The sequence below is a fragment of the Oncorhynchus mykiss genome, chromosome 17 (assembly GCF_057628025.1).
Source record: "Oncorhynchus mykiss isolate SJ-2025 chromosome 17, ASM5762802v1, whole genome shotgun sequence".
NCBI lineage: Eukaryota > Metazoa > Chordata > Actinopteri > Salmoniformes > Salmonidae > Oncorhynchus > Oncorhynchus mykiss.
In genome coordinates, this window is record NC_143038.1 from 71,936,990 (window position 1) to 72,047,500 (window position 110,511).

The 110,511-nt window shown below is 43.2% G+C and overlaps 6 protein-coding genes across 8 annotated transcripts; 3 read left to right on the forward strand and 3 right to left on the reverse strand.

Annotated features, from left to right (window-relative positions):
* Positions 1-2,657: 2,657 nt before the first annotated feature.
* On the reverse strand, positions 2,658-11,380 carry dnsl3 (Deoxyribonuclease gamma). Of its 2 annotated transcripts, NM_001165127.1 has the most exon segments (10): positions 2,658-2,803; positions 2,805-2,986; positions 3,122-3,218; positions 3,492-3,649; positions 4,700-4,812; positions 9,206-9,318; positions 9,751-9,837; positions 10,240-10,334; positions 10,460-10,545; positions 11,188-11,309. In NM_001165127.1, coding segments are annotated over 9 exon segments (930 nt in total). In that variant the 5' UTR covers positions 10,541-10,545; positions 11,188-11,309; the 3' UTR covers positions 2,658-2,799.
* Positions 11,381-18,673: 7,293 nt separating this feature from the next.
* On the reverse strand, positions 18,674-20,721 carry LOC110494815 (translation machinery-associated protein 7). Of its 2 annotated transcripts, none has more exons than XM_021570147.3 (4): positions 20,600-20,721; positions 20,050-20,105; positions 19,812-19,899; positions 18,674-19,373 (listed from the first exon to the last, which is right to left on the reverse strand). In XM_021570147.3, exons 1-4 carry the CDS (start codon positions 20,613-20,615, stop codon positions 19,339-19,341), a joined length of 195 nt encoding a protein of 64 aa, XP_021425822.1. In that variant the 5' UTR covers positions 20,616-20,721; the 3' UTR covers positions 18,674-19,338. The 2 variants fall into 2 exon arrangements, with proteins under 2 accessions (XP_021425822.1, XP_090062613.1); XM_090206487.1 differs by having other exon boundaries at positions 19,800-19,899.
* LOC110494814 (mitochondrial potassium channel) lies at positions 20,713-23,103 on the forward strand. The gene is made up of 4 exons (XM_036950924.2): positions 20,713-20,814; positions 21,184-21,585; positions 21,787-21,951; positions 22,052-23,103. The coding sequence occupies exons 2-4, from the start codon at positions 21,244-21,246 to the stop codon at positions 22,862-22,864; spliced, it is 1,320 nt and encodes a 439-aa protein (XP_036806819.2). The 5' UTR covers positions 20,713-20,814; positions 21,184-21,243; the 3' UTR covers positions 22,865-23,103.
* Positions 23,104-23,240: 137 nt separating this feature from the next.
* Positions 23,241-37,016, forward strand: LOC110493296 (DNA replication licensing factor mcm2). The gene is made up of 16 exons (XM_036950923.2): positions 23,241-23,505; positions 25,085-25,275; positions 25,908-26,071; positions 26,520-26,647; positions 26,766-26,904; positions 27,103-27,322; positions 27,873-28,080; positions 28,321-28,455; positions 30,808-30,999; positions 31,886-31,979; positions 32,319-32,569; positions 33,950-34,189; positions 34,472-34,714; positions 35,399-35,581; positions 35,908-36,063; positions 36,363-37,016. The coding sequence occupies exons 1-16, from the start codon at positions 23,392-23,394 to the stop codon at positions 36,471-36,473; spliced, it is 2,769 nt and encodes a 922-aa protein (XP_036806818.2). The 5' UTR covers positions 23,241-23,391; the 3' UTR covers positions 36,474-37,016.
* Positions 37,017-39,716: 2,700 nt separating this feature from the next.
* On the forward strand, positions 39,717-66,966 carry LOC110493295 (uncharacterized). Its single transcript, XM_036950925.2, has 9 exons — positions 39,717-40,153; positions 52,873-53,007; positions 53,180-53,341; positions 55,343-56,277; positions 59,045-59,119; positions 61,162-61,318; positions 61,556-61,617; positions 61,764-61,943; positions 63,239-66,966. Exons 1-9 carry the CDS (start codon positions 40,123-40,125, stop codon positions 63,467-63,469), a joined length of 1,968 nt encoding a protein of 655 aa, XP_036806820.2. The 5' UTR covers positions 39,717-40,122; the 3' UTR covers positions 63,470-66,966.
* A 277-nt stretch (positions 66,967-67,243) lies between these two features.
* On the reverse strand, positions 67,244-79,908 carry zgc:171566. Its single transcript, XM_021570146.3, has 8 exons — positions 79,230-79,908; positions 78,361-78,526; positions 77,982-78,066; positions 77,558-77,696; positions 76,856-76,962; positions 75,091-75,181; positions 74,437-74,574; positions 67,244-67,807 (listed from the first exon to the last, which is right to left on the reverse strand). The coding sequence occupies exons 1-8, from the start codon at positions 79,330-79,332 to the stop codon at positions 67,686-67,688; spliced, it is 951 nt and encodes a 316-aa protein (XP_021425821.3). The 5' UTR covers positions 79,333-79,908; the 3' UTR covers positions 67,244-67,685.
* Between the last annotated feature and the right edge of the window lie 30,603 nt (positions 79,909-110,511).

Genomic DNA, 110,511 nt, shown 5'->3' on the forward strand with positions numbered 1-110,511 from the left:
CTCTATTCTCTCTCTCCCCCACTCTCTCCCTCCCCTCTCTCTCTCTCCCCCTCTTTCTCCCTCTCTATTTTCTCTCTCCCTCCCCTCTCTCTCCCTCTATATTTTCACTCTCTCTCATCCCTCTCTCTCTCCCCCCTCTTTCTCCCTCTCTATTTTCTCTCTCCCTCCCCCCTCTCTCTCTCCCCCCCTCTTTCTCCCTCTCTATTCTCTCTCTCCCCCACTCTCTCCCTCCCCTCTCTCTCTCTCCCCCTCTTTCTCCCTCTCTATTTTCTCTCTCCCTCCCCTCTCTCTCACTCTATATTTTCACTCTCTCTCATCCCTCTCTCTCTCCCCCCTCTTTCTCCCTCTCTATTTTCTCTCTCCCTCCCCTCTCTCTCTCTCTCCCTCTCCTCCCTCCTTCCAGCTGCGTAGCAAAATAGCACTTTTTTGTTTTGTTTAGCTATGACTCATTGATTACTTCTTAAGTTCACTATTTCTGGCTACAATAATTTCGGTTTTGTCATATAAACTAAGCATAAAAAGAAAAGTCCTCACTGTCAACTGCGTTTATTTTCAGCAAACTGAACATTTGTAAATATTTGTATGAACACAACAAGATTCAACAACTTAGACATAAACTGAACAAGTTCCACAGACATGTGACTAACAGAAATTTAATAATGTGTCCCTGAGGAGGGGGGGGGGGGTCAAAATCAAAAGTAACAGTCAGTATCTGATGTGGCCACCAGCTGCATTAAGTACTGCAGTGCATCTCCTCCTCATGGACTGCACCAGATTTGCCAGTTCTTGCTTTGAGATGTTACCCCACTCATCTACCAAGGCACCTGCAAGTTCCCGGACATTTCTGGGGGGAATGGCCCTAGCCCTCACCCTCCAACCCAACAGGTCCCAGACGCGCTCAATGGGATTGAGATCCGGGTTCTTCGCTGGTGTCACGATCGTCATAATGAGTGGACCAAGATGCAGCGTGGTATGGTTCCATCCTCTTTATTATGACGTGAAACTCAAAGAAAACAATAAATGCACAAAACAAAACGTGAAGCTGTTATAGTGCTAACAGGCAACTATACAAAGTCAAGATCCCACAAAACACAAAGGGGAAATGGCTGCCTAAATATGATCCCCAATCAGAGACAACGATAAACAGCTGCCTCTGATTGGGAACCATACCAGGCCAACATAGAAATATAATTACCTAGATGATCCACTCTAGTCACACCCCGACCTAACCAACATAGAAAAAAGCTCTCTATGGTCAGGGCGTGACAGATGGCCATGGCAGAACACTGACATTCCTGTCTTGCAGTTAATCATGCACAGAACGAGCAGTATGGCTGGTGGCATTGTCATGCTGGAGGGTCATGTCAGGATGAGCCTGCAGGAATGGTACCACATGAGGGAGGAGGATGTCTTCCCTGTAACGCACAGCGTTGAGATTGCCTGCAATAACAACAAGCTCAGTCCGATGATGCTGTGACACACCGCCCCAGACCATGACGGACCCTCCACCTCCAAATCGATCCCGCTCCAGAGTACAGGCCTCGGTGTAACGCTGATTCCTTCGCGATAAACGCGAATCCGACCATCACCCCTGGTGTGACAAAACCGCGACTCATCAATGAAGAGCACTTTTTGCCAGTCCTGTCTAGTCCAGCGACGGTGGGTTTGTGCCCATAGGCAACATTGTTGTTGGTGATGTCTGGTGAGGACCTGCCTTACAACAGGCCTACAAGCGCTCAGTCCAGCCACTCTCAGCCTATTGCGGACAGTCTGAGCACTGATGGAGGGATTGTGCGTTCCTGATATATCTCAGGCAGTTGTTGTTGCCATCCTGTACCTGACCCGCAGGTGTGATGTTCGGATGTACCGATCCTGTGCAGGTGTTGTTACACGTGGTCTGCCACTACGAGGACGATCAGCTGTCCATCCTGTCTCCCTGTAGTGCTGTCTTAGGCGTGTCACAGTAATGACATTGCAATTTATTGCCCTGGCCACAGATGTGTAGGGACCCTGGATATTTTTCTTTTGGTGTTTTTCAGAGTCAGTAGAAAGGCCTCTTTAGTGTCCTAAGTTTTCATAACTGTGACCTTCATTGCCTACCGTCTGTAAGCTGTTTGTGTCTTAACGACCGTTCCACAGGTGCATGTTCGTTAATTGTTTATGGTTCATTGAACAAGCATGGGAAACAGTGTTTAAACCCTTTACAATGAAGATCTGGGAAGTTATTTGGATTTTTACGAATGATCTTTGAAAGACAGGGTCCTGAAAAAGAGATGTTTATTTTTTTTTTTATATCTCATGAGTTTATATCTCATTATACAAGATATTAGAGCGGTGTCCAGATTGTCTTTCTGAGCTGAGTGTGTAAACAGGTCTGTTCTTTTGCGGACCGGCCCACAATTCCGTGGTAACTCCTTGGAGAAATGGTGTCATCTCTCTCCATCCTGCTGTGCAGTGTCTGCTGTAGTACATTACAGTACACTATATGCAGCACTGTCAACCACCAGAAGTGTGGTTAGAATACACTCACACACAGTTGTAAGCCCTGTAGCTGCATCAGTTTCACACTGTGTTGTTAGCCAGTTGATGTTTTTTTTGTGACCTATTTCTATGTTGAAAATATATTTTCTAATGAAGATGAACAGACAACTTGAATTGGTTTACTGAGAAAATTTTATCGTAAAATAACATTTCCTACATAGAATATTGCATGTAGGTCTTTATTAAGTAAAGCACTTGAAACATTTGAAAGAAACAGAAACAGATTTACAGAGTTAGAATGTAATTATTTATATACATTTAGGCATTTCTAGGCTTGTTTTGACTTCCCTATTAACTTTCTCACAAGTCTTTTCTTCTTCTGTGGTATTGGATTTACACTGGGAGTCTCTACTTCCTCTATCTCTTTTTCCTCTTTCTTCTGTGGTACAGTTTCAGCCGTCGTCAGCTCCACCTCTACAGGGTAGTGGTCACTGATACTCAAAGCCTGCATCATTTGAGGGAGTGAAATATTTATGTAGTAAGGGATTACCTAAAAACACTATTAAAAAAAACATCTCAATTGAAAATGTTTTTAGTCCAAGATGGAAAACAGATGGCTGAAAGATGAAATATGACGTACCATAGCTTCAGATAAGTGAAAGGCTTTGTGGTAGTTGAAGGGCTTGGCTGAGTTGGGGACCATCGCCTCCAACATGTCATCCCCGTACATCACAATCCTGATAGGAAGCAAAGGAAACAAAAATATTCCACAATGGCTAAAGAAATGACATGATGATATGTGTCTTCAGAGGTCCTGTTTGCAATATTAAACACATATGTTTATAAAACTTTGCTTAACAATGAACCATTTCCATTAATTTCATAGGGTTCTTTTGGATAACATTTTTGAGAAAGGATTATATATTGTACCATATTTGATGTATTTGATCCAATTCATAACCTTTTTTGTCGTACACCTTGAGTTTATAACCTATTTGGAGTAGGTCTACCTGTCGTAGGTGTGGTCGTTGCTTGTGTTGGCTGTGGTGTCCACATCATCTCCAATCACCCAGTGGAACTTCTTGTCACTACGGATACGGATATTCTTCATGCCTTTCTTGGTGACATAACTTCCGTCCGCATTGAAATCACCCAGGATCATGATGTTCTGCCAGAGACACAAACAGTGACATCACACTAAAGTATTTCTATGAAGAAAAATAAAAAAATAAAAAAATAATAAAAAATTTTTTTAAAGGAAAATAATAAAGAATATACAAAGAAATAAAAAAATATATTTTTTAAAAAAATTACTTCTATATTTTCTTGATTTTAAGCTAAATGCTGTCAACAATGATATAATGTTGTGTTAAAAAAAAGTGGAAAACACTTTTTAAGGTGCACGTTAGCTATTCATTTGTAGTGTATATAAGTGTGTGTATAAGTAGCCAATAAGGCCTTTATTATGTCTTATTAGTCATATATTATAACTTAATTAAGGGTTTGCTTAATCAAACATCAAACTTACTTAATAACCTCATTGTTGGTTCCTCTCTAGGTTTCTTCCTAGGTTTTGGCCTTTCTAGGGAGTTTTTCCTAGCCACCGTGCTTCTACACCTGCATTGCTTGCTGTTTGGGGTTTTAGGCTGGGGTTTCTGTACAGCACTTTGAGATATCAGCTGATGTACGAAGGGCTATATAAATACATTTGATTTGATTTGATTTGATGCAGTATTTAATAAAGAGCAAATTACACAAGAAACAGACTCTTAGTGAGCGTTCTCCATGTGGAACTAATAAGGTCATAGTACCTCAATATGTGTTCCCTGTTCTAAAGCGTTATCTTTCGTTACACTTTAGAACAGGGAACACATTTTATGTACTATGTCCTTAGTAGTCCCACATTGAGACAGCTTACTAAGAATATTGTTCCTGTGTAACTCACCCTTTATTAAATACTAATATGTCTTTATTATGGCTAACAAGGAGGTTTTAAAAGGGTTTACCAGTAGCACATGACAATGTTTGAATAAGAAAACACTTCATTTAGGTGTAATATCTGACTAATAAGACATAATAAATACCTTTATTAGCTACTTATATACACACATGAACTACAAATGAGTGGACACTATTTGAACCTTAACGTGTCAGCGAACCTTAACTTTCAGAATAAGAAGTGTGTGTACCCAGGTGAGCATTTAGTGCGTAAACCTACATCAGTCTTCCACTTCCTCTTCACTACTTTCACGACGTCGTACAGCTCATCCAATTCCTTCACAGAGTCTTCAGGCTTGGTGTGCACCGGGATCAACACGAGGTCTTTCAGCACTATAGGATATAGAGCCATCATGTCATATCCTGAAAGGAATTGTTCTAGAACCCAACTCCAGGTCTACTGTGAACAGTCTGGAGTAGGTACCGTAGTAGGGGTTAGGAGTAATTCCTGACCACATCACCTGATCAGAAAGAAAAAACCTCTGCCAGAATTACGTGTGTTAGGTTCTAATTCTCAGAGTAAAAAACTCTACGGACATTATGAAAGCTTAACCAAGTTTATTCTTCCCAGAGGATCAATACATTAGACAAAACATGTTTCCACCAACGCAGTATATAAACTCCAGTTTAGATGCACTCCTCCTTCTCTCCAACCCTTTAGATCTGTTATGGTTCGACAGGAAGACGAAGTGATACGAGTAATAAACCATTCCTCTTAAGGTGACCTGACCTGACCTCAACCCCCTTGATGCCTAATCCAAAGCTCTCCACCTGTATCCCCTATAGCAATCCTGTGACTTCCTCCCGTCCACTCAGCACATTCCAAAGCCATCTGGCTCCTACAGATAACCATTAACGTCTTATGTACCAACCAGTCTCTATCACCCCTCAGATACTATAGTAATACTGATGTACAAACCAGTCTCTATCACCCCTCAGATACTATAGTATTACTGATGTACCAACCAGTCTCTATCACCCCTCAGATACTTTAGTAATACTGATGTACCAACCAGTCTCTATCACCCCTCAGATACTATAGTATTACTGATGTACCAACCAGTCTCTATCACCCCTCAGATACTTTAGTAATACTGATGTACCAACCAGTCTCTATCACCCCTCAGATACTATAGTATTACTGATGTACCAACCAGTCTCTATCACCCCTCAGATACTATAGTAATACTGATGTACCAACCAGTCTCTATCACCCCTCAGATACTATAGTATTACTGATGTACCAACCAGTCTCTATCACCCCTCAGATACTATAGTATTACTGATGTACCAACCAGTCTCTATCACCCCTCAGATACTTTAGTAATACTGATGTACCAACCAGTCTCTATCACCCCTCAGATACTTTAGTAATACTGATGTACCAACCAGTCTCTATCACCCCTCAGATACTATAGTAATACTGATGTACCAACCAGTCTCTATCACCCCTCAGATACTATAGTAATACTGATGTACCAACCAGTCTCTATCACCCCTCAGATACTATAGTATTACTGATGTACCAACCAGTCTCTATCACCCCTCAGATACTATAGTATTACTGATGTACCAACCAGTCTCTATCACCCCTCAGATACTTTAGTAATACTGATGTACCAACCAGTCTCTATCACCCCTCAGATACTATAGTATTACTGATGTACCAACCAGTCTCTATCACCCCTCAGATACTATAGTATTACTGATGTACCAACCAGTCTCTATCACCCCTCAGATACTATAGTATTACTGATGTACCAACCAGTCTCTATCACCCCTCAGATACTATAGTATTACTGATGTACCAACCAGTCTCTATCACCCCTCAGATACTTTAGTAATACTGATGTACCAACCAGTCTCTATCACCCCTCAGATACTATAGTATTACTGATGTACCAACCAGTCTCTATCACCCCTCAGATACTTTAGTATTACTGATGTACCAACCAGTCTCTATCACCCCTCAGATACTTTAGTATTACTGATGTACCAACCAGTCTCTATCACCCCTCAGATACTTTAGTATTACTGATGTACCAACCAGTCTCTATCACCCCTCAGATACTATAGTATTACTGATGTACCAACCAGTCTCTATCACCCCTCAGATACTATAGTAATACTGATGTACCAACCAGTCTCTATCACCCCTCAGATACTATAGTATTACTGATGTACCAACCAGTCTCTATCACCCCTCAGATACTATAGTATTACTGATGTACCAACCAGTCTCTATCACCCCTCAGATACTATAGTATTACTGATGTACCAACCAGTCTCTATCACCCCTCAGATACTATAGTATTACTGATGTACCAACCAGTCTCTATCACCCCTCAGATACTTTAGTAATACTGATGTACCAACCAGTCTCTATCACCCCTCAGATACTATAGTATTACTGATGTACCAACCAGTCTCTATCACCCCTCAGATACTATAGTAATACTGATGTACCAACCAGTCTCTATCACCCCTCAGATACTTTAGTATTACTGATGTACCAACCAGTCTCTATCACCCCTCAGATACTATAGTATTACTGATGTACCAACCAGTCTCTATCACCCCTCAGATACTATAGTATTACTGATGTACCAACCAGTCTCTATCACCCCTCAGATACTTTAGTAATACTGATGTACCAACCAGTCTCTATCACCCCTCAGATACTATAGTATTACTGATGTACCAACCAGTCTCTATCACCCCTCAGATACTATAGTATTACTGATGTACCAACCAGTCTCTATCACCCCTCAGATACTATAGTATTACTGATGTACCAACCAGTCTCTATCACCCCTCAGATACTATAGTAATACTGATGTACCAATCATATAGGATAAATATACAAATAGGAACTAAAGAGGATAGATGGTAAATAAATAATAACGTACGTGAAGACATGACTATAATACTACCTGTATTGAAACAGGTGAAACAGAGCTCTCTAGTGAAGACATTACTATAATACTACCTGTATTGAAACAGGTGAAACAGAGCTCTCTAGTGAAGACATTACTATAATACTACCTGTATTGAGACAGGTGAAACAGAGCTCTCTAGTGAAGACATTACTATAATACTACCTGTATTGAGACAGGTGAAACAGGGCTCTCTAGTGAAGACATTACTATAATACTACCTGTATTGAAACAGGTGAAACAGAGCTCTCTAGTGAAGACATTACTATAATACTACCTGTATTGAGACAGGTGAAACAGAGCTCTCTAGTGAAGACATTACTATAATACTACCTGTATTGAGACAGGTGAAACAGAGCTCTTTAGTGAAGACATTACTATAATACTACCTGTATTGAGACAGGTGAAACAGAGCTCTCTAGTGAAGACATTACTATAATACTACCTGTATTGAGACAGGTGAAACAGAGCTCTCTAGTGAAGACATTACTATAACACTACCTGTATTGAGACAGGTGAAACAGAGCTCTCTAGTGAAGACATTACTATAATACTACCTGTATTGAGACAGGTGAAACAGAGCTCTCTAGTGAAGACATTACTATAACACTACCTGTATTGAGACAGGTGAAACAGAGCTCTCTAGTGAAGACATTACTATAACACTACCTGTATTGAGACAGGTGAAACAGTGCTCTCTAGTGAAGACATTACTATAATACTACCTGTATTGAGACAGGTGAAACAGAGCTCTCTAGTGAAGACATTACTATAATACTACCTGTATTGAGACAGGTGAAACAGAGCTCTCTAGTGAAGACATTACTATAATACTACCTGTATTGAGACAGGTGAAACAGAGCTCTCTAGTGAAGACATTACTATAACACTACCTGTATTGAGACAGGTGAAACAGAGCTCTCTAGTGAAGACATTACTATAATACTACCTGTATTGAGACAGGTGAAACAGAGCTCTCTAGTGAAGACATTACTTTTTATACTACCTGTATTGAGACAGGTGAAACAGAGCTCTCTAGTGAAGACATTACTATAACACTACCTGTATTGAGACAGGTGAAACAGAGCTCTCTAGTGAAGACATTACTATAATACTACCTGTATTGAGACAGGTGAAACAGAGCTCTTTAGTGAAGACATTACTATAATACTACCTGTATTGAGACAGGTGAAACAGAGCTCTCTAGTGAAGACATTACTATAATACTACCTGTATTGAGACAGGTGAAACAGAGCTCTCTAGTGAAGACATTACTATGATACTACCTGTATTGAGACAGGTGAAACAGAGCTCTCTAGTGAAGACATTACTATAATACTACCTGTATTGAAACAGGTGAAACAGAGCTCTCTAGTGAAGACATTACTATAATACTACCTGTATTGAGACAGGTGAAACAGAGCTCTCTAGTGAAGACATTACTATAATACTACCTGTATTGAGACAGGTGAAACAGAGCTCTTTAGTGAAGACATTACTATAATACTACCTGTATTGAGACAGGTGAAACAGAGCTCTCTAGTGAAGACATTACTATAATACTACCTGTATTGAGACAGGTGAAACAGAGCTCTCTAGTGAAGACATTACTATAATACTACCTGTATTGAGACAGGTGAAACAGGGCTCTTTAGTGAAGACATTACTATAATACTACCTGTATTGAGACAGGTGAAACAGGGCTCTCTAGTGAAGACATTACTATAATACTACCTGTATTGAGACAGGTGAAACAGGGCTCTCTAGTGAAGACATTACTATAATACTACCTGTATTGAGACAGGTGAAGCGGAGGATGTAGGGCTCTCTAGCGAAGGCGTCCTCGTCTCCCACCTGGTTGTCCTTATACTGATAGCTGTCAGTCAGCTTCACATGGTCCTCTCTGGCACCAACAATACATGAGGCATCTGTCAACTTACAGCTTATCACGTTCATCTACAGGGCTCATATTCATAGTGTCCCTGAGTAGGAATGCTGATCTAGGATCAGGTCTCCTACACGTGTTCAAGTTCATCTACAGGGCTCGTATTCATAGTGTCCCTGAGTGGGAATACTGATCTAGGATCAGGTCCCCATTGCTGTTTATGTACACTTGTTCATTATTATCTAAAAGGATCAGTTAATTTCAGATCTTAGATAAGGTAAGTGAAAATCGGATTTTGTTGTCTTTTATTTTTTATTTTCTCATCCTCATACTTCTCATCCTCCCACATTCTCATTTACAGCAACGACCTGGGGAATAGTTACAGGGGAGACGAGGGGGAAGATGAATGAGCCAATTGTAAGCTTGTCTAACAACACATTGTGTCAGTACCTGTAGAGGAAGACAAACTGTTCCTTGTAGGTGTCGCGCCCCAGTCTGGTACTCTTCACCATGGTGTAAGGATGCTTCTTGTTGGCCCTGCCAAAAGGATAAAACACATATTATAAACTGGGTGGTTCCAACCCTGAATGCTGATTGGACGACGGCCGTGATATATCAGACCGTATATCATTGGTATGACAAAGCATTTATTTTTACTGCTGTAATTACGTTGGTAACCAGTTTATAATAGCAATAAGTCACCTCGGGGGTTTGCGTCGTGCCCATGAACAGCCCTTAGTCGTGGTATATTGGCCATATACCACAAACCCCCTTGTGCCTTATTGCTTAAATGCCTTTTATTTCAGTGGCATAGATTACATAGAACAGTAAGGTATTAATCACTGTATTATATAGATGTGGATATATGACATGTATACAGGAGAATTGCTAGGGATCCAGGTATTATTGTATGTTTTAGGTCAGAGATGGAGAAAATACCTTGTGTCATTCAGCTCATTAAGGAACGTTGTCATGGCCTGGCCAGTCCTATCAACCACTTCTAGGATCAAGAAGACACTGTAGCGGGACACAATCTGGCCATATGGAATAGAATAGAATGGGAATGAATTAAATAGAATATAATGACAGACTCAATGTTGAATATTAAGTATGAATAAAGAATGTTAATGTTTTTCCAGAACAATGAGAGAATAATCACCTTGATGAGATATTTCAGGACATTCTTATCAGCCACTTTGCTTGTGCCCAATCTTCTGACGTTGAAGGACGCCACCTTCATGATTGCTTCGGGTAATAGAGCAGTTATGATACATCTTAGTAGTTGGTATAGAGTCTTGTCTATAAACTGTCTGTATATGTCAGCCAAGATGATTTGTAAAAAAAAATCAGATATTGCACACACAAAACAAATCTTATTAGTGCAGTATATGTTTCCGTTCTCTTTACCATACAAAAAGAGTTTAGACTTCCTGATGTTTTAGGGTAGAAATGATCTGCTAGAAATGATTTGCTATTATAGTCCCCACAAAGTGTTCATCGGAGTCCGGTTCAGTCCTGGTCATTTAATTCAGCTGTAAATTGTCAATAGATATCAGACCAAAAGGCTGTAAAGACAGAAAGGAGAACACTAGCCTTGCAGACTGTCTGACCTCAAGAAGAGCAGAAGCCTCAAAACATCTGACATATGCACACAGTAGCTTCCTGTGCAGTCTCACAGCAGTTTTTCACACGAAGAACATCAACATGAAATATTATGCAAATCTCTTTTCCTTTAGTTTTTGTTTTTGTTGGTACAAAATAATGATATTACAAACAATTTTATGACATTTCCTCAAAGGATATTTATTGAATAAGGTCGATTGATAATAGTTCCATATTTAGTCTATTTGAACCGTATATTACATTTTCATTATTCAAATTAATTACCGTGTTATGAAGATGTACCCAGGAGTTGAAGGATGCTCTGATGCCTTTCGTAAACAGCAGAAATCCTCTTCAGAGAGAACGTTGTATGGCCTGAACTGCACTACATAACCATCTCTCTCCCTGTATACCTAGGTTGTGACTAAAGCTTTATAACATTAGCACTTCCTGTATCTGAAGAACAGTTTGCGGTGTGGAAGTTATCTATGTGTTTGCATATTTTCTTCCCATTTCCTTGTCACAGTGACATTTGTGTGCTGCCTGATTCACTCAAACTTAAACCTATGCTGCAGCCGGTCAGAGGCTATAGGCTATATGTGTTAGAGAGGCCACTTACACCACCAGAACAAACTAAACCACAAGGCCCCCCATTTTTTTTGGCCCCTCTGATCATCAGGGCACGTTTCCAACATGTCATGAACAGGATTGGCCTTCCATGCGCAATTTTTTTTTGTTATAACAATAAATGTAAACAGGGCCTAAAAAAATATAATTTTGTCATGTTTGTATGTTGTTTTGTAATTTTAGTGAAGGAAAAAAAAGCTTAAGCCTTTTCCTGACTTTTACGGTTGATACACTATAGTACATAGCAGAGACACCTAGCGATGTCAACTCTGACAGGATAGCCCCGGGGCTACAGAATACTGTATAACCACAGTATGTATCTGGAATAGGTATTTCTCATCTGTCATCATGGGTAGTCTATGAGTGGCGCAGAAGTTACTGTAAATCTGAGTGGTGGTGGCAGGCCTGCAAGACCATTTAGCTTTTAAGAGGGGCCCAATCTGCTAGGGCACCAACGCCATCTGCTAGGGCACCGATGCCATCTGCTAGGGCACCAACACCATCTGCTAGGGCACCAATGCCATCTGCTAGGGCACCAATGCCATCTGCTATGGCCCCAGCGCCATCTGCTAGGGCACCAACACCTTCTGCTAGTGCACCAATGCCATCTGCTATGGCCCCAACGCCATCTGCTAGGTCACCAACGCCATCTGCTAGGGCACCAATGCCATCTGCTAGGGCACCAACGCCATCTGCTAGGGCACCAACACCATCTGCTAGGGCACCAATGCCATCTGCTAGGGCACCAATGCCATCTGCTATGGCCCCAACACCTTCTGCTAGTGCACCAATGCCATCTGCTATGGCCCCAACGCCATCTGCTAGGGCACCAATGCCATCTGCTAGGGCACCAATGCCATCTGCTAGGGCACCAACGCCATCTGCTAGGGCACCAACACAATCTGCTAGGGCACCAACACCATCTGCTAGTGCGCCAACGCCATCTGCTACGGCACCAACGCCATCTGCTAGGGCACCAACGCCATCTGCTAGGGCACCAATGCCACCAACGCCATCTGCTAGGGCACCAATACCATCTGCTAAGGCACCAATGCCATCTGCTAGGGCACCAACACCATCTGCTAGGGCACCAATGCCATCTGCTAGGGCACCAACGCCATCTGCTAGGGCACCAACGCCATCTGCTAGGGCACCAACACCATCTGCTAGGGCCCAAATGCCATCTGCTAGGGCACCACTGCCATTTACCAGAATAGCTAATTAAATTGATTTGATAACCGAACAGCACCAATAAATAATTAGCCTACATGCCACATTTTAGGTGACAGCCTATGCGTATTGGCTATAGTCTTTCAATACTATCACTCATTGAGTAACTCAAGTTGAAGGCCGACCGGGGTACTGCATCCTGCCATTAGCAACTAAATTATCCTTATAACTTCTTCTGTGTGGGATTTTTAAATGATCAGTTCAAGCACACACATCTGGTTTATTAGAAGCAATATAACTGGTTTATTAGAAGCAATTACTCCGCAACACAGAGTTCCTGGATACAACCCTTAGCTGTGGTATATTGGCCATATATCACAAACCCCCGAGGTGACTTATTGCTATTATAAACTGGTTACCAACTTAATTAGAGCAGTAAACATAAATGCTTTGTCATACCAGTGATATACGGTCTGATATATCACGGGACGTCTGCCAATCAGCATTCAGGGTTGGAACCACCCAGTTTATAATATGTGTTATATCCTTTTGGCAGGGCCAACAAGAAGCATCCTTACACCATGGTGAAGAGTACCAGACTGGGGCGCGACACCTACAAGGAACAGTTTGTCTTCCTCTATAGCATGGGTGTCAAACTTGGCCCGCGGGGTAATTATATTTGGCCCGCGAGACAATACCAAATTACTACTAGAGCTGGCCCGCCGGTATTATACAGCGCATTCACCACTAATACTACGAATCCCATAATGCTCTGCTGTTTTCGCGCGCCAATCAGGACAGGACCCAGAAACGCTCTCTCCTCTGTGACAGTAGTCATAGCAACATAGACGCTACAACTGTCAGCGAGCTAACCCTTCCCAAAAATGGCGAAAAGAAAGGCAGAAAACAGGAGCTTTCTGGACAAGTGGGAGGCAGAATATCTGTTTACATATGTAAAAGACAAACCTGTTTGTCTTGTTTGTGGAGTCAACGTGGCTGTAAGTAAGGAGTACAACATTAGACGACACTATGAAACGAAACACCATGACAAATACAAGGACCTGGACATGACTCAAAGGAGCCAGAAAGTAGAGGAGATGAAAAGAAGTTTGGTTTCACAACAGAATATGTTTAAAAAAGCCACATCACAAAGCGAGGCTGCTGTAAAGGCTAGTTATATAGTGGCAGCAGAGATGGCAAAATCAGCCTGGCCCTTTAATGAGGGAGAGTTCATGAAAAAGTGCATGATGAAGGTTTGTGACCTCGTATGCCCAGAGAAAAAACAAGCATTTTCAAACGTGAGCCTGAGCAGGAACACAGTAGCTAATCGCACATGTGATCTTGCCACCAATCTGTATGACCAGCTGATGGAAAAGGGAAAAGATTTTGTTGCGTTCTCCCTCGCTGTGGATGAGAGCTGCGACGCATCTGATACTGCTCAGCTGTCAGTCTTCATCCGTGGAGTGGACTCAAATCTGTGTGTTACGGAGGAGCTATTAGGATTCAAATCAATGCATGGCACAACCACAGGAAAGGAAATCTTTGAGGAGGTTTCCAAATGTGTAACTGAAATAAAGCTGCCGTGGGATAAACTCGTTGGATTAACGACAGATGGTGCGCCAGCGATGTGCGGTAAAAAGAGTGGACTGGTGGGCATGGTTCGGGAGAAGATGCGGGAAGAGAACTGTGCAGGTGAGCTAACTGTTTACCACTGCATGTTATGACCACAGTAACACAGGTAGTTAACTTTATAAGAGCCAAAGGTCTAAATCACCGCCAGTTTAAATCTTTTCTGGAGGAGTGTGGTTCGGAATACGCAGACGTGCCGTATCACACAGAGGTGAGATGGCTAAGCAGAGGAAAAGTACTGAACAGATGTTTCGAGCTGCGTGAGGAAATATGTCAATTCCTGGAAACCAAAGGGAAGGATACAGCAGAGCTCCGGGAGCAAAAGTTCCTGTGTGACCTGGCCTTTCTCTGTGACATCTCGAGCCATCTCGATGCGCTGAACCTGCAGCTTCAGGGGCGGGGGCGCATCATCACAGACATGTACGCTGCAGTGAGGGCCTTCAAAACTAAACTGTGCCTGTGGGAGAATCAGATGCTGCAAGGAAACCCTTGCCATTTTCCCTGCTGCCAATCCATAAAAGCGCAGATCTCTACCGCCGTGTTCCCATGCGCACAGTTTGCTGAAAAACTCAGTGTTCTCGCCGCTGAGTTTAGCCGGCGATTTGCCGACTTCGATGCCCAGAAATACAAGTTTGAACTGCTTAGTAATCCCTTCGCAGTTGATGTGGAAAATGCACCAACCAACATCCAAATGGAGCTGATTGAACTCCAGTGCAATGACACGCTGAAGTCAAAGTATGATGCTGTGGACGCCGCACAGTTTCCACGGTTCATCCCTGACACAATGCCTCAGCTCCGCACCCAATCTGCTCAGATGCTCTCCATGTTCGGCAGCACTTATCTATGCGAGCAACTTTTCTCCTCGATGAAGATGACCAAAACAACTCACAGGAGACGTCTGACTGATGAACATCTTCGCTCGATACTGAGGATTTCTTCAGCTCAGAGCTTGAGCCCAGACATTGATGAACTAGCATCCAAGAAGAGATGCCAGGTATCTGGCTTGGGCACATCAGATTAGACCAGTGTGCAATAATTAACGTTTTCTTTATGCACTTTTTCTTGCTACAAGGCATGGGCTTGAATGGTTGATTGATTTATTATCATTTTATTTGTAAAATTATTAGCCAGTGGAAAAAGTTTATTTTGGTATTTAAATCAGAAGGCTGCAAATAGAAAAGAGGCATACAATTTTTATTTACATTTTATTTATTTAATAAATGAATGCCATTGATGTGTTTTTTCATTTGAAATTCGATTTTGCATGTCTCCACTATTAAATTATATATTGTATGGTAATAAGCGATGCTTGTTCCATATTCAATGTTAAAGCAAAACTTGTTTGGGTCCATATTAAAAGGTTAATTTGTTCAATGTTGGCCCGTGACTTTGTTCAGGTTTTACATTTTGGCCCACTGGGTATTTGAGTTTGACACCCCTGCTCTATAGGTACTGACACAATGTGTTGTTAGACAACAAAATCCGATTTCACTTACATTGAGGCTTATCTAAGATCTGATTTAGGGGGTTTACACAAAGATCTAAATGTTTCCATACACTATAATGAGGGATCCTGTTTTCTGCTAACAATGCCTGCAGTACGGCCTAGAACTTTCATGGCTTCAATGACAGGAGGCAGACGTTTTGAGCAGTGAAACCTGATTTGAGCAGACTAATGTCCTGCTCACATGCCAGTTGGAATTCAGGAATTTCAGAGTTGCTAACTGGTTGAAATCAGCACGCCTATAGCTACAACCAGCATGTGAACAAGGCCTAAGATTGAATTGACAATCATTCCGTGCAACTGAAATGAGTTATGTCCTCATTTTCCAGAGATAATCTACTGTGGCAATTTACTCTACACATATTATTAATATAAAGCTTGAGATGGTGAGTATAGTTCAGCACAGGAAAGTATAGTGCAGTACAGTAGAGTAGAGTTCAGTACAGTAGAGTAGAGTTCAGCACAGGAAGGTAGAGTTCAGTACAGTAGAGTAGAGTTCAGTACAGTAGAGTAGAGTACAGTAGAGTAGAGTTCAGTACAGTAGAGTAGAGTTCAGTACAGTAGAGTAGAGTACAGTAGAGTATAGTCCAGTACAGTAGAGTATAGTCCAGTACAGTAGAGTATAGTCCAGTACAGTAGAGTATAGTCCAGTACAGTAGAGTATAGTTCAGTAGAGTATAGTCCAGTACAGTAGAGTATAGTTCAGTAGAGTATAGTCCAGTACAGTAGAGTATAGTCCAGTACAGTAGAGTATAGTTCAGTAGAGTATAGTCCAGTACAGTAGAGTATAGTTCAGTAGAGTATAGTCCAGTACAGTAGAGTATAGTTCAGTAGAGTATAGTTCAGTACAGGAAAGTAGAGTATAGTCCAGTACAGTAGAGTATAGTTCAGTAGAGTATAGTCCAGTACAGTAGAGTATAGTTCAGTAGAGTATAGTTCAGTACAGGAAAGTATAGTTTAGTTCAGTATAGTATAGTTCAGTACAGGAAAGTAGAGTATAGTTTAGTTCAGTAGAGTATAGTCCAGTACAGTAGAGTATAGTTCAGTAGGGTGGAGTATAGTTCAGTACTGAACCCTGGTCATATCAGGGTTCAGTAGCCGGATGTTTTTCCAGACCATGAGACACTATAAATATATAAATAAGGCCCCCTTGTCAGGTCAGGAAAACTCCTGGCCCTACATGATAATAATGATTCATTTACAAGTGTGTCATTTGATCTTGTGTTCTTGTCCAAATAGGTCCAGTAAGAAGCAACACTACACTGAAAATCAGCACTTGTCTGGGAAGAAACAGATACAAGGAGCAGTGTGTTTCCGTGCAGGTACAACTTTACCCTCATAAAGCTCTATCTGATGCCATTCATCTTTTACATTGTGATCTGATAAATATATATATATAATGCAGGACTAATGCTATTAAATGTGTTGCGTTGTTTGTGCTGAAAAGGGATGATTTGGTGGACTTGGTCGACGCCTTGCAATGAGTACAACCAGGCTGAAGATGTGGATGCCTTCGCCAGGGACCCGTCCATTCTCCACTTTAAATGTCTCAATATTGGTAAGGGGCACAGGAGCACTGGAATTTAGCGTGATCCATTCACATGCCATTTGATTTAGCAAATCATATGTGAATGTTAAACAGACAAGACAGGTGGAAATTAAAGCAGAGAATAAAAGTCTGTCCATAAACAGATGTAATAAATGAATTCTCATCTCTTCCTGGGTTTCTCAAAGCTAGAGGTTCTGATCGCGGTGCACACCAAGCCTGAGGACTCAACAGGAGCTGGATGAGATTTACGATGTCTTCATGGAAGTGAAAAATAAATGGAAGACTTATGTAAATTCTGAGATAAGCCATTGACAGAGCTTAACACCACCCTTGGTTTTAGAAAGTAGACCTACAGTATGAGCCTTTAACAAGTAAAATACAAAACCAGCCACATCTTGATTTTCAAGATAACTCTTATGTGTGAGAATAACATTGATTTATGAACAACCTGCTCTCATAAAAACACTGTCCTCATTCCTGATGACAAGTGAATACATTTGTTGTGTAATGTTTCTCTTGTACCAGAACTTAATGATCTTTGTTGACTTTAACGCAGACGGGTCCTATGTTTCTAACAGGGACACGAAAACCGCTGCAGTGACATGTCCACTGGCTGATTAAAGATGACTGATACCACAGCGAACACAGGCAACGAGAACACTTGATAGGTGGCTCGCTGATTTAAAAAAACACGTCTGAAAATGGTCACTCACCTATGGAGATAACGTGCACATTTCTTTTGGGGGGAGGGGGGGTGTTGTTAAAATGTCATAAGTTATTATAAAACACATTTACTTGTGTAATATGACTGCCGACTTGTTCTGATCCAGTTTTTGATTTGTTAAAAAAGTTTGAAATATCCAATAAATGTCGTTCCACTTCATGATTGTGTCCCACTTGTTGTTGATTCTTCACAAAAAAATACAGTTTTATATCTTTATGTTTGAAGCCTGAAATGTGGCAAAAGGTCGCAAAGTTCAAGGGGGCCGAATACTTTCGCAAGGCACTGTATTCTACTTTCAAAAGGCATATATGCATGTTCTAAAGAAGATGGACGTACACACTAGACAACACAAGCCAATATAATCCTGGCAGATGGTTTGATTAACAATATTATAAACTATATGAAATGAACACTTTAGTAGCCTACAGTGTGACCCTCTGTCTACGCTAGAAATACATGTAAAAGGTGAACCCTCTGGCTTACATCTCCACATCTATCATGCTTTATCAGGCGAGTGACCATTAATTACCCTGTTGAGGTACAGCTGAAAGGACTGACACCAACTAAATACAGCAAGCAGCATCATTGCGCTTTATTCTGAATCTCCCAAACTTTCCTCTTAAGGAAAAATCATCTAAATGAGGTAAACAAGCAACATCTTTTAAACACACATCACTCCACACACATTCCAAAATCCGGTGTCAAAATCAGAACAATAAAATGAATTGTAGATAAGAAAACTAACTTCCTGGAACTGGGAAACAGTTCATGGACAAAATTGGACTGTATGAAGAGAATTTAGGAAACGGAAGAGAGAACCTCAACGAGAGAAGCTGGATTTACAGATACAGATGCTAAAGATGCAGGTGGCCAAGCTTGGAAGAAGTGAAACCGATTACATTTGACCATAACACACTATATTTGTGCTACACGTTGTAACGGGGCCGTCACAACATCATGTTGGTATGTGTAGTGTAGCTATTGATCTAATGATGATGTGTTTCCTGACTGAATCTCAAAGATTACAGAGGAGTATAAATACAACAGTAGTTACAAGACTTTAATAGTACAGAACTTTTTCCTTTACAAGAACACACTGGAAATTATTTTTAAAAAGGATCATTTCATGTATTGTACTCATTCAATGGACCCAAACAAGAAAAACAAATATGGGGGGTGGGTGGGGGGGGGGCTGTGATTCAGCAAATGAGTGCATGATCTTCTAACGCCAAATCACTTCTTTCCAGACTTCTTGATTCCGCCACCAGCTGAAACAAAATGGAGAAGTTGAGGAAAACCATCTGAAATATGTATAACTTTTTGTAGAAAACTCATGTAGTGAGGCACTAATGTATAGACTCAAAGACACCGGTGGCAAGCAGAGTACATTGAATATCAGGCAAGAATACCCCCCCCCCCCCAAAAAGCTAACACTGCCACCTAGTGTTGAGAATCAATAGGCCTATTCTCCTCAGTACTTGAGATACTTTTTCATTATCCTCTGCAGTATAAAAACAGTGAAACATTGGCATGGGTAAATAATACTATATATCTGGAGTCAGTGAATGGGTGGTTGGGTAGATTTGGGGCAAGTTGAAAGTTCACCCTTTGATTTAATTTTGGGGTATTGTTCAGTTTCATCAGAAAAAGTGAGGAATCCTGATTAGATTCTTATTGTCAACTAGAACAAATACATTATTCTTTACTCAAAGGTCCTTTTCCTGCTGCTTTCGTCTTCAACGCCTCCAAGGCTTTCTGGTCTTCTTTCTGCTTTTGTTTGAAGGCCATTTCATCCTGGATTTGACAAAGCAAATCTGCTCAGGATTATAATGGAAATAACACCGGTCCACATTTTAATGTATTCGAATTTTCAAAATATCCTGAGCGTTCCTTCAGAATGATATAGGCTACATACAACATTGTGCCAACAACACAATGACTTACATCATCCATCTCCTTAGTCGCTTTCTTGGCAGCTTTTAAAGGCTTCTTCTTACCACCTGTAAGACAAGAACATATCTCATTGAATTAATATGAATCAATACCGCATATGAGCATCACACAAAGCCCAGAAGGTAGCATGCTACGTAACTAGCTAAACTTGATTAAGACATGTAGGAGAAATGTACACATTACACAGCTAGCTAACCATCTAGCATAACTGTGATGCATGTATTAGCAAGCATATGTTAGTACGAGCAATCAACAATATATGAACATATATGGTACATACGAATGCCATCCCTGTAAATAGATTGAACTTTCTAGCCTAAGTAGCATGGCCATCTCTTTGCTTTGGCATGGCTTGACAGGCGCCAGCTACTCAAGCTACAGTATCTAGCTACATAGCAATGCATTGCACGAGTTGCTAGTTAGCTAGTCTGGACAGTTGAAGTCGAAACTTTTCTTCAATCTAGTAGAGGCAATATTACGTTTCCTCTGAAAATAAATATCGAGCTTTATGTAAAAAAAAAAATGTAAATGTGTATCTCACCTTCTCTTCCGGACATATTTGATACTTTTCAATAAAATCTCAATTAAACAACTGAGCTAGCGTATTAGCAGTTGCTTACTAATCCGCGCTGTTAGGACCTACTTCCGCTCTAAACCGGATGCAGGATGTTTGCGATGCGCCTGATCATAAAAGCATCATTCACGTTCTGTAGCCAGCTGATAATTTGCCGAACAATCAACGCTTGAAGACAACCGGTACGTGATTATACTTTTTTAGGTACAAATAAAAATCAGAGAGATAAATAGCTACGAGTAGAACATGACGTTAATTTAGGCTTGGTTTGCCTTAAAGCAAGTTTGCAAACTGTCAGCTCTGTAGCTAGCTAGGTAGCTTTGCTCGCTAGCCCGTTCTCTATGGTAATTGATTGGGGGACTCAGCCACTGCATCATGCATAACATCCAAAATGGCCATAGATTTTCAATGAATTGCATAAACATCAGCATTGTAGTGGTCAAATGAGCAGTGTTAAAAAAATATTTATTAACATTCATTGATACATCGAACCTCAACAGCCCACCCATATACTGTACTTTGATACAGGGTTTGACTGTACTGTTTTACAGGTGGCAGCTCCAATGTCTTCTGCTGTAGTGTCATAGTGAATATAACCGACTGGCTTCTCAATGAGGTACAGAGGGAAACCGCTCATACCATGGTGCCATGGAACATCATGTCTCTACCGTTTCCACATCCCTTGGACGGTCAGCGGGACTGTGTATTCCAGCAGGAGCTACAGCACACAACAACAGAAACCACCACAGCCAAAAGATGACCGAGTAGATAAACCTGCTGTGCCTATTCAGGAGCATGCCATAGCTACAATACAGAATTTGACTGACTTGGGGAAGCAATGGGGGCAGAAGTCTATGAGCACTGCCTCAAACACAGTTAACTACTGGTGGGAGAGGTACGAGGAGTTTGTAGGCCTGAATGAAGTCAGATATGCCCAGTCTAAAGTTACAGAGGTAAGACAATATGCAAGCCAGGTGTATTGAACTGGAGGTTTTGATGCATTTTTCACTGTATCTATCTTGTCTTACCATCTCTCCACTGAGTTTTCCATGACCTGACCAGGAGAAAACCCTGGTTTGTCTTGGGACCCAGAGTTTGGTCAGATTATGTATCTCTTTCCTGATCTTGTAAATGTTGTCATGTTTTTTCTGTAGGCAGAAAAGGCCTTCATGGTGGCCAGAGGGATGGTGCGTGAGGCCCATGGCAGCCTGGAGGCCCTGCAGGTCCGGCTGAAGGAGGTGAGAGATCGACTGGATCGGGTCTCACGAGAGGAGGCCCACTACCTGGAGCTGGCCACGCTGGAGCACAAGTTGCTGCAGGTAACAAATGTCAACACAGAATAAAAATGGAACATACACACATCTGTAGTGTTGCTCTCTATTTAAAGAAGCAAACATTCTCACAATGTCTTGACCATAGGAGGAACGTCGCATGCGAACAGCCTACGAAAACGCAGAGGGGGCTGAAAGGGAGAAGTTTGCCTTATTCTCAGCGGGTGTACGTGAGAGCCACGAGAAAGAACGGACGCGGACGGAGCGCACCAAGAACTGGTCCGTGATAGGCTCTGTACTCGGTACCTTCATAGGGGTCATGGGTTCTACCTATGTCAACAGGGTGCGCCTACAGGAGCTGAAGACTTTACTACTAGAGGCCCAGAAAGGACCAGTCAACCTACAGGAAGCTATCAAAGTCCAGGCCAGTATGCATAAGACTCAACAAGAGGAACTGAGAGGCCTTATAGACACCCTGAGGACGGCACTACAGCATAGAGCAGCTCAGGCTGAGAAAGATGTGAAGAAGCCAGTGGCAGGTCCTGTTCTGGTTCCGGAACCCATCGTGGTTCCACCTCCACCCCAACCCTCTCCAAGTGCCTCTGAGACAGTTCTAAAAGAGATATTGCTCTATAGCCAGAAGGCACAGGTTCTTATAGAAGGAGTCCAGCCCCAGCTTGGGCAGCTTGACCAGGGTGTTGGGAAGGTTGAGTCGGAACTCAAGGACGTGAAGAATTTAATTGAGACGTATCATAGAGAAGAGAAGCCACCTGTCGTGATAAGTCAACAAGATTCACAGATGTTTGTATGTGAAACAGAGAGTGTTATGCAAGGAATTGACCAGACGGAGAAAAGACTTGAGGCTCAGATAAACCAGACTACCATGTACAACGCTGTTCTGGCTTACGTTGCGCTTGCTGTCACTGTACCTGCGCTGTATATTTTCTTTAGAGGTGTTTGACTGATGTTATGTACTGTAAAATAGTGTTATTAATCCAACCATCTTGATTTACAATGAAATAATTACAAATTAATATTGTGATGTGCTATTCATGTCTTTTATACAGGGAAAATGAACCATGCACTGATGTGAAATCAATGACTGTATGAGAGTACTATAATTATGTTTAAATGCAATACATGATCAAATATTTAGAATTACAGTTCTTGATCTATTAAAATGTAATATGTTGTCAAATATTTTATGTTTTGAAAGTAGATTTGTTATATAAATTGTCACTCCTAGAAAAAAGAACATAAAACGTGTATTTCACACAAAAATCTGCTCAAGCGTGACAGCGTTGCCCAATTTAATTATCAGTTGGTCCTATGACGGAAGTTATACAAGCGGTAACCCGGAGCTTCCGGCTTGCTGGGCGAACCAAAACGAGTGCACCTAAATTATCTCCATAGGACTGACCAATCACAGAGCCATTAATTAGCGCCGACCAATCATAATACTGAGTTTGGTTTTCAACGTACATATTCATGAGGTTTCGCGCGCTTTCCATACCACGTGAAGATTTCGCGGGAAAAGTCAGTGGTCAGAAAAAAAACACTTGCGTAGAAGCAGCGGAGACAAGCCGGCGATACACAATGGCGGTGAGTGATTATTATAGAAAATAGTTTTATATTAACATTGCATGCTAATATAAAAGTTCACAGGTGGCTGTTTATCTCCTGTGATTGGTTAGCTAGCGTTGCGCGTGTTCTCTTTTTGCTCTTTAGTAAAGTAAAGAGCAGAAGAACATGACAGGAAGCAGATTAGCTAGCAACGTTGTCTTGCCCACTAATCTTAGCTAGCTATGTTACTTGCCAATTTAACTAGGCAAGTCAGTTAAAAACAAAATCTTATTTACAATGACCGCCTCACCCGGCTGAAGCTGAGCCAGTTGTGCGTCGCCATATGGGACTCACGATAACGGCAGGGTTGTGATTTATTTATTTATTTTTATTTCACCTTTATTTAACCAGGTAGGCAAGTTGAGAACAAGTTCTCATTTACAATTGCGACCTGGCCAAGATAAAGCAAAGCAGTTCGACAGATACAACAACACAGAGTTACACATGGAGTAAAACAAACATACAGTCAATAATAAAGTATAAACAAGTCTTTATACAATGTGAGCAAATGAGGTGAGATAAGGGAGGTAAAGGCAAAAAAAAGGCCTTGGTGGCAAGGTAAATACAATATAGCAAGTAAAACACTGGAATGGTAGCTTTGCAATGGAAGAATGTGCAAAGTAGAAATAAAAATAATGGGGTGCAAAGGAGCAAAATAAATAAATGAAATACAGTTGGGAAAGAGGTAGTTGATAGGGCTAAATTATAGGTGGGCTATGTACAGGTGCAGTAATCTGTGAGCTGTTCTGACAGTTGGTGCTTAAAGCTAGTGAGGGAGATAAGTGTTTCCAGTTTCAGAGATTTGTGTAGTTCGTTCCAGTCATTGGCAGCAGAGAACTGGAAAGAGAGGCGGGCAAAGAAAGAATTGGTTTTGGGGGTGACTAGAGAGATATACCTGCTGGAGCGTGTGCTACAGGTGGGAGATGCTATGGTGACCAGCGAGCTGAGATAAGGGGGGACTTTACCTAGCAGGGTCTTGTAGATGACATGGAGCCAGTGGGTTTGGCGACGAGTATGAAGCGAGGGCCAGCCAACGAGAGCGTACAGGTCGCAATGGTGATACGACCCGGGATCTAACCAGGGTCTGTAGTGACGCCCCTAGTACTGAGATGGCAGTGCCTTAGACCGCTCATAACTAGATGTAAGTGATAGAAAGTACATTTTATTAAGTTTATGATTTATACATTTTCATTGGCCATGTTAAAAGTGATACAAATCGTTTAATCTAGAATTGTATTGTGCGATAGCTAGTAGTTAGCTAGCTAGCTAGTTTGATTGCCAGGTTGTCAGCCATCAGTCGGCGTACGAGCACTCCATTGTCACCATCATAGTTAGCAAGCTAACTAGAGAGACCCTGGTAACTAACTTGAAAAATGAAACGTTTAATTTATATAGCTCATGTTCGCTAGCTAATTAACGTTAGCTCTTTGTTTACTACGTTACAGTTGTTACATCTTGTTACAATAACATTGTTATGATATAAGTCATCACATAAATAACTAGTAAAGTTTAGCTAATCGATTTTTAACAAGGGTCTGGCTATTCTCCTCTTTGTCAGGATTCATCTGAGTCATCTCACATGGCGATCAGCCCCAGCCATGGTTCCAGACGGGGAGACCAGACCTCCAGCCCAGGGAGAGACCTGCCCCCCTTCGAGGACGAGTCCGAGGGGCTCCTGGGTGATGGTCCTCTGCCAGGGGAGGAGGAGGAGGGAGATGGGGAGGAACTGATCGGAGATGCGATGGAGAGGTGAGCAAGGGGAGGTGTTTATTTCATTCTAGCTAACTCAATGTAACTCTGGTAAACTAGCTTGGTTACGGTCTTACTGTGTGTTCATCTTCCTTGTGCTGCTGTGTAACATGACTGCAATAAAAAAAAAGTATTCAACACCTTTTAGGGATTCAATCATGGACTCTTACTGACAGGTGTAGCTGCTTTGCATGATGTATTGTTGTTTCTACCTTCTTGACCTTTGTGCTGTTGTCTGTGCCCAATAATGTTTGTACCATGTTTTGTGCTGCTATGTTGTGTTGTCATGTGTTGCTGCCTTGCTATGTTGTCTCTCGTAGTGATTTGTGTTTTGTCATATATATATATATATATATATATATATATATATATTTTTTAATCACAGCCTGGCCCCCCGCTTGAGGCCTTTTGGTAGGCCGTCATTGTAAATAAGAATTTGTCCTTAACTGACTTGCCTAGTTAAATAAAATACAATAATTTAAAGTGGAATTGATCCTTGTCGTTTATCTCATCCTGACTTAAGACGTAGTTCTTTACATAGTGTTCTGGTTGCTTTTATATTATCAAAGCATTTTCATGTTCACCACACTGATGCCATCTCCCCCCCCCCCCCCCCCCCCCCCCCAATACAGGGACTACCGAGCCATCCCTGAGCTAGACAGGTATGAGGAGGAGGGTCTGGATCTTGACGAGGAGCTGTCGGAGCTGTCTCCTGGAGCCAGGGCTGCTGCTGAGGACGCCATGAGGAGAAGAGACAGGGAGCAGGGAGGCAGGCTGAGGAGAGGTCTACTTTATGGTGAGGATGTTTATATATTATATACATTGAGATTCAGGGACAAGGAGGGTAGGCTGAGGAAATTAGGATATTATATATATATATCTCTTGAGGGGGGGCAAACTCAAGAGAGGACTGTCCTATGGTGTATATATTCCATATAGAGAGTATGTCATGGTAAAGGCCCAGAGAGCCGAATATACTGTCGGCCCTTTAAGACCTCTAAGTTTGGCCCGTAGTGTTTGTCTACGAAGATACTGCATTAGGCCTAAATACTATATCGTCATCTTACGCCGTTGTGTAATGTATGAAGTAACTCCAAACCTTGCTGTATCAACGACTTCCACTAATCATTCACCTTTCTTCCCAAACGTTTCTGTTCATCGTAACAGTGAGGATGAGAATTATCCGAAGCTTACCGCGTCAATTAACTCTACTCATTTCTACTCAATTCTCTTCTTCTTAACAGACAGTGAGGATGAGGATGAGCGTCCGGCTCGGAGGCGTCGCCTGGCTGAGCGGGCTGCAGATGGGTCCGGGGTGGAGGGAGAGGATGAGGAGATGATTGAGAGCATTGAGAACCTGGAGGACATGAAGGTAAGAAAGAAAGAAAGAAAGAAAGAAAGAAAGAAAGAAAGAAGAAAAAGTAGTTTTTATCTTTTTATTTTTTCAGATTTTTAAATGTCTTTATTTCCCTGTGATTGGTTGGTTGTAGGGTCACTCAGTCAGGGAGTGGGTGGTCATGGCCGCTCCTCGTCTGGAGATATACCACCGTTTTAAGAACTTCCTGCGCACCCACGTGGATGAGAATGGCCACAATGTGTTCAAGGAGAAGATCAGCGACATGTGTAAAGGTATTCAATACAAGTATTAGACTAATCTATCTGAAATTTCACACAGAGGACAAGGACTGGTGAGCTATCAGGACATAGCAGCCAAGGAGGATGTCCTGTTCTACTTCCTGCCCGAGGCACCTACTGAAATGCTGGGGGGGGGGAAATACATTTTTTATTTAAGTAAATAACCAATGATAATATATTTAAAACTTCCAGAGAACAAGGAGAGTCTGGTGGTGAACTACGAGGACCTAGCGGCCAGGGAGCATGTCCTGGCCTACTTCCTGCCCGAGGCGCCTACTGAGATGCTGAAGATATTTGACGAAGCAGCCAAGGAAGTAGTCCTGGCCATGTACCCCAAATACGACCGCATCGCTCAGGAGATCCACGTCAGGATCTGCAACCTGCCCCTCGTCGAAGAGCTGAGATCCCTCAGGTAAATACTGATTTTAAAAGTAGACTCAGTGACACAAAGTAGACACTTTTTCAACAACAAAGACCGAGGCTAATCTCGTCTACATTTGTTACAGAGCTATTATTTGACCCTGCTGGTCATCGATGAAAGTTCGATCATCCTTGAAAGAGCCATCTGGCCTTATTGGCGATGTACTGTTATAATCTCTACCCGGCAACAGCCAGAAGAGAACTGGCCACCCCTCATAGCCTGGTTCCTCTCTAGGTTTCTTCCTAGGTTTTGGCCTTTCTAGGGAGTTTTTCCTAGCCACCGTGCTTCTACACCTGCATTGCTTGCTGTTTGGCGTTTTAGGCTGAGGTTTCTGTACAGCACTTTGAGATATCAGCTGATGTAAAAAGATCTTTATAAATGTGATTTGAGGTAGAATATTAGCGCGACGTGAACTCCCATGCACATAGGCTGATACTCTGTGGGGCCTGTTGCACCACGCCCCCTCTATAGGACTAATATAATTGATGTGCCTCTTTCCAATACACGATCCGTTGTTATTTTCCCCTCTTGTCCTCCCTAGACAACTCCACCTGAACCAGTTGATCCGTACCAGTGGAGTGGTGACCTGCTGTACAGGTGTTCTACCTCAGCTGGGAATGGTCAAGTACAACTGTAACAAGTGTAACTTCATCCTGGGGCCCTTCTTACAGTCCCAGAACCAGGAAGTGAAGCCAGGGTCTTGCCCTGAGTGCCAGTCCTTTGGCCCTTTTGACATCAACATGGAGTTGGTGAGTCTAGCCGACCAAATAGATGTGCTCTAAGGTAGTGGACCAATAGCAATACAGAATCTAGGTGTGTGAACCAATGGAGGATCGAATGAGATTAGAACGAGGAAGTGAAGCCGAGTGCCAGTCGACCAATCAGGCTCTTGACACGTATGACCCTGGTGACTTGATTTCCATCATTTAATAAATACAGGAAGGGAAAAAGTAGAATTATAACACTTTATTTTTTCTCTTCTTCCACAGACTGTGTACCAGAACTACCAGCGAATCACCATCCAGGAGAGCCCTGGGAAGATCGCCGCTGGCCGCCTCCCACGCTCCAAAGATGCCATCCTGTTGGCTGACCTGGTGGACCAATGCAAACCTGGAGACGAAATAGTGAGTCTGACTTCTAACAGAACTAACAATTATTATTTTTCTTTTGGTAGTTGGTTGATGTACAGGGACCTGAGGACTCCATTATAACGTACGGTTTCATAGGTTGACGTACCTGAGGACTCCATTATAACGTACGGTTTCATAGGTTGATGTACCTGAGGACTCCATTATAACGTACGGTTTCATAGGTTGACGTACCTGAGGACTCCATTATAACGTACGGTTTCATAGGTTGACGTACCTGAGGACTCCATTATAACGTACGGTTTCATAGGTTGATGTACCTGAGGACTCCATTATAACGTACGGTTTCATAGGTTGACGTACCTGAGGACTCCATTATAACGTACGGTTTCATAGGTTGACGTACCTGAGGACTCCATTATAACGTATGGTTTCATAGGTTGATGTACCTGAGGACTCCATTATAACGTACGGTTTCATAGGTTGACGTACCTGAGGACTCCATTATAACGTACGGTTTCATAGGTTGACGTACCTGAGGACTCCATTATAACGTACGGTTTCATAGGTTGATGTACCTGAGGACTCCATTATAACGTACGGTTTCATAGGTTGACGTACCTGAGGACTCCATTATAACGTACGGTTTCATAGGTTGACGTACCTGAGGACTCCATTATAACGTACGGTTTCATAGGTTGACGTACCTGAGGACTCCATTATAACGTACGGTTTCATAGGTTGATGTACCTGAGGACTCCATTATAACGTACGGTTTCATAGGTTGACGTACCTGAGGACTCCATTATAACGTACGGTTTCATAGGTTGACGTACCTGAGGACTCCATTATAACGTACGGTTTCATAGGTTGACGTACCTGAGGACTCCATTATAACGTACGGTTTCATAGGTTGACGTACCTGAGGACTCCATTATAACGTATGGTTTCATAGGTTGATGTACCTGAGGACTCCATTATAACGTACGGTTTCATAGGTTGACGTACCTGAGGACTCCATTATAACGTACGGTTTCATAGGTTGACGTACCTGAGGACTCCATTATAACGTACGGTTTCATAGGTTGATGTACCTGAGGACTCCATTATAACGTACGGTTTCATAGGTTGACGTACCTGAGGACTCCATTATAACGTACGGTTTCATAGGTTGACGTACCTGAGGACTCCATTATAACGTACGGTTTCATAGGTTGACGTACCTGAGGACTCCATTATAACGTGTGGATTCATAGGTTGACGTACCTGAGGACTCCATTATAACGTGTGGATTCATAGGTTGATGTACCTGAGGACTCCATTATAACGTACGGTTTCATAGGTTGACGTACCTGAGGACTCCATTATAACGTATGGTTTCATAGGTAGATGTACCTGAGGACTCCATTATAACGTACGGTTTCATAGGTTGACGTACCTGAGGACTCCATTATAACGTACGGTTTCATAGGTTGACGTACCTGAGGACTCCATTATAACGTACGGTTTCATAGGTTGACGTACCTGAGGACTCCATTATAACGTACGGTTTCATAGGTTGATGTACCTGAGGACTCCATTATAACGTACGGTTTCATAGGTTGACGTACCTGAGGACTCCATTATAACGTACGGTTTCATAGGTTGACGTACCTGAGGACTCCATTATAACGTACGGTTTCATAGGTTGATGTACCTGAGGACTCCATTATAACGTACGGTTTCATAGGTTGACGTACCTGAGGACTCCATTATAACGTACGGTTTCATAGGTTGACGTACCTGAGGACTCCATTATAACGTACGGTTTCATAGGTTGACGTACCTGAGGACTCCATTATAACGTGTGGATTCATAGGTTGACGTACCTGAGGACTCCATTATAACGTGTGGATTCATAGGTTGATGTACCTGAGGACTCCATTATAACGTACGGTTTCATAGGTTGACGTACCTGAGGACTCCATTATAACGTATGGTTTCATAGGTAGATGTACCTGAGGACTCCATTATAACGTACGGTTTCATAGGTTGACGTACCTGAGGACTCCATTATAACGTACGGTTTCATAGGTTGACGTACCTGAGGACTCCATTATAACGTACGGTTTCATAGGTTGACGTACCTGAGGACTCCATTATAACGTACGGTTTCATAGGTTGATGTACCTGAGGACTCCATTATAACGTACGGTTTCATAGGTTGATGTACCATGTTGTTTGACCCCATTTTGAACATTCATGTGTTTGTTCATACTAGTAAAAATACCAAAGCAACTCTTCATATTTGGGGCAAAAGTTTTAAAAAGCTCAGAGCGATCCTTTTTTCATTTTTTTAAAATAATATTTTCCCAAAAGTAACATTCAAACTTTTTTTCCCCCCCGCAGGAACTGACGGGCATCTACAACAACAACTACGACGGCTCTCTGAACACGGCCAACGGCTTCCCAGTGTTCGCTACGGTCATCATGGCCAATCACATCGCCCGGAGAGACAACAAAGTGGCCGTGGCCGAGCTCACTGACGAGGACGTCAAGGCCATCGTGGCGCTGTCTAAGGACGAGCGCATCGGGGAGAGGGTGAGTTAGGAGGACCCTGCTGAGAGAGAGAGAGAGAGATATTTTTGTGCGTATGTGGACACCCCTTCAAATTTGTGGATTTGGATATTTCAGCCGCACCCTGCTGGTGTGATGTGGTGAAGTGTGATTCATCACTCCCGAGAACACGTCTCCACTGCTCCAAGAGTCCAATGGCGGCGAGCTTTACAGCGCTCTAGATGACGCTTGGCATTGCACATGGTGATCTTAGGCTTGTGTGTGCGGCTGCTCTGCCACGGAAACCCATTTCATGAAGCTCCCGACGAACAGTTCTTGCGCTGACGTTACTTCCAGAAGCTGTTTGGAAGTCGGTAGTGAGAGTTGCAACCGAGGACGGACTACGCTCTTCAGCGCTCGGCAGTCCTGTTCTGTGAGCTTGTGCGGCCTACCACTTCGCGGCTGAGCCGTTGTTGCTCCTAAACGTTTCCACAGCTCTAGCAGGACAGAAATTTGACGAACTGACTTGTTGGAAAGGTGGCATCCTATGACGGTGCCACGTTGAAAGTCACTGAGCTTTTCAGTAAGTCTATTCTACTGCTTGTCTATGGAGATTGTATAAACCGGCCAGCAGTGGGTGTGGCTGAAATGTCCGAATCCACTCATTTGCAGGGGTGTCCACATACTTTAGTGCGCATATACGTGACAGATGCAATTTTCGGAGACCACTTTTGGCTCGTGGGTGCTACTTTCAGAACTATTGGCTAGAAGGTCAACTAAAGTACCGGAGAAGCTCATTGTGTAAATGTTGGTTGTCAATTACCCGTAGCTAGAAGGGCTTTTAAGAACTCCTTATCTAGTCGTGTTGTCGTTCCTCGTATCATTTAATATACCCTATTCATCCCCTGGTCTGTCCACTGTCTCTCCGCAGATCTTTGCCAGTATCGGCCCCTCCATCTACGGCCACGAGGACATCAAAAGAGGCCTGGCTCTGGCTCTGTTTGGTGGAGAGCCCAAGAATCCAGGTTTGTGGACAATAGACGAGGCTATTCCCACAATCCCAAGCAGTGCGCGCTGACCAGGTCGCCAGGTGCACGGTGTAGCCTCCGACACATTGGTGCGGCTGGCTTCCGGGTTGGATGCACGCTGTGTTAAGAAGCAGTGTGGCTTGTGTTGTGTTTCGGAGGACGCATGGCTCTCGACCTTCGCCTCTCCCGTACAGGAGTTGCAGCGATGAGACTAACTATTACCAATTGGATATCATGAAATTGGGGAGAAAAAAGGAGTAAAAAATATATATATACACAACACTATTTAAAACCATCCACAGCACTATTCAAAACCATCCATGCTCTCTCTTCTAGGTGGGAAACACAAGGTTCGTGGGGACCTTAACGTGCTCCTGTGCGGTGACCCCGGTACGGCCAAGTCCCAGTTCTTGAAGTACGTTGAGAAGGTGGCCAGCAGAGCGGTGTTCACCACAGGCCAGGGAGCCTCCGCTGTGGGCCTGACCGCCTACGTACAGAGACACCCAGTCACCAGGGAGTGGACCCTGGAGGCTGGAGCCCTGGTGTTAGCAGACAGAGGAGTCTGTCTCATCGACGAGTTTGATAAGGTGAGGGGGATTCTTTTTATAACCATCTGCTGATGGATGGGGGAGGAGCTTGTGATATTCCCATTTCTCATAAGTAGGGTGGGGAGGGTCTCTTCTGGTCAGGATGGGGGTGGTCTCTTCTGGGGGGGGGGGGGTCTCTTCTGGTCAGGATGCGGGTGGTCTCTTCTGGGGGGGGTCTCTTCTGGTCAGGATGGGGGTGGTCTCTTCTGGTCAGGGTGGGGGGGGTCTCTTCTGGTCAGGGTGGGGGGGGTCTCTTCTGGGGGGGGGGTCTCTTCTGGTCAGGATGGGGGTGGTCTCTTCTGGGGGGGGTCTCTTCTGGTCAGGATGCGGGTGGTCTCTTCTGGGGGGGGGGTCTCTTCTGGTCAGGGTGGGGGTGGTCTCTTCTGGGGGGGATCTCTTCTGGTCAGGGTGGGGGTGGTCTCTTCTGGGGGGGTCTCTTCTGGTCAGGGTGGGGGTGGTCTCTTCTGGGGGTGTCTCTTCTGGGGGGGGGGCTCTTGTCAGGATGGGGGTGGTCTCTTCTGGTCAGGATGAGGGGGTCTCTTCTGGTCAGGATGAGGGGGGTCTCTTCTGGTCAGGGTGGGGGTGGTCTCTTCTGGGGGGGGCTCTTGTCAGGATGAGGGGGTCTCTTCTGGTCAGGATGAGGGGGTCTCTTCTGGTCAGGATGAGGGGGTTTCTTCTGGTCAGGATGAGGGGGTCTCTTCTGGTCAGGATGGGGGGGTCTCTTCTGGTCAGGGCTTTGGGGGGTCTCTTCTGCTCAGGATGAGGGGGTCTCTTCTGCTCAGGATGAGGGGGTCTCTTCTGCTCAGGATGGGGGTGGTCTCTTCTGGTCAGGATGAGGGGGTCTCTTCTGGTCAGGATGAGGGGGTCTCTTCTGGTCAGGATGAGGGGGTCTCTTCTGGTCAGGATGAGGGGGTCTCTTCTGCTCAGGATGGGGGTGGTCTCTTCTGGTCAGGATGGGGGTGGTCTCTTCTGGTCAGGATGGGGGTGGTCTCTTCTGGTCAGGATGGGGGTGGTCTCTTCTGGTCAGGATGGGGGTGGTCTCTTCTGGTCAGGATGAGGGGGTCTCTTCTGCTCAGGGATTTGGGGAGTCTCTTCTGCTCAGGATGAGGGGGTCTCTTCTGCTCAGGATGGGGGTGTCTCTTCTGGTCAGGGCTTTGGGGGGTCTCTTCTGGTCAGGATGGGGGGGGTCTCTTCTGGGGGGGTCTCTTCTGGTCAGGGCTGGGAGGGGGGGGGTCTCTTCTGGGGGGGGCCTTCTGATCTGCAACTTCTAATTGGGGCCATGAGATTTCCCTGAACATGTGACGTGACCAGGTGTAACTCGTGGCCCCACTCAAGATGTGGGTAACGGTATGAGGCTTAACAAAAATCTCCCCTGTCCAGATGAACGATGCAGACAGAACCAGTATCCATGAGGCCATGGAACAACAGAGCATCTCCATCTCCAAGGCTGGCATCGTCACCTCGCTCCAGGCACGCTGTACTATCATCGCTGCTGCCAACCCTATCGGTGGTCGCTACGACCCGTCTCTGACCTTCTCTGAGAACGTGGATCTGACTGAGCCTATCGTGTCTCGTTTTGACATCCTGTGTGTGGTCAGAGATACTGTGGATCCAGTGCAGGTAAAGCTGCATATCAACTAGTGTCCGAATGCTAACTTCCTTCATACATTTTTCATATTTTGTAATATTGGTACAAACTGGATTGTAATATAACTACTGTTGCTTAATTAATACTCTACAAAAACACACAACTCAACATCTCTCATCAGACCTTAACCTCTCTCTCTCTCTTTCTGTGTCTCTGTCTTTCTGTGTCTCTGTCTTTCTGTGTCTCTGTCTTTCTGTGTCTCTGTCTCTCTCTCTGTCTCTGTCTCTCGCTCTCTCTCCTTTTTACTACAACAGGATGAGATGCTGGCTCGTTTCGTGGTGGGCAGCCACATTAAGCATCACCCCAGCAACAAGGAAGCTGGCATGGCTGGCTTGGAGGAAGTGGTTCTGCCCAACACCACAGACGTGCCTCCTATCCCCCAGGAGCTGCTGAGGAAATACATCATGTACTCCAAGGAAAGAGTGCGGCCCAAACTCAACCAGATGGACCAGGATAAAGTGGCTCGTATCTACAGCGACCTGCGCAAAGAGTCCATGGTGAGTCTGTGACTAGTCTAGTATCGCCACAATTACAAAAAGTCTTGTTAGCTATTGGCTGTTCCGAACAGACGTGAAAAAAGCTGGAAATCAAGGTTCTCTGTGTGAAACGGGGTTTGAATCCTGCGTACTACAATCCTGTTAGCCGGGTGAGTTTCGATCCCAGAGCCTAGAGACAGGCTTAATGACACTCATTCGACAGACCTGAACAACCGTAATGCGAATTGGAATGTCTTGACTTTAAAAATAAAAAAAATGCTTTTAAGAATGGATCTTAACCCTGGAATCAATAATAATCAATCGCTTTGTCTGCTGTAAGGGGACTGTCAGCATCCTGCTGTTGGATCAATAGTGAGTCACAGCTGGATATCTTCTCTGATTTTATTTGGTTCTGATCACATCCCTGTTAGTGTACCGTCTTGTGTGTGTGTTATTACTGAGTAGGAGACAGACAGGCTCCCCATCACATCCAGTGTCTCATCATGGGTTTATTATCAGTAATAGATCTATGTATTCCTCTCTAGGAGACAGACAGGCTCCCCATCACATCCAGTGTCTCATCATGGGTTTATTATCAGTAATAGATCTATGTATTCCTCTCTAGGAGACAGACAGGCTCCCCGTCACATCCAGTGTCTCATCATGGGTTTATTATCAGTAATAGATCTATGTATTCCTCTCTAGGCGACAGGCAGCATCCCCATCACGGTGCGTCACATCGAGTCTATGATCCGCATGGCGGAGGCCCACGCCAGGATGCACCTCCGAGACTACGTAGTGGAGGATGATGTCAACATGGCCATCAGAGTCATGCTGGAGAGCTTCATCGACACTCAGAAGTTCAGCGTCATGAGGAGCATGAGGAAGGTAAGCACTGGAACGGACTCCTCGACCTTGGGGGCCTCGGGTCGTCGACCTTGGGGGCCTCGAGTCGTCGACCTTGGGGGCCTCGGGTCGTCGACCTTGGGGGCCTCGGGTCCTCGACATTGGGGGCCTGGGTCCTCGACAAAAGTTCACTTTCAATGGATATGAATTGGTGTCTGGGAAACCAGTCCTAGGAGGAGGCTTGCTAGTCACTTCCTCTAGTGACATCCTGAAATCAACCCGTCTTCCTCCCTCATTTACTGGTTTTCAAACAGGACAACTGGCTGCTGTTTACTCTGAAACCAACTTCTTCCTCTTCTTCGCTCTAGACGTTTGCCCGTTACCTGGCGTTCAGACGAGACAACAATGAGTTGCTGCTGTTCATCCTGAAGCAGCTGGTGTCAGAGCAGGTGGCGTATCAGAGGAACCGGTACGGAGCACAGCAGGACACCATCGAGATCCCAGAGAAAGACCTGGTGGACAAGGTAATGAGCAGTTGGTCATGGGGTTGTCTTAACGAATGATGTAAAATGTCTTCCTCGGTAATGTACTATTATACCAAGCTGCTAATCACGGTGCCATCTCAATAGTCTGATGGTTTCGTCTCCTCTCGCTCATCTGTTGTCTAGCGAGATGCTAACCTTTGGCATAATCTCAAACATGTCAACTTGATTCAACTCTATCTATTTCTATTCTTCCCCTCGGGGGGGAATATCTTGTTAACATGTTGTTGTCAACACTGCTATAGTTTATGAATTATTGTTTGTGCTCTCTCCTTCCCCAGGCCAGACAGATCAGCATCCACAACCTGTCAGTGTTCTATGACAGCGACGCGTTCCGATCCAACAAGTTCTCTCACGACACGAAGAAGAAGCTGATCCTGCAGCAGTTTTAAATCTGTTTCCTGGGTAAAAAAAAAAGACTAGCCTCTGTCTGTGTTCTAAATTCACCCTTTCCATATGTAGGGTACTACTTTTGAATAGGGCCCATAGGGGTGTGATTTATTTTTCTGGGACACAGCCTGTCTGGATGTGTAAATAGTTGTAAATGTTTATCATCCTGTTGTTGGTTAAAAGAAGAATCCTAATAGGGAACAAAATGGCCCAATTTTAATGCTATCAATGTTACAATTTGTATCTGTTAATGTACCTGTTAATGTACCAAGTTTTGAGAAACGTAGCCTATATACCTTCATTCCAAACTACTTTTACATTTTGGAACACAGCTTGTGTGTTTTTGTAACGGACTTTTTGACGTGTAACTAAGTATTAATGTTTTATTTTTATTAGATAGTCAGATTATCTTCTTGACACTGAAATATGATGTAATATTATTTTCTTCTGGACCAATGACTTTCTGATGACCTTCATGACTTCCTGTTCTGGTCTGTGACTAGAATTCTGTGATAATGTTTTGGTAATAAATTTCATTTGTTGAAGCATGTCATCACCCTGAATGTACTGAAGACAAGAGATCTCCGAGTGGCGCAGCCGTCTACGGCACTTGCATCTCTGTGCTAGAGGTGTCACTACAGACCCTGGTTTGATTCCAGGCTGTATCACAACCAGCTGTGATTAGGAGTCCCATAGCGCGGCGGACAATTGGCCCAGTGTCGTCCGGGTTGGGTTAGGGGAGGGTTTGGCCGGGGGTAGGCCGTCATTGTAAAATAAGAATTTGTTCTTAACTGACTTGCTTAGTTAAATTAAACAAATAAATATAGGTCCTTTTTAAGCTTAAAGGACCTAAATCGACCTTTGTGGACGATTGTCACCTGCCAGGCATCGACATCTGTAGGTGTAGTGGTGCGTGATCTGATGTTAAGGAAATCTCACGTTTTTTTTTGCTCGCCTGAGGTCGACTGTCATGCTAAAACCGCAGAGCATACTATTTACCAAGGCCCCTTTTTCTGATTAAAAAAAAGAAAGAAATGACCTTTCCTACACACGTCTCAGTAGTTGGTATTCTGGCTTTACCTTATGAAGGTGTGTAACGGGCTTTTGCATTACGCCTGCTGAATACTCTCCCACTTTCTATACCGACATATTTTCTCTTAGGTGTTTTCAAGAGGGTGTTCAGTACATTTTATCTTTACTAATGCACATTTTGTTGCCAGACTAGCATACATTTGAGAGAACGGGTTCAGAAAATAAGGATCGATTTAAAGAAATCCATCTAAATATATGCATATTCATCTCTGTTTTAATCACCAATTTGAAAGTTGTAAAAAAAAAAATTGTCTTGTCTATTATTTAGACTCATTTGGGGGTTAGGAAAGTATGTTTGAATTATAACTGGTTTGGAAAGCGTTTACAGACACAATTTATTGAATCAAAAATAGTGGTTTGATTCATTTGAGAATTGCCACATTCAGTTCTTATAACCCATGGTAAACTTTAGTTTGTTAACAAGAAATTTGTGGAGTGGTTGAAAGACGAGTTTTAATAACTCCAACCTAAGTGTACATAAACTTCCGACTTCAACTGTTATGTTACGGGATTCATCCGATAACATTGAGTTTACCCCAGTCACCATCTTCATTAAGTGCATTGATGATGTCATTGATGACATCGTCGGTGCATTCAAAAAGTATTCAGACCCCTTGATTTTTTTTCCCACACATTTTATTACGTTACAGCCTGATTCTAAAATGGATTAAATCGTCCCCCCCCCCCTCATCAATCTACACACAATACCCCATAATGACAAAGCAAAAATATGTTTTTAGAAATATTTGCAAATGTATTGAAAATACAAAATTGAAATATAACATTTACATAAGTATTCAGGCCCTATACTATACTATTGGGTATGACGCTACAAGCTTGGCACACCTGTATTTGGGGAGTTTCTACCATTCTTCTCTGCAGATCCTCTCAAACTTTGCCAGGTTGGATGGGGAGCGTTGCTGCACAGCTTTTTTCAGGTCTCTCCAGAGATGTTCGATCGGGTTAGGTTTGTTGTCCTGTTGGAAGGTGAACCTTTACCCCAGTCTGGGGTCCTGAGCACTCTGGAGCAGGTTTTCATCTAGGATCTCTCTGTACTTTGCTCCGTTCATCTTTCTCTCGACCCTGACTAGTCTCCCAGTCCCTGCCGCTGAAAAACATCCCCACAGCATGATGATGCCACCACCATGCTTCACCGTAGGGATGGTGCCAGGTTTCCTCCAGACGTGACGCTTGGCATTCAGGCGAAAGAGTTCAATCTTGGTTTCATCAGACCTGAGAATCTTGTTTCTTATGGTCTGATAGTCCTTTTAGGTGCCTTTTGGGAAAACTCCAAGTGGGCTGTCACGTGCCTTTTACTGAGGAGTGGCTTCTGTCTGGCCACTCTACCATAGGTTTTCTCTTTTTCGTTCTGGGGTATTGTATGTAGATTGATGGGGGGGGATATAATTAGTTTTTGAATAAGGCTGTAACGTAACAAAATGTGGAAAAAGTCAACGGGGTCTGAATGTGAAATATATTCCCTGTGTCATTTGAGCTAGTTAGCAACTAAATATATATTTTTCTACTTTGCATGTTTGCTAACCCTTCCCCTAACCTTAACCCTTCTCCTAACCTTGACCTTTTAGCTAACCCTTATCCTAAACCTTTAACCTAACTCCTAACCTTAAACCCCTAGAGCTAGCTAACGTTAGCATTAGCCACCTGGCTAACGTTAGCTACAACACATTTGTGGATGTCCGTCATAGATATAGACATATTTTACGAAATGTAATTTGTAACATTGTAGGAATTGCACTTTCGTAACATATCATACCACGATGGACACCCACAAGTTAAAACAAAACATAACATGTCATACTAAATAGGGTGTCTAAAAAATAATAATACGATATGCTCTGAGACCAGGTTGCATCTCTACAGCTCTTTTATCAGAAAACACAATTGTGGGTGTGTGGGGTACAATTGGTAGAATACATAAAGGCCTGTTCTTCTAGTTTAAATGAATCACTGCACCCGTGCTATCATTTACACGAAAGAATGTGACTGTCAACATTTAATTCAGACGAGAGGGTTTACCTCTGAAGTTTCATTGTTTACATTATGTGACTTACTCTGAGGGAACTAGAAGCACAAGCATTTTGCTACACTCGCATTAACATCTGCTAACCATGTGTATGTGACAAATAAAATTTGATTTGATTTGCCCGCACATAGAGGCGTTGTCATATCAAGACAACTCGGAAATGTCCGACTTGCACACTCGTTGAAGAAATGGTGCCGGAGTTTCCCATTTGGAAAATATCAGAATAGACCAATAACGTACATACATTTTTAACTCGGAGATACCGAGTTTCCGAGTTGTATTGAAAGCACCATAGTGGCAGCATCTATCAGTGCGAGCCTGTCTCCACACACACATAGCGCTGAGAGAGACGCAGATAATCGTGAACCGGAGCATCCAAATTCAGACGCTTATCACGCTTAGCGTTTTTCTTAACCAGCCAGTATGCGATGAGGTGCGTTCTCTCCGCCCGCTACAGCTGAAAAACAACGAGCAACAATAGTTCTAAATAGTGTGGAATTGTTTTCGCTGCAGTCATGGTAGGCCTGCTTCGCCCGCTTTTATTCGGTAAGTCTTGTTTTTATTATGGCAGGTCTGCGCCGCTACTGTAGTGTAGTTACTGTTATTGGTGTCGCATGATAGCCCAAATCAATGTAAACTACGCGCTCAGTCTCTTTCAATTGAATATTGCTTGGTTGTTGAAACATTGATACAAAAAATTGTATCATTTGTAATTGTTTAAATGATGGTTATTCGTGTTTTCTAACAGGATCATCTTCCTACTATGAATCATCAACAAAAGCTCAATATGTCTCACTGAGTGCGTTTCTGCAGCGATCATAAATCACACGCCGTGTTTTCCAATGCAATATTCACAGATGCATAAAATTGTCATCATAAGTCTGTTGCCCAACAAAGGGAGGCCTGTATGTATCCAAAGAAAACCCATGTAGTTATGCTCTGTCATATCTCCTACTTGAAAAGAAGAGAATGTTGAATGTGACTCATTGTGAGGCTAATTATAAAAGTGGACCCACTGATTGGTGCAGTAGTAAATTCAATTAGACCTGTGTTTAAACATGAAACCAGCGTGTTTTTAAATATAGGATTGTTTTTATTTTTGTTAATCTGATATCATGAGATTATTCAGATTTATGTCAAAACAATAAATATGATAGTTTACAGTACCAATGTTTTCCTGTTCCTGTGTAGTACACAGCCTAGACAAACAAGTCTGTCTGTCCTCAGACAGTTGAGAAGCAACACCCAACTCACGAGGAGCTGGATTGTTTAGATCTAGAATTGATTATCTAAGGAAACCCAGTTATATGTAGGCTGTAATGAAGTTCCTACAGGCTAGTCATTATACTGGACAGGACGAGCACAGCACAGTCAAACCGGGTTGGAGGTTATCCCGTTACTAGAGAGCACACACATTTATCTTGACAGTCAGTGGAGCACGTGTTTTCCTTCTGAGTTAAGTGGCTTTACCACTTAACCCCCTCAACCCATAGTTTAATTGTAGTGACACTGTGCCTGACAGATATTGATTGCATGGAACATTGTAAACCATTACAAAAGAGGCCACTAATTAGTGTTGCCACTCAGTGCTCTAGCCAACTCCTTGTATTGTATGGTTCAATGAAAACGGTAGTCAGAGGAGTCTACTTGTGTTCAATAAAAACGGTAGTCAGAGGAGTCTCCTTATGGTTCAATGAAAATGGTAGTCAGAGGAGTCTCCTTATGGTTCAATGAAAACGGTAGTCAGAGGAGCCTCCTTATGGTTCAATGAAAACGGTAGTCAGAGGAGTCTCCTTATGGTTCAATGAAAGCGGTATTCAGAGGAGTCTCCTTATGGTTCAATGAAAACGGTAGTCAGAGGAGCCTCCTTATGGTTCAATGAAAACGGTAGTCAGAGGAGTCTCCTTATGGTTCAATGAAAATGGTAGTCAGAGGAGTCTCCTTATGGTTCAATGAAAATGGTAGTCAGAGGAGCCTCCTTATGGTTCAATGAAAACGGTAGTCAGAGGAGCCTCCTTATGGTTCAATGAAAACGGTAGTCAGAGGAGTCTCCTTATGGTTCAATGAAAACGGTAGTCAGAGGAGTCTACTTGTGTTCAATAAAAACGGTAGTCAGAGGAGTCTCCTTATGGTTCAATGAAAGCGGTAGTCAGAGGAGCCTCCTTATGGTTCAATGAAAACGGTAGTCAGAGGAGTCTCCTTATGGTTCAATGAAAACGGTAGTCAGAGGAGCCTCCTTATGGTTCAATGAAAACGGTAGTCAGAGGAGTCTCCTTATGGTTCAATGAAAACGGTAGTCCGAGGAGTCTCCTTATGGTTCAATGAAAACGGTAGTCCGAGGAGTCTCCTTATGGTTCAATGAAAACGGTAGTCAGAGGAGTCTCCTTATGGTTCAATGAAAACAGTAGTCAGAGGAGCCTCCTTATGGTTCAATGAAAACAGTAGTCAGAGGAGTCTCCTTATGGTTCAATGAAAGCGGTATTCAGAGGAGTCTCCTTATGGTTCAATGAAAATGGTAGTCAGAGGAGCCTCCTTATGGTTCAATGAAAACGGTAGTCAGAGGAGCCTCCTTATGGTTCAATGAAAGCGGTAGTCAGAGGAGTCTCCTTATGGTTCAATGAAAACGGTAGTCAGAGGAGCCTCCTTATGGTTCAATGAAAACGGTAGTCAGAGGAGTCTCCTTATGGTTCAATGAAAACGGTAGTCAGAGGAGCCTCCTTATGGTTCAATGAAAACGGTAGTCAGAGGAGCCTCCTTATGGTTCAATGAAAACGGTAGTCAGAGGAGTCTCCTTATGGTTCAATGAAAACGGTAGTCAGAGGAGTCTACTTGTGTTCAATAAAAACGGTAGTCAGAGGAGTCTCCTTATGGTTCAATGAAAGCGGTAGTCAGAGGAGTCTCCTTATGGTTCAATGAAAACGGTAGTCAGAGGAGTCTCCTTATGGTTCAATGAAAACGGTAGTCAGAGGAGCCTCCTTATGGTTCAATGAAAACGGTAGTCAGAGGAGTCTCCTTATGGTTCAATGAAAACGGTAGTCCGAGGAGTCTCCTTATGGTTCAAGGAAAACGGTAGTCCGAGGAGTCTCCTTATGGTTCAATGAAAACGGTAGTCAGAGGAGTCTCCTTATGGTTCAATGAAAACAGTAGTCAGAGGAGCCTCCTTATGGTTCAATGAAAACAGTAGTCAGAGGAGTCTCCTTATGGTTCAATGAAAGCGGTATTCAGAGGAGTCTCCTTATGGTTAAATGAAAATGGTAGTCAGAGGAGCCTCCTTATGGTTCAATGAAAACGGTAGTCAGAGGAGCCTCCTTATGGTTCAATGAAAGCGGTAGTCAGAGGAGTCTCCTTATGGTTCAATGAAAACGGTAGTCAGAGGAGCCTCCTTATGGTTCAATGAAAACGGTAGTCCGAGGAGTCTCCTTATGGTTCAATGAAAACGGTAGTCAGAGGAGCCTCCTTATGGTTCAATGAAAGCGGTAGTCAGAGGAGTTGGCCTACTGGTATGGAACCAGGCTACACCCTTTTTCTATATCCTTTCACCACATCCAGACTCAGGGAAATCATTTACCAACTTCATCGTTTTTTTATGAGGGGATTGTATTATTTTCTGTCCTATTTCCATAACAGCCAATGAGAATATTACCTTGTCGCTCTATTGGTCCAGTGCTGACATTTACAGTAGTGCTGACATTTACAGTAGTGCTGACATTTACGGTAGTGCTGACATCTGTTTTAAGCACTATGCAGGCACAAAAGAACAAGGACAGCACTTCGGTACAGTAGCCTATAGGCTTTTCTGAAACTCCCTCCCTCCACTGGCTCTGCGAAATGTGTTTATTTCAACACAATGCTTTCCACTGCGCTGGCTGGCTCACGACATCAGGAAGGATTCAATATCCAAAACCGTGATTGTTTCTCAGTGACTATATTCTCAATGATTATTTTATTATTATATTACATTTGGAAAGTATTCAGATCCTCTGACTTTCACCACATATTTTTAACGTAACAGCCTTATTCTAAAATGGATTCAATTGTTTTTTTCCTCATCAATCTACACACAATACCCCACAATGACAAAGCAAAAACAGGTTTGAGATTTTAGCAATAGTATAAATAAATAACTAAATAAAATACAAATATGACATTTACATAAGTATTCAGACCTTTTACTCAGTACTTTGTCGAAGCACCTTTGGCAACGATTACAGCCTCGAATGTTCTTGGGTATGATGCTACAAGCTTGGCATACCTGAATTTGGGGAGTTTCTCCCAATCTTCTCTGTAGATCCTCTCAAGCTCTGTCAGGTTGGATGGGGAGTGTCGCTGTATAGCTATTTTCAGGTCTCTCCAGAGACGTTAGTTCGGTTTCAAGTCCAGGGTCTGGCTGGGCCACTCAAGGTCATTCTGAAACTTGTCCTGAAGCCACTGCTATGTTGTCTTGGCTGTGTGCTTAGGGTTGTTATTCTGTTGGAAGGGTGAACCTTCACCTCAGTCTGAGGTCCTGAATGCTCTGGAGCAGGTTTTCATCTAGGATCTCTCTGTACTTTGCTCTGTTCATCTTTCCCTCGATCTTGACTAGCCTCCCAGTCCCTGCCGCTGAAAAAACATTCCCACAGCATGGTGCTGCCACCACCATGCTTCACGGTAGGGATGGTCTCAGGTTTCCTCCAGATGTGATGCTTCGGCATTCAGGCGAAAGAGTTCAATCTTGGTTTCATCAGACCAGAGAATCTTGTTTCTCATGGTCTGAGAGTCTTTAGATGCCGTTTGGCAAACTCCAAGCGGGATGTCATGAGCCTTCTACTGAGGAGTGGCTTCTGTATGGCCACTCTACCATAATGGCCTGATTGGTGGAGTGCTGCAGAGATGGTTGTCCTTCTGGAAGGTTCTCCCATCTCCACAGAGGAACTTTAGAGCTCTGTCAGAGTGACCATCGGGTTCTTGGTCACCATTGAAGGTCCCCTAGAACACAGTGGCCTCCATCATTCTTAAATGGAAGAAGTTTGGAACCACCAAGGCTCTTCTCCCCCGATTGCTCAGTTTGGCCGGGCAGCCAGCTCTAGGAAGAGTCTTGGTGGTTCCAAACTTCTTCCATTTAAGAATGATGGAGGCCACTGTGTTCTAGGGGACCTTCAATGCTGCAGAAATGCTTTGGTACCCTTCCCCAGATCTGTACCTCGACACAATCCTGTCTCTGAGCTCTACAGACAATTCCTTCGACTTCCTGGCTTGGTTTTTGCTCTGACATGCACTGTCGACTGTGGGACATTATATCGACAGGTGTGTGCCTTTCCAAATCATGTCCAATCAATTTACCACAGGTGGACTCCACTCAAGTTACAGAAACATCTCAAGGAAGGTCAATGGAAACAGGATGCACCTGAGCTAAATTGCAAGTCTCTTAGCAAAGGGTCTGAATAAAAAAAACTTTTCTCTTTGTCATTATGGGGAATTGTGATGTCATTATGGGGAATTGTGATGTCATTATGGGGAATTGTGATGTCATGGGGAATTGTGATGTCATTATAGGGAATTGTGATGTCATTATGGGGAATTGTGATGTCATTATGGGGTATTGTGATGTCATTATGGGGTATTGAGATGTCATTATAGGGTTTGTGTGTAGATTGATGAGGAAAAACATGAATGTAATCAATTTTAGAATAAGGCCTTAACGTAACAAAATGTGGAAAAAGTCAAGAAGTCTAAATACTTTCCGAATGCACTGTATACACATATACACCTGCTAATCTCAGCCTGTTCACTTTCAACAGTTTTCTGCTGTGAGAAATGTACACTGTAGGCAGCCAGAGAACAGGCACTATGCATTTCACTACTACCCACAGCTAAAGCTGCCTACACAGTGCTGCAAAGTCAACCTCCCTCTGTCTGTAGCCCTGCCATCCTCCTACAGGACACAGCAGCATCCTGGAACCCATTCAAAGCAGGTAGAATAGTCATTAATCATACTATTGACCCTCATGAATGTACTTAGCAGGACAGGTAAGTGATTGATCACTGATGTGGAATGATATGGATATAAGGAGATAGAGAGCACGCTATAGAGATGAAGCAGCCGAAGCACTTGTGTGAATCACACACACAGAGTTTATACTACCGGTCAAAAGGTTTAGAACACCTACTCATTCAAGGGTTTTTCTTTATTTTTTAAAACTGTTTTCTACATTGTACAATAATTGTGAAGACATCAAAACTATGATATAACACATATGGAATCATGTAGTAACCAAAAAAGTGTTAAACAAATGAGATTCTTCCAATAGCCACCCTTTGCCTTGATGACAGCTTTGCACACTCTTGGCATTCTCTCAACCAGCTTCACGAGGTAGTCACCTGGAATGCATTTCAATTAACTTAACAGGTGTGCCTTCTTAAAAGGTAATTTGTGGAATTTCTTTCCTTCTTAATGCATTTGAGCCAATCATTTGTGTTGTGACAAGGTAGGGTTGGTTTACAGAAGATAGCCCTATTTGGTATAAGACCAAGTCCATATTATGACAAGAACAGCTCAAATAAGCAAAGAGAAATGACAGTCCATCATTACTTTTAAGACATGAAGGTCAGTCTATCCAGAAAATGTCAAGAACTTTGAAATGTTCTTCAAGTGCAGTTGCAAAAACCATCAGGCGCTATGATGAAACTGGCTCTCATGAGGACCGCCACAGGAAAGGAAGACCCAGAGTTACCTCTGCTGCAGAGGATAAGTTCATTAGAGTTACCAGCCGCAGAAATTGCAGCCCAAATAAATGCTTCACAGAGTTTAAGTAACAGACACATCTCAACATCAACTGTTCAGAGGAGACTGTGTGAATCAGGCCTTCATGGTTGAATTGCTGCAAAGAAACTACTACTAATGGACACCAATAAGAAGAAGAGACTTGATTGGGCCAAGAAACACGAGCAATGGACATTAGACTGGTGGAAATTTGCCCTTTTAGTCCAGAGTCCAAATTGGAGATGTTTGGTTCCAACCGCCGTGTCTTTGTTAGACGCTGTGTGGGTGAACGGATGATCTCTGCATGTTTATTTCCCACTGTAAAGCATGGCGGAGGAGGTGTTATGATGTGGGTGTGCTTTGCTGGTGACACTGTCTGTGATTTATTTAGAATTCAAGGCGCACTTAACCAGCATGGCTACTACAGCATTCTGCAGTGATACGCCATCCCATCAGGTTTGGGCTTAGTGGGACTATCATTTGTTTTTCAACAGGACAATGACCCAACACACCTCCAGGCTGTGTAAAAGGCTATTTGACCAAGAAGGAGAGTGCTGCATCAGATGACCTGGCCTCCACAATCAACCAACTTCAATCAAATTGAGATGGTTTGGGATGAGTCGGAACGTAGAGTGAAGGAAAAGCAGTCAACAAGTGCTCAGCATATGTTGGAACCCCTTCAAGACTGTTGGAAAAGCATTCCAGGTGAAGCTGGTTGAGAGAATGCCAAAGAGTGTGAAAATCTGTCATCAAGGCAAAGCGTGGCTATTTGAAGAATCTCAAATATAAAATATATTTTGATTTGTTTAACACATTTTCCTTGGTTCCTACATGATTCCATATGTGTTATTTCATAGTTTTGATGTCTTCACTATTATTCTACAATGTAGAAAATAGTTTTATGAAAATAAAGAATAACCCTTGAATGAGTAGGTGTTCTAAAACCTTTGACCTGTAGTGTATGTACCCGCGCTTTGGCTAAAGATAATTATGAAGAGGCATACAGTCAATGTCCAGTGTGGTGTGTTGCAGTGATTGAGTGCCCATGTGAAGGGTTACGGTCATCATAATATCTACCCTTAAAGCTCCCTATCTGCCAATGCAGTGCTGCAAAGTCCACTAACCTCTGTCTGCTGCCCATTTTCCTATCATCCTATTGGACAGTATTCTCGGCTGGTTGAATAGCCATTCATCATGGTATTGACCCCCATCAGATGTACATCACCCTTCTGATTGGGTAGAAGAAGGAGATAGAAGACGACAGTGGAAGTCCTGATAGAACTCTTCAGAACAATCAGCTATACACCATTGGCTAAAGATGCATATGACATGGGTTAAAGATGAAGAATCACACAATCAATGTCAAGTCCAATGGGATGCAGTGATTGTGAAGGATGTCCAATGGGATGCAGGGATTGTGAAGGATGTGAAGGATGTCCAATGGGATGCAGTGATTGTGAAGGATGTCCAATGGGATGCAGTGATTGTGAAGGATGTCCAATGGGATGCAGGGATTGTGAAGGATGTGATAATGTCCAATGGGATGCAGGGATTGTGAAGGATGTCCAATGGGATGCAGGTATTGTGAAGGATGTGAAGGATGTCCAATGGGATGCAGTGATTGTGAAGGATGTCCAATGGGATGCAGGGATTGTGAAGGATGTCCAATGGGATGCAGGGATTGTGAAGGATGTGATAGATGTCCAATGGGATGCAGTGATTGTGAAGGATGTGAAGGATGTCCAATGGGGTGCAGGGATTGTGAAGGATGTCCAATGGGATGCAGTGATTGTGAAGGATGTCCAATGGGATGCAGTGATTGTGAAGGATGTGAAGGATGTCCAATGGGATGCAGTGATTGTGAAGGATGTGAAGGATGTCCAATGGGATGCAGGGATTGTGAAGGATGTGAAGGATGTCCAATGGGATGCAGGGATTGTGAAGGATGTCCAATGGGATGCAGGGATTGTGAAGGATGTACAATGGGATGCAGGGATTGTGAAGGATGTCCAATGGGATGCAGTGATTGTGAAGGATGTCCAATGGGATGCAGGGATTGTGAAGGATGTGAAGGATGTCCAATGGGATGCAGGGATTGTGAAGGATGTGAAGGATGTCCAATGGGATGCAGTGATTGTGAAGGATGTCCAATGGGATGCAGGGATTGTGAAGGATGTCCAATGGGATGCAGGGATTGTGAAGGATGTGAATGATGCCCAATGGGATGCAGTGATTGTGAAGGATGTGAATTATGTCCAATGGGATGCAGGGATTGTGAGTGAGTGCACATACAGCAGCATCCTGGAAACTATTGAGAGCAGAGAATAATAGTCTTTAATCAATGTATTGACCCCCATGAAGAAGACGACGTTGGAAATCCTGAGATAGAGATAACAAAGTAGCTGACACACACACACACACACACACACACACAAGAATCACACAGTCAATGCCCAATGTGGTGCAGTGCCTGTGAGTGCAGTGCACATTTGAAGGACGTGGTTCCTTAGGTCCAGACCAGATGGTTAAAACCTCTTGGAGCACCGATCCCTTTAGCGGGATCATTTTCGTCAACATCCGGGGGAATTGCAGAGCGCCAAATTCAAATTAAATTACAAAAAATATTACATTTTCATGAAATCACAAATGCAATATACCAAAACACAGCTTAGCTTGTTGTTAATCCACCTGGCGTGTCAGATTTCAAAAAAGCTTTACGGTGAAAGCAAACCATGCGATTATGCGAGGACAGCTCCCAGCAGACAAAACATTACAAACAGCTAGCAGCAATTATATGCGTATTCTAGAGGTTTTAACAACATTGCCCCTTCCAGATCTCAGCAGGAGAGCAAAGAACCAAATTATTTCCCTGCAAAGTGCTGCTACATAACACAAGGAGCAACAATAGCTACACAGGAAGTTGGCCTGCAACAGAGAGATGTCAGGGAAGGAAATCATTGGATTTACTGTGGAATCAATATTTATCACCATCTGGGATCCTCCATAGATCCTGTTCCAAGTCAAATAAACAGTTTTCTGGTATCTGTTTGGTATGACTTAGTGTCTTGTTGTAGTTGCTCTTGTTGTTGTTGTTGTTGCGCTTGTTGTTGCTCTTGTTGTTGTTGTTGCTCTTGTTGTTGTTGTTGCTCTTGTTGTTGTTGTTGCTCTTGTTGTTGTTGATGTTGTGTGAGTATGAATTATTATGGTCAGTAGTACTTAGCCTTTCTATCTGTCATGGGTCAATGAAGTGGCATTCAAAGTAAAGTTTTGTCTCAGTCCTGGGTGATGTCCAAGTCTTGACCTTGAAGCTAGATATAGAATACAGCTGTCCAAGTCTTGACCTTGAAGCTAGATGTAGAATACATATCTCCTAGTCTTGACCTTGAAGCTAGATGTAGAATACATATCTCCTAGTCTTGACCTTGAAGCTAGATGTAGAATACATATCTCCTAGTCTTGATTTTGAAGCTAGATGTAGAATACATATCTCCTAGTCTTGTCCTTGAAGCTAGATGTAGAATACATATCTCCTAGTCTTGTCCCTGAAGCAAGCTAGATGTAGAATACATATCTCCTAGTCTTGACCTTGAAGCTAGATGTAGAAAACATATCTCCTAGTCTTGATTTTGAAGCTAGATGTAGAATACATATGTCCTAGTCTTGTCCCTGAAGCTAGATGTAGATCACATTATTGCGTCAGCCCCTTGGTGAAAAAAGGGCCTCTTTTCCCTATGGGCCCTGCTCTAAAGTAGTGCACTGTATAGGTAATTGAGGTGTCATTGGGACGTACCCAAGGTTAGACGCAGACAGCCATGTGGAAACTCAGAGAGTACACAACCAGACCAGTACTATAATAGTTGGCCAGTATGTGGTTCAGTGAAACACGTTCCCATGATTCCTTACATTGCCTGAGACCTGCCGGAAGACTTGTGTTAGCTCCCTGAGCTTCAGCCTTTAGCTCGGCGCGCAGCCTCATGGTTGAGACACAGGTTCAAACCCAGTTAGTCACACCAGAAGTTCTGGGGACTCAGAGGAGGATCTTAATTTGATCAGCCTGTTGCAGGATAACTTTCCGGCAATGCAGAAAATGTAAAACGGATGACGCTGGGCCAATTGTGCGCCTCCTCATGGGTCGCCCGGTCACACACGGCTGTGACACAGCCTGGGATTGAACCCAGGTTGGTAGTGACAACTCAAGCACTACAATGGAATGCCTTAGACCACTGCACCACTCGGAAGGCCTATGACTGACCTCTCTATAGAAAGATAAGACTCTCAATAAGACAATAGTGTTGTCCGTTCTGCTCTACGAGTTTGGAAGTTAACTCATATGAATGAATGGAAGTCTGGAGGTAGTTTCGTGCTAACAAATATAAGGGGTTAAATATGTGTCCAAAAAAAACACAAAAATATTTTGTGAGCTTTCTTATATCTCCTAGATATAGGACAGACACTTATTACAAAACCCTCATTCCTTATGATAGATTTTTGGACTGTCTTTTATGCCATTTATGAATGTGTTATTTCATGTGTTTCTATGAGCTATAGTAGTAAAGGCCAAATTCAAGATTTTATCAAATAATTGTTTTATAAATTGTTTTTTTTATAGCTAAAGGGGGCCTAAAATTCTAAATCAAAATAGCTAAATAATTAATGGTATGACCATCTTAAAACAATTCCATTTGTTAGCTTTTCGAGGTTAAAAGGCTTCTGAAGTTTATAATTTCCACTTTGAAGCGGCCAGTGGCCCCAAACAACAGGGATGTGTTTGTAGAGCCGACAGACAGACAGACAGACAGAACCAACCCAGAAAGAGAACAGGGATGTGTTTGTAGAGCCGACAGACAGACAGACAGAACCAACCCAGGAAGAGAACAGAGATGTGTTTGTAGAGCTGACAGACAGACAGACAGACAGACAGACAGACAGACAGACAGACAGAACCAACCAACCCAGGAAGAGAACAGGGATGTGTTTGTAGAGCCGACAGACAGACAGACACCAGGAAGAAAACAGATATGTGTTTGTAGAGCCGACAGACAGACAGACAGACAGAACCAACCCAGGAAGAGAACAGGGATGTGTTTGTAGAGCCGACAGACAGACAGACAGACAGAACCAACCCAGGAAGAGAACAGAGATGTGTTTGTAGAGCCGACAGACAGACAGACACCAGGAAGAGAACAGATATGTGTTTGTAGAGCCGACAGACAGACAGAACCAACCCAGGAAGAGAACAGAGATGTGTTTGAGTTTGAATCAGTGATAGAAGCCATGCCAGCTGTAAAGGCGTGTCCTTATCTAACCACAAGCCTCTGTGACTCAGCATTTAGAAAGCCACAGCCTGGAAAGTGTGTTTTGGGAATAAGGAATAGCCTAAACCTCTGTCTTGGTGATGCTTTCTGCCATGTATCTGTGACCTCACTGTCCTGGTCAAAGAGGAGCCAGACTTACTTATCTACAGTAACTGCAAGGCTCTGTGACTCAGCATTTAGAAAGCCATGGCTAGGATGGGAAATGTATTTTGAGAACAAGGAATGAATCTCAGTCTTCTTGTCATGTGGTTGGTGACGGAGCCACAGGGGAGCTTAGCCCAGTGTGAGCTCACAGTTCAACATATTCAAACAGTGTGGAATTAAGCTGATTGGACTCTAGACTGTATTAAGCCATTTGTGGTTAAAACTGGGACCAGACAGGAGCACATTTCTTAACAGGTCAAAGACTGACAGGTGTCACTCAAGTGCTTAGTAACTTAATATCCATCTGTCACATGCATTACCTGCTTTTAGTCATTTTACAGACACTCTTATCCAGAGCAACTTACAGAAGTGCACGTATACATTTTCACGTACTGGTCCTCTGTGGGAATCGAACCCACAACATTGACGTTGCAAGTGCCATGCTCTACCAACTGAGCCACACGGGACCACACACAGACCCCATTAAGACAACTCAATTTAACAATATGGAAAAACACAGAGAAAAAGACTACACATTTAGAGTATTACCTTCTATTTCAAATCAAATCTAACCAAACTTTATTTGCCACAGGCGCCGAATACAACAAGTGTAGACTTTACCGTAAAATGCTTACTTACAAGCCCTTAACCAACATTGCAGTTGAAGAAGAAGAAAGTGACTATATATAGGTAACAAACAAACAAATAGGGGGGGGGGTCAGTCAATGTAAATTGTCCAGTGGCGATTTGTATGAATTGTTCAGCAGTCTAATGGCTTGGGGGTAGAATCTGTTGAGGAGCCTTTTGGTCCTAGACTTGGAGCTCCGGTACCGCTTGCCGTGCGGTACCAGGGAAAAGAGTCTATAACTTGGGTGACTGGAGTCTCTATTTGTAAGGACATCTTATTTTAGTAATGCTTTATTTCACAGCCCGATGTAAGCTGGTACTTACCTAGTAATGGATGGTAATCTCTCTGTCTCTCTCTCTCTCTCTCTCTCTCTATTTCCTTCTCTCTCTTTCCTTCTTTCCTCCTCTTTCCTCTTCTCTTTCCTTCTCTCTCTTTCCAGGCTCCACACTATTTTTCCTACTGTCATGTGATGCCCTGCTGAGTGATGGACCACCCACCTTGCTGTCCACCTCCCAGCCCTCTCCTCTGTCCGTCATGGACCAAGATGTGGAGGAGCAGCCGGAGAGGATGACCGGTACATTAGAGTAGTGGACCAGGAACCAAAGGGTTGCTGGTTCAAATCCTATGCCCGACAGGGAAATCTATTGGGGGCATAGTCCTAGCATCATCATCCTAGAGCAAGGCATTTAATGTTAGTGTTAGTGTTTGTGGACAATAAAGTAAATAAGTATTCTTCTTCTCTGTAGTTCCAGGCAGCCCCACCACAGTACCAGGCCTAACCTCCCAGGGACAGGAGTCCTCGGGGTTATTCAATGACGACAACAAGCCTCTGCAGTCCTCTGTTCATCTCTGGGATGATGTCAGAGACCAAGTCAACATCACTGGTCTAGACAGGAAGTCCCTCAGAGGTATGTATATGACAGTGGTGTGTCCTTTCTGTCTGACATCAGAGTTCCCCTGCTATATCTTGTCCACTCTTTCGTGAGAAGAGGACAGGGATGATCTTAGAGTAAATATATGGCAGCAGGTAATATGTCCCAAACAGCAGCACTAGATGCTCACCACCACTCACACTATATAAGTTAAGATGATATTGCTGAGATGGGTGTATTTATTCCCAGAACTGTTTATTGTGGTGGGCTGGGTAAAGGCTGGGTAAAGGCTGGGTAACGGCTGGGTAACGGCTGGGTACAGGCTAGATACAGGCTAGATACAGGCTGGGTACAGGCTAGGTACAGGCTGGGTACAGGCTGGGTACAGGCTGGGTACAGGCTGGGTACAGGCTGGGTACAGGCTGGGTACAGACTGGGTACAGGCTGGGTACAGGCTAGATACAGGCTAGATACAGGCTGGGTACAGGCTAGATACAGGCTAGGTACAGGCTGGGTACAGGCTGGGTAAAGGCTGGGTACAGGCTGGGTAAAGTCTAGGTACAGGCTGGGTACAGGCTGGGTACAGGCTGGGTAAAGTCTAGGTACAGGCTGGGTACAGGCTGGGTACAGGCTGGGTACAGGCTGGGTAAAGGCTGGGTACAGGCTGGGTACAGGCTGGGTAAAGGCTGGGTACAGGCTGGGTAAAGGCTGGGTACAGGCTGGGTACAGGCTGGGTAAAGGCTGGGTACAGGCTGGGTACAGGCTGGGTAAAGGCTGGGTACAGGCTGGGTACAGGCTGGGTACAGGCTGGGTAAAGGCTGGGTACAGGCTGGGTACAGGCTGGGTACAGGCTGGGTAAAGGCTGGGTAAAGGCTGGGTACAGGCTGGGTAAAGGCTGGGTACAGGCTGGGTAAAGGCTGGGTACTGCAGAATTATTTTACATTATGTCTGCACTGAGAGAAAGTTGAGTTGAGTATGATTCCTTGAGTTGAGTTGAGTATGATTCCTTGAGTTGAGTTGAGTATGATTCCTTGAGTTGAGTATGATTCCTTGAGTTGAGTTGAGTATGATTCCTTGAGCTGAGTTGAGTTGAGTATGATTCCTTGAGTTGAGTTGAGTTGAGTATGATTCCTTGCATTGCGCAGAAGAACGGGGATGGGGATATGTTTTACTGTGGTACCAGTGTGGCAGACGATTTCTTATAAGCGTCCGGATTAGTCTCCCTGTCCTTGAAAGCGGCAGCTCTAGCCTTTAGCTCGATGCGGATGTTGCCTGTAATCCATGGCTTCTGGTTGGGATATGTACGTACGGTCACCGTGGAGACGACGTCATCGATGCACTTATTGATGAAGCCGATGACTGAGTAATAGTCCTATCAGTCAATAACAGGAGACAGCACCTTAGGCTGCTGCCCTATATACATTGACTTGAAATCACTGGCCACTTTAATAAATGGAACACTAGTCACTTTAATAATGTTTACATACATGTATTACTCATCTCATATGTATTTACTGTATTCTACACTATTCTACTGTATCTTAGTCTATGCCGCTCTGACATTGCTCGTCCATAAATGTATATATTCTTAATTACATTCCTTTACTTATATTTGTGTGTATTGGGTATATGTTGTGAAATTGTTAGATATTACTGCACTGTCGGAGCTAGACACACAAGCATTTCGTTACACCCGCAATAACATCTGCAAAACACGTGTATGTGACCAATAAAAATGGATTTGATTTATGTCCGGGAAATCGGTTCTATATGAACATCATATTTCAGTGTGACTGTATTGGGGGGGGGGGGGGGGGTGCCTCCCAGTCTATTGTAAATCAAGCAACACTAGGGATTGACAGTCTATTTGTGTTGTGGATAATACATGTGTCCCAGTCACACTGACATATTTCACTACACAGAGTTAAGGAGCGTTCATTATAATAAATCATAGGTTAGGACTGTGTGTACTAGTAAATACCAGGTAATCTCTGTACTGTAAAGTCAAGTACTACCATTTCCTCTTGTTCGTCTCAGGTTACAGTCAGACCCTCTCCCAGACCTCCACCTCTCCTACGGAGGAACCCAGACAGGGTAATCACACCTCTCCCTTCAAGGATGCGGTGGAGAGGCAGGAGCGGGAGCTATGGGAGATGGAGAGAGAGTCCAGCGGCCTCCCCCTGGAGGCTGGCTACGGCCAGAACCAGAGCCTGCCTACCACCACCTCCAACACCACCACATCCAACACCACCACATCCAACACCACCACATCCAACACCCCCACCTCCAACACCCCCACCTCCAACACCACCACATCCAACACCACCACATCCAACACCACCACCTCCAACACCACCACCACCCCCACCTCCAACACCCCCACAACCCCTGCTGCTGACCCTCTGGTTCCTGTAGACTCAACCACCTTAGACCCACAATACGTCCCAGTGTACGGGGGTTCACAATCAACTCCTGAAGACACAGTGGAGGTAGAGGTAGCAGATGATGAGGAGGAGGAGGAGGAGAGGGAGAGTTCCACCCCTGAGCCTGATGCCTCCACCTCCAGACCAACCCTCCCAGAGGTTGGTGTCTTCCCCAGCCTTGGGCCTCTCCAGTCGGACAACACCCATACAGAAGACCAGGAGGAGGAGGAGGAAGAGGAAGAGGAGGCAGTGGTCCTTGGAAGACCTAGGAGTGACTCGGGAAGAGCAGGGAGAGGAGGTGACATCTCTCCCCTGACCACAGCCCCCTTGGCGTCTCTGGCGCCAACGGTCGATGTCACGGAGGATTCAGCGGTCCGTCTGGAGGACGAGGAGATGTTCGCTGGGAAGGAGATCCAGGAGAAGGAGAGGAGGCAGGAGGAGGAAAAGAAGCATGATGAGGAGGAGCAGGAGGTCAGGCATGGAGGAAAAGAGCTGTTAACGGAGGCAGAGCTCCTCCGTGGTGCACACTTCTCACAGGAGATACAGCAGGTTCAGTAGTATGTCTAATCTATAATGTAGTAGAGGAGGTGGTTCAGTAGTATGTCTAATCTACAATGTAGTAGAGGAGGTGGTTCAGTAGTATGTCTAATCTATAATGTAGTAGAGGAGGTGGTTCAGTAGTATGTCTAATCTATAATGTAGTAGAGGAGGTGGTTCAGTAGTATGTCTAATCTATAATGTAGTAGTGGAGGTGGTTCAGTAGTATGTCTAATCTATAATGTAGTGGAGGTGGTTCAGTAGTATGTCTAATCTATAATGTAGTAGTGGAGGTGGTTCAGTAGTATGTCTAATCTATAATGTAGTGGAGGAGGTGGTTCAGTAGTATGTCTAATCTATAATGTAGTAGAGGAGGTGGTTCAGTAGTATGTCTAATCTATAATGTAGTAGAGGAGGTGGTTCAGTAGTATGTCTAATCTCTAATGTAGTAGTGGAGGTGGTTCAGTAGTATGTCTAATCTATAATGTAGTAGAGGAGGTGGTTCAGTAGTATGTCTAATCTATAATGTAGTAGAGGAGGTGGTTCAGTAGTATGTCTAATCTATAATGTAGTAGAGGAGGTGGTTCAGTAGTATGTCTAATCTATAATGTAGTAGTGGAGGTGGTTCAGTAGTATGTCTAATCTATAATGTAGTAGAGGAGGTGGTTCAGTAGTATGTCTAAACTATAATGTAGTAGAGGAGGTGGTTCAGTAGTATGTCTAATCTATAATGTAGTAGAGGAGGTGGTTCAGTAGTATGTCTAATCTATAATGTAGTAGAGGAGGTGGTTCAGTAGTATGTCTAATCTATAATGTAGTAGAGGAGGTGGTTCAGTAGTATGTCTAATCTATAATGTAGTAGTGGAGGTGGTTCAGTAGTATGTCTAATCTATAATGTAGTAGAGGAGGTGGTTCAGTAGTATGTCTAATCTATAATGTAGTGGAGGTGGTTCAGTAGTATGTCTAATCTATAATGTAGTAGAGGAGGTGGTTCAGTAGTATGTCTAATCTATAATGTATCTGAGGTGGTTCAGTAGTATGTCTAATCTATAATGTAGTAGAGGAGGTGGTTCAGTAGTATGTCTAATCTATAATGTAGTGGAGGAGGTGGTTCAGTAGTATGTCTAATCTATAATGTAGTAGAGGAGGTGGTTCAGTAGTATGTCTAATCTATAATGTAGTGGAGGAGGTGGTTCAGTAGTATGTCTAATCTATAATGTAGTGGAGGAGGTGGTTCAGTAGTATGTCTAATCTATAATGTAGTAGAGGAGGTGGTTCAGTAGTATGTCTAATCTATAATGTAGTGGAGGAGGTGGTTCAGTAGTATGTCTAATCTATAATGTAGTAGTGGAGGTGGTTCAGTAGTATGTCTAATCTATAATGTAGTAGAGGAGGTGGTTCAGTAGTATGTCTAATCTATAATGTAGTAGAGGAGGTGGTTCAGTAGTATGTCTAATCTATAATGTAGTAGAGGAGGTGGTTCAGTAGTATGTCTAATCTATAATGTAGTAGAGGAGGTGGTTCAGTAGTATGTCTAATCTATAATGTAGTGGAGGAGGTGGTTCAGTAGTATGTCTAATCTATAATGTAGTAGTGGAGGTGGTTCAGTAGTATGTCTAATCTATAATGTAGTAGAGGAGGTGGTTCAGTAGTATGTCTAATCTATAATGTAGTAGAGGAGGTGGTTCAGTAGTATGTCTAATCTATAATGTAGTAGTGGAGGTGGTTCAGTAGTATGTCTAATCTATAATGTAGTGGAGGTGGTTCAGTAGTATGTCTAATCTCTAATGTAGTAGAGGAGGTGGTTCAGTAGTATGTCTAATCTATAATGTAGTAGAGGAGGTGGTTCAGTAGTATGTCTAATCTATAATGTAGTAGTGGAGGTGGTTCAGTAGTATGTCTAATCTATAATGTAGTAGAGGAGGTGGTTCAGTAGTATGTCTAATCTATAATGTATCTGAGGTGGTTCAGTAGTATGTCTAATCTATAATGTAGTAGAGGAGGTGGTTCAGTAGTATGTCTAATCTCTAATGTAGTAGAGGAGGTGGTTCAGTAGTATGTCTAATCTCTAATGTAGTAGAGGAGGTGGTTCAGTAGTATGTCTAATCTCTAATGTAGTAGAGGAGGTGTTTCAGTAGTATGTCTAATCTATAATGTAGTAGAGGAGGTGGTTCAGTAGTATGTCTAATCTCTAATGTAGTAGAGGAGGTGTTTCAGTAGTATGTCTAATCTATAATGTAGTAGAGGAGGTGGTTCAGCAGTATGTCTAATCTCTAATGTAGTAGAGGAGGTGTTTCAGTAGTATGTCTAATCTCTAATGTAGTAGAGGAGGTGGTTCAGTAGTATGTCTAATCTCTAATGTAGTAGAGGAGGTGTTTCAGTAGTATGTCTAATCTATAATGTAGTAGAGGAGGTGGTTCAGTAGTATGTCTAATCTATAATGTAGTGGAGGAGGTGGTTCAGTAGTATGTCTAATCTATAATGTAGTAGAGGAGGTGGTTCAGTAGTATGTCTAATCTTTAATGTAGTAGAGGAGGTGGTTCAGTAAACTATGATCCTATGAGGAGTAGCCTTTCCTTGAAGACTTGTTAGCCCCCTGAGGTAATGACCAAACTTCAGTTTGGCGTTCTTGTGGCACACAGGAGACTGGTTTGAACCCGACCGGTCACACTATGGTACTGTGTATCAATCACTCAGCCCCATATATTTTGAAGTTTTTGATTGGTTTGACAGCCTCTTACTAACTCCCTTTCACCTCCTCTCTTAATGTAACCACCAGGTGATCTGTGTGGACTGGAGCGATCTGGCTGGGAAGGGGTACGTCATCCTCAACATGTCAGACAACGTTGACTGTGTGAGTAACCACAACGTGTCTAGCCACCAGGTGACATCGTAAACATATTTTAGGACCGTAATATTGCAGCACTGTAATTGCTGATGTTTCTTAGAATCATTTGTTGGGATAAGTTCTGATTTTGTAAATGTGTAATTGAATCAACAGGGCATGATGGGATGCCATTCGATGGTATCCTGGTTAAACCAGCCTGAACACTTGTGTGTGTAGCGTACAGTCTGGTCTAACCAGGCTATAGATCCAGACAGCTCCATTGTTGTCCTTCACTGTTAGGCAACCCAGGAGCCCTTTCACTGTGAGGGAACCAGGAGCCCTTTCACTGTGAGGGAACCAGTAGCCCTTTCACTGTGAGGGAACCAGGAGCCCTTTCACTGTGAGGGAACCAGGAGCCCTTTCACTGTGAGGCAACCCAGGAGCCCTTTCACTGTGAGACAACCAGGAGCCCTTTCCCTGTGAGACAACCCATGAGCCCTTTCACTGTGAGACAACCCAGGAGCCCTTTCCCTGTGAGACAACCCATGAGCCCTTTCACTGTGAGACAACCCAGGAGCCCTTTCACTGTGAGACAACCAGGAGCCCTTTCACTGCGAGGAAACACAGGAGCCCTTTCACTGTGAGACAACCCAGGAGCCCTTTCACTGTGAGACAACCAGGAGCCCTTTCACTGTGAGACAACCAGGATCCCTTTCACTGTGAGACAACCAGGAGCCCTTTCACTGCGAGGAAACACATGAGCCCTTTCACTGTGAGACAACCAGGATCCCTTTCACTGTGAGACAACCAGGAGCCCTTTCACTGTGAGACAACCAGGAGCCCTTTCACTGTGAGACAACCAGGATCCCTTTCACTGTGAGACAACCAGGAGCCCTTTCACTGTGAGACAACCCAGGAGCCCTTTCCCTGTGAGACAACCCATGAGCCCTTTCACTGTGAGACAACCCAGGAGCCCTTTCACTGTGAGACAACCAGGAGCCCTTTCACTGTGAGGGAACCAGGAGCCCTTTCACTGTGAGACAACCAGGAGCCCTTTCACTGTGAGACAACCAGGAGCCCTTTCACTGTGAGACAACCAGGAGCCCTTTCACTGTGAGACAACCCAGGAGCCCTTTCACTGTGAGACAACCAGGAGCCCTTTCACTGTGAGGCAACCAGGAGCCCTTTCACTGTGAGACAACCAGGAGCCCTTTCACTGTGAGACAACCAGGATCCCTTTCTTTCCTCTGACAGTCAGTTTACAACATTCTCCTCACCCCCTCCTCTCCACCCTCCACCCTCACCCCCTCCTCTCCCCCCTCACCCTCACCCCCTCCTCTCCACCCTCCACCCTCAACCCCTCATCCCCCTCTCCTCTCCACCCTCATCCCTCTCCTCTCCATCCCCCACCCCCATCCATCTCATCCCCCCTCCTCTCCACCCCCACCCCCCCTCTTCTCCATCCTCTTTTGTCTGTAATATCTTTTTTGTTGTGTCGGACCCCAGTAAGACTAGCTGTTGCCATTGGAGTCGGCTAATGGGGATCCTAATAAATCTAAATCAAATCCTCTCCACCCCCCCCCCCCCCAAATCATCCCTCTCCATCACCCAAGAGTCCCTCCGTCACCATGGAAACAACAGAAAGCCGTGCAATTATAATCAATGTGACCTTTTTGGTTGTCACGCCAACCGCTACAGAGTAATCACAAGTACCCAGCAGGGAGGAAGACAGAAACCCTCCGATCCACAAAACAGCAGCGCATCAAAGGAGCATGATTAGTTCAACGGCATAGTTGGCAGGCAGATTTATTCCGTACAGCATGAGTCATCACCACACAACCTTCTCTCTTTTTTCCCCACAGAATACCATTTTGTATGTTAAACAGTTGCATATTTTGTACGTCTGTTTGTTTCTACCTTGTCCTCTTGTCCTTGTTTCAGCTGGATCCTCTATACAGCTAACTACAGCACAAACCAAATCGATCTGACAACAACCAGGTCACCTGATGCCCCCTTTAGTTTTTTTTCACTGTTAACCTCTGACCTCTCCTGTTGTGTTTTATGTTCAGGATGAGTTCCGTGTGGAGAGTGGAGACCGCCTCTTGGAGCTGCTAGAGACAACCTTCTCTAGGAAGATGAACAGTCCTCAGGGCTCCTGGCTCATCTCTCTCTCTAAACCCACCAGACAGGACCACCAGCTGCTCGTCACGCTGGCCAACGAACACGGTACCAGATACATCAGAGAGCTGGGGCCCAGAGAGCTGGGGCCCACTTTCTCATTGCAGTCAAGCTCTCAAACCTAGGTTTCATAGAAATACTGTGAAATATGTGATCCCGAGCCAAACTTCGTCAAATGACATGAAGATATACACGTAGATGTCTCCAACACTGTATTCTCATGCGGTTGCTCACTCGTGTGCTATTTAGTAACATTTTTTTGTGTGATTTCTGACTGTCTTTTAGGAGTTATTGCCACCAAGGATATGTTGTCAATGTTAGGCGAAATCAGGAGAGGTTTGCACGAGGTAAGATCCTTCTGTTTCTATGTAAGGTTGTAATTGGATCCTTCTGACTTTGTGTAAGGTTGTAAATGGGTCGGCCTGGTCTCCGTCCGAAGTATAAACGGATTCTGGCTGAATGAAACTGAACTGTTCAGTGTGTCTGGTTCCAGATTGGTATCCAGAACTACAGCAGCGCTAACACCTGTCACTCCAGGCCCAGTCAGACTCGTAGTGACTACGGGAAGCTGTTCGTGGTCCTGGTGATCATAGGTTCTGTCTGTGTGGTCATCATCGCGTCTGGTCTCATCTATATCTTCTGGCAGAGACGCCTGCCTAAGATCAAGACTATGGTAGGTGTAGATTTACTGTAGATTTACTTACTGTAGATTTACCGTAGATTTACTTACTGTAGATATACTTACTGTAGATTTACTTACTGTAGATTTACTTACTGTAGATTTACTTACTGTAGATTTACTGTAGATTTACTTACTGTAGATTTACTTACTGTAGATTTACTTACTGTAGATTTACTTACTGTAGATTTACTGTAAAGCACTTTGTGACAATGTTGTTGTAAAAAAAAAAAGAAGGGCTAAATGAATAACATTGAATTGATTGATTAATTGACTGATAAATGGTATTGATTGATTGATTGTTATTATTTGATAAATTATATTGATTGATTGATTTATTGATTGATAAATGGTATTGATTGATTGTTATTATTTGATAAATGGTATTGATTGATTGTTATTATTTGATAAATGGTATTGATTGATTGATTGATTAATTGATAAATGGTATTGATTGATTGATTGTTATTATTTGATAAATTGTATTGATTGATTGATTGTTATTATTTGATAAATGGTATTGATTGATTGATTAATTGATTGATAAATGGTATTGATTGATTGATTGATTAATTGATTGATAAATGGTGATTGATTGATTGATAAATGGTATTGATTGATTGATTAATTCATTAATTGATACATGGTATTGATTGATTGATAAATGGTATTGATTGATTGATTCATTCATTCATTGATAAATGGTATTTATTGATTCATTGATTAATGGTATTGATTGATAGATAAATGGTATTGATTGATAAATGGTATTGATTGATAAATGGTATTGATTGATTGATAAATGGTATTGATTGATTGATTGATAAATGGTATTGATTGATTGATTGATAAATGGTATTGATTGATTCATTGATTGATTAATGGTATTGATTGATTAATAAATGGTGTTGATTCATTGATTGATAAATGGTATTGATTGATTCATTGATTGATAAATGGTATTGATTGATTCATTGATCAATAGCTTTATGACTGTATGGATGAATTATGATGGTGTGGTTGTTACTCTTCAGTTATTTCATTTCTTGTAAATGTATTATTATTGATAAATGGTATTGATTGATTGATTGATTCATTGATTGATAAATGGTATTGATTGATTCATTGATTGATTGACTGTATGGATGAATTATGATGGTGTGGTTGTTACTCTTCAGTTATTTCATTTCTTGTAAATGTATTATTATTGTTTTTCTTTTTAATTATTTCAAATGTTATGTTTTGATTATGTAAAAACTTCTCCTCTTTCTTCTCCTTTCCCTCCCAAGACTCGAGGCGAGGAATTCCATTTTGTGGAGAACGGCTGCCATGACAACCCTACCCTGGATGTGACGAGTGACGGGGGGGGGCAGCCAGAGATACAGGAGAAGAAACATCGCCACGCCAACGGACTGACGGCTGGGTCTGGGGGGGAGGGAGGGAGTAGTGGCTGGCAGGTCCTGGTCAACAAACCTGGAGTGAAGGAAGAGGATAATATGGAAGAGGATACACACCTTTAGTAGAGAGAAGAAGAGTGGAAGAGGATAATATGGAAGAGGATACACACCTTTAGTAGAGAGAAGAAGAGTGGAAGAGGATAATATGGAAGAGGATACACACCTTTAGTAGAGAGAAGAAGAGTGGAAGAGGAGAAGGTAGCCTGGATCCAGATCTGTTTGTGCTGTCTTGCCAACTTCTATGGTCACTGTCACATTTGGCGTGGCAAGACAGCACAAACAGATCTGGGAGTCGGACTAGGCTAGAAAAGAGAACTCAAGATGAAGACGCAAAACATCAGTGTTGTGAAACTTGTGAATGCATCGGCTGTCAAATTATACAGAGCAAAAATATAAACACAACATGTAAAGTGTTGGTCCCATGTTTCATGAGCTGAAATAAAGATCCCAGAAATGTGCCATATGCACAAAAAGCTTATTTTCCTTAAATTTTGTGCACAAATTTGTTTATAGTCTAGTTTATAGTCTATTTCTCCTTTGACAAAGTAATCCATCCACCTGACAGGTGTGGCATATCAAGAAGCTGATTAAACAGCATTAAATCAGCATTAGATCATTAAACAGGTGCAGCTTGTGCTGGGGACAATAAAATGCCACTCTAAACCAGAGCTCTTGCCAGAGAATTGAATGTTCATTTCTCTACCATAAGCCACCGTCAACGTCGTTTTAGAGAATTTGTCAGAATGTCCAATCGGCCTCACAACCGCAGACCGTGTAACCACGCCAGCCCAGGACTTCCACATCTGGCTTCTTCACCTGCGGGATCGTCTGAGACCAGCCTCCCCGGACAGCTGATGAAACTGAGGACTATTTCTGTCTGTAATAAAGCCCTTTTGTGAGGAAAAACTCAATCTTTTTGGCTGGGCCTTGCTCCCCATGGCTGCGCCCCTGCCCAGTCATGTGAAATCCATAGATTAGGGTCTAACGAATTCATTTCAATTGACCGATTTCCTTATATGAACTTGTAACTCAGTAAAATCGTTGAAATTGTTGCATGTTGCATTTATATATATATATATTTTTTGTGTTCAGTACAGAAAGACAAAGTATAGTAATCAGAAGTCACTTAAACAACTTTATTAAAGCTACTTAGACGTTTTATCAATTGGCTATGATTATATGATATGGACTTGATCATCTACTCTGCTTTCTTTTTTTTGTTGTCAACTAAGCATGATTCGCATCTATTACTTAACACTGTACAGCGACAGGGACTTTTCAGAATGAGGAAACATTGATATTGAAGCGAATAGAGACGTTATCCCTCTGTTACGTGCATAAATGTTCGTAGTTGAACTACTGAAGTTATTAGAAATATTGCATTTAGTTTAACATGTTTGAATGCAGAGTTAAACGCATTGTGCTCTTCTTTTATTACGTAAAGTTGGAATGCCATCTCTGTATCTGATCTGTTCACACTGATCGTAGTTCAAAGCCACACGATCATTTGGAAGCATCCGTTATACCCAGCCTCCTTACAATCGAGACTGAGTTTGCCAAATATCTAGCTTGGTTGCCTGATCTGAATGCTTTAGCAAGTCATCTCTGGCTGCTGTGGCACGGTAACAAACAAGGGATTGGCTAAAGCACAATCACCTCTGGTAACCAGGCTGCAAAACAACTGAGGGCTGTCATGGTAACAAACAAGGGATTGGTTAAAGCACAATCCCCTCTGGTAACCAGGCTGCAAAACAACAGAGGCTGGCCATATTTATGATGCTTCCCTTTGATAACCCCCCCCTACAATTTTATAAATATTTATATATATATTCATTTATCATAAGCACAGCGAATAATGTTTTGGGCTCTTTACTGTAGAAGGCATGTAAATATGAATGTAATGTCATGCTGCTAGTATTTCTGCTGAGGCCCTGAATTTAATGACATACTGTGGTTTAAATATATCTTCTCTGCCTTGACAGTATTGTCTCTGCATCAAAATGGTGGGATATGTGTTTTTGTTTTTAGTCCGCAGTCAGCTATAGAGCTCAGATCTTTTTTTTGAGAGAAATCAATAGCACCAAGATGGTTCACATCTCTCATAGCGTACACTGTGCTTAGCCGAGGAGTGTTAGAAACGCTTAAATCCGTAAATACAAGCTAAAAGTAAGTGTGTGTGTGTGTGTGTGTGTGTGTGTGTGTGTGTGTGTGTGTGTGTGTGTGTGTGTGTGAGAGAGAGAGAGAGAAATCATCCCAAAGCATAGTCAAATCTTATGATAAGCTACTAAACACATGGGGTTGGTAGCACCTTAATCGGGGAGGACGGACTCATAGTAATGGCCTGAAAAGAAGAAATGGAACATCAAAAAACACCTGGTGTTTGCCCCCGTTCCGTTTACTCCATTCCAGACATTATGAGCCGCCCTACACCTCTGCAATCTCCTGTGGTACTAAACTAACGCTTTAGTGGAGGGATGGATGGGATTGGATGGAGGAATGGCTGGATGGGAGGAAGAGAGAGTGGGATGGCTGAGGGGAGGGAGGAATGGATGGATGGATGAGAGGGGTGGCTGGAAGGAGAGTGGGATGGCTGATGAGAGGGAGGGAGGGAGGAATAACATCTCCTGTTTTGTTTTATTTTGCGCTAGACAAGCAGATAGCCACAATGTGCTCTTTAAAATCTGTATATATATATATTTTTTTGTGTGTGTTATTGACTTGTTAATTGTTTACTCCATGTGTAACTCTATGTTGTCTGTTCGCACTGCTATGCTTTATCTTGGCCAGGTCGCAGTTGTAAATGAGAACTTGTTCTCAACTAGCCTACCTGGTTAAATAAAGGTGAAATAAAAAAATAAAAAATCTGTATTGGACGGTTGAACTCTCCTGGGTTGTGTTCATTAGGCAACAAACGGAAGAAAACTGACAATCAGGGAAGGACTATTTGGGATCTGGTCCAATAACAAACGTTCGTAAATTATTTTTTTTTACATTGAGTTCCCTAATGAACACGACCCAGGAAAGTTCAAGAGTAGGTTCTGATGTTCCTGATTGGTGGGTCTGAACTCGGTCTCTTTTGTCATTATTAATGGGAAAAATCTCACTTGAAAATGTTTTAGTCCAGGACTAGGCTTGTTGGGAAACCAGCCGTAGGTCTATGTGTGGGCAGCTCCGTAGGTCTGTGTGTGGGCAGCTCCGTAGGTCTGTGTGTGGGCAGCTCCGTAGGTCTGTGTGTGGGCAGCTCCGTCGGTCTGTGTGTGGGCAGTTCCTTGTATTGCTCCTGCGCCGTTGTCTCTATCATATGAGCTGCTCAGTGGTGTTAAAATGTCAGGTTTCTCGTATGTCATTTGCATAAGAATTATCCCCAGGTTCCATTGCTAACACCGAGTGAGAGTCGGCTAGAGAGAAGTTTAGAAGTATACTGTATATGTTATTGATTTTATAAATGTTCATTATTTTGTGTTTAACTTTTTTTTTTAAATTTCATGTTAGTTTACATTTTTCACTGTTTTATGTATCATGTAATGTATGGAAAAAAAATAAACATTTGTGAAATGCTGCTTTGGTAGTACTTATAGTCGGATTGCTTGTAGCCTATATGATATGATAATTATCTACCTCACTTGAGTTGGCAATGTTAACACGTTTCCCATGCCAATAAAGCCCCTTGAATTGAATTAATGAAATTATACAATTGCGCCATCTAGTGTATACTATAGAAATAACCTCCCAATTCTGGAGGTACTTGTGTATATGTGCTTGAATCTGAATATTCTGAATAATATATATTGGGCCAGTCAGCTGGCATCGAGCTATAAGAAACAAATGCCAACAAGGTTCTGTTTGCAGACTTTATTGTCCATTAATTTGGGTGAGTAAACAATAAAAAAAACACTATTGTGATGGCACTAAAATGTGCTATCAAATGCATCACAAACAGATGAATTCAGAATACTTTTTGCATTCGTGTGCAGGCAGTTTTCAGGTTCTGTTTTCAGACGTTACAGTCAAGTTGTCATAATGGCAGTAAGAATGTACATATTTTCCCCATTAATAAAAACGATATCTTCACATCCAATACATTTCAACATTTTTTAAAAACACATCAAGACTCCAAACCAAGTTAAAAAAAAAAAAAAAACATTTTTAGAATCATCCAACAGCAACATCGGCAATAAAGACTGATCCAAAACATTTTATTTTTTACAGCTAATCAGAGCTCAAATACAAATGCAGTTTATTTTACAGTTTAAAGAGACTATAAATCAAATTGTTAAATCTAATCAAAGTAATAATTTTGCACAAATATACCATCTAGACCTGTGAATACAGGAGAATAGTTGTAGATGAGAGCCCTCTCCTCCTCACTGGCTGAAGAGAACTTGTGATGATTCTTCATGGCTGTGAATAGGAGGATGAGTAGGACAACAGAAGATATTAGCCAACTGTGTTTAACCGCTAACATACTCCCACATCTACAGGCCTACTACACTGAATAAAAATGCAACAATTACTGAGTTACAGTTTATATAAAGAAAATCAGTCAATTGAAATACATTAATTAGACCCTAATCCATGGATTTCACATGACTGGGAATACAGATATGCATCCGTTGGGTCACAGATACCTTAAAATTGGTTGGTCCCAGATAGTGTACCTATTAAAAAAAAAACAGTTAGGGGCGTGGATCAGAAAACCAGTCAGTATCTGGTGTGACCACCATTTGCCTCATGCAGTGCAACACAACTCCTTCGCATAGATTTGATCAGGCTGTTGATTGTGGCCTGTAGAATGTTGTCCCACTCCTCTTCAATGGCCGTGCAAAGTTGCTTTACATTGGCGGGAAATGGAACACGCTGTCCTACACGTTGATCCAGAGCATCCCAAACATGCTCAATGGGTGACATGTCTGGTGAGTATGCAGGCCATGGAAGAACTGAGACATTTTCAGCTTCCAGGAATTGCGTACAGATCCTCGCAACATGGGGCCGTGCGTTATCATGCTGAAACATGAGGTGATGGCGGTGGATGAATGGCACGACAATGAGCCTCAGTATCACGTCAACGTATCTCTGTGCATTCAAATTGCCATCGATAAAATACAAAATTGTGTTCGTTGTCCGTAGCTTATGCCTGCCCATACCATAACCCCACCGCCACCATGGGGCACTCTGTTCACAACGTTGACATCAGCAAACCGCTCGCTCACAAACGCCATACAAACCGTCTGCCCGGTACAGTTGAAACTGTGATTTAGCCATGAAGAGCACACTTCTCCAGCGTGCCAGCGGCCATTGAAGGTGAGCATTTGCCCACTGAAGTTGGTGACGACGCCGAACTGCAGTCAGGTCAAGACCCTGGTGAGGATGATTAGCACACAGATGAGCTTTCCTGAGGTGGCGTCGGACAGTTTGTGCAGAAATTATTTGGTTGTGCAAATACCGGATGTGGAGGTCCTGGGCTGGCATGGTTACACGTGGTCTGCGGTTGTGAGGCCGGTTGGACATGCTGCCAAATTCTCTAAAATGATGTTGGAGGTGGCTTATGGTAGAACAATTCACATAAAATGTCTCTGGCAACAGCTCTGGTGGATATTCCCGCAGTCAGCACGCCAAATTGCCACGTTCCATCAAAACTTAAGACATCTTAACACATTGTATTGTGTGACAAAACTGCACATTTTAGAGTGGCCTTTTGTCCACAGCACAAGGTGCACCTGTGCAATGATCATGCTGTTTAAAAATCAGCTTTTTTGACACGCCACACCTGTCAGATGGATGAATTATCTTGGTAAAAGAAGAAATGCTCATTAACAGGGATGTAAACAAATTGTGTGTACAACATATGAGAGAAAAAAAAGCTTCTTGCGTGTGTAGAACATTTCTGGGATCTATATAATAAAAATTAAATTAAAACATGGGACCAATACTTAAGTTAATATTTGTTTTCGGTGTATGTGTAACCAACCATACTGTTGCATTACAATAATACGGAGTTGGCTCAACTCAAACCCACGTCGGACCAGGCTAGTGTCCTATACATACGTGTACAGGGCATTCGGAAAGTATTCAGACTCCTTGACTTTTTCCACGTTTTGTTACTTTACAGCCTTATTCTAAAATTGATTTTTTTTATATTTCCCCCCTCAATCTACACACCCAATAATGACAAAGTGAAAACTGGTTTAGAAATGTTTGCAAATGTATAAAAACAAAAACAGCTTAATTGACATAAGTATTCTGATATTTTGCTATGAGACTCGAAAATGAGCTCAGGTGCATCCTGTTTCCATTGATCATCCTTGAGATGTTTCTACAACTTGGAGTCCACCTGTGGTAAATTCAATTGATTGGACATAATTTGGAAAGGCACACACACCTGTCTATATAAGGTCCCACAGTTGACAGTGCATGTCAGAGCAAAAACCAGGCCATGAGGTCGAAGGAATTGTCCGTAGAGAGAGGATTGTGTCGAGGCACAGATCTGGGGAAAGGTACCAAAACAAGTCTGCAGCATTGAAGGTCCCCAAGAACACAGTGGCCTCCATCATTCTTAAATGGAAGAAGTTTGAAACCACCAAGACCCTTCCTAGAGCTGGCTGCCCGGTCAAACTGAGCAATCGGTGGAGAAAGGTCTTGGTCAGGGAGGTGACCAAGAACCCGATGGTCACTGACTGAGCTCCAGAGCTCCTCTGTGGAGATGGGAGAACCTTCCAGAAGCACAACCATCTCTGCAGCACTCCACCAATCAGGCCATTATGGTAGAGTGGCCAGACGGAAGCCACTCTCCTCAGTAAAAGGCACATGCCAGCCTGCTTGGAGTTTGCCAAAAGTAGCCTAAAGGACTCTCAGACCATAAGAAACAAGATTCTCTGGTCTGATGAAACCAAGAATGAACTCTTTGGCCTGAATACCAAGTGTCACGTCTGGGGGAAATGTGGCACATTCCCTACGGTGAAGCATGGTGGTGGCATCGTCAGGTTGTGGGGATGTTTTTCAGCAGCAGGGACTGGGAGACAGGAAAGATGGAACTGAGAAAAGTACAGAGGGATCCTTGAGGAAAACCTGTTCCAGACCGCTCAGGACCTCAGACTGGGGTGAAGGTTCACCTTCGAACAGGACAACAACACAGCCAAGACAACGTAGGAGCCTCTGAATGTCCTTGAGTGGCCCAGCCAGAGCCCGGACTTGAACATCTCTGGAGAGACCTGAAAATAGCAGAGCTTGAGAGGATCTGCAGAGAAGAATGGCAGAAACTCCCCAAATACAGGTGTGCCAAGCTTGTAGCGTCATACCCAAGAAGACTTGAGGCTGTAATCGCTGCCAAATCAGGTGCTTCAAATCAAATTTTATTTGTCACATACACATGGTTAGCAGATGTTAATGCGAGTGTAGCGAAATGCTTGTGCTTCTAGTTCCGACAATGCAGTAAAAACCAACGAGTAATCTCACCTAACAATTTCACAACTACTACCTTATACACACAAGTGTAAAGGGATAAAGAATATGTACATAAAGATATGAATGAGTGATGGTACAGAACGGCATAGGCAAGATACAGTAGATGATATTGAGTACAGTATATACATATGAGATGAATAATGTAGGGTCTGTAAACATTATATTAAGTGGCATTGTTTAAAGTGGCTAGTGATACATTTTACATACATTTTTCCATTATTGAAAGTGGCTGGAGTTGAGTCAGTATGTTGGCAGCAGCCACTCAATGTTAGTGATGGCTGTTTAACAGTCTGATGGCCTTGAGATAGAAGCTGTTTTTCAGTCTCTCGGTCCCAGCTTTGATGCACCTGTACTGACCTCGCCTTCTGCATGATAGCGGGGTGAACAGGCAGTGGCTCGGGTGGTTGTTGTCCTTGTTGATCTTTATGGCCTTCCTGTGACATCGGGTGGTGTAGGTGTCCTGGAGGGCAGGTAGTTTGCCCCTGGTGATGCGTTGTGCAGACCTCACTACCCTCTGGAGAGCCTTACGGTTGTGGGCGGAGCAGTTGCCGTACCAGGCGGTGATACAGCCCGACAGGATGCTCTCGATTGTGCATCTATAAAAGTTTGAGTGCTTTTGGTGACAAGCCGAATTTCTTCAGCCTCCTGAGGTTGAAGAGGCGCTACTGCGCCTTCTTCACCATGCTGTCTGTGTGGGTGGACCAATCCAGTTTGTCCGTGATGTGAACGTCGAGGAACTTAAAACTTACTACCCTTTCCACTACTGTCCCGTCGATGTAAATAGGGGGTGCTCCCTCTGCTGTTTCCTGAAGTCCACGATCATCTCCTTTGTTTTGTTGAGTGGGAGGTTATTTTCCTGACACCACACTCAGAGGGCCCTCACCTCCTCCCTCTAGGCCGTCTCGTCGTTGTTGGTAACCAAGCCTACCACTGTAGTGTCGTCTGCAAACTTGATGATTGAGTTGGAGGCTTACATGGCCACGCAGTCGTGGGTGAACAGGGAGTACAGGAGAGGGCTCAGAACGCACCCTTGAGGGGCTCCAGTGTTGAGGATCAGCAGGGTGGAGATGTTACCTATCCACATCACCAGGATGTCCAGTACTCAGTTGCACAGGGCGGGGTCGAGACCTAGGCTCTCGAGCTTGATGACGATTTTGGAGGGTACTATGCTGTTAAATGCTGAGCTGTAGTCGATGAACAGCATTCTCACATAGGTATTCCTCTTGTCCAGATGGGTTAGGGCAGTGTGGTTGCGATTGCGTCGTCTGTGGACCTATTTGGGCGGTAAGCAAATTGGAATGGCTCTAGGGTGTCAGGTAGGGTGGACGTGATATGGTCCTTGACTAGTCTCTCAAAGCACTTCATGATGACGGAAGTGAGTGCTACGGGGCGGTAGTCGTTTAGCTCAGTTCCTTAGCTTTCTTGGGAACAGGAACAATGGTGGCCCTCTTGAAGCGTGTGGGAAGAGCAGACTGGGATAAGGATTGATCAAATATGTCCATAAACACACCAGCCAGCTGGTCTGCGCATGCTCTGAGGACGCAGCTGGGGATGCCGTTTGGGCCTGCAGCCTTGCGAGGGTTAACACGTTTAAATGTTTTACTCACGTCGACTGCAGTGAAGGAGAGTCCACAGGTTTTGGTAGCGGGCCGTGTCAGTGATACTGTATTGTCCTCAAAGCGAGCAAAGAAGTTGTTTAGTCTGTCTGGGAGCAAGACATCCTGGTCCACGACGGGGCTGGTTTTCTTTTTGTAATCTGTGATTGACTGTAGACCCTGCCACATACCTTGTGTGTGAGCCGTTGAATTGCGACTCTACTTTGTCTCTATACTGACGCTTAGCTTGTTTGATTGCCTTGCGGAGGGAATAGGTACACTGTATTCGGTCATGTTTCCGGTCACCTTGCCCTGATTAAAAGCAGTGGTTTGCGCTTTCGGTCTCGCGACGACATCACCGATGCACTTGCTAATAAACTCGCTCACCGAATCAGCGTATTCGTCAATGTTGTTGTTGGACGCAATGCGGAACATATCCCAGTCCACGTGATCGAAGCAATCTTGAAGCGTGGAATCAGATCGGTCGGACCAGTGTTGAACAGACCTGAGAGCGGGAGTTTCCTGTTTTAGTCTCTGTCTATAGGCAGGGATTAACAAAATGGAGTCGTGGTAAGCTTTTCCAAAAGGAGGGCGGGGGAGGGCCTTATATGCGTCACGGAAGTTAGAATAACAATTATCCAGGGTTTTGCCAGCCCTGGTAGCACAATCGATATGCTGATAGAATTTAGGGAGTCTTGTTTTCAGATTAGCCTTGTTAAAATCCCCAGCTACAATGAATGCAGCCTCAGTATATGTGGTTTCCATTTTACATAAAGTTTACATAAACTGAAGTTCGTTCAGGGCCATTGATGCGTCTGCTTTGGGGGGAATATATGCGGCTGTGATTATAATCGAAGAGAATTCCCTTGGTAGATAATGCGGTCGACATTTGATTGTGTGGAATTCACACCCCGCCTCCTTAATCATAATCTTTTTTTTTGTTTTTTTTTAAATTTTACCTCTTTTTTCCCCCCAATTTCGTAGTATCCAATTGTGAGTAGCTACTATCTTGTCTCATCGCTACAACTCCCGTACGGGCTCGGGAGAGACGAAGGCTGAATGTCATGCGTCCTCCGATACACAACCCAACCAGCCGCACTCCTTCTTAAAACAGCGCGCATCCAACCCGGAAGCCAGCCACACCAATGTGTCGGAGGAAACACCGTGCACCTGGCCACCTTGGTTAGCGTACACTGCGCCCAGCCCGCCACAGGAGTCGCTGGTGCGCGATGAGACAAGGACACCCCTACCGACCAAGCCCTCCCTAACCCGGGCGACACTAGGCCAATTGTGTGTCGCCCCACGAACCTCCCGGTCGCGGCCGGTTACGGCAGAACCCAGGGACTCTGAAGGCACAGCTGGCGCTGCAGTACAGCGCCCTTAACCACTGCACCACCCGGGAGGCCCTTGGCATACTATTCTTACCAGAAAGATGGCCATCTGTCGGCCCTCACCAGGCCAGCGTTGTACAGTCCAATAACTGTACAGTCCCTCACCAGGCCAGCGTCGTACAGTCCAATAACTGTACAGTCCCTCACCAGGCCAGCATCGTACAGTCCAATAACTGTACAGTCCCTCACCAGGCCAGCCTCGTACAGTCCAATAACTCATATACAGTCCCTCACCAGGCCAGCCTCGTACAGTCCAATAACTCATATACAGTCCCTCACCAGGCCAGCCTCGTACAGTCCAATAACTCATATACAGTCCCTCACCAGGCCAGCCTCGTACAGTCCAATAACTCATCTACAGTCCCTCACCAGGCCAGCCTCGTACAGTCCAATAACTAATCTACCGTCCCTCACCAGGCCAGCGTCGTACAGTCCAATAACTAATCTACCGTCCCTCACCAGGCCAGTGTTGTACAGTCCCTCACCAGGCCAGCGTCGTGCAGTCCAATAACTAATCTACAGTCCCTCACCAGGCCAGCGTTGTACAGTCCCTCACCAAGAAAAGTGGACTAAAATAACTCACCCTCGGAGACAAAGAAGTGTGCTGTGTAGAAGGATGCTCTGACGGAGGCAGCAGAGTGGACCATGCCTGGTTTATCTACCCACTCAAAGGGACTCTTCTCAGGGTGCCACTGGACAGCATAGAATGGATAGTGGTATGCTAGAACAGGAAAACAGACATGAGAACATATATACTAGAACAACTCTAGTATCCAGGTGGGCCATTAGACAGCAGAAAACAGATCAGTCCAGTATCCAGGGACAGTGTGGGCCATTAGACAGCAGAAAACAGATCATTAGTATCCTGGTACAGTGTGGCTGATTAGCACCTGGAGTCTTGTGGACATGACCGATTGATAAAACACACAGAAGTAAATGTATTGTAAAAACATCACCCATGAGTTGAATACGTGTGAATCAACATACCCTGCTTGTGAAGGATTGCACACACACACACACACACACACACACACACATCTGCAGGGATCCCATGGTTACATAATGTTTACCTACAGTAAACAGTCTGTTCAAATACAGTAAAACGTTTGTCCAAGACCAGCTTAACAGATATCAGCTGAAAAGTGATAAGTCCTTCCAGTAACACTGACAACATTTGACTGCCAAATTAACCTTGTGACTAAAGTCCCTCTGGCCATGCTCAGACACCGTACAGTACCTTCCATGGTAGAAACGAACTCTCTCCTGCCGTCTGTGTTGGTGGTCAGAATCTTGTAGAAGCGTTTCAGTTTGACATTCCGGCTGTAGTTCTGGTGACATGAATCATTACATTTAGTTATTTTGGAATGTTCCGGAATTAAAAAATGTTTTATTTTATTTTTTTTAAGTTACATTGATGCTGAGAAATACATACATATTTATATTGCTCTAGTCTAGGAAACAGGAAACTGAAATGTCTACAAAGGAATAGGACAATATATATATTAAAATCAAACTTTGTCACATGCGCCGAATACAACAAGTGTAGACTTTACCTTGAAATACTTACAAGCCCTTAACCAACAGTGCAGTTCAAGAAGAACATATTTACCAAGTAGACTAAAATAAAAAAGTAACACAATAAGAATAACGAGGCTATATACAGGGGGGTAACGGTACCGAATCAGTGTGCGGGGGGGTACAGGCCAGTTGAGGTAATCTGTACATGTAGGTGGGGGCGAAGTGACTGACACACAGGCTAGTTGAGGTAATCTGTACATGGTAACTCTGACACACAGGCCAGTTGAGGTAATCTGTACATGGTAACTCTGACACACAGGCCAGTTGAGGTAATCTGTACATGGTAACTCTGACACACAGGCCAGTTGAGGTAATCTGTACATGGTAACTCTGACACACAGGCCCGTTGAGGTAATCTGTACATGGTAACTCTGACGCACAGGCCAGTTGAGGTAATCTGTACATGGTAACTCTGACACACAGGCCCGTTGAGGTAATCTGTACATGGTAACTCTGACACACAGGCCCGTTGAGGTAATCTGTACATGGTAACTCTGACACACAGGCCCGTTGAGGTAATCTGTACATGGTAACTCTGACACACAGGCCAGTTGAGGTAATCTGTACATGGTAACTCTGACACACAGGCCCGTTGAGGTAATCTGTACATGGTAACTCTGACACACAGGCCAGTTGAGGTAATCTGTACATGGTAACTCTGACACACAGGCCCGTTGAGGTAATCTGTACATGGTAACTCTGACGCACAGGCCAGTTGAGGTAATCTGTACATGGTAACTCTGACACACAGGCCAGTTGAGGTAATCTGTACATGGTAACTCTGACACACAGGCCCGTTGAGGTAATCTGTACATGGTAACTCTGACACACAGGCCAGTTGAGGTAATCTGTACATGGTAACTGACACACAGACATTCAAACAAGTCTTCAGATATTCTCGGAACGAGAAGGTGGTATTACACTTTCAGCTCAGTGTTTTGACAAGATGAATAATTCACATACAGAATAATGCTTGTAGAAAAGACTAGGAAGAAAGCACTGATAAGAACACAATAGTAGGGCTCTGTAGATCGCTGCTCTTCGGTAAAAAAAAGGGGTTCATTGGTCAACAAAAAACGAGGATGACCAAGGCACTCTTCATGTAATACAAATGCCTTTATTTGTATGGCATGTTCAATGTAACAAACTCCTTCGAACGGATGAGTTGTTTGGGCAGCATGGCCTTCACCCTGACGAATACCATGCTGCCCGAAACACAGCGGTCTTTAAATCAATAAATTAACATTTTTTAAAAAGAGCCATTTTAATTCTATAGAATATTGTTTGTTCAAACACTATGTGGTCACTTCTGTACTCTTTGCTTTCCTAAGAACAAGTCTATCAGTCCTAAAAACAAGTCAGCCAGCAGTCAGACAGTACCAGAGACATATTCATGTGTGTTTACTGACGTCATCAGACAGTACCTGTAGCGACAGACTCCAGCTGTGGAAGTTGGAGGTGATGTTGTCCTCGGACAGAGACTGTAGCAGGCTACCGGGGAAGGTCTTGAACAGACGGCTGTTCTGTGAAGCTGTGGTAAACAAAGGTAACTCAAATATTAAAAGCTTGAATCCTTAGTTGCTCCATACATTTTATATATATACCCATTGATTCTTGAAGAACATAAAATGCCTGTCGTACCCAATCAGAACCCAAAATATACACCTTTTTTATTCTTCTAACGTTTGTAAAACAATGTGAATGTAAACAATGTATAGCCTCAACACATGATAAATCTATACTATATCATGGATGGTCAGTCCTTGCATCCATAGCGCTGGCTGTGAATCTGAGAGTGGTTACATTTCTCCAGGTACATCCCTTCACTGTTTTGGCCTCTGGGGTTATTATGTCAACTGTAGATTCTAGTTTTAAAAAAAAGGTCAAAAATGGATTGTCAAGATCAGTTTCTTTTGGTCCAGGGAACGTTTTTTCTCCCTGGCATTTAGTCAAGCAATGGCAAACGTGATGTTTTTCTTTCTATTTGCTGCCCAAATGAACACAGCCCTGTACTCCTATGGAGGGGAAACTTGGTCTGTGCAGTGTACAAGGCACAATATCAATATTCATAGACAAACACAGGCCTTCACTCCTGAAGTCTACAGAAACGTGGTGTTGTCTCTGACCTGGGGTGAATGTGAGAGGCAGGGCCACAGCCTTGGTGTCTGTTAGAGTCAGGAGGTTCTTGTTGCTGGTCAGTACGGTCATCTGCTGAAGACCTTGGCACGTACCCCAAATAGGGAAGTAATCGGACGCATCGTTGGCCTGCATGGAGAGAGGAAGACAACGACGACAAGAGGACCACGAATCAACCGGACGTTCTGCCCAACAGGTGGAAGCAATCTAATGGACACTCCACCACTACACTGTTTATAGAAAGGTCAAGGGTCAAGGGAGCAGTCTTAAACTGAAACAAACAGAATACTCAACATTTAAAACTGTTATATAAGTTACTGAAAACAATTTCAAAAACAGCCATCGTCAATCAGGGATAAAAACCTAATTGGATTTTGGTGGGTACGGAACTGATACATTTATTATATTATGTACCTTGATGGCCAGATCATAGAAGATCTTTGACAATCGACTGAACTGGGACGTCTCCAGATCTACGTCCCCTCCTGGTAGCAGCAACCTAAAACAACCAATCAGAATCAACCAATCAGAATCATTCATCATTTTTTTTTTAGAACCTTTATTTAACTAGGCAAGTCAGTTAAGAACAAATTCTTATTTTCAATGACGGCCTAGGAACAGTGGGTTAACTGCCTGTTCAGGAGCAGAACGACAGATTTGTACCTTGTCAGCTCGGGGGTTTGAACTTGCAACCCTGCCGCCTCAAATCGCCTATAGTCCCTGGCGTTTTAATTATCCGAATGAAGGCATCTCTTTACAGTAAACATAATAAGCGAGCAATAATTTCACTCACCCGTTTATGGAGTGAAATATCTTCTCATATTCTTCATCTGTTTGGTGTATTCTTATGGGAACAACTCGGGCTCCGGCACTCTCCAGGTACTTCACATAGGAAGCAGCGATGTAGGAGGATCCCTGAGCATGAGGGTCTCCTACTATGTTCTCCTGGGCCAGGACACCTGAAATAACAATACACTTTCCATTAAAAAACTACAACAAGACTAGCATAATGTCTAGGTGGGTGTAGTTGTACATCAAGTTGCCTCGGCTACAGAAACAGGGGATAGGCTCCTGTTTCTTGGACAAGGCCCAATTCCAAATAGCAAAAAAAAAAAAAAAACAGCAACAAACCCTCCACTTGGTTTGCATTAAAGCTGATGGATAGGGTTAAAGGTTACTGTGAAGACAGGTGTGGTTAATATATACAGCCATCATCATCATCATCATCATCTCACAGATTCATTGTTCGTCTTATCTCTCTCTCTCAACAACGTCTATGGGCGATTTCAACAGACTATTTTGCTACTTAGCCTATATACACCTGAGGCATTTCTAAATAACCTGCTTTTTAGAAGGCGAAATATTGAGCAGCCGGTCTATAACTCTGCAATGGCTACATGAGGATTAACGTTGATCAGTGAAAAGTTATAAAACATATATTTGATATTTATCAAATCTATACAATCAAGATGACATTCTGAAGTGAGTTTCTCTTGTTTCACTTCCTAGAAAATTGACAATTTCGTGTTGGAAATTGGTAGGCTCCAATGATGGTCCCAGAACATTCTAGAATAACACATTACCAGCAGCAGCATATAAGGAACATTCCAGATACACTCATACATACAAATTCACCCAATAGATTGATTCGGAAGGGCTTACCGATGATGGGTCTGTAATTTAGATGGTCACTACAAACCACCAGCAGAGGCACACCGCAAAGGCAAGCGGCCAACACCGCAAGAACCGCAAACGGAGGACTCATTCCCCTCGGGTAGCTTACATAAAATAAAAATGCTAAAATTGGCAGACACTAGTTCTCCTGCTTAAATGATCAGCAGCGCGGTATGTGATGATGGTACCAGTGAGAACGAGGAGGCTGTAGTCTACTGCAGTTATGTGACGCGTAATCCCCGGACTCTACAGTGAAGCCTATAGATTCTCTCACGCGTGGCGGGGGACGCGTGAAAAAAAAAAGCCGTATATCGGTTTCAGTCACGTGTGCAATTATGAAAACTCACCGAATGACATGTGGACGTGCGACACATTTCAACCAGGCTATAACGCAAAAGGCAACACTATGCTATTGCAGTGGCGTGTATTCATGGATGCCAAGGGAAGCCAGACTTCCATTGATCAAGAAAAACAAAAACATAAAATAATTACAAGAGGATGAATGTATCACACTAGAGAAAGCCCCGAACGAGCGAAACAGCGCCCCCTCTGTCTCTGTATGTGTAGCCCATCTATCTGACTGCAGTCTTGTGAAAAAGAGTGATTTTGTTGCCGCCCATAGCATTGAATGCAAGCGAAGCCACATAGCATTTTGGCCTCCCTTGATGAAAAAAAATATATACAATAACAGCCAATCAGCGGTGAGCTAAACTGAGCAAGCTGAACTGTAAATGATCCTGGTCCACCCCCTAAAAAATGCAAAGGGAAGCCAGTTTGGATTTGGCTTCAATCTAATCACATCACATGAAACCAAACGTCATTGCCAGAAGAAAATTTGAATTGCTGCATCTCGAACTTGTGGTTTTACTTAATTATCCGTACTGGCCTATGATTATATTGGTGAATCGGATCCAACCATAAATTCATACATTGTGCCCCTGGCCTAAGAGGATGGAACATCACAATTATCACAACACATAGGTTCCCCCCCCCCCCCCTGGCTTGGCTTCCCCAGTGATTTTACCCATACACCACTACTGTTATGACAATCGGCATTCATGAATTCAACATGATTGACATTTGTAGGTGTCACACTTATGGTGGGAAAATGACAAACTGTGTTATACACATACGCAGGTATAAAGCCATTATACATTTCCACTGTCTGTTTCTGTCATGTATGAAGAAGCTAGTGTTTTTTCACTCTTGTCTTTGTGTAATTTAGTCACGCGACCAAAGACAAAGGGCCGTCTGAGCGTGACCACAGTTTTTGGTCCATCCTGTCCTTTTCGTTTCTTTCAAGGGCACAGCTATGTGGAGATATGAAGATCAGAGGCTAGTTTGAGCAGCAGCAGCTAGATAGTAACAAAACTGTTGATATCACTTGTTTTGAATGCTATGTTGATATCCCTTGTTTTGTATGCTATGTTGATATCCCTTGTTTTGTATGCTATGTTGATATCACTTGTTTTGAATGCTATGTTTGCGGCAGGTAGCCTAGTGGTTAGAGCCAGTAACTGAAAGGTTGTTGGATCAAATCCCCGAGCTGACAATGTAAAAATCTGTCATTCTGCCCCTGAACAAGGCACTGTTCCCCGGTAGGCTGTCATTGTAAATAAGAATTTGTTCTTAACTGACTTGCCTAGTTAAATAAAGGTTACATGTACCCACCATGACCTCACACACCGGCTAAACTGCCACGTAGACAAACGAGGTTGTACCTACCTATAAAAGCTGAGACCCAACTCTTGTTCGTTGAGCCTTAACTCTGCACCATGGAGGGATTTTTAATTGCTCCAGATTTGCAAATTTTATAATATAATTGTTGTTCGAAGAATCTACAGTCTCTCTTTCTTTCTGGTTAGAATTTCCATGACAATCTGTAACTGCATCTCGTGTGTCCTCCTGCTTCTGTGAACAAATCGAACATACCTTTTTCCGCAAGGAATCCTGGGAAATGAGTTATTGCGAGAATGGAGAGCTCTTTTATTATATCTCAGTGATGGAGTGGCCAGAGACAGCCAGACTAGTAAATTGGGCCGAGGAACAGTAGAGGTGCATGTGTAAAATCACTGGGGAAGCCAGGAAACAAAATTGCTTTATTACAACCTATGTGTTGTGATAATTTTGTTGTTTGCTCTATAACCTGTTAGTTCATATGCCTTGCCACCGTGATATATACAGTGCATTTAGAAACATTTCAGAACTCTTGACTTTTTCCACATTTTGTTACATCACATCCTTATCCTAAAATTGAAACAATTGTTTTTTTCCACCTCATCAATCTACACACAATACCCCATAATGACATCACATGACATAGCAAAAACAAGTTTTTAGAAATGTTTGCAAATATCAAATTTTCATAAGTATTCAGACCCTTTACTTGTTGAAGCACCTTTAGCAGCGATTACAGCCTCAAGTCTTATTGGGTGTGACGCTACAAGCTTGGCACACCTGTATTTGGGGAGTTTCTCCCATTCTTCTCTGCAGATCCTCTCAAGCTTTGTCAGGTCGGATGAGGAGCGTCGCTGCACAGGTATTTTCTCTGGTCTCTCCAGAGATGTTCAATCGGGTTCAAGTCCGGGCTGTGGCGGGGCCACTGAAGGACATTCAGAGACATGTCCTGAAGCCACTCCTGAGTTGTCTTGACTGTGTGTTTATGGTCATTGTCCTGTTGGAAGGTGATCATTTGCCCCAGTCTGAGGTTCTGAATGCTCTGGAGCAGGTTTTCATCAAGGATCTCTCTGTCCTTTTCTCTGTTAATCTTTCCCTCAATCCTGTCTAGTCTCCCAGTCCCTGCTGCTGAAAAACATCTCCACAGCATGATGCTGCCACCACCATGCTTCACCGTAGGGATGGTGCCAGGTTTCTTCCTGACGTGATGTTTGGCATTCAGGTGAACAAGTTCAATCTTGCTTTCATCAAACCTGAGAATCTTGTATCTCATGGTCTGAGAATCTTTAGGTGCCTTTTGGCAAACTCCAAGAGGGCTGTCGTGTGCCTTTTACTGAGGAGTGGCTTCCGTCTTGCCACTCTACCATAAAGGCCTGATTGGTGGAGTGCTGCAGAGATGGTTGTCCTTCTGGAAGGTTCTCCTATCTCCACATAGGAACTCTGGAGCTCTGTCAGAGTGACCATCAGGTTCTTGGTCACCTCCCTGACCAAGGCCCTTCTCCCCCGATTGCTCAGTTTGGCCGGGCGGCCAGCTCTAGGAGTCTTGGTGGTTCCAAACCTCATCCATTTAAGAATGATGTAAGCCACTGTGTTCTTGGGGACTTTCAATGCTGCAGAATTTGTTTGTTACCCATCTGTGCCTTGACACAATCGACACAGACCTCATGGCTTGGTTTTTGCTCTAACATTCTGTTTTTAACTTTTAATAAATGTACTAAAATGACTAAAACAGCCTTTTTTTTGTATTGTCATTGGGAGGAGGTATGTGTGTAGATTGATAAGGGAAAAAATAAATTGAATCAATTTTACAATAAGTCTGTAACATAACAAAATGTGGAAAAGGTCAAAGGGTCTGAATACTTTCAGAATGTACTGTAGGCCTAAAGGCCGAGACAATAAGAAGACACAGTGGCAGAATAAATTCAACCACACTTTTGTTTCATCACAAAACCGGAGAGCAACATCTGTCCCGTGGAGTCCACAAAGCATTATGCATGTAAGAAATGTTACATGTGTTATTTTTTTATTTAACTAGGCAAGTCAGTTAAGAACAAATTCTTATTTACAATGACGGCCTACCAAAAGGCAAAAGGCCTCCGGCGTGGACGGATATATATATATATATATATATATATATATATATATATATATATATATATATATATATATATATATATTTAATCCCAGTCCTCGTCCACGCAGGAGGCCTTTTGCCTTTTGGTAGGCCGTCATTGTAAATAAGAATTTGTTCTTATATATATAAATATATATAAATATAGGACAAAACACACATCATGACAAGAGAGACAACACAACACTACATAAAGAGAGACCTTAGACAACAACATAGCAAGGCAGCAACACATGACAACACAGCATGGTAGCAACACAACATAAAAACAACATGGTAGTAACACAACATGGTAGCAGCACAAAACATGGTACAAACATTATTGGGCACAGTCAACAGCACAAAGGTCAAGAGGTAGAGACAACAATACATCACGCAAAGCAGTCACAACTGTCAGTAAGAGTGTCCATGAAGAGATGGAGATAAAACCGTCCAGTTTGAGTGTTTGTTGCAGCTCGTTCCAGTCGCTAATTGCAACGAACTGAAAAGACGAGCAACCCAGGGATGTGTGTGCTTTGGGGACCTTTAACAGAATGTGACTGGCAGAACGGGTGTTGTATGTGGAGGATGAGGGCTGCAGTAGATATCTCATATAGGGTGGAGTGAGGCCTAAGAGGGTTTTATATATAAGTATCAACCAGTGAGTCTTGCGGCAGGTACACAGAGATGACCAGTTTACAGAGGAGTATAGAGTGCAGTGATGTGTCCTACAAGGAGCATTGGTGGCAAATCTGATGGCCGAATGGTAAAGAACATCTAGCCGCTAGAGAGCACCCTTATCTGCCGATCTATAAATTACATCTCCGTAATCTAACATGGGGTAGGATGGTAATCTTATCAGGGTTAGTTTGGCAGCTGAGGTCTCTCTTTGAGAGAGGTAGTTAGCAAACCAGGCCAAAGACCCCTCAGAGACACCAATACTCCTTAGCCGGCCCACAGGAATGGAATGGTCTACCGTATCGAAGGCTTTGACCAAGTCAATAAAAATAGCAGCACAACATTGCTTAGAATCAAGGGCAATGGTGACATCATTGAGGACCTTTAAGGTTGCAGTGACACATCCATATCCACATCCGGAAAACAAATTGTATACCAGAGAGAATACTATAGACATCAAGAAAGCCAGTCAGTTGATTATTGACAAGTTTTAGGGCTATGACAGTTAGTATCAGCTTGATCTCCCCCTTGATTTAAAGGATGAACAGTGGATGCCTTCCAAGCAATGAGAACCACCCCAGAAAGGAGAGACAGGTTAAAAAGTTTGGAGATAGACTTGGTGATGATAGGGGCTGCAACCTTAAAGACGAAAGGGTCTAAACCATCTGACCCAGATGTTTTTTTTGGGGTCAAGTTTCAGGAGCTCATTTAGCACCTCGGACTCAGTGACTGCCTGCAGGGAGACATTTTGTAGTGGGGCAGGGGAAAAAGAGGGAGAAGCAACGGGGATAGTCGCATTAGAAGGGGTGGGAGATGAGGAAATGTTGGATGGGCAAGGAGACATGGCTGAGTTAAATAGGAATCCTGACTTAATGAAGTGGTGATTAAAGAGCTCAGCCATGTGCTTCTTGTCAGAAACAAACACATCCTCAACTTTAACTTTAAAGGAAGAGAACTTCCAGAACTTCTTGGGGTTAGACCCACAGAGAGAGAACTGCATCTTTAAGTAACTAACTTTGGCCTTCCGGATAGCCTGAGTGCACTTATTTCTCATTTGCCTGAACGAGAGACAGTCAGCCTGAGTATGCTGGTGCCGAGCCTTTCACCAAATGGAATTCTCGAGGTGGTGTAACTCTGCAAGATCACGGTCGAACCAGGGGCTGAACCTGTTTTTAATTCTCATTTTCTTTATGGGTGCGTGTTTGTTAACAATACCACTGAAAATATCAAAAAAGAAGGTCCAAGCGTCTTCGACAGAGCTGATTCTATATAATTTTACAGAGGAGATGAAGGAAGGCTTGCTCATTAAAGTTTTTTAGCAAGCGTCTATGACATATCAGGACAGGTCATTTCACTGAGCAGCCGTTACAAACACAGTAAACACTGTAAAACAGTGATCATTAAGGTCATTACAGAAAACACCAGACTGATACCTATCAGGATTATTTGTGAGGATAACATCGGGTAGGGTAGCCTTTTCTGGGTGTTTGGAGTCATACCTTGTGGGATTGGTAATAATCTGAGAAAGATTTAGGAAGTCCCATTGCTTTAGGACTTGGTCAGGTGGTTTAAGCATGTCCCAGTTTAGGTCAGCTAGCAGGACAAATTCAGACTTAGTGTAAGGGGCCAGGAGAGAGCTTAGGGCAGGTAGGGTACAGGCCGGTGCTGATGGAGGACGATAGCACCCAGCAACAGTCAACAAAGAGCTATTTGAAAGTTTAATACTTAAAACCAGCAAATCAAATTGTTTGGGATAGACTTGGTGTAGACAACCGAGCACTGAAGGTGATCCTTGGTAAAGATTGCCACTCCTCCACCTTTGGAAGTTCTGTCTTGACGAAAAAGGTTATAACCAGAACGGTTAACATCAGTGTTCAGAATACTCTTTCTTAACCATGACTAAGTAATAACATAACCTTCTGGATTGGAGCTGTGAACCCACACTTTCAATTGATCCATTTGAGGTAATAAGCTTCTAGTGCTAACGTGCAGAAAACTCAGGCTTTTATGAGAGCAGAAATCAGTATTGGGGCTAGCAACAGGAGATGGGCTGTACATGCACAATTCCATTATTTTTTAAATTTAACCTTTATTTAACTAGGCAAGTCAGGTAAGAACAAATTCTTATTTACAATGACTGCCTAGGAACAGTGGGTTAACTGCCTGTTCAGGGGCAGAACGACAGATTTGTACCTTGTCAGCTCGGGGATTTGATCTAGCAACCTTTGGTTACTGGTCCAACGCCCCATATCATATATCATCAGCAGTAATACAATCAGGGCACGGCAGAGGACAGGGAGAGCTCTGCAGTGTTGATTTTCTATGACAATTGAATGTGCATCAGATGGTAACAATATCATATTGTACAGAAATTTCATCAGGTAACATGAATACAAAGTTGGCGAGAGCTGGTTAGAATAGGATGGGAGGCTAAGAGACTGTGTAACCAATAGAGAGAGTCGTGAGTGTGAAAACAAACATTGTCTGTCCCATAGTTGGGTAAACAAGCAAGTTCGTAGTCAACAAAGCACCTAGGAGTCATGGGGCAAATAGCATAAAGCACAAGAAAAAAAAGAAAACGACTTGGGGCCATTGTAAGTTCAAAGAATAACTCGCCCCAACAAGATACCTTGAACGAGTAGCTCTCTATGAGTCCAGTTAGCTAAAAAAAGTTGGAGATTTAAAAAAAAAAAAAAATAGTAGGCCTATACTAGTGAATTGAAGTGTTTCTGAGTAAGATCACATAATAAGCTTCACAAGTTAATTAGCCTACATAAAACTCTGATCAGTCCAAAGTCTTCGGTGTGTGTGCGGGTATACGCTGGAGGCAAGAAAAAGCCTGGGAGTGAGGGGGGAGTTGGGCAGGTATACCTGTACCAGACAGGGGGAGACAGGCCAGGGCAGACGGGGAACAGATCGCCGGGTGGGATCCAAGCAGCAGAGCAGCAGGCAACAGGATACTTTGGGATTTTGGCAATGAGGCCGTTTATCTAATTCCCCAGAGTCAGATGAACTTGTGGAAAATATTATGTTTCTGCATGCTGTTTGAAGGAAATTGCTAACTAGCGCTCGCGCAATTGTTAATTAGCGTTAGCACAATGAAGGAAGTTAAAGGTAGTTTCACAAACCAATGCTAACTAGCATTAGTACAATGACTGGAAGTCTATGGGTATCTGCTCTCGTGAAACTAACTCTAACTTCCTTCATAATGTACACAGACACATACAAATGGTATGAGTTCATCTGACTCTGGGGAAGGAGATAAACGGCTAATTGTCAAAATCCAGAAGACCACATGGAGAATTCATTATATTCAGCATTTTGACAGGTTCCTCCGGGCACTATAAAATACTAAACCGGCTTTCAAAATGCAATATTGGTGCACAATTTCTACTTAAATGTCCACGGACCACTCCCACATTCTCAAAAATAGAAATATTGTTTAATTATTCAAACTTTTGATGTCCATGGGTCTCTGTGTTCCACAGTTTACATTCCAAACTCGAACACTACAGAGCATAGAGGCAGCGTATTTTATGACCGACCATAAAACAGTTGACTTCCCGCTCTCTCCCTTCGACGAGAGCGAGCACACTGTAGAGAGGACCCACTGTAACCTGGTCCTGGTCCTTCAGATCTTCACAGGAGAGTCATGACATTCCCCCTCTACGAGAGAGACAGAGAGAGAGAGAGAGAGAGAGAGAGAGAGAGAGAGCGAGCACACTGTAGAGAGGACCCACTGTAACCTGATGCTTCAGATCGTCACAGGAGAAAAACATGTTGTCTCATCCTACTTGTAGAGAAACGCCAATTCCATCCTTCTCTTTTTCATGTTGCCGAAACGGTCTATGACTGTCAAAAACTAAACACTTTTAGTTTTTCTATCCTAGGCTACCTGGCTAAAATGCTTGCTCGCAAGGCTAACTTACTTTCATGTGCAAAGATTAGCCAGCTAGTTAACATTAGCCTACTACATCTAGCTTCATATTGAAATTCCATCCTCTCAGGCCAGAGGCACAATGTATGAATTTAAGGTTGATTCAGATTCGCCATTATAATCATTGGCCAGTAAGGCATATTAATTGAACGTCCAAATCCCTATCTCTGTCCATGGCTAATGTCACGCTCGTCTGAAGAAGAAGGAGGAGGAGGAGTGGACCAAAGCGCAGCGTGGTACGTGTTCATGATTATTTATTCAAACTGAACACTGAAACAAAATAACAAAGTGGAACAAAACAAAACAGTCCTGTCTTGTGCAGACACACAAAACAGAAAACAACTACCCACAAAACACAGGTGGGAAAAAGCTGCCTAAGTATGATTCTCAATCAGAGACAACGATAGACAGCGACGGCAAATTTAGGAAATTTAGCTAGCTAGTCACCAGAGGATAGAAACACAAATGAGATGCAACAATTCAAGTTCTGTAAACAACCCTCCAGACGAGCTTCAATGCCATACAACTCTCCTTCCGTGGCCTCCAATTGCTCTTAAATACAAGTAAAACTAAATGCATGCTCTTCAACCAATCGCTGCCTGCACCTGCCCGCCCGTCCAACATCACTACTCTGGAGGGTTCTGACTTAGAATATGTGGACAACTACAAATACCTAGGTGTCTGGTTAGACTGTAAAGACTGGTTAGACTGTTAGACTCTCCTTCCAGACTCACATCAAACATCTCCAATCCAAAGTTAAATCTAGAATTGGCTTCCTATTTCGCAACAAAGCATCCTTCACTCATGCTGCCAAACATACCCTTGTAAAACTGACCATCCTACCGATTCGGCGATGTCATTTACAAAATAGCCTCCAATACCCTACTCAATAAATTGGATGCAGTCTATCACAGTGCCATCTGTTTTGTCACCAAAGCCCCATATACTACCCACCACAGCGACCTGTACGCTCTCGTTGGCTGGCCCTCGCTTCATACTCGTTGCCAAACCCACTGGCTCCAGGTCATCTACAAGACCCTACTAGGTAAAGTCCCCCCTTATCTCAGCTCGCTGGTCACCATAGCATCTCCCACCTGTAGCACGCGCTTTAGCAGGTATATCTCTCTGGTCACCCCCAAAACCAATTCTTTCTTTGGCCGCCTCTCCTTCCAGTTCTCTGCTGCCAATGACTGGAACGAACTACAAAAATCTCTGAATCTGGAAATCTCCCTCACTAACTACAGTGTTACAAGCTGCCTCTGGAAGCAACTTCAACTCGGGATCTGTTCATTGGGAGCTTCATGAAATGGTTTTCCATGGCCGAACAGCCACACACAAGCCTAAGATCACCATGCACAATGCCAAGCGTCGGCTGGAGTGGTGTAAAGCTTGCCGCCATTGGACTCTGGAGCAGTGGAAACGTGTTCTCGGGTGTGATGAATCACGCTTCAGCATCTGATGGACTAATCTGGGTTTGGAGGATGCCAGGAGAACGCTACCTGCCCCAGTGCATAGAGAATCTTTTGCTAACTAGTTTTGGTGGAGGAGGAATAATGGTCTTGGGCTGCTTTTTATAGTTAGAGCTAAGCCCCTTAGTTCTAGTGAAGGGAAATCTGAACGCTACAGCATACATGAGAGATGATTCTGTGCTTCCAACTTTGTGGCAACAGTTTGGGGAAGGCCCTTTCCTGTTTCAGTATGGCAATGCACAAGGTGAGGTCCATTCAGAAATGGTTTGTCGAGATCAGTGTGGAAGAACTTGACATGCCTGCACAGAGCCCTGACCTCAACCCAATCAAACACCTTTTTGATGAATTGGAACGCCGACTGCGAGCCACGCCTAATCGCGAGCCACAACATCAGTGCCAGACCTCACTAATGCTCGTGGCTGAATAGAAGCAGATCCCCTGCAGCAAGCCTTCTCAGAAGAGTGGAGGCTTTTATAAACTCAGCAAAAAAAAGATACTCTCACTGTCAACTGCATTTATTTTCAGAAAACTTAACATGTGTAAATATTTGTTTGAACACAACATTATTCAACTGAGACATAAACAGAATAAGTTTCACAGACATGTGACTTACAGAAATGGAATAATGTGTCCCTGAACAAAAGGGAGAATCAAATCAAAAGTAACAGTCAGTATCTGGTGTGGCCACCAGCTGCATTAAATACTGCAGTGCATCTCCTCCTCATGAACTGCACCAGATTTACCAGTTATTGCTTTGAGATTTTACCCCACTCTTCCACCAAGGCACCTGCAAGTTCCTGAACATTTCTGGGGGAAATGGCTCTAGCCCTCACCCTCCGATCCAACAGGTCCCAGACGTGCTCAATGGGATTAAGATCCAGGCTCTTCGTTGGCCATGGCAGAACACTGATATTCTTGTCTTGCAGGAAATCACGCACAGAACGAGCAGTATGGCTGGTGGCATTGTCATGCTGGAGGATCATGTCAGGATGAGCCTGCAGGAAGGGTACCACATGAGGGAGGGGGATGTCTTCCCTGTAATGCACAGTGTTGAGATTGCCTTCAAGACAACAAGCTCAGTCCGATGATGCTGTGACACACTGCCCCAGACCATGACGGACCCTCCACCTCCAAATCGATCCCCCACCAGAGTACAGGCCTTGGTGTAAAGCTCATTCCTTCGACGATAAACGCAAATCCAACCATCACTCCTGATGAGACAAAACTGCGACTCGTCAGTGAAGAGCACTTTTTTCCAGTCCTGTCTGGTCCAGCGATGGTGGGTTTGTGCCTATAGGCGACGTTGTTGCCGGTGATGTCTGGTGAGGACCTGCCTTACAACAGGCCTACAAGCCCCCAGTCCAGCCTCTCTCAGCCTATTGCGGAAAGTCTAGGCACTGATGGAGGGATTGTGCGTTCCTGGTGTAACTCGGGCAGTTGTTGTTGCTATCTTGTACCTGTCCCGCAGGTGTGATGTTCGGATGTACCGATCTTGTGCAGGTGTTGTTACACGTGGTCTGCCACTGTGAGGACAATAAGCTGTCCGTCCGGTCTCCCTGTAGCGCTGTCTTAGGCGTCTCACAGTACGGACCTGGCAATGTATTGCCCTGGCCGCATCTGCAGTCCTCATGCCTCCTTGCAGCATGCCTAAGGCACATTCACGCAGATGAGCAATGACCCTGGGAATCTTTCTTTTGGCGTTTTTCAGAGTCAGTAGAAAGGCCTCTTTAGTGTCCTAAGTTTTCATGACTGTGACCTTAATTGCCTACCGTCTGTAAGCTGTTAGTGTCTTAACGACTGTTCCACTGGTGCATGATCATTGTTCACAGTTCATTGAAGAATCATGAGAAACAGTGTTTAAACCCTTTACAATGAAGATCTGTGTAGTTATTTGGATTTTTACAAATTATATTTGAAAGACAGGGTCCTGAAAATGGGAGGGTTCTTTTTCTGCTGAGTTTAGCAACAAAGGGGAGACCAACTCCATATTAATGGGTGGCAGGTAGCCTAGTGGTTAGTGCGTTGGACTTGTTACCGAAAGGTTGCAAGATCGAATCCCAGAGCTGACAATGTTGAAATCTATCGTTCTACCCCTGAACAAGGCAGTTAACTCACTGTGTTTAGGCTAGTTAAATAAATAAATCCTGTGATTTTGGAATGAGATCTTTGACAATCAGATGTCCACATACTTTTGGTCATGTAATGTGTGTGTGTGTGACACTAGAGAATGTGAACAAGCAACTCTGCAGTTTCTCCTGTGCCATAAAGGACCAGACCTACTTATAGAAGACTTACAGTGGTTTACTTGCATAGGGTTGGTCATGGATGGTGCTAAATAGGTTTGAATAGCTGTAGTCCAGAGCGCTAACGCACTGGACCAGATGTTGTTGTTGGACAAATCATGCAAAATACATTCATGTGTTACGTAGTTTTCAGAGGCCTTCGTGTGACATCAAGCATCTTCAAGTCTACATTTAATATCTATGCATAAAAAGTGATTATAACCTTAGGCTCCTTATTGACAACCATGAAGACAAACCTTTATTTAACTTAACAAGTCCGCTAAGAACAAATTCTTATTTACAATGACGGCCTACCCCGGCCAAACCGGACGAAGCTGGACCAACTGTGTGCTGCCCTGTGCTAATGGGAATGAGTACATTACTCTCACTGATAGTTTACCATTTTTAAGTGGGCATAAAACCAAAATCTAATCTGGTCTCTGTTGCAGCAAATCATCAGCAACACAGTGGAGGAGCCTCTGGATCTGATCGGTTCTCAGTCTGGATGAGAGGATATATGTGAAGATGAGGAATGACAGAGAACTCCGGGGCAGATTGCACGTGAGTAGCAGCCGTTAAGACAGTGGTGATCATCCTTTGACTTGGTTGCCTGGATCAGTGTATACAGAGCAGATACAGTTGAAGTCTGAAGTTTACATACACTTAGGTTGGAATCATTAAAACTAGTTTTTCAACCACTCCACACATTTATTGTTAACAAACTGTAGTTTTGGCAAGTCAGTTAGGACATCTACTTTTTGTATGACACAAGTCAATTTTCCAACAATTGTTTACAGACAGATTATTTCACTTATAATTGTCACGTTCTGACCTTAGTTCCTTTGTTTTGTCTTTTGTTTTAGTATGGTCAGGGCGTGAGTTGGGTGGGTTGTCTATGTTAGTTTTTCTATGATTTGGTATTTCTGTGTTTGGCCTGGTATGGTTCTCAATCAGAGGCAGCTGTCAATCGTTGTCCCTGTTTGAGAACCATATTTAGGTAGCCTGTTTTCGATTGTGTTTTGTGGGTTATTTTCAGTCTTTGTGTGTCTGCACCAGATAGAACAGTTTTGGTTGTTTGTTATTCAGTTCTTTCATTAAATAAGATGAACACTTACCACGCTGCGCTTTGGTCCTCACCTCATTCCAACGACGAGCGTTACAATAATTCACTCCATCACAATTCCAGTGGGTCAGAAGTTTATATACACTTTGTTGACTGTGCCTTTAAACAGTTTGGAAAATGATGTCATGGCTTTAGACGCTTCTGATTGGCTAATTGACAGAATTTGAGTCAATTGGAGGTGTACTTGTGGATGTATTTCAAGTCCTACCTTTCAACTCAGTGCCTCTTTGCTTGACATCATCGGAAAATCAAAAGAAATCAGCCAAGACGTCCACAAGTCTGGTTCATCCTTGGGAGCAATTTCCAAACACCTGAAGGTACCACGTTCATCTGTACAAATAATGTACGCAAGTATAAACACCATGTGACCAGGGTTAGGGTTAGCGGTCATACTGCTCAGGAAGGAGACACATTCCGTCTCCAAGAGATGAACGTACTTTGGTGCGAAAAGTGCAAATCAATCCCAGAACAACAGCAAAGGACCTTGTGAAGATGCTGGAGGGAAACAGGTACAAAAGTATATATATCCACAGTAAAACGAGTCCTATATCGACATAACCTGAAAAGCTCAGCAAGGAAGAAGTCACTGCTCCAAAACCGCCATAAAAAAGCCAGACTACGGTTTGCAACTGCACATGGGGACAAATATCGTACTTTTGGAGAAATGTCCTCTGGTCTGATGAAACAATAATAGAACTGTTTGGCCATAATGACCAATGTTATGTAAATAATTTAGATGATAAAGGGGGAGGCCTTCAAGCCGAAGAACACCATCCCAACCGTGAAGCACGGGGGTTGCAGCATCATGTTGTGGGGGTGCTTTGCAGCAGGAGGGACTGGTGCACTTCACAAAATAGATGGCATCATGAGGCAGGAAAATGATGTGCATATATATTGAAGCAACATCTCAAGACATCAGTTAGGAAGTTAAAGCTTGGTCGCAAATGGGTCTTCCATGGACAATGACCCCAAGCATACTTCCAAAGTTGCGGCAAAATGACTTAAGGACAACTAAGTCAAGGTATTGGAGTGGCCATCACAAAGCCCTGACCTCAATCATACACACCTGAGGCCTACACACCTGACTCAGTTACAACAGCTCTGTTTGGAGAAATGGGCCAAAATTCACGCAACCTATTGTGGGAAGCTTGTGGAAGGCTACCCAAAACATTTGACCCAAGTTAAGCAATTTAAAGGCAATGCTACAGAATACTAATTGAGCGTATGTAAACTGACCCACTGGGAATATGATGAAAGAAATAAAACCTGAAATAAATCATTATCTTTGCTATTATTCTGACATTACACATTCTTAAAATAAAGTGGTGATACTAACTGACCTAAGACAGGGAATTTTTACTAGGATTAAATGTCATGAATTGTGAAACTGAGTTTAAATGTATTTGGCTAAGGCGTATGTAAACTCCTGACTTCAACTTCCTGTCTTGCCAAACTAGAGGACTAACTTGACACTTGCCACTGTAGAATCAGTCTTGACCTTTGAACTAATCCAAAGCTATTTACAGTGGTTTCGTATCTGTGCCCCCTGCTAAATTGAACCCCAGGAACTTGGAGTTCTAATGCTAATTAGAGTTTTACGGAGCTGTGGAAATCCACTCTAGCAATGTCTACAAAACTGCTAAAGGAATTGTATTCCTATATGTTAATCAACCAATTCAGTTAAAAAACTCTGCCCATTTCTAAGAATTTGTAAGATACTTATTTGCATAAAATAGACAGAGACCAGTCTCAAAATCAATCAATAGCGTTTATTCTCGAGAGCACTGATCATGGTACAATTTACAACAGGTTATTATAAACAAAAAATGACGTCATAGGTTTTAAACTGTCCTTCCTCCACTCCGATACAATGGCAGTATAGTTCACAAACCTTCCCACATCGTCCACCACCTGTTAAATAATCTACTACTGGCCCAAGGTCTCTCCGCTCCCTGGGTCGAGACAGGATGTCCTGTAAGGAACACAGCATTCCAGCCAGTCTGACGATAGCTCCATTCGTTTCTAACAAGGAACAGACCGTCCTTCTAATTCTGGATGAAAACTACGCACATTTACATTCAGTATTATGATTATAAGAAGATTCATACATCCATACAGTAACATAGTAGTATTCTGTTTAGTCATAGTTCTGATTGAAATGTATACATAGTTTAGTCATTAGTCACAAAAATCCCTTAAACGTAGGAGACTGTCAGGAGAAACATAAAAGGAGCATCAACATGGATACAACAGAAGTTCAGGCAGCATAATATACATGGTTTAAACACTTATTCTACACATACACACATATATATTTATATATATACAGTGCCTTGCGAAAGTATTCAGCCCCCTTGAACTTTGCGACCTTTTGCCACATTTCAGGCTTCAAACATAAAGATATAAAACTGTATTTTTTTGTGAGGAATCAACAACAAGTGGGACACAATCATGAAGTGGAACGACATTTATTGGATATTTCAAACTTTTTTAACAAATCAAAAACTGAAAAATTGGGCGTGCAAAATTATAAGAAGGGTCAGGACGGCAACTTAATGTGTTTTTCTGTTTCCCAGGCAACAAACAGGAACATCTCCATGTTGTTTGTCAGAGGGGATGGTGTCGTCCTGGTAGCTCCGCCCCTCAGGGTGGGCTAGCAGCTCCTGTTATGTTCATGGATCCTGACGGAGAAGCAAGGACTTGTTTTCAATTGTGTTTTTTGTTGTCGTCAAATTGCAGATGCAGAGACGTTTGCATTTAGTTGTTAAATTTTGCTCGTTTTGAGTGACCAATGGTTTTAAGGAGTATTATTCGGCCTGGTGTTTTAGTTGTTAAATTTTGCTCGTTTTGAGTGACCAATGGTTTTAAGGAGTATTATTCGGCCTGGTGTTTTAGTTGTTAAATTTTGCTCGTTTTGAGTGACCAATGGTTTTAAGGAGTATTATTTGGACTGGTGTTTTAGTTGTTAAATTTTGCTCGTTTTGAGTGACCAATGGTTTTAAGGAGTATTATTCGGCCTGGTGTTTTAGTTGTTAAATTTTGCTCGTTTTGAGTGACCAATGGTTTTAAGGAGTATTATTCGGCCTGGTGTTTTAGTTGTTAAATTTTGCTCGTTTTGAGTGACCAATGGTTTTAAGGAGTATTATTCGGCCTGGTGTTTTAGTTGTTAAATTTTGCTCGTTTTGAGTGACCAATGGTTTTAAGGAGTATTATTCGGCCTGGTGTTTTAGTTGTTAAATTTTGCTCGTTTTGAGTGACCAATGGTTTTAAGGAGTATTATTCGGCCTGGTGTTTTAGTTGTTAAATTTTGCTCGTTTTGAGTGACCAATGGTTTTAAGGAGTATTATTCGGCCTGGTGTTTTAGTTGTTAAATTTTGCTCGTTTTGAGTGACCAATGGTTTTAAGGAGTATTATTCGGCCTGGTGTTTTAGTTGTTAAATTTTGCTCGTTTTGAGTGACCAATGGTTTTAAGGAGTATTATTCGGCCTGGTGTTTTAGTTGTTAAATTTTGCTCGTTTTGAGTGACCAATGGTTTTAAGGAGTATTATTCGGCCTGGTGTTTTAGTTGTTAAATTTTGCTCGTTTTGAGTGACCAATGGTTTTAAGGAGTATTATTCGGCCTGGTGTTTTAGTTGTTAAATTTTGCTCGTTTTGAGTGACCAATGGTTTTAAGGAGTATTATTCGGCCTGGTGTTTTAGTTGTTAAATTTTGCTCGTTTTGAGTGACCAATGGTTTTAAGGAGTATTATTCGGCCTGGTGTTTTAGTTGTTAAATTTTGCTCGTTTTGAGTGACCAATGGTTTTAAGGAGTATTATTCGGCCTGGTGTTTTAGTTGTTAAATTTTGCTCGTTTTGAGTGACCAATGGTTTTAAGGAGTATTATTCGGCCTGGTGTTTTAGTTGTTAAATTTTGCTCGTTTTGAGTGACCAATGGTTTTAAGGAGTATTATTCGGCCTGGTGTTTTAGTTGTTAAATTTTGCTCGTTTTGAGTGACCAATGGTTTTAAGGAGTATTATTCGGCCTGGTGTTTTAGTTGTTAAATTTTGCTCGTTTTGAGTGACCAATGGTTTTAAGGAGTATTATTCGGCCTGGTGTTTTAGTTGTTAAATTTTGCTCGTTTTGAGTGACCAATGGTTTTAAGGAGTATTATTCGGCCTGGTGTTTTAGTTGTTAAATTTTGCTCGTTTTGAGTGACCAATGGTTTTAAGGAGTATTTTTCGGCCTGGTGTTTTAGTTGTTAAATTTTGCTCGTTTTGAGTGACCAATGGTTTTAAGGAGTATTATTCGGCCTGGTGTTTTAGTTGTTAAATTTTGCTCGTTTTGAGTGACCAATGGTTTTAAGGAGTATTATTCGGCCTGGTGTTTTAGTTGTTAAATTTTGCTCGTTTTGAGTGACCAATGGTTTTAAGGAGTATTATTCGGCCTGGTGTTTTAGTTGTTAAATTTTGCTCGTTTTGAGTGACCAATGGTTTTAAGGAGTATTATTCGGCCTGGTGTTTTAGTTGTTAAATTTTGCTCGTTTTGAGTGACCAATGGTTTTAAGGAGTATTATTCGGCCTGGTGTTTTAGTTGTTAAATTTTGCTCGTTTTGAGTGACCAATGGTTTTAAGGAGTATTATTCGGCCTGGTGTTTTAGTTGTTAAATTTTGCTCGTTTTGAGTGACCAATGGTTTTAAGGAGTATTATTCGGCCTGGTGTTTTAGTTGTTAAATTTTGCTCGTTTTGAGTGACCAATGGTTTTAAGGAGTATTATTCGGCCTGGTGTTTTAGTTGTTAAATTTTGCTCGTTTTGAGTGACCAATGGTTTTAAGGAGTATTATTCGGCCTGGTGTTTTAGTTGTTCAATTTTGCTCGTTTTGAGTGACCAATGGTTTTAAGGAGTATTATTCGGCCTGGTGTTTTAGTTGTTAAATTTTGCTCGTTTTGAGTGACCAATGGTTTTAAGGAGTATTATTCGGCCTGGTGTTTTAGTTGTTAAATTTTGCTCGTTTTGAGTGACCAATGGTTTTAAGGAGTATTATTCGGCCTGGTGTTTTAGTTGTTAAATTTTGCTCGTTTTGAGTGACCAATGGTTTTAAGGAGTATTATTTGGACTGGTGTTTTAGTTGTTAAATTTTGCTCGTTTTGAGTGACCAATGGTTTTAAGGAGTATTATTCGGCCTGGTGTTTTAGTTGTTAAATTTTGCTCGTTTTGAGTGACCAATGGTTTTAAGGAGTATTATTTGGACTGGTGTTTTAGTTGTTAAATTTTGCTCGTTTTGAGTGACCAATGGTTTTAAGGAGTATTATTCGGCCTGGTGTTTTAGTTGTTAAATTTTGCTCGTTTTGAGTGACCAATGGTTTTAAGGAGTATTATTCGGCCTGGTGTTTTAGTTGTTAAATTTAGCTCGTTTTGAGTGACCAATGGTTTTAAGGAGTATTATTCGGCCTGGTGTTTTAGTTGTTAAATTTTGCTCGTTTTGAGTGACCAATGGTTTTAAGGAGTATTATTCGGCCTGGTGTTTTAGTTGTTAAATTTTGCTCGTTTTGAGTGACCAATGGTTTTAAGGAGTATTATTCGGCCTGGTGTTTTAGTTGTTAAATTTTGCTCGTTTTGAGTGACCAATGGTTTTAAGGAGTATTATTCGGCCTGGTGTTTTAGTTGTTAAATTTTGCTCGTTTTGAGTGACCAATGGTTTTAAGGAGTATTATTCGGCCTGGTGTTTTAGTTGTTAAATTTTGCTCGTTTTGAGTGACCAATGGTTTTAAGGAGTATTATTCGGCCTGGTGTTTTAGTTGTTAAATTTTGCTCGTTTTGAGTGACCAATGGTTTTAAGGAGTATTATTCGGCCTGGTGTTTTAGTTGTTAAATTTTGCTCGTTTTGAGTGACCAATGGTTTTAAGGAGTATTATTCGGCCTGGTGTTTTAGTTGTTAAATTTTGCTCGTTTTGAGTGACCAATGGTTTTAAGGAGTATTATTTGGACTGGTGTTTTAGTTGTTAAATTTTGCTCGTTTTGAGTGACCAATGGTTTTAAGGAGTATTATTCGGCCTGGTGTTTTAGTTGTTAAATTTTGCTCGTTTTGAGTGACCAATGGTTTTAAGGAGTATTATTTGGACTGGTGTTTTAGTTGTTAAATTTTGCTCGTTTTGAGTGACCAATGGTTTTAAGGAGTATTATTCGGCCTGGTGTTTTAGTTGTTAAATTTTGCTCGTTTTGAGTGACCAATGGTTTTAAGGAGTATTATTTGGACTGGTGTTTTAGTTGTTAAATTTTGCTCGTTTTGAGTGACCAATGGTTTTAAGGAGTATTATTCGGCCTGGTGTTTTAGTTGTTAAATTTTGCTCGTTTTGAGTGACCAATGGTTTTAAGGAGTATTATTCGGCCTGGTGTTTTAGTTGTTCAATTTTGCTCGTTTTGAGTGACCAATGGTTTTAAGGAGTATTATTCGGCCTGGTGTTTTAGTTGGATCGCTGTAGGAATTGTTTAAGACGTTGCTATTCTCCAATACAGTGAAGGAAATTAACCACCGGAGGTTGGTGACTTCTTAATTGGGAAGAGAACGAGCTCGAGGTAATGCCTGGAGCGGAATTCGTGGAATGGTATCAAACACGTGGTCTCCAGCTGTGTCATGCAATTCCATTGACTCCGTTCCGGCCATTACGAGCCGTTGTCCCCACGGCAGCCTCCGTTGTAATTAACCCAGGGGATGATTTTCATTCAGGATTGTTCCAAATAACACAAACCAGGATAATTTCACAAGCTCCTCTGTACTATGTTCTTACACCTGTATTGTACAATAACTCAGCCTGTATTTCTGTCTCAAAGTTGTTAGTCTTTATTTAAACATTTTTCTGATGAACATGTGAACTATGCTAAGAGAAGAACCATGTCCTCAGCTGTAAATAACAATAACATCAGTACTCATTATTGTTATTGTTATTGTTTAAATTCACTCTTCTTTGATGCTCATTTGAATGGAAAAAAAACAAATTTGATAAAAACATATGAAGTTAGTTGTACAAGACATTTTTTTTTTATAGATAAAATAATTAACATATCATTTTTAAACATGCGTATACTTTCCTTCTCCCCGGTGAAAGGTGGCCATGGAGGAGGGGAGGATACTCTTCAGTTTGCCTACTAACAAACTGACATCTCCTAGACCACTTATCAGGCTTCTGGGTCACGGAGGAGAGAGGGTGGAGGACTGACTTGTTTTTTACCGAAATGAGAAGGCCAAGGAGAGAATCTTTGAACTCTTTGCGTCCTGTAGTATTCCCACCACTAGATGGCAGTGTTTAACACATTCTCTAGACTTTTACTGTCTCACACCAGCCACTAAAACTTCTGGAATTTTCCATTGCTGGGGTGGAGGAGATGGCAAGACTGGGAAGAATACACAGACTGTGTTTTTGACTTAAATGCTAAAAGTTCAAAGCATTTATCATCGGTTAATTCTTGGCTTATTTTTTGTTGTTGTTGCAAGATGTAGGACTACTATCCGGCAGGCCTAAATCAATCAATCAATTTGATTTGACACTGTTCATTCAAATGATTTGAAGTGTGTCTGTATGGATACAACAAACTGCAGTGATGGTGTATGTGCAGTGATGGGGTCAAGACCAGGGGCTGTATGTAATCAAGCCTCTCAGAGTAGGAGCGCTGATCTAGGATCAGCCTCCACCCATCCACCCCTGTTCACCCCTGCCTCTCTACCTCTCGAGACCCAGACACTGTCTAAATCAGGGTTCCCAGAATTCCCTACAGCAGGCCCAGGCTACCACTGATTAGTAGCATAGAGGAGCTATCAGTTAATTTTTTAACCTTTATTTAACTAGGCAAGTCAGTTCTTACAAATTCTTATTTTCTTAGACGGCCTAGGAACAGTGAGTGGGTTAACTGCCTGTTCAGGGGGCAGAATGACAGATTTGTACCTTGTCAGCTCAGGGATTTGAACTTGCAACCTTCCAGTTACTAGTCCACCGCACTAACCACTAGGCTACCCTGCCACCCCAGTAAATAGATGCTGTAAGATATTAGCAAGGTTTTCTCACTGACAGGAAGTTTGTTCTTGAGAGAATAGAAAATGAACAGCCAAGAGGGCCAAGGCTGCGTCCCTATTAAAAGGCACTACATTTGACCAGAGCACTGTGAATGGCATTTGGAATGCAGGCCAAGTCTTCTTCTTTTTCCCACAGACTAATAATAACCCTCTGACAGCAGTTTATCCCCAAGCTGAGATTGGGCCGGGGTCAGGGTTGATACAGTGGCGAGGCATGTGAACCTTGCTGGGTGAAACCCCAAGAAAGCATTGTTTTTTTTCATCCCGCTGCCAGTTTGGAAAAAGCGTTGTGTCTCAGTAACACCATTCACCACACTCTACTGTCTTCTTGTGTAAAGACAACATTAGCTTTATGTGTGTCTCAGTACCACCGTTCACCACACTACACTGTCTTCTTGTGTAAAGACAACATTAGCTTTATGTGTGTCTCAGTACCACCGTTCACCACACTACACTGTCTTCTTGTGTAAAGACAACATTAGCTTTATGTGTGTCTCAGTACCACCGTTCACCACACTACACTGTCTTCTTGTGTAAAGACAACATTAGCTTTATGTGTGTCTCAGTACCACCAGCCACCACACTCCACAGTCTTCTTGTGTAAAGACAACATTAGCTTTATGTGTGTCTCACCACCACCAGCCATCACACTACACTGTCTTCTTGTGTAAAGACAACATTAGTTTTATGTGTGTCTCAGTACCACCATCCACCACACTCCACTGTCTTCTTATGCAAAGACATTAGCTTTTGTTAGCATCCCAAATGCCATCCCATTCTGTATATAGTGCACTACGGTTGACCGGGGCTTATATAATGCACTACTGTTGACCAGAGATCTATGAGACTTGATAGAGAATATGGTGCCATTTGGAATGCAGACTTTGGCTGCATTAGTCTGCTATAATTATCTATAATGATCTCCGAATTCACTGGTACTATCTGAATGCTTTTGTTATTATGCATAAACTATCTTTGTGTCTCTCTCTCTCTTTCTGTTTCTCTCTTTCCCTCTTTTTCTCTCTTTCCCTCTGTTTCTCTCTCTTTCCCTCTGTTTCTCTCTCTTTCCCTCTTTTTTCTCTCTTTCCCTCTCTTTCTCTATCTCTCTGTTTCTCTCTCTCTCTCTGTGTTTCTCTCTCTTTCCCTCTCTCTGTTCCTCTCTCTTTCCCTCTGTTTATCTCGCTCTTTCCCTCTGTTTTGGTCTCTTTCTTTCTCTCTCTTTCCCTCTGTTTCTCTCTCTCTCTTTCCCTCTGTTTCTCTCTCTCTCTCTCTTTCCCTCTGTTTCTCTCTCTCTCTCTGTGTGGTTTTCTGTCTGTATTGCAGTTCTATTGAGATAATAGTGGTAGCTATCCTATCAGTACATTCTTCCCTATTCCTTTCTATCCTATCAGTACATCCTCCCCTATTCCTTTCAAACAGTAGAACAGTGGCGCGTGTTGCCTTTTCGCGATCCTCCCCCTTCTGTGGTTGTGTCACTTTATATTGCAAATATGTTGTTAAGCCTGGAAGATTATATAACTACAGAGAGCGAGATGGCAGCTGTCGGAGAAAAGGGCCATGTGAGCAGTGATGCCAATTCAGCCGTCCAAAACGTAAAATGTTCAACAACAACAGTAATGGCCTGTCATCAAGGCAAAGGGTGGCTATTTGAAGAATCTGAAATAGAAAATATAAAATATTTTTAGATTTGTTTTGGCTTTTTTTAATTTTTATTCCATATGTGTTATTTCATAGTTTTGATGTCTTCACTATTATTCTACAATGTAGAATTTATTTATTTTTAATTAAGAAAAACCCTGGATTGGGTAGGTGTTATTTTGACCGGTAGTGTAGTTAAAACGTCTGATTTATAGCTGTGTTACATCCTTGTCTGCGTTGCACTCTGTTCTCTATGTTGCACTACTGTTGACCAGGTCTCATAGGGACTCGTATCAAAGATCTGGTTAATAGTAGTGGCTGCTCAGTGAAATGACCTGTCCTGATTTGTTAGACGCTTGCTAAAAAAAAAAAAAACTTTAGTGAGCAAACCTTCCTTCATGACCTGGCCTCTGTAAATTGATATAGAATCAGCTTGATCCCCTCTGTCGAAGACTCTTGGAGCTTATTTAAAAAAAAACATTTCCGTGGGATTGTTAACAAACACATCCCCCATAAAGAACATTAGATTTGAAAATAGGTTCAGCCCCTGGTTTGACTGTGATCTTGCTGAGTTACTCCATCTCAAGAAATCCATTTGGTGAAAGGCTCTGCACACGCATACTCAGGCTGACTGTCTCTCGTTCAGGCAAATGAGAAATAAGTGCACTCAGGCTGTCTGGAAGGCCAAAGTTAGTTACTTAAAGGTGCAGTTCTCTCTCTGTGGTTCTAAATCCAAGAAGTTCTGGAAAATGGTTAAAGACCTGGAGACTAAACCCTCCTCCTCACAGGTCCCCAATGTCCCTTAAAGTTGATGATGTGGTTGTTACTGACAAAAAGCACATGGCTGAGCTCTTTAATCACCGCTTCATTAAGTCAGGATTCCTATTTGATTCAGCCATGCCTCCTTGCCCAGCCAACATTTCCTCAATTCCCTCATCTCCCACCCCTTCTAATGCGACTATCCCCGATGCTTCTCCCTCTTTTTCCCCTGCCCCGCTACAAACTTTCCCCCTGCAGGCAGTCACTGAGTCCGAGGTGCTAAAGGAGCTCCTTAAACTTGACCCTAAAAAAACTGGGTCAGATGGTTTAGACCCTTTCTTCTTTAAGGTTGCAGCCCCTATCATCACCAAGCCTTTCTCCAACCTTTTTAACCCGTCTCTCCTTTCTGGGGAGGTTCCCTGTCACACCCTGGTCAAAGTATTTTGTGTTTATCTTTATTTATTTGGTCAGGCCAGGGTGTGGCATGGGTTTTTGTATGTGGTGTGTATGTATGGGGATTGTAGCTAGTGGGGTGTTCTAGCTAAGTCTATGGCTGTCTGAAGTGGTTCTCAATCAGAGGCAGGTGTTTATCGTTGTCTCTGATTGGGAACCATATTTAGGCAGCCATATTCTTTGAGTTTGTCGTGGGTGATTGTCCTTAGTGTCATTGTTCTGTGTTAGGTTCCACAAGTATAGGCTGTTTCGGTTTTCGTTAAGTTTATTGTATTGATTCGTGTTTTACGTTTGTTCATTAAAACATGGATCGCAATCTACACGCTGCATTTTGGTCCGACTCTCCTTCACATACAGAAAACCGTTACAGAATCACCCACCACAAAGGGACCAAGCAGCGTGTCAACAAGCAGGAGCAGCGCGAGGAGATGCGCAATAAGGATTTCTGGACATGGGAGGAAATCCTCGACGGGAGAGGACCCTGGGCTAAACCAGGGGAGTGTAGCCGCCCAAAGGTGCAGCGAGAGAAGAAACAACAGGCGCAGCCCAAAGAGGAGTACAGTAATGAGTATACGACTTGGGAGGAGATCGACAGGTGGGCGGCCGACCCAGGGAGAGTGCCGGAGCCCGCCTGGGATTCGATGGAGCAGTGCGCGGAAGGATATAGGAGAATGGAGTTTGCGAAGCAAGCAAGGCGGCGTGGACGGAGGCCCCATAGTCACCCCAAAAAATTTATTGGGGGGGGGCTCAGGGAGAGTGTGGCAGAGTCAGGAGCCAGACCTGAGCCAACTCTTCCTGTTTATCGTGAGGAGCCAAGGAGGAGACCAGAACCAGAGTCGGTGTTGGAGGTGAGCGAAACAGAGACTGTGAAGGAGTTAATGGGGAAATTGGAGGAGAGAGAAATGAGGGAGTTGCTGTGTTGGTGCATTTTGCATAGAATTCGCCTGACGGAACATGTCAGGGATTGGATGGCACCTGGGTTAGCGCTCCATACTCGTCCTGAGGTCCGTTTTAGTCGGCTGGTGAATTTGGTTCCAGTCTCACACATCAGGCCTCCTGTGCCCATCCCTAGCCTTGCACGTCCTGTGCCAGCACCACGCATCAGGCCTACAGTGCGCCTCGCCTGTCCAGCGCTGTCGGAGCCCTCCTCCTCTCCAGCGCTGTCGGAGTCTCCCGCCTGTTTAGCGCTGTTAGAGCCTTCCTTCTCTACAGCACTGCCGGAGTCTCCCGCCTGTTCAGCGCAGCCAGAGCCTCTCTTCTCTACAGCACTGCCGGAGTCTCCCGCCTGTTCAGCGCAGCCAGAGCCTCTCTTCTCTACTGCGCTATCGGAGTCTCCCGCCTGTTCAGCGCAGCAAGAGCCTGTCTTCTCTACTGCGCTATCGGAGTCTCCCGACTGTTCAGCGCAGCCAGAGCCTCTCTCCTCTCCTGCGCTGCCGGAGTCTCCCGCCTGTTCAGCGCAGCCAGAGCCTCTCTCCTCTCATGCGCTGTCGGAGTCTCCCGCCTGTTCAGCGCAGCCAGAGCCTTTCTGCTCTCCTGCGCTGCCGGAATCTCCCGCCTGTTCAGCGCAGCCGGAGCCTCTCTCCTCTCCTGCGCTGCCGGAGTCTCCCGCCTGTTCAGCGCAGCCAGAACTGCCAGTCTGCATGGAGCAGCCTGAGCTGCCAGTCTGCAAGGAGCTGCCAGCCTGCAAGGAGCTGTCAGTCTGCATGGAGCAGCCTGAGCTGTCAGTCTGCATGGAGCAGCCTGAGCTGTCAGTCTACATGAAGCAGCCAGAGCTGCCAGTCTGCAAGGAGCTGCCAGTCTGCAAGGAGCTGCCAGTTTGCAAGGAGCTGCCAGTCTGCAAGGAGCTGCCAGTCTGCAAGGAGCTGCCAGTCTGCAAGGAGCTGCCAGTCTGCAAGGAGCAGCCAGTCTGCAAGGAGCTGCCAGTCTGCAAGGAGCTGCCAGTCTGCAAGGAGCTGCCAGTCTGCAAGGAGCCGCCAGAGCTGCCTGTCTGCAGGATGCCGCCAAAGCTGCCAGTCTGCAAGGAGCAGCCAGAGCTGCCAGTCAGTATAGAGCAGCCAGAGCTGCCAGTCATCATAGAGCAGCCAGTCTGCAAGGAGCTGCCAGTCTGCAAGGAGCCGCCAGAGCTGCCTGTCTGCAGGATGCCGCCAAAGCTGCCAGTCTGCAAGGAGCCGCCAGAGCTGCCAGTCTGCAAGGAGCCGCCAGAGCTGCCAGTCTGCAAGGAGCCGCCAGAGCTGCCAGTTAGCATGGAGCAGCCAGAGCTGTCAGTCAGCATGGAGCAGCCAGTTAGCATGGAGCAGCCAGAGCTGCCAGTCAGCATGGAGCAGCCAGTCAGCATGGAGCAGCCAGAGCTGCCAGTCAGCATGGAGCAGCCAGTCAGCATGGAGCAGCCAGAGCTGCCAGTCATCATGGAGCAGCCAGTCAGCATGGAGCAGCCAGAGCTGCCAGTCGACCAGACTCTTCCAGATCTGTCAGTCGACCAGACTCTTCCAGATCTGCCAGTCGACCAGACTCTTCCAGATCTGCCAGTCGACCAGACTCTTCCAGATCTGCCAGTCGACCAGACTCTTCCAGATCTGCCAGTCGACCAGACTCTTCCAGATCTGCCAGTCGACCAGACTCTTCCAGATCTGCCAGTCGACCAGACTCTTCCAGATCTGCCAGTCGACCAGACTCTTCCAGATCTGCCAGTCGACCAGACTCTTCCAGATCTGCCAGTCAGCCAGGATCTGCCGAAACCGCCAGCCAGCCAGGATCTGGTAGATTCATTAACCTGCCTGAGCTTCCCCTCAGTCCTGAGCATCCCCTCAGTCCCGAGCTGCCTCAGTCCCGAGCTGCCCCTCAGTCCCGATCTGCTCCTCAGTCCAGTGGGGTTCTGGGTGAGGACTACTAGGCCATGGTCGGCGGCGAGGGTGGACTATCCAGGGACGCGAGGAGAAGGGACTAAGACATTGATTGAGTGGGGTCCACGTCCCGCGCCGGAGCCGCCACCATGGACAGACGCCCACCCGGACCCTCCCTATTGTTTTGAGGTGCGTTCGGGAGTCCGCACCTTAGGGGGGGGGTTCTGTCACACCCTGGTCAAAGTATTTTGTGTTTATCTTTATTTATTTGGTCAGGCCAGGGTGTGGCATGGGTTTTTGTATGTGGTGTGTATGTATGGGGATTGTAGCTAGTGGGGTGTTCTAGCTAAGTCTATGGCTGTCTGAAGTGGTTCTCAATCAGAGGCAGGTGTTTATCGTTGTCTCTGATTGGGAACCATATTTAGGCAGCCATATTCTTTGAGTTTGTCGTGGGTGATTGTCCTTAGTGTCATTGTTCTGTGTTAGGTTCCACAAGTATAGGCTGTTTCGGTTTTCGTTAAGTTTATTGTATTGATTCGTGTTTTACGTTTGTTCATTAAAACATGGATCGCAATCTACACGCTGCATTTTGGTCCGACTCTCCTTCACATACAGAAAACCGTTACAGTTCCCATTGCTTTGAAGGCATCCACTGTTCATCCTTGAAATAAAGGGGGAGATCAAGCTGATACTAACTGTCATAGGCCTAATTCTATTTTGCCCTGTTTATCAAAAGTGTTGGAAAAACTTGTCAATAATCAACTGACTGGCTTTCTTGATGTCTATAGTATTTGGCCTGGTTTGATAACTACCTCTCTCAAAGAGTGCAGTGTATGAAGTCAGCAAATCTGCTGTCTCAGGCACTGCCTGTCAACAAGGGAGTACACCAAGGCTCGATCTTAGGCCCCACGCTCTTCTCAATTTACATCAACAACATAGCTCAGGGCAGTAGGAATCTTTCTCATCCATTATATGCAGATGATACAGTCTTATACAGCTGGCCCCTCCTCGGATTTTGTGTTAAACGCTCTACAACAAATCTTTCTTAGTGTCCAACAAGCTTTCTCTGCCCTCAACCTTGTTTTGAACACCTCCAAAACAAAGGTCATGTGGTTTGGTAAGAAGAATGCCCCTCCACCCACCGGTGTGATTACTACCTCTGAGGGTTTAGAGCTTGAGGTAGTCACTTCATACAAGTACTTGGGAGTATGGCTAGACGGTAAAGTCAAATCTAGACTTGGTTTCCTCTATTGTAATCGCTCCTCTTTCACCCCAGCTGCCAAACTAACCCTGATTCAGATGACCATCCTATCCATGCTAGATTACGGAGACATAATTTATAGATCGGCAGGTAATGGTGCTCTCGAGTGGCTAGATATTCTTTACCATTCGGCCATCAGATTTGCCACCAATGCTCCTTAAATGACACATCACTGCACTCTATACTCCTCGATAAATTGGTCATCTCTGTATATCTGTCACAAGACCATGTGGTTGATTTTTATTTATAAAACACTCTTAGGTCTCACTTCCCCCTATCTGAGATATCTACTGCAGCCCTCATCCTCCACATACAACACCCGTTCTGCCAGTCACATTCTGTTAAAGGTCCCCAAAGCACACACATCCCTGGGTCACTCTTCTTTTCAGTTCGCTGCAGCTAGCGACTGGAACGAGCTGCAACAAACACTCAAACTGGACAGTTTCATCTCCATCTCTTCGTTCAAAGACTCAATCATGGACACTCTTACTGACAGTTGTGGCTGCTTTGCGGAATGCACTGTTGTCTCTACATTGCCCTTTGTGCTGTTGTCTGTACCCAATCATGTTTGTACCATTTTCTGTGCTGCTGCCATGTTGTCTTGCTACCATGTTGTTGTCATGTGTTGCTGCCATGCCACGCTGTTGTCTTAGGTCTCTCTTTATGTAGTGCTGTGGTGTCTCTCTTGTTGTGATGTGTGTTTTGTCCTAGAACTATAACCTAGAACATAGATGACACACTTCAGGCTTCACTGTTTATTCAAACTAATGTACACTACCGTTATTTTTTTTTTAGAACACCTACTCATTCATGGGTTTTTCTTTATTTTTTACTATTTTCTACGTTGAAGAATACTAGTGAAGAAATCAAAATTATTAAATAACATATGGAATCATGTAGTAACCACAAGTGTAAAACAAATCAAAATATATTTTATATTTGGGATTCTTCAAATAGCCACGCTTTGCCTTGATTACAGCTTTGCATACTCTTGGCACTCTCAACCAGCTTCACCCGGAATGCTTTTTCAACTAATTAACTATTCATTAATAAAATATTTAAATTGTATTTATGTATATGTATATATATATTTCTTATCTCAGCCCCTGTCCCAGCAGGAGGCATTTTGCCTTTTGGTAGGCCGTCATTGTAAATAACAATATGTTCTTAAGTGACTTGACTCGTTAAATAGAGGTAAAATAAATAAAATATTCAGACCCCTTCCATTTTTCCACATGTTGTTACGTTACAGTCTCATTTTAAAAATGATGAGGTGTCACGACTTCCGCCGAAGTCGGCTCCTCTCCTTGTTCGGGTGGCGTTCGGCGAGCGACATCACCGGCTTTCTAGCCATCACCGCTCCATTTCTCGTATATCCATTTGTTTTGTCTTGTTTCACACCTGGTTTTCATTCCATAATCACACTGCATGTATTTAGTCCTCTGTTCCTCTCCATGTCTTTGTGTGTAATTATTGATTGTTATGTGGATATCGTCAGACTTTTGTTATGTTCCGTGGTTTTGGCACGTTTATGTTTTTACAGTGGGGCAAAAAAGTATTTAGTCAGGCACCAATTGTGCATGTTCTCCCACTTAAAAAGATGAGAGAGGCCTGTCATTTTCATCATAGGTACACTTCAACTATGACAGGCAAAATGAGGAAAAGAAATCCAGAAAATCACATTTTAGGATTTTTTATTAATTAATTAGCAAATTATGGTGGAAAATAAGTATTTGGTCAATAACAAAAGTTTATCTCAATACTTTGTTATATACCCTTTGTTGGCAATGACAGAGGTCAAACGTTTTCTGTAAGTCTTCACAAGGTTTTCACACACTGTTGCTGGTATTTTGGACCATTCCTCCATGCAGATCTCCTCTAGAGCAGTGATGTTTTGGGGCTGTTGTTGGGCAACACGGACTTTCAACTCCCTCCAAAGATTTTCTATGGGGTTGAGATCTGGAGACTGGCTAGGCCACTCCAGGACCTTGAAATGCTTCTTACGAAGCCACTCCTGGAATGGAATTAATTATTAAAGTGCGTTTACTACACTCTGCTCTCCTGCACCTGACTTCGCCTCCCGTATACACCCCTAATATGAGGAAAAATGTTTTTGAATCTGGTTTGATTGTACTATATACTATATTTCAATCTGGCTCCCCTTCCCGTTCTTTTCTCCCCCTCCTTATGTGTTTATTGAGTACACCTGTTTTGAGTTGGTTATAATTAGTGAGGCTTTATTAGTCAGCCGGCCCGCCTGGTTCTTTGTGCAGGATTGATTATTGTAACCCTGGTGTTTGCATTAGATGTACATATACGTTTTTCGTTTCCCTGTGTCTGGGGCATTTGATTTGAGCACCCGTAAGTGGGGGGACCGTAGTTCTCCGTTAAAGAAGCACTTTATTGAACTCTGCTTTCCTGTGCCTGATTTCACCCTCACGACACCCAGGACACAATCCATCTATCCGTAATGACAAAGCAAAAAAAAAAAAAACGTATTTACGTAAGTGTTCATGCCCTTTGCTGTGAGACTAAATTGACTTGAAATTTAGCTCAGGTTCACCCTGTTTCCGTTGATCATCCTTGATGTTTCTACAACTTGATTGGAGTCCATCTGTGGTAAATTGATTGGAAATTTGGAAAGGCACACACCTGTCTATATAAGGTCCCACAGTTGAAAGTGCATATCAGAGCAAAAACCAAGCTATGAGGTCAAATCAAATCGAATTTTATTGGTCACATACACATGGTCAGCAGATGTTAATGCGAGTGTAGCGAAATGCTTGTGCTTCTAGTTCCGACGATGTAGTAATATCTAACAATTAATCTAAGAAATTCACAACAACTACCTTATACACGCAAATACACACAAATGTAAAGGCATGAATAGAATGTGTACATATAAATATATGGATGAGCGGCGGCCGTGCGGCATAGGCAAGACGCAGTAGATGGTATAAAATACAGTATTTACATATGAGATGAGTAATGTAGGAT

What these genes read in the sequence shown, in the direction of transcription:
- dnsl3 (XM_090204166.1), bottom strand. Translation starts at nt 10,540, where the DNA reads ATGAAGGTGGCGTCCTTCAACGTCAGAAGATTGGGCACAAGCAAAGTG. An exon ending in TCCTGAAATATCTCATCAAG is followed by an intron (nt 10,335 to 10,459) that starts GTGATTATTCTC and finishes CCATATGGCCAG; the next exon opens with ATTGTGTCCCGCTACAGTGT. An exon ending in AGAGGAAGTGGAAGACTGAT is followed by an intron (nt 3,650 to 4,699) that starts GTAGGTTTACGC and finishes TGTCTCTGGCAG; the next exon opens with AACATCATGATCCTGGGTGA.
- LOC110494815 (XM_021570147.3), bottom strand. An exon ending in CGACTAAGGAGATGGATGAT is followed by an intron (nt 19,900 to 20,049) that starts GTAAGTCATTGT and finishes TGTCAAATCCAG; the next exon opens with GATGAAATGGCCTTCAAACA. An exon ending in AGCAGGAAAAGGACCTTTGA is followed by an intron (nt 19,374 to 19,811) that starts GTAAAGAATAAT and finishes ATTTTGTTTCAG; the next exon opens with CTGGTGGCGGAATCAAGAAG.
- LOC110494814 (XM_036950924.2), top strand. Translation starts at nt 21,244, where the DNA reads ATGAGGTACAGAGGGAAACCGCTCATACCATGGTGCCATGGAACATCA. An exon ending in CCCAGTCTAAAGTTACAGAG is followed by an intron (nt 21,586 to 21,786) that starts GTAAGACAATAT and finishes TTTTTTCTGTAG; the next exon opens with GCAGAAAAGGCCTTCATGGT. An exon ending in TGGAGCACAAGTTGCTGCAG is followed by an intron (nt 21,952 to 22,051) that starts GTAACAAATGTC and finishes TCTTGACCATAG; the next exon opens with GAGGAACGTCGCATGCGAAC.
- LOC110493296 (XM_036950923.2), top strand. Translation starts at nt 23,392, where the DNA reads ATGAGGTTTCGCGCGCTTTCCATACCACGTGAAGATTTCGCGGGAAAA. An exon ending in ATCGGAGATGCGATGGAGAG is followed by an intron (nt 25,276 to 25,907) that starts GTGAGCAAGGGG and finishes CCCCCAATACAG; the next exon opens with GGACTACCGAGCCATCCCTG. An exon ending in GCAAACCTGGAGACGAAATA is followed by an intron (nt 28,456 to 30,807) that starts GTGAGTCTGACT and finishes TCCCCCCCGCAG; the next exon opens with GAACTGACGGGCATCTACAA.
- LOC110493295 (XM_036950925.2), top strand. Translation starts at nt 40,123, where the DNA reads ATGGTAGGCCTGCTTCGCCCGCTTTTATTCG. An exon ending in GCAGCCGGAGAGGATGACCG is followed by an intron (nt 53,008 to 53,179) that starts GTACATTAGAGT and finishes TCTTCTCTGTAG; the next exon opens with TTCCAGGCAGCCCCACCACA. An exon ending in TCAGGAGAGGTTTGCACGAG is followed by an intron (nt 61,618 to 61,763) that starts GTAAGATCCTTC and finishes GTCTGGTTCCAG; the next exon opens with ATTGGTATCCAGAACTACAG.
- zgc:171566 (XM_021570146.3), bottom strand. Translation starts at nt 79,332, where the DNA reads ATGAGTCCTCCGTTTGCGGTTCTTGCGGTGTTGGCCGCTTGCCTTTGC. An exon ending in AAATTACAGACCCATCATCG is followed by an intron (nt 78,527 to 79,229) that starts GTAAGCCCTTCC and finishes TTGTTATTTCAG; the next exon opens with GTGTCCTGGCCCAGGAGAAC. An exon ending in GTTCGTTTCTACCATGGAAG is followed by an intron (nt 74,575 to 75,090) that starts GTACTGTACGGT and finishes TTCCTGTTCTAG; the next exon opens with CATACCACTATCCATTCTAT.